At 39.9% G+C, this 112,533-nt stretch overlaps 1 long non-coding RNA gene across 2 annotated transcripts; it reads right to left on the reverse strand.

Annotated features, from left to right (window-relative positions):
* Window positions 1–24,171: 24,171 nt before the first annotated feature.
* LOC112583892 lies at window positions 24,172–103,478 on the reverse strand. Of its 2 annotated transcripts, XR_006549883.1 has the most exons (4): window positions 102,819–103,478; window positions 102,162–102,321; window positions 78,138–78,342; window positions 76,724–77,412 (listed from the first exon to the last, which is right to left on the reverse strand). It is a non-coding gene; the product is annotated as an uncharacterized LOC112583892 (long non-coding RNA). The 2 variants fall into 2 exon arrangements; XR_003108168.2 differs by lacking the exons at window positions 76,724–77,412; window positions 78,138–78,342 and adding an exon at window positions 24,172–24,787.
* Window positions 103,479–112,533: the final 9,055 nt, after the last annotated feature.

Below are 112,533 nucleotides of genomic sequence, written 5' to 3' on the forward strand. Positions count from 1 at the left end.
TTTTAATTGTTCACTTAAAAGTGGAACATTTTCCCAAGTTGATTAATTAGATCAGTTCCTCTTCTCAATATCCAGTTACTTTATCACAAATGAACAGAAGTAGCTTTCACATAGTGCCAATCAACAGGAAAAATATACTGATTGCTTCTTTTTTATGTGAATGCTTTATGTGGGTTCGTCTATGGATTTGCACGTAAGACTGTTCTCACATTATGAATCTGTAAATTGGGAGCATCCTTATTTTAAGAAAACTGTGGCAGTCTTTCTGAAAAATAATTGCTAGAACATTTTTACCAGATTTACCTTGATCCAAAAGCTTTGAGTTTATAGAGGAATCTAATCAACTTAGCAAATCAGCCAAAAACAACACTGCATGACAGATCAAATTCCATCTGAACAAATATCACACAGACTGGGCAATTTCAGAGGACAGAAGTAGGACCAATAAGGGGAAGCTGAAGGGAGACAAGACTTTTTGCTGGTGATAGGAAGGCTTTTCTAACAATTAGCTCAAGTTCGAATTGGTTATGAGCTGTCCTCCGAGGAGCAAGTTTCTATCACTCTCCTCCAGCAAGGATGTCAGGAATAGTTTGGGGTACTGTATAGGTATAGGGGAGGCCTGTTGGGGAGTAGCATGCATAGCTTCTAAAGTTCCTTGTGACTCTGTTTTCCATACAGCAGCCCTTGGACCTGGACCTCTTGGTCCCAGGAATAGGGACTGATTTGTACAAGAGAAGGAAAGAGGAAGAACCTGTCTTGCTCTTCTTGTGGGTGGGGCTGACCCTAGCCAGAATTTTGAAATAGTCAGACTTAATCATTGGCAATTTCCCACTTCCCTTTCTGCACTTTTGCTTCCAGTCTCATCCAGACCTCAGCCTCCAGGCAGGACCACTTTTACTGCATCACTCCTCTGTCTCCAACCATTTCAGATGTCCCATTCTTTTAATACAGCTAACCTCAGCTAAATGTTGAAAAGAAAGTAATTTGTTAAAACCGTTTCACTCTAAAATGTGAATGATACCCCCATGGCCTTCCTAGGCAGATATGAGTTTTCAAAACAATGTGTTTCTAAAACTGGTGATATCTTTAACTGACAACACATGGTAAATTAATGTCAAAAAATAACCCTTCTAGAATTCAAACTTAAGCACCAGGACTTACTGTCTGGTCAATAATTAAGAAATTATTAAGCCACTCTGTGCTTCAATATTCTTATCTGTAAATGAGGAAGATATATTATTAAAATACAAAATGTACATAACCTGCCTACCATAATGTTTGACATATATCTTTGTAAATGTTATTTCTTCTTCTCCCCTCTGCAGTATCCCAGACAGAAGTAATCACAGATTTCCTGCTCTTCTGCCTGTTAATTCAATGTCCATAATACTTATTTCTTGGGCTGGGAAATAAGTATCCAAATCAGAGAATAGGCAGTTGAGATCCCAATGTAAAAGAAGAACTTTCTCAAGTTCACTGCTTCTATCATTTTCTATTGCATTATTTCCTACCATTACACTTCTTATATTTTTCCATTCTCTTTCATGTTCCTTTTCCTATTTTTGTTTGATTGATTGCTGGACCGAGGGGTTAAATTTTGATTTGAAAGTGCGCTTATTTTCAACATCCTTATTTTCAATATATTTAAGGCTACACATTTCATTCTGGGTAGCAGTCTGACGATTAATACACACCACAGACTTTATAAAGTAATGCTTCTGCGTCCATTCATCTTTACATATTTTGTAATTTCCATTTTCTTCTTAAGAGTTGTTTAGTAATGTGTTTTAATGTTTTTTAATGTATGGCTTTGGTGAATATTATTGCTTGGTTCCTGAAGAGTCTTACTGTCTCTGTATTCATATAATAACAAATGTAGCACTTTAGGCATTAGAAGGCAGCAGCCATCTGAGGCTCTCTCTCCCCTCTCTATCTTCTCTCTACATTTAGATCTATTTAGATCACTATAAGTGAAACCAACTCTTAAAAGTTAATATTTAAGTACAGGTGAGCTATAAATGAAAGGATGCCTGATTAAAGCTATTTTAAAAGTAAATAACAGTATAATGCTTTCAGTAAACAACAGCAATGGGTGTCCATTGGAATGATATCCTGTAACAATAAACCATGTTCTGTTAATGAGGTGAAAAATGATGTGCCTGTAATTAAAACAAAAGTACGCTAAATCAGAAAAATAAAACTCCTTTTTTTGTGTGTAATGCAACATCATCACAGATGAAAAACATTTATCTTCACACAGCTAAAATTTGGCAATGTCTTATTAGTGGTTTAAACCAGGGAAGTATAATTATGTAACTGTTATTTTTACAGCCGCGTTTGGGAGTTCTCTGATAATATAAGATTACCTTATCAAAATGAGATAGGAGAGCTAACATCCTCCCAAATAGGGTGACTTGTTTACTTATTTTAAAGTGTTTCTTTTCCCCACAGTTACTGGATAGCAAGTTAGCAGCTGTATTAATGTTAAAATTAATTATGCATCTTCATATTTGACCATAATGCACCTTCACATTGGCCCTTTAAGGTGACCGAATGCTGTGGTTAGCCCTAGAGTGGGGGTTTCCCAAGATACGGAACTTTCAGTGCTAAAATGGGGACAGTCCCAGACAAACCAAGACAATTCTACATATTTCCCACCAAAAAGTCACGGCATTATCCAGCACTGATCTTATAAGCAGGCAGATTAAGTAACTGTCACTGACTTTGTACAATTTAAGGGCTACCCGAAAGGCCTTTCTGTCTCTCAAATTACTGGCAGACTGTAATACCACTACCCGCTTGACTAACCTGCAATTTCCACGGTTAGAGTCATTCCTTACGTTATTTTCCTTTTCAACTAGAATTAGACATCAAAGGCCCTGGCATTATCTTTAGAAGGCCTTTGTTACAAAGCCCAAACCTGGACAGGAAGATGCTTTTAGGACTTTCTTCTTATCTCAAAACCCAAAGAACCCTTTGAAGAAACATAAAAAACCAGTCTGGTGAGGGTGACACAAAATTTTTGGGTTGGCCAAAAGTTCCGTAACACAGAAAAACTGAAACAAACTTTTTGGCCAACCCAATATTTAGACGTTTCCCTCCATATTGCAGCTGCCTCCTTCAGGTTGTCTGTATCTTCATTCTATCTCTCGTGTCTCCTATAACAAACCTTCTTCCAGAACTGAGGGACACAATGGACTTGCACTAAATTATAGGGTTTAGAATGAGGTTTACACTATCATCAAGTTGAAAGAGTTACCTCGTCCAAGGACATATGCATTTTAAGTGGGACTAAAGCTTCTATTGTCTTCAGTCAAAGAAAACAGAAACAAAGGGAGAAATTTCAGGCATAGGTACAGGTAGCAGAAAATTTGCAGTGGCCCAGATTCACTCAGGAAACTACCTCCTCCACCCCCGAGTCATGCAGAGGGTACTGTGGAGCTTCTGTACGTAGGAAGGACTCATTAGGGAGATGAGAGAATCCATTCATTCTTTCAACAAGCATTTGCTGAGCATTCACTATTAACATATGCCGGGCATATTCAGCTACTGAGATCAATGAGATGTGCTTTCTACCCGACAGTACCCTCTATAAGTACTGTATGAGTACAAGGACCTACACAAGCACCATCCAGATGCATGTCTAAGGTGCCAAGGAAGCAGAAAGGGGGAACCCTGGGTGAAAGTAGCTGAGGGGAAGTCAGGGGCCACAGAACAGGCACGGCAAACACACAATCTAGGCCCACAACACCTGTGTTCCTATAATAGGCTGAGCGAGAAGGCCACATCCAAACATCAAAATCCCTCTACTTTACCCAATCTCCCTCTGAAACCAAGTTTTAAACTCAAACTATCCTCTTTGACTATTTAAAAAAACCCTAAACATAGAAGTTGGAAGAAAAATAGATATATAAATGATATTAAAATATATAAAATTGAATTTAATAGTGTAAATATCTTATGCAGTTTTATGAGAACTGCAAACTGAAAAACTTTTTCTGGGGGAGTAATGATTTAAAAATCCAATTAAAAAGGAAGATTTCAACTTTTGTGAGTAATGAGCTTGACTTTTTTTTTTTAAGTCATTTGGCTTTTATCTCTTTGTTTCACTTTCCAGAAGTAAATGCTTGTCTCTAGCCCACTATTTCCACTTTTCAAATTACATTATACACTAACTGAACCATCTTTCATGTTTTGTCTCATAATTAAAGATTCCAACCCACATTTCCTTGTCCTGACTTTTACATATCAGGGATTTAGCTAAGTTAACTAAGGGAGTCTACATTTGTTCCTACTTATTTCAACAGCACAACTTGATACTTTCTCCAGGAAGCCCTATACATTTTCAAGGAGATTATAGAGATTATTATATGTTGCATTACCCACCTCCATGTGATCGGTGGGCAAAACCAAGGTTTGTCAAAGTTCAGCATTGAAAAGGAATTCTTAGGTAGTAAACAAGAATCACTCAAGGGATTTCCTCAGTAGTCCAGTGGCTAAGACTCACTACTCCCAATGAATGGGGCCTGAGTTTGATCCCTGGTCAGTGAAATAGAACCCACATCCAACAACTAAAAAAAAGATCCCACTTGTCACAACTAAAGATCCCGCATGCTGCAATGAAGATCAAAGATCATATTGTGCACAGGAAATAAGACAGGGCACAGCCAAATAAATAAATTAATTAAAAAAAAAAAGAATCAGTGAAAGGAACTATGGACCCTTCCTTAAATCTCTTGGTCAGTCACTCTCTTGATGTGTTTACCCAGAAGACAACCCTAGGGACAAGGAGGAGGACTGAATCTTGAAGAGGAACCACACATTAGGTAGAGGTTGTAGGTGACCTCTAAGGACATTTCTAAGCCTACAATTCTGTAAAATTACTTGTTGGGGTGTCTGAGAGTCTTGTCTTGACAGGCCTTCCCCTGTGCAGAATGAAGCATGGATTTTGAGTCAGGAGCCTTCTTTTACCAACTTTCCTATAAGGAAAGAACTCACTGACCCAACTCTTAAATCTGGGCTCCCTGCCTCTGCTGCCATCCCAAACCAGAAGTCAAACAGAAAATGGACAAACACTGAGCGAGCATGTTTTGTATACAAACTGCTAAACTAGATCTCGGAGGGATTTTTCAGTGGTTGTCAACAAGACGTGTGAACAATGAAAAATCTTCAACAACATGAAAGTTAAGAAAAAACAAAAACACAATGAAAAGAGGTCACCAAGAAGTCTTGTATAGTGATATGGAGGTGAATAGATAGTTTTATATTCTTGCACTCTTTACTAGCTAAGTGATCCTGAGCAAGTTATTCAATACAACTAATCCTTCAACCACATCAGTAAAATGGGGGCATTAAGAGTACTTTCACTATAAAACTGTTGTGAGATCAAGTGAGGTGACTACACAAAATGATTAAGATAGTCTGTGCAGAGGAGGGATTTGAGCTTAAGTCTTCTATTTGCCCTTTTGTACACTCTGCTACTCTTCACCCTCCGTGTGCTCTAGAGGCTGGCCTGTATGCTTTCTGCCTGGATTTGGTCACCTGAGAGCCCTGGCAGGAGAACAGAGGGAGGAAGGAAGGAAGGGGGTGAAGGTAAAATGTATATTTCTCCAGCTGCCTACCTGCAAGGCCGCCATGGGACGGTCAGGGGTCCCTTGACAAGAGGCCACAAAGCCTATGAAGTGGTCTTGTCTACAAAATCATCAGGCCTAGATGAGGTTACCTGCCTGCCTGGCATCACTGCATTCTCTCTCATGGTTTCCTACAATTTTCCCACCAGACTGTCAATAGTTCCTTTGTTAAACTCTCATTACACTGCTCAACTGGTGTGCATCACATGGTAAAGTAGCCAGTGAAGCGCAGTAGTAACCCCAGCAGCAGCAAACATAGTTGTGATTGTTTGGAGTATGAAGCAAAGAACCAAGTGAATTTTACAGACACTGCAAAAGAAGTGGAGAAGGAAATGGTAACCCACTCCAGTATTCTTGCCTGGAGAATCCCAGGGACAGAGGAGCCTGGTGGGCTGCCGTCTATGGGGTTGCACAGAGTCGGACACGACTGAAGTGACTTAGCAGCAGCAGCAATGTAAACAGATTCCCTCTCCTGAAGAAGGCAGCTGAAATATCTGAGAAACAAACCATTTCCTAATTCTCAGACTTTTTTATAACATACCTAAGGAATAGCTTCCCCTTTGAAAAATCTCTTGTCACTAGGGTTGCCTGATTTAGAAAACAGTAACAACAAAAACAAAGAATAGCTTTTTACTGTATGTCACAAACACAGATGTTGCTCATTGGAAATATATTCATTGTTTAGCTGAAGTTCAAACTAAAGTGCCCTGTGTTTTATTTTCACTGCTTCTTAAATATGTATTTAAGAACACATTTGCCTTTACAACTGGGTGGGAAAGTCAGGCTTCATGATTAACCAGTATTTTCCCATGTAAAAATATGCTCACTATCAACCTGAGTACATAAGTGATAAGTTGAGAGAAGTGAACTCTGAATCACATGCTGTTATAGACACACCAATTGTGCCTACCTTTCCCTCTAGCAACTCCCAAGAACAACGTCTTATACACCCTACTCCACCCCCACCCAAGGAGACTATAAAACAACAGCCAATTGGACCAGGAGACGGATCACTGCCTGAGAGTGATGGACATTACCTGGTATAGAAAGATGAGCTGGACCAATTAAATTTTTGTTATTTCTAGAGAATTTTGCTGAAGAAAATGAGGCAGTTAGCAATGGCAGCCATAAGAGCTAAAAAAGGCCTTGATAAGTCTTAATGCAAAATGAATCTTAAAGAAGCAGAAGTTGGGGTAGAGGAAATATGCATGCATCCTCAGGTACTCAGTCATGTCCAACTCGTTGCGAATCCATGGACTATAGCCTGCCAGGCTCTTCTGTCTGAATGGTGAAGGATGCAACCTCTCCTGTATCCTTAAAATGCCCTCTTTCTTTCTTGTGATAAATTCAGGTGTGTCTCCTTGCAAACAAAAGCCCAGTCACCCTGTACCTGCACCACAAGCTACTGGACCCCAACCAGGTGAGGCAGTCTCCAACCCTGAAGAAATTCCCATGCAGCCTCAGACTTACAGAGGTTCAGCCCTGCTATCAGGAAGAAGGGAGAGTGGCCAGCAGCCATAAAAAAGAATAAAATTCGATATATGCTATATCATGGAATAACTTTGAAAACACTATGCTAAGAGAAATGTCACACACAAAAGATCACACAATGTGTGATTCCACTGATGTGAAATATTTCAGAATAATAAATACAGAGAGACAGATGATTAATAAGGGTTAGTGAGAATGGGGAATAATTTCTGAATTGGTAGAGAATTTCTCTTTGAGGTGATTAAAAATTTCTGGAAATGGATAGTGGTGATAATTACACACCATTGGAAAGTACTTCAGTTCCGTTCAGTCATTTAGTCCCATCCAACTGTTTGCAACCCCATGAGCTGCAGCATGCCAGGCTTTCCTGTTCATCACCAACTCCAGAGCTTGCTCATACTCATGTCCATCGAGTCGTTAATGCCATCCATGCATCTCATCCTCTGCCATCCCCTTCTCCTCCTGCCTTCAATCTTTCCCACCATCAGGGTCTTTTCCAGTGAGTCAGTTCTTCCCATCAGGTGGCCAAAGTATTGCAGTTTCAGCTTCAGCATCAGTCCTTCCAATGAATATTCAGGATTGACTGAATATTCAGCCCTAAAGAGGACAGACTGGTATGATCTCCTTGCAATTCAAGGAACTCTCAAGAGTCTTCTCTAACACCACAGTTCAAAAGCATCAATTCTTCAGTGCTCAGCTTTCTTTATGGTTCAACTCTCAATCCATACATCACTACTGGAATATGGACTGTTGGCAAAGTAATATTTCCACTTTTTAATATGCTGTCTAGGTTGGTCATAGCTTTCCTTCCATGGAGCATGCATCTTTTAATTTCTTGGATATAGTCACCATCTGCAGTGATTTTGGAGCCCCCAAAATATGGTTTCCCCACCTACTTGCCATGAAGTGATGTGACCGGATGCCATGATCTTAGTTTTCTGAATGTTGAGTTTTAAGGCAGCTTTTCACTCTCCTCTTTCACTTTCATCAAGAGGCTCTTTAATTTCTTTGTTTTCTGCCATAATGGTGGTGTCATCTGCAAATCTGAGGTTACTGATATTTCTCCCAGCAATCTTGATTCTGGCTTGTGCTTCATCCAGCCCAGCATTTCATATGAATTACTCTGTATATAAGTTAAATGAACAGGGTGACAATATACAGTTTTGACATACTCCTTTCCCAACTTGGAACCAGTCTGTTGTTCCATGTCCGGTTCTAACTATTGTTTCTTGACCTGCATCCAGATTTCTCAGGAGGCAGGTAAGATGGTATGGTATTTCCATTTCTTGAAGAATTTTCCACAGTTTGTTGTGAACCACACATTCAGAGGCTTTGGCGTAGTCAATAAAGCAGAAGTAGATGTTTTTTCTGGAACTCTCTTGCTTTTTGGATGATCCAATGTATGTTGACAACTTGATCTCTGGTTCCTCTGCCTTTTCTAAAACTAGCTTGAACGTCTGGAAGTTCATGGTTCATGTTGAAGCCTGGCTTGGAGAATTTTGAGCATTATTTTGCTGGCGTGTGAGATGAGTGCAATTGTGCAATAGTTTGAACATTCTTTGGCATTGCCTTTCTTTGGGATTGGAATGAGCACTGACCTTTTCCAGTCCTGTGGCCACTGCTGAGTTTTCCAAATTTGCTGGCATACTGAGTGCAGCACTTCCAGTTGAAATACCTCAACTAGAATTCCATCACCTCCACTAGCTTTGTTTGTAGTGATGTTTCGTAAGGCCCACTTGACTTCGCAATCTAGGATGTCTGGCTCTAGGTGAGTGATCACACTATCATGGTTATCTGGGTCATAAAGATCTTTTTTGTGTAGATCTTCTGTGTATTCTTGCCACCTCTTCTTAATATCTTCTGCTTCTGTTAGGTCCATACCATTTCTGTACTTTTTTGAGCCCTTCTTTGCATGAAATGTTCTCTTGGTATCTCTAATTTTCTTGAAATCTCAGTCTTTCCCATTCTGTTGCTTTCCTCTATTTCTTTGCACTGATCACTGAGGAAGGCTTTCTTATTTCTCTTTGCTATTCTTTGGAACTCTGCATTCAAATGGGTACATCTTTCTTTTTCTCCTTTGCCTTTTGCTTCTCTTCTTTTTTCAGCTATCTGTAAGACCTCCTCAGACAACCATTTTGCCTTTTTTGCATTTTTTTTTCTTGGGGATGGTCTTGATCCCTGCCTCCTGTACAATGTCACGAACCTCCGTCCATAGTTCTTCAGGCACTCTATCAGATCTAATCCCTTGAATCTATTTGTCACTTCCACTGTATAATCGTAAGGAAGTTGATTTTGGTCATACCTGAATGGTTTAGTGGTTTTCCCTACGTTCTTCAATTTAAGTCTAAATTTTGCAATAGGGAGTTCATGATCTGAGCCACAGTCAGCTCCCGGTCTTGTTTTTGCTGACTGTATAGAGCTTCGGCTGCAAAGAATATAATCAATCTGATTTTGGTATTGACCATCTGGTGATGTTCATGTATAGAGTTTTCTCGTGTTGTTGGAAGAGGGTGTTTGCTATGACCAGTGCATTCTCTTGGCAAAGTCTCTTAGCCTTTGCCCTGCTTAATTTTGCACTCCATGGCCAAACTTGCCTATTACTCCAGGTATCTCTTGACTTCCTACTACGAATTTTACAGAAAATATTTAAAATGGCAAACTTTGTGTTATGTATTTTTTAACCACAATTAAAAAAACAATCAGGATGTCTGAGTTCAGGACTTTAGTGGATTTCCATAGGCTACCAAAACAGTTCTAAGGCAGTGGAAACTGCTGCACATTAAAATTATCTGGGGATAAGTTCCCACTCTCAGGACCACATCTCAGACCTATTCAATCAAAGTCTCTGAGGTTGGCATTTAAAAAAATTCCCCAGTTGATTCCTATATTCACCCAAGTTTTAGAAGAGTGCTATAAGGCAATCTGCTTCTCAAAATGTTAATGTGCATCTTAATCTGGCTATCTTGTTAAAATGCAGATTCTGAGGAGATTTGTGGTGGAGCCTACTGTTCTAACAAGCTCACAGGTATCACTATTGTTGCTGGTCTGTGGACCACACTTTGAGTAGCAACACCCCTTAAGGAGTCTTAATTCATCCCGGCCAGTTATGTATCTATCCTTTCAACAAAGAATATTAGTGATTCTATTACTTAACAGCCTTCATTATTAGGAAGGTCTTTATATCCAATCACATTTTTATTTCCCATATTTCTTCAGACTAATTAAACATCGCTCCATGGCCTTCCTCCAAAGGGCCCGATGTTATCATCAGCTACTTTGAATTATTGAATATTTCTTGTTATTACTTCCACTTTTGTCTGAGTTCTCATGTTCCTGTGGATCTGAGTATGGATCCAGAAATATCCATTAATGAGCTAACGTTAATTCCACATTTTGGTTGCAGAATATAAAATATACAACACTCCAGTGAGACTTGTGCCTAATAATTCAAGAATAAATTATATAAGATTTTGACAGCTTTGCTACTGATGTCACAACTGTTCCCTTTCCCAAAATCAAGCAGTAATAAAGTTGAAAAAGTATATTTAAGATTTGCAAGGAAATGAATTTTAAAATGATATCAACTATCTATAAATAAAATGATTTCATCACACAATTTTGTTGACAGAGAAGATTCAGAGACCTCAGTTTCCAAGGGATTTTAAACAAAATAAATGAGGTCTCCTAATTGTAATGATTACAATTAGGAATTTAAATATTAGCAGCCAGAGGCTTGAAAAACTCGGTGATGAAGCATTTGTAAAAGAGGTGGCAAATGGGTGTGATTATGAAACACAGTTCACTGTTAGCATCACCTGGTCAGAATATATATAAACCAAGGAGAACATAAGAGGACTTTCAGAGTTTACTGTAAATTAACTTTTGCCTGAAACCGGTACATACATTCCCAGTTTAGCTGGCAGAGTCCATCTAGAAAATACACAATTTCAGAGTCACAAAAAGTTCATAAACCTGCAATGTGCAGGAGGAATGAATGATAGCAATGTACTTGTAAAGATGGTATAAACATCTAAAAACACTGATGGGAGGAACAGAAGAGAATCAAACCAACTGAGCAAAGATTTGTGATAAGAATTACTCAAAATATGGCTAACTTAAGCAGTTTAAGTCATGATGACAATTTAAGGGTTTAATTATTGTATATGATGTCAATTTTATAGCAAAAAGCATTGAAAGACAAGCATTTAGAGCAATAAAATAAGGATATAATATTAATAGAAGCCATAAAAAATTATGCAAAAATTCTGAATGCATGTTCCAATATAGTGATAAATACCTAAAGAAGAAATGTAGAAATGTAACCGTAACCAAGATTCAACCAAGATTTTAATCATCTGTTTTCAAACATTACAAAAAAGATAGAGCATTAATAAGGATACTACATATGAATACTTTATTATATTGCTCAGTGCCTCTTAAATAAAAGTTTGTATGGCAAATTCCTCTCAGAGTTCACACCCAAGACAAAATTTCTTCTCCTGATGAACAGATACTCTTTGTCATCTATACCAAAATTTAGAACTATTTCAGAAAGATTTTAAAATACAAAATCCATGTAGTTCCTGTTTTGTTGAGGCCACTAGAAAGCTCAGGGCCAGACTTTGATCTTGATAGCGTCATTTTCTTCAGCCACAACTTTTTAATATAATATTAATTTTCTCCTTCTCACTTGAATTTCTGCCTTTTAACCTGTATTACTGTTTGTTAATAACAGTGCATCTGTCCTTTTATCTTAGGCCACCTCATACTCTTTTTTGAAAACGTATGTGTGCTCTGTTGCTCAGTTGTATCCTACTCTTTGCTATACCCTGGGACTGTAGCCTGCCAGGCTTCTCTGTCCATGGAACTTTCCAGGCAAGAATCCTGGAGCAGGTTGTATATACTGGAATAGCCATTTCCTACTCCAGGGGATTTTTCCAATTTAGGGACCAAATCTGCTTCTCTGTACCTCCTGCATTGGCAAGCAGATTCTTTACCACTGTGCCACCTTTTTGAAAGTATATCATATGAAATAAATTAGTATAAATGCAGATCTGAACACAGCATCTAATAAAATAGAACAAATTGTACAGACCTGTTTTAAATCCCTGGCCATCCTCAGAATGGGCTGTTTTAAGATTGGGCAGAACCAGAAAGGCATCCCTGGGGCTGATGCTCTTAAAAGACTCCTCATCATCTGCATAAACCAGAATCCTTATTAAGAACCATTCTCATCTAGCAAATCCAGCAAGCTGGATAATTCCTCTAAGGGCCTACTCTCCTTCACTGCCAAGATCTAATCAAGCCAGCCTGGGTTCTGATACCTCAGGGGTCAGAATTAAAGTCACAGGGGAATAAAGGAAATTCAAAATGCAAGCTTTCTTCCCAAGTGTCTCTTTCAATACAATGTGGATTATAAAAAAGTACTTCGTAATTATAAAAACGTAATAGTTCTCTGAAGTGGTATATAACTAAAAAAAAAAAAAAAGACAGGTAGAAATGCTACTAATGTGTCAAAAATCTGTGCAAATAAAACAAATTACAAACTATCTTAGCCTCAATATCTATCCCCAGTTAAAGGCATAACTTTCCAAATTTCTTTTGTAAATCTCATTAATTCACTTATCAGAGAGTTATTGAGCATTTGTTATGTGTCAGATCTGGTCTGGGCCTGGGGATACAAGGTTGAAGGAGAAAAAAGAGCTTACTATTTAGTGGAGGAGGCAATTCTACTTATAAAATTAATAGAGGATGTTGTAGAAGCACAGACAAAGAGTACTCTGTCTTGCAGGAATGGGATGAATTTCCTGAGTAAGGGAGACCTGAAATCAATGATTAAGGGCAAGACAGAAGCTGTTGTGGGCAGGAGAGGTAATGAATTAGAAATGGGAGCTGATAGAGATGAGAGAGGAGAAGGCAATGGCACCCCACTCCAGTACTCTTGCCTGGAAATCCCATGGATGGAGGAGCCTGGTAGACTGCAGTCCATGGGGTCACTAAGAGTCGACACGACTGAGCGACTTCACTTTCACTTTTCACTTGCATGCATTGGAGAAGGAAATGGCAACCCACTCCAGTGTTCTTGCCTGGAGGATCCCAGGGACGGCGGAGCTTGGTGGGCTGCCGTCTATGGGGTCGCACAGAGTCGGACATGACTGAAGCGACTTAGCAGCAGCAGAGATGAGAGAGGGGCTTCCTAAGTGGCTCAGTGGTCAAGGATCCCCCTGCCAAGCAGGAGATGCAAGTTTGATCAATGGATCAGGAAGATCCCCTGGAGAAGGAAATGGCAACCCTCTCCAGTATTCTTGCCTGGAAAATCCCATGGACAGAGGAACCTGGCAGGCTATAATCTACGGGGTCACAAAAGAGTCAGACATAACTTACCAACTAAACGATAACAACAGCAACAGAGATGAAAAGAAGTAGACAGGTGTGAGAGTTAAAGATGAGGTAAAACGGATGAGATTTGATGGCTACACAGTATGGTGTGGGCAGGGAGGAGGCGGGGTTTGGTTCTGACAGAGGTTGGTGCCATTCACTGTGACAGGCAATATAGGAGGAGCACAACTAGGAGCGATTATGAAACATTGAGTGAGCTATGTTTCTACATGGTAGAGGAGAGAGAAGAGGGAGGGAGAAGAAGGGGTAAGGAAAAGGGGAAAGGTAGAAAAACTGAAGACTGATGACCCCAGGTTAGTGACATCACTACTGACCACAGAAGCTAGAGGGAAAAACGAAGACGGCTCCAAACCTACACCTGCTTATTCTTATTACAGTCAGCTGGTTACTGACTCTACACCTTTATACCTGAAGACCTAAATGATTCCATTTGCCTAGGTTGGAAGCAAGTCAAGTGGCCTGCAGAAAATTTTGGTAAAATCATCTTCTTGGCCCAGTTCTCCTGGACCCACCACTCATGGAAAGGAGGTATGATAATCCAAAAAGAAAAACAGAAAAAGAGGGATTCTCTGGCCACCTTGGAGTTACAGCCCATAGACCTTCATTTCTTTAGTTCTTACTTTGTTGTCTAAGGGTCACTATAGGATACACTTCTTCCTCGAATAGAGGCTTTGGGCCCCTCTCAGTGCAGCAGCATGTAGGGAACCAGATGACCAAGAGACAAGCCAAAGTAGATTAGTGTGCCACAAATAGGCTGGATGAAGCAAACTAATGCCAACAGTTCAAGAAAAACTGTTGGACTCAAAGGAATGGGAATAGTATAGAGAGAAAGAACATCATCCTAACTCCCATATAGGGAAAGGCCTTTATAACTCTCAATTTAAACTGTCTCAATCCATTTGATTTGTGCAGTAAAACTAGCTGGAGTACAAATAAAAATGTTCAGTTCCTAGAGGCATTTGACAAGTCCCAGAAGTGGGAAAACCAATCACATTTCTACTTTTGACCTCCTGACAGCAGACCTAGGTAGATGGAAGTAAAGAAGGCCTGGTATCTAATTCAGAGCACCCAATCAGAGTCCCACTGGGAAAGGGCTCAGGACAGACAGTGGGGTGTTTCTGAGGGGAAGGAAAAAAAAAAGGTAGCCTTGCACCCAGATGTGGAGACAGTGTTAATTCAAAGTAGATGTGGATAGAGAAGTATGGTTGTTGTTGTTGTTTTTTAATCCTACTACCTTCTGAACTCTGGAGACGTTGGTCCAAACACCACTGAAAATTATTCCTTAATCACTAAAAGATTCAGATTATTGAAATGCTTGATGAGTCAATGAGTGCTATTTCCTAGGAAATTTATAGAGTGCCTCTCCGTAAACTACCAGATCTTAAACAGGCTTAGTCATGGGTTCATGGGCTAGTAAAGAATTGTATGATCTATGGCTTCTCAGAGTCTAGAGCAAATAACAGGTGCTCTCTGTGTTAGGTTTGACACAAGGAAAGTAGAGTAATGGCCTGCCAGGTTCGGACCAGTGTTCCTTCCTCAAGTTTTTTTTTTTTTTTTTCCTAGCACTTCTCTGTGCAATTAACCCAACACAGAAAGTGAATCCTTTCAAGATGAGCTTCTAGAGAGACCTTTGCCATTTTCCTCTAAGAAACTATCCTTTGCCAACTTTTTCTAAGAGAACATATTAATCTATTTCAGGGAACCAGAAAAGACAGCTGGGGAAGGGGTAGATGTAGGACGGCCTTCAAAGTAGGTCCAGACTCAGAGTCAGAAAGAAGGCCGTCACTTTTCGAGTTATCAGTTTTCTCACCTAAATGTCTGCACTAGACTACTAATTTAGGGTCCCCGGAGTTGTACTACACAGGGGCCTTGGAACGATGCTGTTGCTATGACTGAGAATAAAAGCTGACTCTAAGCTTCCCAGAAGCCAGTGTAAAGAGGAAAGCTTGGTAAGAATTGTATGTAGTTAGCTGAGAGAAAGAATTGGGAAATGTCCGAAAGGCAAGAGTTTTTCCTAGTACTGAATTCTGAGACAAATTCTTTGCAGGATACCCTACACAGGGACACTGAGTGATTTATTGGAGTTGTTTTGCAAGTGCAAAAGCTGAAATAAAGCTATTTTATCTTGTAGTAACCACTGATTAAAGTAGAAAGTATAATATTCAAATTTAGTTCAGTGAAAGAGATTCTCTTTGGAGTTGAGCTGAGTTGGACCAAGTTAATAGCCTTTCAGGAGTTGGACTTGCCTCAAAGACAGAATTTAAAGTTAATGTAGAAAAATGGATAGACAGTATGTCCTTTGAGTTCTATTTCCTAAATCCATTTCTCTCAAAGGGGGTTTTGATAAAAGCTGTGAAGACCCAGATTATTCTCTCTAGCAAAATCCTGGAGTGCTGAAGGTATACCAGGATCAGAAAATTATATCCTGTGAGCTTATATGACCATAATATAGCCCACTAACCATTTTTGTATGGCCCATGAGGAAATACATTTTTTCCACATTTTTAATAGCTGGGAAAAAAATCAAAAGAAAAATATTTTGTGACATGTGAGAATAATATGAAATTCAAATTTCAGTTTCTATAAGTAAAGTTTTATTGAAACACAGCCACTGATACATTTACATTTTGTCTTAGAAGGAGTGTTATGACAAACCAAGACAGCATATTAAAAAGCAGAGACATCTCTTTGCCAACAAAGACCCATATAGTCAAAGCTGTGGTTTTTCCAGTGGTCATGTACAGTTGTGAGAGTTGGACCATAAAGAAGGCAGAGCCCTGAAGAATTGATGCTTTTGAATTGTAGTGCTGGCGAAGACTTTTGAGAGCTTCATGGATTGCAAGGAGATCAAACCAGTCAATCCTAAAGGAAATCAATCCTGAATATTCATTGGAAGGACTGATACTGAAGCTCCAATTCTTTGGCCACCTTATACAAAGAGTTAACTCATTGAAAAAGACCCCGATGCTGGGAAAGACTGAAGGCAAAAGGAAAAGGGGGTGGCAGAGGATGAGATGGTTAGATAGCATCACTGACTCAATGGACACGAATTTGAGCAAACTCTGGGAGATAGTGAATGAAGAAGGAGCCTGGTGTGCTGCAGTCCATGGCATCACAAAGAGCTGGACACGACTTAGCAGCTGAACAACAAACAACTTGCTTCATACTGCAACATGAAGTAGTTGCTACAGAGACTATGTGGCCTGCAAATTTTAAAATATTTACTACATGGCCCTTCACAGAAAAATTTTGCCAACATCTGGGATATACTTCTGATTGATGACAAACATCTAAGTTCTTGAGATCAGACAAATAAACTATAGGATTTGCTAGTGGGAGCCATTGTTGGATGACTAGGCCCAAAACAATTTAGACAGAACTAGAATTTTCTTAAGTTTCATTTACTCTTTTACCATTTAATGGTGGCTTTCCTCCTGTGTGTATAGATGAGAAAAGGAATCTCAGATATTAAGTGGTGGAACAAACAGATTTCCAGAAAAGATGGCACAACAAAGGAGGACTATGGACTCTTCACTGGCAACATTACTGAAATCAATAAAAATACAGGAAAACCCATAAATTTACCAAACATGTAACCAAATATAAGACAGCACTGTGGATACTTCCAGTCTTATGGGAGATTGATCTTATGCCATAGACTTCAAACCTTGGTTGGGAACCAAGGAAAAAACAGAAGCATAGCACTGAGGAAAAGTAAGTCAACAGCATCATAAGAACTCATTAATCATCCTCAATTTGTAAATAAAGTGAGCAATGAATAAACAGTCCTAGGAAAAGTCCAAGTCACAGTTTGCAAGGACAGGAAGGTCTTGTTGGGCCTTCCCATTTTCCAGGGTGCTGTGCTGAGTCAGAGGAATGAGTAAGAGCCCTTGGAACTAGGATATACCACAGGCCAAGTGAAGTGAGCTATTTGGTCTTACTCTTCTGAGGTTCTACAAAATCTCAGAGGACATATAAGAACCCAAATAAAGACAGTACTTAGTCCAGACTAGCCCATGCCTTCCTCATATCCATATCCACACTCCTAGTTTTCAGAGAAGTGAATAGACAGCAACATGTTGCTCCTAAAAGAGGTAAAATGAGAAAGATAATCTATTCCTAGTGAAGGTGGAAACACTGACAATTTGAATTGATGACATGAAGGAAAAGATCATCAGAGTTAATGCCAAAGAAAAATACAAAGAAATTAAGAAAATTAAGACTAAAGATGATAGATCAAGATAAAAATGACTGTCAACTTTAGGGAACACAATTGAGTTAGTCTCAAAAAACTCTTCAGCAATATAAAGAGAACAAAACTGATAAAATCTAAGGACAGGATAACCCAGAAATATCACAGGCTGCAAAGGTGTTGTTTAAACAGGCAGATATCATTTCTCAAAATTTTAGAGAACTCAGATCACATCAAATCCATAAAACTCTTCTTGAAAAAACTACTTAACTATGTAGTCCAGCAAACAAAAGTTGAATCAAACTAAATTTAGGAATGGAAAAGTCATGCTAGGGACTACCCTGGTGGTCCAGTGGTTAAGAACTTGCCTTCCAATGCAGGGGACATGGGTTCAATCCCTGGTGGGGGAACTAAGATACCACATACCACAGGGTGACTAGAGAGCCTGTGTGTTGCAATGAAAGATCACACATGATGCAATGAGCTTCCCACGTGCTGTAATAAGACCCACCCAATGCAGCCAAATAAATAAATTAATTTTTAAAAAGTCATAGTAAAAGGGTAAATGGTGATCATAGAAGTCTTTTATATGTAAAGACTGAACAGTGGTGATCATTTTGTAACATATAAAAAATCAAGTCACTGTGCACCTGAACTGAAATCGTACACCTGAAACCAATATCGTAAGTTAATGATACTTCAACAGAATTTTTAAATTAATTAGCTTTTTAAATTCTTAGGAAAACAAAAAACAAACAGAGAAGACTAAACAACTGGGGGAATTATAATTGTAAGCCAGAATGCAAATGTTATAATTCTTAACAAAGTTAAAATACAGGGGCAACTGTGACAACCTAGAGGGGTGGGATAGGGTGGGATGCGGAGGGAAGTTCAAGAGGAAGGGGACATATGTATACCTATGGCTGACTCATGCTGATGTATGGCAGAAGCCGACACAATGCTGTAAAGCAATCATCCGTCAATTAAAACTAAGTACATTTTTTAAACACGTGAGCAGCAAAAATCAGAAGGTAAATGCAAAGGGAGGTGGGAGCAAATGTAAGCATTCATATTACCTCCTTCCCCTAACAAAGAATACATCTGTACTGTCTAAATTTAGGCATGTTTTATTTTACAAGTTAATTCAGCAATTTCTTCATAATTTCTTCTCTAAACCCTAGAGGGATTCTAGAAAATACTCCTTGTAGTGAAAAAAAATCATTATCTAAAGGTTACCAACTCCTTAGTTTCTGTTGGATTTCCCTGGTGGCTCAGATGGTAAAGAATCCTCCAGCAATGTGGGAGATCTGGGTTTGATCCCTGGCTTGGTAAGATCCCCTGGAGAAGGGAACAGCTACCCACTCCAGCATTCTTGCCTGGAGAATTCCAAGGACAGAGGAGCCCGGCGGGCTACAGTCCGTGGGGTCACAAAGAGTCAGACACGACTGAGCGACTTTTGCTTTCGTTTCTATTGCTTTTGTTATTTTTTTTAAAATTAAAGCATAATTTATAGTGTGATTTTATGTATCATTCAAGTAAAATTAAACAGTAATACTATTTATAACACAAATATATGCATAGTTAAACTCCACAGAATAACATGTATTTACTTCTGTCTGTCCTTTTCTGTTTCTCACCCACATGCAGAGAGAGAGAGATTTGAAAATAAGTTAACCAAATGCCACCCCATTTGGGGATAAGAGTGAATTATTGTTTTTGTTTCTTCTTATAGTTCTATGTTTCTCACCTTTTATGCATTGTTTTAGTCACTTTTAAAATTTACATACAGTAAAATTGACCATTTCTGTTATACCGTTCTTTGAGTTCAGAAAAATGCATAGTCATGTAACTGCCATCAAAATTAAGACATGGAAGAGTTTCATCATCCCACAAACTTCCCTCTTGAGCCTCCCCTGCATTCAACCCCTCTTCCTACTCTCTGGCCCTCAAACCACTAATCCATTTTCTCTTCCTATAATTTTGGCTTTTCCATAATTTCTTCAGTTCAGTTCAGTCGCTCAGTCGTGTCAAACTCTTTGCCACCCCATGAATTGCAGCACGCCAGGCCTCCCTGTCCATCACCAACTCCCGGAGTTCACTGAGACTCACGCCCATTGAGTCAGTGATGCTATCCAGCCATCTCATCCTCTGTTGTCCCCTTCTCCTCCTGCCCCCAATCCCTCCCAGCATCATAGTCTTTTCCAATGAGTCAACTCTTCGCATGAGGTGGCCAAAGTACTAGAGTTCAGCTCTAGCATCATTCCTTCTGAAGAAACCCCAGGGCTGATCTCCTTCAGAATGGACTGGTTGGATCTCCTTGCAGTCCAAGGGGCTCTCAAGAGTCTTCTCCAATACCATAGTTCAAAAGCATCAATTCTTCGGTGCTCAGCTTTCTTCACAGTCCAACTCTCACATCCATACATGACCACTGGGAAAACCATAGCCTTGACTAGACAGACCTTTGTTGGCAAAGTACTGTCTCTGCTTTTCAATATGCTATCTAGGTTGGTCATAACTTTCCTTCCAAGGAGTAAGGGTCTTTTAATTTCATGCCTGCAGTCACCATCTGCAGTGATTTTGGAGCCCCCCAAAAATAAAGTCTGACACTGTTTCCACTGTTTCCCCATCTATTTCTCATGAAGTGATGGGAAGTCAATTTTTTCACTCTCCTCTTTCACTTTCATCAAAAGGCTTTTTAGTTCCTCCTCACTTTCTGCCATAAGGGTGGTGTCATCTGCATATCTGAGGTTATTGATAGTTCTCCCTGCAATTTTGATTCCAGCTTGTGCTTCTTCCAGTCCAGCGTTTCTCATGATTTACTCTGCATAGAAGTTAAATAAGCAGGGTGATAATATACAGCCTTGACGTACTCCTTTTCCTATTTGGAACCAGTCTGTTGTTCCATGTCCAGTTCTAACTGTTGCTTCCTGACCTGCATATAGGTTTCTCAAGAGGCAGGTCAAGTGGTCTGGTATTCCCATCTCTTTCAGAATTTTCTACAGTTTCTTGTGATCCACACAGTCAAAGGCTTTGGCATAGTCAATAAAGCAGAAATAGATGTAATTCAGAATGTGTCTTTGAGTCTGACTTCTTTCACTTACCATAACCTATTTGAGATTCAAGCACACTGTTGTATTAGCAGTTTGTTCATTTTTAGTGCTGAATATCATTGTATGGATATTCCACAGTTAGTTAATCCATTTACCAGTTCAAGAACATTTGGGTTGCTCCTATTTCTGTGATCATGAATTAAAACGCTGTAAACATTAATGTACAGGTTATTGTGTGAATGTAAGTTTTCTTTTCTCTTGAATAAATACCTAAGAGTGAGAATGCTAGTTCACATGGTAAAAATGTTTCATCTTATAAGGAATTGACAAACTGTTTTCCAAAGTGGTGGTGGTGTTATTAAGTCGCTCAGTTGTTTCCAACTCTCTGCAACTCTTTCCAAAGTGGCTGTACCATTTTTATTTATCCCCATTAGCAACATATGAGAGTTCTGTTTGTTCTGTGTTCTCATTATCATTTACTACTGTTAGTTATTTGTGTGTGTGTGTTTAATTTTTAGCTATACTATAAAACAAGTGCACAGTGGCATCTCATGGTTTCAATTTGCATTTTGCTGAGCCTGAATTTTTTTAAAGTGTCATTTTAGAAAAAATTATTGATACTATTAAAGAACGGGTAGATCATAAAAAAAAGATTTAGAGTTTTCCCCCAAAAAAGTTATAAGATATTATCACAGTGTTTGCTTTGCCGTGTGGTGTATAGTTAAGCTGTGCTTAGTATCTCAGTCATGTCCAACTCTTTGCAACACTACAGACTATAGCCTGCCAAGCCCCTCTGTCCATGGGCTCTGTCCCTAGTGCCATATTATCTTTTCCTCTAGATATTGTATTTTCCTCAAGATAGTGTTCCAGTTCTGCCACTTTGTTACACTGAAATCTGATTTCCCAAGATTTTGATGCTTTATCCAAAACAATGGGGATTTGGATGACATCAACAGTTCTCAACTTTGCCTGAATATTAAAACCACCTGGAAAGATTAAAAAATCCTGATGCCCATACCACACCCAAACCAGAAATTAAACTGTATCAGAATCTCCAAGGATGGGACCCAAATGTCAGTATTTTAAAGCTTCTTAAGTGATCCTATGGGCAACCAAGGTTGGGAACTGCTCAAGTAATCTTTAAATTTTTTCAAATCCCCAAATGCTAATAGTCTAATTTGAGCATTCTCAGGCATATCTGAATTCGGCCCCCTCTACTGGAGTCAGATAATTCTCTGTTGGGGTGGGTGGGTGAGGGCTCTCTTGTGCAACCCTTGTTTCTACCCACCCCATGCAAGTAGCACACTCCCACCTTATGCTGTGACAACCAAAAATGTTTCTAGGCACTGCAAAATGTTCCCTGGGGGCAAAATCACCCTCAGTTAACCACTGCTCTACTGCACGCCCCAGTAAATCAAACACAATTCAGTAGCATTTAAAAGCTTTTATAATTCATAGCAACATTCTCCTCTGTGTTTTATCCTATCTACCAGTGTCTTCAACTCAAATTTTTATTAAACGAAGAAACTCTATTTCCAGACGTTAATTTTGATGTTGCATTGCCAACAACCAGCAGAGGGCACCTCTAAAGATTGACTGATACGTCTCATTTCTTCTGAGCTCCTGTGGGTGAGTGGTAAAATAAAGGCACGAGCAGACGGCCTGGCCCCACAGGCCCTGTTTGTGGGACAAGAGAAGGATACAGAGGGAGACAGGGCTGAGGGCTGAAGAAGAATCTGAGGAGAGAAAAGATAATACAGGAGAGCCAGGGAGTTGGCAGGCCAAGCAGTCAGATGCGGGCCACTGAACTGGAAATTCATTCCAGAAATTAAAAAGGTTTCCAGCTTCGTAGAGAGCTGAAGTCACTTTCAGTTTCCTGGAAAGGACTGAAGAGGGTATGGAAAACACCTAAATGCCTTCCTCTTTCTGCCTAGACTAACCCAGCTGCCCATGAAAAGGAGCAAGTGAGGAAAGCATGGACGTCTTCTTCCTACCTGCGACCTTGTGAGAGAGCCCAAGATATTATGTTGAAGCTGCCACCATGTATCACAATTTAAAAGTGCTTTAAAAAATTCCACTCAGGGAATACCATCTGGGTTTCTGGAGGGTCTAAAAGTTCCATGAGGTCCTCTCTCCAGACTCCTGTCACACTAGCTTTGCTCATTCACTCAGTCTTCTTGTGAGCCATGAACTCTTTTAAAAATAGGTCTTCTAAAGCCAGCTTTGATTACACACCCCATCTCATTTACCAGCAGGCTTGATGTTCCCTCTGGCTTGCTTTTTTCTGACAACAACTTTGTAAACTCCTTTCAGAGGAGGCTTGGCCTCCTCTCAGTAGTTCTAGCCTGGCTAGAACTCAAATGGCTCAAATAGTTCTAGCCTGACACCTCTCTATCTTTGGGCAAAATCAGAGGGTACTCATCTTACAGACACAAGAGCCACCTAAGGGAATGTCCTTTTTTATTTGTCAAGAAAAAATTTAAATAATGCATATGCAAAGGAAACTTAGATGTATATTACTATGTAAAAGAAGCATCTTTAAGAGTCTCTCTCTATTTGAATACAATTATCTTTGGAGGCAACAGATATTAAACTTTAAATTATTCTTTGGAATAGAATTTAAAATACAGATTAAGAACTTGGGCTCTGGAATCCAGCAGGCTAGGGGTGAGCACTCGTCCTGGAACCTACCAACTGTGTGACCTTCAGTATACTATTTAGTATCTTCAGGTGTCAGTTGCCATCACTAAAAAATGGGGATCATAATAATGTAATTTAACTCAGTTATTTTGTGAGGGTTAAATTAGGTAATGCATATAAACTCCTTAGGAAACACTCTGGGTCACATAGCATGCATTTTTGATTCCTGTATCTAAGAACCTTGTAATAATGTCTTTTAAATATACATTCCAGTGTTCTTGCCTGGAGAATCCCAGGGATGGGAGAGCCTGGTGGGCTGCCGTCTATGGGGTCGCACAGATTCGGATACAACTGAAGTGACTTAGCAGCAGCAGCAAACATACACTGGGTTTTAAAAATCCTAAATTCTTCATGACCATTATGATCTCTGAAGTATGTTTATTTGCCAGTTTCAACATATATTCAGTTCAGTATAAATGTCCCTGAAAAGAGTAATAAAATATTAAAGTAGTCCATTATCCTATTTTATAGACTAATAAAGTTAATTCCAGAGACATTAAGGGCTGGACCCAAGAAGGTACAGCTGATCTCAGGGCTGGGAGAACTTCTATTCTTTAAATAAAATATTGGAAATTTGGTTCTGAATCCATTCTTAAGCCAACTTTTTATTCTGAATGTAGTTCATCCCAATTTAATAACATCACTTGTTTCACAGATGGCAAATCTTGGTAAATTATAAACTAGAAGCTTTGAGGTCAGTTGGGCCCAGATTTGAATGTTGATTCTGCCTCTTAAAGTAAAAGATAACTGTGGCCTTGGGTTGAGCCTAGTACCAGCATACAGTCAATGATTAATATTGGTTGGTAAAACACAAATTAATATTGTGAAGAGTATTGGGCTTTCCTTATTCATATTTTTTAGTAAGAATAGAGCAGAATATAAATATGCCCAAGAGTGGATTGTTTATGCCTAAAATCTAAAAGACACTGGAGAGAAAATATTAACACTTTTGAGACAAAAGCTGGGGATAGACATTAAAGGACAGTCCAAATGAATGATTATATAATTTGGGAGGGATATAGATTATCATTTATTTAGAAGTTATAACACACTTTGAGTGTCTTACACTCTACAAATGAATAGATTGATAAAATAGGAGGCTTTCCTGGTACAAACATTGCAATATTGGAAAGATTTGTCTTTGGGCTCCATTTCAGTATATTTTTCCATTTGCTGTGCAGAGACCTGGGCCAGTCAGACGATATCTTATTCTTTCTCTGGGAAGAATGCCAGATATTTCAACACACTATTTTCAGTAGCTTCATGGCACCTCAACTACGACTTTCAGCTGGCCTAGTTGGTCATAATGTGGTAGAGGGACATCACTATAACAGCAAAGAAAGAGAACACACACTCAATGTCCACACTTGGTTAATTATGGCTAATTTAATTAGAGTACATCCAGGGAATGTCATGCAGCCCTTAAAAGAATAACATAGATCTATCTGTGCTACTATGGAAAGACGTCAGTAATAAATGTTCTGGGGTCTAGGGCCACTCCTCTCAGTCCTAACCTCAGCTGCAGCTATGGGGACAGTTTCCATGCATGCTGAAGGCTACCCAACTCAAGTAACAGCTGCAGTTTCAAGCTCTCTTCCAGAGCTTTTGTCAAAGCTGAGAAGCTTTCTCAGCCCTCCCAGAGTAGACCAGAAGAGCAGGGGAATTAACCTCTTGAGGCAACCCTTAGCAAATGGGGTTGCCTTCTGTGTTTTAGAGGGACAATTCTGAAGTGTGTTCTACATGGAGACTCTAAGATAGAGTCTCCATGAAACTGGTCCCCAGGTCCATTAAACTAGTCAGTCCAAAGATCCTGGTTTTTATTGGTTTGCCCTCCTCTATAATATTCTTTCTAATATTTCATTCTGGCTCCTTGGAATTAAAAGAAAGAAAGAGAGAAAGGGAGGGAGGAAGAAAGAAGAAAAGAAAGAAAGGGAGAGAGACAGAAAGGGATGGAAGGAAAGAGGGAGGAAAAAGGAAAAGACACAACTACCTACATCCATGTCCTTTACTCAGATTCTTTGGGGGGAGGGGAGAAATCTCAATAAATTCTCCCAAATTTCAATAAATCTTCCCAAATCTCAATAAATTCTCCCAAATTTCTGAAAAAAATCAAGATGATGTTCACTGGAAGAAGGTGTGAATCAAGCTGCATAATTGGATACATGGTTGTTCCCATTTGTGTGGAAAAAAACACAACAAAACTGTGATATGCATATATGATTATATATACTTAGAAATAAGATAAAAGCTATGGAGGGAATCACACCACACTGCGACAGTGTTGCCTCTGAGACTGAGATAGTTAAAGAAAAAGGAGGAGACTTGCCATTTAATTTTTATACACTTCCGTATTATTTCAACATTTAAAGAATGTTACTTTTGTAATTAAAAAATAAGTTAAAAGGCAGAGGAAGTAGTAGTTTCTGTGTTCTTGAAGCATCTAGCTTCCCCTTCAAGCCATAAGGTGTATTGTAGAAAAAGGAGTAACCACACAGACATATGACCACTTCTCTTTAAGACACAGCTGCTGAAAATCCCAACTGAAACCATCTTCACAGAAAAATCACACACTAGATAAAAATTCTTTTGGAAATACCCATCTAATGCAAGGTGAATTAACTTCTTCAGATTTAGTCTAGAGGCCTTCAGTGTAATAGAGAATATCTTTTTCTTTTTTTTCAAACTGAACTGCTTTAATAGTAGGTTAAACCTTATAAGAAACTGATGAACAATTCTCTGAAATGGTGGCACCATTTTGAGTTGTTTTTATTTAAGCTGTTCTGATTGGTTTTCTTATGAATTTTACTCTGACAACTAATGATATTTGAGTATCTTTTCACTCGATCATTCCTATATCTCCTTGAAAGTCTTACCAAGTCTTTTGCCTATTTTAAAATGGGCTTTTTGTTTCTATTGTGGATTTCTAGTTCTTTACACATTCTGGATACAAATCTTGTCGAATACGTACACCTCAAATATTTCCCCCAATCTGCGGTTTATTTATTCATTTTCTTAATGGTATCTTATTTTGGCTGCACAGTGAAGCTTGTAGGATCTTAGTTCACCTACGAGTGATGGAACTTGGGCCCCAGCAGTGAAAGTACTGACCACCAATGAATTCCTGTTAATGCTATCTTTTGATGATCAGAATTTTTTTTTAATAAAGTGAAATTTATCAATTTTTTTAATTTTATGATTTGAAACATCTTTCCATGTTTTTTTAGAGGCTTTCTAGTTCTGATTTTATATTTAGGTCTATAAGTTATTCATCTATTTATATCCATACAAGTTATCCATCCTAGTCTATGTATAGGAAGACTGCTCTGGCTCATGCATCTTTATGACTCCCATGAGAACATTCCCACATTTCTGGAGGATAAAAGGCACATGAAGTACACTAAATTACACCAGTCATCCCAGCCAAGAATATTCTAGAGGAGGCTGGTGACCTCCAACAAATATGAGTAAGCACAGCCAAGATCACCTAAGCTTAACCTGAATCAGGTAACTACATAGTCACCTACAGCTACATAAATGCTTATTTTGAATGCTTATGAGATCCATCATTCTTTTTCCTGAAACATATTTGTGTCAATAGAAAATAGATACCTAGAAGTGTGGTACTACTATAACAAAAACTAAAATTATGGCACTTAGCTTCAGAAATGGGACCTATGTTTTGTGATGGAAAAATATTTGGTAAAAGCACAGCTATGATAACTTAGAAGACAGAAGATGTACCCAATGAACATTGGGACTTGAGCAAAGAGATTTTTAGGAAGAATATTGAAAGTATCAAATGGTTCTTACTAGCTGCTGCAGATAAATAAGCCACCTCAAGAAAGAGAAGAACTCGGAAAAGACCTGGCCAGTTTTCAGGAAGAATTTATATAGAATCTAGTAGGGCCAGAATTTGCTAAGTTGCAAAGTGAAATTGTTTTTCATGTGTAGCTTTTCAAGGCAGTAAATGGGTTTCAAATTAAGAAATAGGCTCAGGATACAGGTCAAATCAAGGATGGGGCTGTGAAATTTTTGTTGGGACCTCAGAAAGATGCGAGGTAATACAGAGTAGATGCCTCAGTGGGACAAAAATGTACCTGGGCCTCCCAGCAGCCTGGTATGACATTCCCAAATTAGCACTGATTCAGTCCAAAAGAGTGGTATGTCCCCAAAAGAATCTACAGTGTGTTTTTCAAAACATGAAGTTAAGTCAAGTTATATAAAACACAAGTTACTGAGACAGTTGTAATGGAAAAAGTAGCCACCAGGTAAAACTAAATATGATAGATACTGTTCAAAATATGAAAAAGGCCTCTTGGCCTCCTTCACTAGACAGAAGGCAGACAGAAAAAAAATTGTTCAGAGAACACACTCTCTAACATCCTTTCCAGAAGAGGTCAAGGCAAGCAATGGAAAGTGTGGATGCCTATCAGAGAGCAGAGCCAGGAACTGTGGAGGAAATGACTTGCAAGCCATTTCCAGGTAGTAGAACCAGGGTCTAGTTAAAAAACAATTCTGGACTTTCCTGATGGTACAGTGGATAAGAATCTGCCTGCTGATGCAGGGGATGTGGGGTTCGATCCCTGTTCCGGGAAGATTCCACATGCTGCAGAGCCACTAAGCCCATGTGCCACAACTACTGAGCCCACACTCTAGAGCCTGTGCTCTGCAACAAGAGAAGCCACTGCAGTGAGAAATTCTCACACTGCAGCTAAAGATGATGTGGGAATGAGTGTGAAATGCAAGGCATTAAAAGAACTTCTCTGTCTAAGTTGTTGCCCCTAACTCGATTCAGTCATTATCTTGATCATCATCATCCCCACCACCATTACCACAATTTCTCTAAGTGTTCAGTATGTAACAGGATTCTGCTAAATGTTTTACATATGTATTTTAATTAGTCCTTACAAAAGTCTTAAGAGGCAGGCAATATGATTCTCATTTTATACGTAAGAAAATTGAAGCTCAATTTCCCTCCTCTAATGTCACCAAATCCAGTTCTTCCCTTAAGTTTTGCCTCAGAAATCACTTCCTCTAGGAAGCTGTCATTGATCTCCAATTTGAGTTTGGTGGTGGTACCTCTAAATTCCTATGGTAACTTCTGCATCTTGATTATTACACTTATCACATTGTAAAACCAGGGTGATGTCTTTCTGTGTCCATATGGCTCTTCCAAGACTCTAACCTCCTAGAGGGCACAAACTACGTAATATTCATCTTTGTAATCCTAGTGCTATGCACAGAACCTGGTATAAAGCAGGTACACTACAGATATTGAACTGGTTTGTGGAAGAGGAAAGGCATGACAGGAATAATTATTAGGTCCAGAGCATACACATGCCTGAAACCACAAAATCCATGAAAGACCAACTAAAACCTCTTGATCTGATTAAATAGTTCAGAAACAACTAATTTTCCACCCACCTCCTGTAGCATAGCAGGGATCTTCACAGGCATACTACCACAGATCAGAGGTCAGGGTCCCTGTGCTAGAGCTGTCTGGAAAATATTTATAGACTCTATCAAAGAGTCACTCTTGGTACCCTGGTCATTATCTGGCCCCGCCAGAGAAAAGAGGGATACTACACTATCTGGAGAGACTCCATTCACTGCATTTTGTAAGTTTAATAGCTTTTAATAGAAAAGTGGCCAATTATTCATTTGTCCCTGAAAAGGGGAAGGAATTTGAATACTGATTCTGTACCAGGCACTGCCCTACATATTTTTATTTCACTTAAAGACAAATATTGCTACAAACTCAGAGAAAGAGCTGATTTTATTAATTGTAGAAAATAGAACTGTTTTCAAATTTCCTGTCTTACCCTGGCCTGGAATTTTGTGGACTAGCATCGTGGGAGCAATTTATAACAGTAATCCATCACCGGACTGTAATTCTTTCTCTGACTTCATCTCTATACCAACTAAGTATGGTTTTAAATATCCAAGAGTTTGACATTTTCCTTTTTACTCTCCTTCTTACATATCCCTTAAATTGAGAAAGTCTGTGCCCATTTTCTCTGAATCTAAATTAAATGTACCTCTCCTTTGTATTTTTCTCTGAGAGTTTTAGTTTAAAAAAAAAAAATTCTAGATGGCTATGCTTTTTAGAACGACATACCTGCAGATCATTTTATTGTTCCTAGCTTAATTTCTCAAGTCCAAGTTAATTTGGAACTAATTATTCTTCCCAGACTAAAGTATTTCCCATACTTAACTGGTCTTTCAAGGTTTTTTCCCCTATGCTGCTGCTGCTGCTGCTAAGTCATCTTACATAATTTTCTCTTTGAGTTACCAACTTTGTGCAAGACAGGAGTTCAGAAGTCTGGCTAATACATATATTACGAACTAGCTAATTCCTTTGGCTAACTGGATCTAAAATTACCTTAACTCTCCCCTTTGCAACAGAGAAACCACAGGGTGTTAGATGAAGCTGAGAAGCACATACAGTCCAATGGTAATCTAGTGAAAAATTAATCATGAATATCTTTTGTTCTTTTCCTTGATATTTTTTCTTCCTTAGAATTCTACCTTTACACTATTTAATAGATATGTCAAGAATTGTGTGTCATGTTGGAGGAGGGTAGTAATACACAAAGAAATATTTAATATACTCTTTTCCCAGATGAAAGAACTTAAAAAATTTAAAGCCTATGATAACTCAAAGAAATAAATGTTAAAAGGGATAAATACCTAATATCATCAACTGTCTTCCAAAGCAACACAAGAAAAGTCATCTTATCAAACAGAATGCACATTAAAGAGAACAAATAAATATTTATTTACATTTTTGGAGGCTTTTAATAACATTCTCTACCAGAGACACTTTTTTTAAAATTTATTTTAATTGGAGGCTAATTACTTTACAATATTGTGGCGGTTTTTGCCATACAATGACATGAATCAACCACGGGCATATATGTGTTCCCTATCCCAAACCACCCTCCCACCTCCCTCCCCATCCCATCCCTCTGGGTTGTCCCAGTGCACTGGCTTTGAGTGCCCTGTTTCAGGCATCAAACTTGGACAGGGTGATCTATTTCACATATACATGTTCAATGCTATTCTCTCAAATCATCCCACCCTCGCCTCCTCCCACAGAGTCCAAAAATCTGTTCTTTATATCTGTGTCTCTTTTACTGTCTTGCATATAGGGTCGTAGTTACCATCTTTATAAATTCCATATATATGTGTCAATATACTGTATTGATGTTTTTCTTTCTGCCTTACTTCACTCTGTATAATAGGCTCCAGTTTCATCCACCTCATTAGAACTGATTCAAATGTGTTCTTTTTAATAGCTGAGTAATATTTCATTGTGTATATGTACCACAACTTTCTTAATCATTTGTCTGCTGATAGACATCTAGGTTGCTTCCATGTCCTAGCTATTGAAAACAGTTCTGCAATGAACACTGGAAAACATGTGTCTCTTTCAATTCTTCTACCAGAGACATTTTTTAAAAACAGCACTTGGGATTCTCAAGCAATTAGAGCAAGGATAAAAAAACAATTAAACATGAAATAAATAAGTTAAATGATCCTCTAATTATAGAAATGGAGGAAGTTTTAACACTAGTTGTATCTTAGGGATCAACACCAAGATTACTTAATATTATATATATATATTAGTTATATATAACTCTTCTACTTGATGAAATGCAACTAGATGGGAATAAAGAAAGTAGTCTCAGGCTTTTACTCAAAATATATTTATTTAGGATGGTGGCCTCAAATAAATAAATTATAAGCTCATAAAAAGAAAAGAATCTGCATCTTTAATACTTAAAAAAAAATCAGCTGCAAGTTTGCAGTCATTTTGCTTTGAGGCCAGAGATTTAAAAAAAAATACAATAATAATAAATACTATTATTTGATGTTTTCATAAAGGTATTGAAAACAAGTACTTCCCTGGTGGTTCAGATGATAAAGTATCTGTCTGCAATGCAGGAGATGCAGGTTCAATCCCTGGGTCAGGAAGACACCTTGGAGAAGCAAATGGCAACCCACTCCAGTATTCTTGCCTGGAGAATCCCACGGACAGAGGAGCCTGGTGGGCTATGGTCCATGGGGTCACAAAGAGTCAGACATGACTGAGTGACTAATACTTTTACTTTTCACATTGAGAGAGAATATAACTTCATTTTTCCACAAAAACGTGATGCATTTGCCAAACCTGAATGGAAAGGACTCCTCAGCTGGCCTCTAACGCTATCCGGGCTTGAGTTTTTCTATCTAGGTTCAACTTCTGGCTCTGCTACTTAAAAGCTGTATGACCCTGTATGACCTTTGTGAAGGTAAAAAACCTACCTTTGAGTGATACAATATGTGTTAAGCAACTAGCATAAAGCTTTGCACATAGAAAGCTGGTAATAAATATTAACAAATATTATTTTATAACTGCCTGTAACTAGGTGAGAGAACAAGGCACTATACTTGCGGTTCAGAAGAAGACAATGAAGAGGTGTGCCCAGAGAGAAAAAGGAATGAGTTGAAGACTGCAAGGGAAGAGAGTGAAACAAAATGAAAAACCTGAATCAGTTCCAGTCTACCTTGGAAGAGAATCAGGAAAGCAGAGTAGAAAAAGCAATTCTAGAAATGGATGAGCTGAAGACCAAATTGGAAACCAAAATGAAAAACCAAGGGTGATGGTAAGATAACAGCAAGTGAGGTTTTAGGATTAGGACTCAGAAATCCAGGAGAAGGTGCATTAACAGCTTCCCTGCACAAAAAATAAAAATAATAATTCTTCTGAGGTAGTTCAACATTTACTGCTGTTGAAGGCACCAAACTCCAGTAGCTTTGAGTCCATAACAATTGCTACATCAAGGCATTTCATTTCATTTCATTTAGGTAACATAATTGAGTTAGAAAACATTTAGGGGAAAAATTTTTTTCATAGAAAAGGTATTAGAAATCTTCAATCTGCATATTAAATACAAAAATCCAGCCATGGTATTAATTTGAGTGGGTAAATAAATTTATTTACCAAACTGAGAATATTCAAATTGTATATAGATCAGGCTTCTCAAATTTTCTGTAATGAAAGGCCAGATTTCGTTTGATGCTTTGTTTTCCCAGTCAATTCTGGAACATTATATAGCCTAATTATATGTGTCAGGCTACATAACTATAGGTTTTAGGTATGTGCTATGAGTTGTATGACGGAGAAGGCAATGGCACCCCACTCCAGTACTCTTGCCTGGAAACTCCCATGGATGGAGGAGCCTGGTAGGCTGCAGTCCATGGGGTCGCTAAGAGTTGGGCACAACTGAGCGACTTCACTTTCACTTTTTACTTTCATGCATTGGAGAAGGAAATGGCAACCCACTCCAGTGTTCTTGCCTGGAGAATCCCAGGGATGGGGGAGCCTGGTGGGCTGCCGTCTATGGAGTCGCACAGAGTTGGACACGACTGAAGCGACTTAGCATCAGCAGCATGAGTAGTATGCATAACACATGCAACTCACCAAGTGAATTCAACACCTCCTAAAGTTGTCTCTCCTCTGTTCAAAAAACAGAGTCTACTGTCATATGCTTGATGTCCCAGAAATGTCACTTGATAAAAAAATTTCTAAATTTTAGACTGATAGTATACAGATTGGCACCAGTCTTTAGACCAACACTTGCAGACCTACTCTGGAGAGTTTTAAGCCAAATAATTGGGTCAAGCATAAGAGGTCAGAAACTCCTGAATTTTGAGGTATGTTGACCTCCAGTTCAAGAGGGCTAGCCAAATGCTTGTGTTCCGTCTTACTCCCAACATCAAGCAAGAATGATAGAAGAAATACAAACATAAAGATGATTTCAAGGCAAACATGGAAAGGAAAGGGGTATATTGTTAGACCTCCCCTAAGTGAGAAATTATTGGAAGATATAAAGCAGATTGATAGTGAAACCTACTAAGTCTAAAAGATAACAGAAAAGACACCCCCACCCCAAATTAGTTTCCCAATAGAACCTTGGAATGCCTCAAGATTAGAGAAAATAGGATGAGGGGGAAAGAGTGAGGTTTGAACTTGGTAATTTACTAATAGTGGTTGGTGAATAGTATTGATTACCTACAGCACTCATTTTCTCTTTCTTCCTGATGGAACCCCCATTTTGTTTCACTCCTCCAAACAGGGCATATACCTGTGGGATGACCAACCCTTTCAGTTTCAAGGGTGGGAGACTTTGGTCTAAGTGCAGTCTCATGTCTCAGGTTTAGGAATAAGCATGTGACTAAGATATGGCCATTAAGACAAGTGGATATTTGCCAGACTGAAAAGTATGCAGACCTGACTATCAAAAATGCACAACCTACAACAAAAGGTTGGGATGAGATTAACATTGTATATAGAAAAAAAACTGAGAAACCAACAGAATCTGGGCCTTTGATGACACTGTTGAACTTCTCAATCAACCAGTTCTGAAGCCCATCCTCTGGCTGGGTCTGCTCTGAGAGACAGTATACTTCCTTATTCTTTAAGCCAGTTTCATTTGAGTGTTCTATATTTGCAGCTGAAAGCATTCTCATATTATATGAATGATAATAGCTATCCAATTCTTTTTTTCTCAGAGTAAGTGACTATGGCCTTTGCTCAAGAGTAGTTCTCAAAGATAGAGACTCCCAGAAAAGATGCTAGTCCCTGAGAAATGCAAAGTGATCCAGCAAAGTAATGGCTTGTGTTTCTGTACCCAGAAGAGAAGATATTGCAAATTCCAATAGATATTCCTATCTTATACCTCCAAAACCAGTGGATCTGGAGAAAATGTTTGCAAATCACATATCTCATAAGGGATTAATATGCAGAGTATATAAAGAACTTCTACAGCTCAACAACAAAAACATAAGCAACCCAACTCAAAACTGGGCAAAGGACTTGAATACATATTTCTCCAAAGAAGATATACAAATAGCCAAAAGGCACAAGAAAAACACTCAAAATTACTACTCATTCAGTTCAGTTCAGTTCAGTCGCTCAGTCGTGTCCAACTCTTTGCGACCCCATGAATCGCAGCACGCCAGGCCTCCCTGTCCATCACCAACTCCCGGAGTTCACTCAGACTCACGTCCATCGAGTCAGTGATGCCATCCAGCCATCTCATCCTCTGTCATCCCCTTCTCCTCCTGCCCCCAATCCCTCCCAGCATCAGAGTCCTTTCCAATGAGTCAACTCTTCGCATGAGGTGGCCAAAGTACTGGCGTTTCAAATCCCAGGGCTGATCTCCTTCAGAATGGACTGGTTGGATCTCCTTGCAGTCCACAGGACTCTCAAGAGTCTCCTCCAACACCACAGTTCAAAGGCATCAATTCTTTGGCGCTCAGCTTTCTTCACAGTCCAACTCTCACATCCATACATGACCACTGGAAAAACCATAGCCTTGACTAGACGGACCTTTGTTGGCAAAGTAATGTCTCTGCTTGTCAATATGCTATCTAGGTTGGTCATAACTTTTCTTCCAATACTAGTCATTAGAGAAATGCAAATTAAAATCACAATGAAATACTACTTCACACACATGAGGATGACTATAATAAAGAAAATAATAAAATGGAAAATAACAAGTGTTAGTGAGGATGTGAAGATACTGGAACCCTGGTGCATTGTCAATAGAAATGTAAAACACAGGTGCAGCCACCGTGGAAAATTATAGCTGTTCCTCAAAAATCTAACACAGAGTTACCATACAGTCTAGTAATTCCACTTCTGGGTATATACTCAAAAGAAGAGAAAGCAATTAGATAACTAATAAGAACCTGCTGTATAGCACAGGGAATGCCACTCAATATTCTGTAATGGCCCATATGAGAAAAGGCTCAAAAAAAAAAAAAAAAAAAGGAGTAGATATACGTATATATCTATATAGCTGATTCACTTTGCTATACACCTGAAACTAACACAACATTGTAAATCAACTATAGTCCAATAAAAATTTTAAAAATAAGTAAAAGCAAACATTTGAACAAATATTTACACACCAATGTTCACAGCAATATTATTTACAATAGCCAAGGTGGAAACAACCAAAATGTCAATCAACAGATAACTGAATAAACAAAATGTGTTATATACACACAATGGAAGATGATTCAGCCTTAAATTAAAAAAGAAAGGAAACTATGATATATGCTACAACATGGATGAATATTGAAAGTGAAAGTCACTCAGTCATGTCTGACTCTTTGTGACCCCATGGACTGTAGCCTGCCAGGCTCCTCTGTCCATGGAATTCTCCAGGCAATAATACTGGAATAGGGAGCTGTTCCCTTTTCCAGGGGATCTTCCCAATTCAGGAATTGAACCAGGGTCTCCTGCATTGCAGGTGGATTCTTTACCAGCTGAGCTACCAGGGAAGCCCCAAACATTATGCTAAATGAAATAAGCCAGATAGAAAAGGACAAATATTGTATGATTCAATTTATATAAAGTACCTAGAAGAGGCAAATTCATACAGAAATAAAGTATCACAGAGGTTGCCAGGGTCTCAGGAAGAAGAGACTAACAAGTTATTTAATGGGTACAGAGTTTCTGTAGGGGATATTTTTTAAAGTTCTGAAAATGAATAGTGGTGATGGTTCCACAATACAGTGAACATACTTAATATCACTTGATTGTACACTTCAAAATGATTAAAATGGTAAATTTCACTTTATGCTTATTTTAGCACAATTCAAACAACAAGCAAATAAAGCATGGATCCAGGGCTCCTGTTAAAGAATTTGAAGTTACTGTCAGCTAAAAAAGGAATAAGGAAAAACACACTAGTTACCAATATAGACTAAACAGGGAGAATATTAACTGTAATTCATATCCCCAGAAATTGGGTGACACAAAGAACACAATGCTATAAAAAGTAAAAAAGAATACATAGAAATTAAATATATCACTGCAAAAATTAAAAACTTCACACTGGGCTGAATAGCTGAATGGAGTCAGCCAAGGAATGAATGGGTGAACTGGCAGAGAAAGCAGAGTGATTTTCCCAGAATGCACTGCAATGAGGTAAAGAGAAAAAAATATAATAGAAAAGTTTAAAGACATGAGAGATACACCCACAAGTCCCGTTGTCAGTATAATAATACGAGTTTGAGAAAATGAGGAGAGATTGATGAAAGTAGAGAAATAATCAAGAACTTAGAGGAGGAAATTTCCCTTAGTGGATACTTGAGTCCTCAGTTTGAAAGAAGGGTACACCAAGTGCCAGTCAGGAGGGGAAAAACACACTTAGACTATTTTGGAAAGATGTATGAGTTCTAAGAAAAAGAGAAATCGAAAAGCCTCCTGTTAGAGACAGGAAAGGAAAAGGATACCTATGAAGGACTGAAAACAAATTTACACCAGAATTCTTATTTGCCATAGTGGATGCCAGAAGACAATGGCACACTTTCTTCTAAATTCTGAGAGGAGAAACTTTTGAACCCCAAATTATATACTTAGCCAAACAGTCACTCACATATAACAGGCAAAATAAAGGTGTTTTTATATATGAAGGAACTCATAAAGTTTACAGTCCATGAACTTTGATCAAAATAATTATCTGAAGACCAATGAAAAAATGAACACCAAAAAAGGCCATAAAAAAAAACCTGATTATAGTTTGAACTTATAGTTACTGATTTGAAGTTATAGTTACTTCAAAATGGTTATTCATAGAATGCTCCTGAGACCTGTGGTTGATGCTGTGCTGTGTTGTCAGATGGCCCTTCAGGAAAATAGAACTTATGGCTTCACCTGCTGGGAGTCCCTCCAGGGGGCAGCCTTCATTGGTCAGGCCTCACCTGAAGTCACATCTCCTCCCTGGGTGGCCCTTACCTGATGACTGATCTACCCAAAGGTATAAAGCCCAGTCTTTTCTCTGCAACTCAAACAGCTCTGAAAAGTCATCCACCTTCATAGTCCCCCAGGTCAGGCTAAGGTTTCCCCAGGCCTGCATCACAGACTTTTTCCTCTGCCTTGCCCTGCTCCTTTTCCCTTCTCTTTTCCCCAGTTCTTGATCCCAAGAGCACTCCCTAATAAACTTCTTCTCTGTTTCAGTGACTACCTCCTGGGGAGCCTGACCTGTATCAAATAATTAGAAATTATTATTACTGCAAGAAATAGAAATTAAATAAATAAAATAGGTAATATTCCAAATGAATTTAACAAAATACTGTATAGGAGGCAGCGGGAGTAGAGAATGAAGGGAGCCTCAAGGTCAAAGAAGTGAAAGTATTCCAAGAGTCTGGCCTTCTTCAAAAGGGAAATGTTTACATTTACTGGGCTTCCCTGGTGTCTCAGAAAGTAAAGAATCTGCCCACAATGAGCAAGACCTGGGTTCTATCCCTGGGTTGGGAAGATCCCCTGAAGAAGGGAATGGTTCCTGACTCCACCCCACTACAGTATTCTTGCCTGGAATACTGCCGTGGACAGAAGAACCTGGCAGGCGAACAGCCAATGGGGTCACAAAAAGTCAGATGACTGAGTGACTAACACTGTACTTTACTTTTACTAATTAATCTTCAATATCCATCAAAACCTATGTTTAACTCTGTCTTTTCAGAAATGCCAAGATAAGGTTTCAAAGTACTACAGCAGTAGGTCTCTTAAACTTTAACTTGCATATGTATAATCTGGTTGGCTTATTTTAAAATGTAGTTTCCCAGACCTTAATCTCCAAAAGTTCTGATTTCATGGGCATGCTGCCTAAGGCAGGAACTTGCAGTTTAACAACCAAGCTGCTTGGTAGCCCTGATGCAGCTGGTATGAGGACACACTTTGAGAAACACTGTGCTAGAGAACAAAAAGAAACTAATAATATTCAACCTGGGGGGTCCAGTGGCTAAGACTCCATGTTCCTAATGCAGCAGCCCCAGGTTTAATCCCTGGTCAGGGAACTGGATCCCACATGTGACAACTAAGAGTTTGAAAGCTGTAATTAAAGATCCTGTCTTCCCAACGAAGATCAGAGATCCCACGTGCCACAAATAAGATTCAGTGCAGCCAAAAAAAAAATTAATTAATATTTTTAAAAAATTCAACCAATCCAATTACAAATGTAAGGGGAGATTCTTTTTAGAAAAAAATTAAGAGGAGGACTTTTCTAGTGGTACAGTAGATAAGAGTCCACCTGTCAATGCAGGGGATGCAGGTTCAATCCCCGGGCCAAGATGATTCCATATACTGCAGAGCAACTAAAGCCCATGAACCATAACTACTAAGCCCCACTGCAACTACTGAAGCCCATGTGCCTAGAGCCTATGCTCCACAACCAGAGAAGCCACTGTAAGTAAAAGCCCATGCACCACAACAGGTGGAGAAGGAAATGGCAACCCACTCCAGTGTTCTTGCCTGGAGAATCCCAGGGATGGCGGAGCCTGGTGGGCTGCCGTCTATGGGGTCGTACAGAGTTGGACACGACTGAAGCGACTTAGCAGCAGCAGCGGCAACAGCACCACAACAGGAGCAGCGAGCAGCAGCTGTGCGGCGCAGAAGCAGTGATCGGGGGCTGTGCAGGCGCAGGAGCCGCAGCGAGCGGCAGAGAGGAGATACACCACGTCCAAGGTAAGAGAAACCCAAGTAAGACAGTAGGTGCTGAGAGAGGGCAAGGCGCAGGAGCAGCTAGAGGCAGTTGGGTGGTACAGGGGCGGCGAGCAGCAGAAAGGCCAGCAGTGACTGCCGCACAGGAACAGCTAGTGGCAGTTGGGCGGTACAGGAGCAGTGAGCAGCACAGAGGACATACCCCACGTCCAAGGTCAGGAACGGCGGCCGTGAGGACATACCCCACGTCCAAGGTAAGGGAAACCCAAGTAAGACACCAGGCACTGAGAGAGGGCATCAAAGGGCAGACAGACTGAAAGCACAATCACAGAAAACTAGCTAGTCTGATCACATGGACCACAGCCTTGTCTAACTCAATGAAACTAGGCCATGCTGTGTGGGGCCACCCAAGATGGACAGGTCATGGTGGAGAGGTCTGACAGAATACGGTCCACTGAAGAAGGGAATGGCAAACCACTTCAGTATTCTTCCCTTGGGAACCCCATGAACAGTATGAAAAGGCAAAAAGATAGGACACTGAAAGATGAACTCCCTAGGTCAGTAGGTGCCCAATATGATACTGGAGATCAGTGGAGAAATAAATTAAGAAAGAATGAAGGGATGGTGTCAAAGCAAAAACAACACCCAGTTGTGGATGTGACTGGTGTAGAAGCAAGGTCCGATGCTGTAAAGAGCAATATTGCACAGGAACCTGGAATGTTAGGTCCATGAATCAAGGCAAATTGGAAGTGGTCAAACAAGAGATGGCAAGAGTGAACATCGACATTCTAGGAATCAGTGAACTAAAATGGACTGGAATGGGTAAATTTAACTCAGATGACCATTTTATCTACTACTGTGGGCAGGAATACCTTAGAAGAAATGGAGTAGCCATCATAGTCAACAAAGAGTCCAAAATGCAGTACTTGGATGCAATCTCAAAAATGACAGAATGATCTCTGTTCATTTCCAAGGCAAACCATTCAATATCATGGTAATCCAAGTTTATGCCCCAGCCAGTAACGCTGAAGAAGCTGAAGTTGAACGGTTCCATGAAGACCTACAAGACCTTTTAGAACCAACAGTAAAAAAAGATGTCCTTTTCATTATAGGGGACTGGAAGGCAAAAGTAGGAAGTCAGGAAACACCTGGAGTAACAGGCAAATTTGGCCTTGGAGTACAGAATGAAGCAGGGCAAAGGCTAATAGAGTTTTGCCAAGAAAACACACTGGTCATAGCAAACCCCCTCTTCCAACAACACAAGAGAAGACCCTACACATGGACATCACTAGATGGCCAACACCGAAATCAGATTGATTATATTCTTTGCAGCCAAAGATAAAGAAGCTCTATACAGTCAGGAAAAACAAGACCGGGAACCAACTGTGGCTCAGATCCATGAACTCCTTATTGCCAAATTCGGACTGAAATTGAAGAAAGTAGGGAAAACCACTAAACCATTCAGGTATGACCTAAATCAAATCCCTTATGATTATACAGTAGAAGTGAGAAATAGATTTAAGGGACTAGATCTGATAGAGTGCCTGATGAACTATAGACAGAGGTTAATGACATCGTACAGGAGACAGGGATCAAGACCATCCCCAGGAAAAAGAAATGCAAAACAGCAATATGGTCTGAGGAGGCCTTACAAGTAGCTATGAACAGAAGAGAAGCGAAAAGCAAAGGAGAAATGGAAAGATATGCCCATTTGAATGCAGTCCAAAGAATAGCAAGAAGAGATAAGAAAGCCTTCCTCAGCAATCAATGCAAAGAAATAGAGGAAAACAACATAATGGGAAAGACTAGAGATCTCCTCAAGAAAATCAGAGATACCAAGGGAACATTTCATGCAAATACGGGCTCAATAAAGGACAGAAATGGTATGGACATGACAGAAGCAGAAGATATTAAGAAGAGGTGGCAAGAATACACAGAATAACTGTACAAAAAAGATCTTCATGACCCAGTTAATCACGATGCTGTAATCACTCACCTAGAGCCAGACATCCTGGAATGCAAAGTCAAGTGGGCCTTAGAAAGCATCACTATAAACAAAGCTAGTGGAGGTAATGGAATTCCAGTTGAGCTATTTCAAATCCTAAAAGATGATGCTGTGAAAGTGCTACACTCAATATGCCAGCAAATTTGGAAAACTCAGCAGTGGCCACGGGACTGGAAAAGGTCAGTTTTCATTCTAACCCCAAAGAAAGGAAATGGCAAAGAATGCTCAAATTACCACACAATTGCACTCATCTCACATGCTAGTAAAGTAATGCTCAAACTTCTCCAAGCCAGGCTTCAGCAATACATGAACTGTGAACTTCCAGATGTTCAAGCTGGTTTTAGAAAAGGCAGAGGAACCAGAGATCAAATTGCCAACATCTGATGGATCATCAAAAAAGCAAGAGAGTTCCAAAAAAACATTTCTGCTTTATTGACTATGCCAAAGCCTTTGACTGTGTGGATCACAACTAACTGTGGAAAACTGAAAGAGATGGGAATACCAGACCACCTGACCTGCCTCTTGAGAAACCTGTATGCAGGTCAGGAAGCAACAGTTAGAACTGGACATGGAACAACAGACTGGTTCCAAATAGGAAAAGGAGTACATCAAGGCTGTATATTGTCACCCTGCTTATTTAACTTATATGCAGAGTACATCATGAGAAACGCTGGGCTGGATGAAGCACAAGCTGGAATCAAGATTGCTGGGAGAAATACCAAAAACCTCAGATATACAGATGAAACAACTCTTATGGCAGAAAGTGAAGAAGAACTAAAGAGCCTCTTGATGAAAGTGAAAGAGGAGAGTGAAAAAGTTGCCTTAAAGCTCCACATTCAGAAATCTAAGATCATGGCATCTGGTCCCATCAGTTCATGGCAAATAGATGGGGAAACAGTGGAAACAGTGAGAGACTTTATTTTTTTGCGCTCCAAAATCACTGCAGATGGTGATTGCAGCCATGAAATTAAAAGACGCTTACTCCTTGGAAGGAAAGTTATGACCAACCTGCTACTGCTAAGTCACTTCAGTCATGTCCGACTCTGTGTGACCCCATAGACGGCAGCCCACTAGGCTCCTCTGTCCCTGGGATTCTCCAGGCAAGAATACTGGAGTAGGTTGCCATCTCCTTCTCCATTTATGACCAACCTAGAAAGCATATTAAAAAGCAGAGAGCACTTTGCCAACAAAAGTCCATCTAGTCAAAGCTATGATTTTTCCAGTGTTTATGTATGGATGTGAGAGTTGGACTATAAAGAAAGCTGAGTGGTGAAGAATTGATGCTTTTGAACTGTGGTGTTGGAGAAGACTCTTGAGAGTCCCTTGGACTGCAAGGAGATCCAACCAGTCCATCCTAAAGGAGGTCAGTCCTGGATGTTCATTGGAAGGACTGATGTTGAAGCTGAAACTCCAATACTTTGGCCACCTGATGCGAAGAGCTGACTCATTTGAAAAGACCCTGATGCTGGGAAGGAATGAGGGCAGGAGGAGAAGGGGACGACAGAGGATGAGATGGTTGGATGGCATCATCGACTCAATGGACATGAGTTTGGGTGGGCTCCAGGAGTTGGTGATGGACAAGGAGTCCTTGCATGCTGTGGTTCATGGGGGTCGCAAAGAGTCGGACACAACTGTTCGACTGAACTGACTGAACTGCACCACAACAAAGAGCAGCCCCCACTCTTTACAACTAGGGAAAGCCCACATGTAGGAACAAAGACCCAGTGCAACAAAAGTTTATTTAGTTAATTTTTAAAAATTAAAAAGAAAGAAAACGAATACAAAACAAGATGTCAGGAACAAGAACAATCATATCATTAATCAGAATGTGTGTGAATGGGATCTGTTAGGATAGATATTGACATTCCTGAATTTATCTAAGATGAGGCTCACCCAGAGAAGTGACAGAGGCAGGCCCAAGCACATGGGAATCCCAGGCAGAATTCAAACACTGCCTCTGAGCAACAATGACTTCCATGACAAATGGCAGAGATCAAGCCCTAAGCCTTTGGAGTGGGAGCACTGACTCCAAGAGCCTAGACTACCAGAGAACTAACCCTGCTGCTGCTGCTGCTGCTAAGTCACTTCAGTCGTGTCCAACTCTGTGCGACCCCATAGACAGCAGCCCACCAGCCTCCCCCGTCCCTGGGATTCTCCAGGCAAGAACACTGGAGTGGGTTGCCATTTCCTTCTCCAATGCATGAAAGGGAAAAGTGAAAGTGAATTCGCTCAGTCGTATCTGACTCTTAGCAACTCTATGGACTGCAGCCTACCAGGCTCCTCTGTCCATGGAATTTTCCAGGCAAGGTATAAAATAGTAAGAACTCACACAAAGGATACCACTTGAATATAAGACTGGGCATCACCCAACCACCAGTAGCACCCTGTGCAAGATGCCTCATATACACAACAAAGAAAAAAAAATACAAACCCAATCATCAGCAGATAGGATTACCACCTCACTCAGCCATGCCCATCAGAGGAGAAACAAACAAACAAATAAAAACTCAGCACAAATCTCACAAAGCTCACACAAACCACTGGACCAACCTAGGAGGGCAGAAACCAAAAGAAAGAAAGAATTCAACCTTCTTTAAGGAAAGAATTCAACTTTCCTTGTAGCCTGGGAAAAGGAGACCTCAAACACAATATGTTAAAAGAAAAATAATGAAAAGGCAAGAAATACTGCACAAATGAAGGAACAAACTAGAAACACAGAAGTCCAAATAAATGAAGAGGAAATAGGCAAACTACCTGAAAAAGAATTTGAATAATGATAGTAAAAATGATCAAAAATCTTGAAAACAAAATGGAGAAAATACAAGAATCAATGAACAAAGATCTAGAAGAATTAAAAAATAAACATACAGAGGCAAACAACATAATTACTTAAATTAAAAATACTCCAGAAGGAATTAATAGCAGAATATCTGAAGCAAAGGAACAAATCAATGAGCTGGAAGATAAAAATAACTTCTGAAGAGCAGAATAAAGTAAAAAAGAATGAAAAGAACTGAGGACCATCTCAGAGACCTCTGGGACCATATCAAATGCACCAACATTCAAATTATAGGGGTCACAGAAGAAGAGAAAAAGAAAGTGTATAAGAAAATTTTTGAAGAGATTATAGTTGAAAATTTCCACAACATGGAAAAGGAAATAGTTAATCAAGTCCAAGAGGCACAAAGAGTCCCATACAGGATAAACCCAAGGAGAAACACACCAAGACACATACTAATCAAACTAACAAAGACTAAACACAAAGAAAGAATATTAAAAGCAGCAAGGGAGAAGCAACAAGTAACATACAAGGGAAACACCGTACCCTTAACAGTTGATCTTTCAGCAGAAACTCTGCAGGACAGAAGGGAATGGCAGGATGTATTTAAAGTACTGAAAGGGAAAAATCTACAACCAAGATTACTGGACTTGGCAAGGATCTCATTCACAATTGATGGAGAAATAAAAAGCTTTTCAGACAAACAGAAGTTAAGAGAATCAAGTACGACCAAACCAGCTTTACAACAAATGTTAAAGGGACTTACATAGTCAAGAAATACAAGAGAAGAAAAAAGATCTACAAAATCAACCCAAAACAATTAAGAAAATGGCAATAGGAACATATATATCAATAATGACTTTAAATGTAAATGGATTAAATGCTCCAACCAAGAGACACAAACTGGCTGCATGTACACAAAAACAAGACCCATATATATGCTGTCTACAAGAAACCCACATCAGACCTCAAGACACACGTAGACTTAAAGTGAGAGGATGGAAAAGTATATTCCATGCAAATGGGAAGCAAAAGAAAACTGAAGTAGCAATCCTCATATCAGACAAAATAAACCTTAAAATAAAGATTACAAGAAATAAGGAAGGACACTACATAATGATCAAGGGATCAGTCCAAGAGGAAGACACAGCAATTTTAAATATCTACGCACCCAACATAGAAGCACCTCAGACATAAACAAATACTGCTGCTGCTGCTGCTGCTAAGTCGCTTCAGTCATGTCTGACTCTGTGCGACCCCATAGACGGCAGCCCACCAGGCTTCCCTGTCCCTGGGATTCTCCAGGCAAGAATACTGGAGTGGGTTGCCATTTCCTTCTCCAATGCTTGAAAGTGAAAAGTGAAAGTGAAGTCGCTCAGTTGTTCCCGACTCTTAGAGACCCCATGGACTGCAGCCTACCAGGCTCCTCTGTCCATGGATTTTCCAGGCAAGAGTACTGGAGTGGGGTGCCATTGACTTCTCCAAAAACAAATACTAACAGACATAAAAGGAGAAATTGACAGTAATGCAATAATAGTAGGAGACTTTAACACCCCACTCACACCAGTGGACAGATCCCCAAAACAGGAAATTAATAAGGAAACACAATTCTTAAATGATACATTAGATGGGATGGATCTCACTGATATCTTCAGGACATTCCATCCAAATGCAGAAGAATACACCTTCTTCTCAAGTGCACATGGAACATTCTCCAGGATAGACCACATCCTGGGTCACAAATTGAACCTCAGTAAATTTGAGAAAATTGAAATCATATCAAGCATCTTCTCTGACCACAATGTTATGAGACTAGATATCAATTACAAGAAACAAACTGTAAGAAACACAAACACATGTTGATTAAACAATATGCTTCTAAATAACCAACAGGTTACTGAAGAAATCAAAAGGGAAATCAAAACATTTCTATAAACAAATGACCATGAAAACATGACAACTCAAAACCTATGTGATGCAGCAAAGGCAGTCCTAAGAGGGAAGTTTATAGCAACACAATCCTACCTCAGGAAACAAGAAAAACATCGAATAGACAACCTAACTTTACACCTAAAACAACTGGAAAAAGAAGAAGAAGAACAAAAAAAGACCAAAATTAGTAGAAAGAAAGAAATCATAAAGATCTAAGCAGAAATAAATGAAAAAAAAAAAAAGAAAGAAACAATAGTAAAGATTAATAAAACTAAAAGCTGGTTCTTTAAGAAGGTAAACAAAATTGACAAACCTTTAGCCAGACTCATTAAGAAAAAGAGAGAAGAATCAAATCAACAAAATTAGAAATGAAAAAGGAGAGGTTACAACAGACAATGCAGAAATACAAAGGATTATAAGAGACTATTATGAACAACTATATGGCAATAAAATAGATAACCTGGAACAAATGGACAGATTCTTAGAAAGGTTCAATCTTCCAAGACTGAACCAGGGAGAAATAGAAATTATGAACAATCCAATTACAAGCACTGAAATTAAAGCTGTTATCAAAAATCTCCCCAAAACCAAAAGCCCAGGACCAGATGGTTTCACAGGAGAATTATATCAAACATTTAGAGAAGAGCTAATGCCTATCCTTCTAAAACTCGTTTAAAAAATTGCAGAGGAAGGAACACTTCCAAATTCATTCTATGAGACCACCATCACCCTGTACCAAAACCAGACAAAGACAACACACAAAAAGAAAACTACAGGCCAATATCACTGTTGAACATAGATGCAAAAATCCTCAACAAAGTTTTAGCAAACAGAATTCATCAACACATCAGAAAGCTCATACACCATGATCAAGTTGGGTTTATTCCAGGGATGCAAGGATTCTTGAATATACACAAATCAATCTATGTGATACACCATATTAACAAATTGAAAGATAAAAACCATATGATCATCTCAACAGATGCAGAAAAAGCCTTTGACAAAATTCAGCACCCATTTATGATTAAAACTCTTCAAAAAATGGGCATAGAAGGAACCTACCTCAAAATAGTAAAGGCCATATATGATAAACCAACAGCAAACATTATTCTCAATGGTGAAAAACTGAAAGCATTCTCCCTAAGATCAAGAACAAGACAAGGGGGTCCACTTTCACCACTATAATTCAACATAGTTCTAGAAGTCCTAGCTACAGCAATCAGAGAAGAAAAGAAACAAAAGGAATCCAGATCAGAAAAGAAGTAAAGCTCTCACTGTTTGCAGATGACATGATACTGTACTTAGAAAACCCTAAAGATAGTACAAGAAAATTACTAGAGCTAATCAGTGAATTTAGCAAAGTTTCAGGATACAAAATCAATACACAGAAATTATTTGCATTTCTATATACTAACAATGAAAAATGAGAAAGAAATTAAGGAATCAATCCCATTCACCATTGCAACACAAAGAATTAAATACCTAGGAATAAACTTACCTAACGAGACAAAAGAACTATACACAGAAAATTATAAGACACTAATGAAAGAAATCAAAAGATGAAATAAACATATGGAGAGATATTCCATGTTTCTGGGTAGGAAGAATCAGTATTGTGAAAATGACTATACTACCAAACACAACCAATATATTTAATGTGATTCCTATCAAATTACTAACAGCATTTTTCACAGAAGTAGAACAAAAATGTTCACAATTCATTTAGAAACAAAACAGATCCTGAATACCCAAAGCAATCTTGAGAAAGAAGAATGAGCTGGAGAAATCAACCTTCCTGATTTCATATTATACTACAATGCTATAGTCATCCAGATAGTATGGTACTGGCACAAAAACAGAAATATAGACCAATGGAACAAGATAGAAAGCCCAGAAATAAACCCATGCACCTACAGGTACCTTATTTTTGACAAAGGAGGCAAGAATATACAATGGGGCAAAGACAGCCTCTTCAATAAATGGTGCTGGGAAAACTGGATAGCTACATGTAAAAGAATGAAATTAGAACACTTCCTAACACCATACACAAAGATAAACTCAAAATGGATCAAAGACCTAAATGTGAGACTAGAAACTATAAAACTCTTAGAGGAAAACATAGGCAGAACTGCTGCTGCTGCTAAGTGGCTTCAGTCGTGTCTGACTCTGTGAGACCCCATAGACAGCAGCCCACCAGGCTCCCCCGTCCCTCGGATCCTCCAGGCAAGAACACTGGAGTGGGTTGCCATTTCCTTCTCTAATGCATGAAAGTGAAAGTGAAGTCGCTCAGTCGTGTCTGACTCTTGGCGACCCCATGGACTGCAGCCCACCAGGCTCCTCTGTCCATGGGATTCTCCAGGCAAGAGTACTGGAGTGGGGTGCCATTGCCTTCTCCAATAGGCAGAACACTCAGTGACATAAATCAAAACAAGATCCTGTATGACCCACCTCCTAGAGCAATGGAAATAAAAACAAAAGTAAACAAGTGGGACCTGATTAAACTTAAAAGCTTTTGAACAGCAAAGGAAACTATAAGCAAAGTGAAAAGACAACCCTCAGAATGGGAGAAAATAAAAGCAAATGAAACAACTAACAAAGGATTAATTTCCAAAATATATTTGGAAATACAACTCAATACCAGAAAAACAAACAACCCAATCAAAATTTGGGAGAAAGACCTAAACAGACATTTCTCCAAAGAAGACATACAGATGGCTAACAAACACATGAAAAGATGCTCAACATTGCTTATTATCAGAGAAATGCAAATCAAAACTACAATGAGGTATCACCTTACACCAGTCAGAATGGCCATCATCAAAAAGTCTACAAACAAATCCTGGAGAGGGTATGGAGAAAAGGGAATGCTCTTGCACTGTTGGTGGGAATGTAAATTGATACAGCCACTATGGAAGACAGTATGGAGATTCCTTAAAAAACTAGGAATAAAACCACCATATGACCCAGCAATCCCACTCCTAGGCATATACCCTGAGGAAACCAAAATTGAAAAAGACACATGTATCCCATTGTTCATTGCAGCACTATTTACAATAGCTAGAACATGGAAGCAACCTAGTTGTCCATTGACAGATGAAAGGCTAAAGAGGTTGTGATACATATGTACAATGGAATGTTACTCAGCTATAAAAAGGAATGCATTTGAGTCAGTTCTGATGAGGTGGATGAACCAAAAACCTATTATACAAGAGCGACGTGAGTCAGAAAGAGAAAGATAAATACCATATTCTAACGCATATATATGGAATCTAGAAAAATGGTACTGAAGAATTTATTTACAGGGCAGCAATAGAGAAACAGACATAGAGAATAGACTTATGGACATGGGGAGAGGGAAGGAGAGGGTGAGATGTATGGAAAGAGTAACACGGAAACTTTTACCATATGTAAAATAGAGAGCCAATGGGAATTTGCTGTATGGCTCAGAAAACTCAAACAGGGGTTCTGTATCAACCTAGAGGGGTGGGATGGGGAGGGAGATGGGAGGGAGGTTCAAAAGGAAGGGAATACATGTATGCCTATGGCTGATTCATGTTGAGGTTTGATGGAAAACAGCAAAATTCTATAAAGCAATTATCCTTCAATAAAAAATTGATTAAAAAAAAGAAAGTGTGTGAATGGGTTGAATCCACAAGTTAGAAAGTATACTGACTTTGATTAAAAACTAAACTCAGCCATAAAATTGTTTATAAGAGTTAAAACTAAAATAAAATGACACAGAAGTTTGAAAAAAGAGGCAGAGACAAAGATACCTAGGCAGATGGTGATAAGAGAACAAGAATGGCAGTATTAATAGAATGAATAGAATGTCAGGCAAAAATCTTTAAATGAGAAAAAAGGAGTATGTTTCATATTGATAAATTTATCTAGCAAAAAGTTAAAACATGTATAAAACTTTAATGTACCTTATCGTGTGGAATTAAAATAAATGTAAGCCTACATTGGAGAAGACTCTTGAGAGTCCCTTGGACTGCAAGGAGATCCAACCAGTCCATCCTAAAGGAGATTAGTCCCGGGTGTTCATTGGAAGGACTGATGCTGATCCAATACTTTGGCCACCTCATGCGAAGAGTTGACTCATTGGAAAAGACCCTGATGCTGGCAGGGATTGGGGGCAGGAGGAGAAGGGGACGACAGAGGATGAGATGGCTGGATGCCATCACCAATTTGATGGACATGAATTTGAGTGAACGCCGGGAGTTGGTGATGGACAAGGAGGCCTGGCGTGCTGTGATTCATGGAGTCGCAAACAGTTGGACACAACTGAGCAACTGAACTGAACTGAACTGAAACCTACTATCAAAATACCAATGCAAAGCATAAATTATCACAACACTCAGTGTGATCTTTTTAATGCACAAATAAGTGGTTTTAAATTGCCTTCTTATAGAAGTTAAAATCCTATAAAAGTGAAGAAAATAGAATAATGAGTCCCTATATGCCCATTACCCAGTTTAAATAGCATTATTTCATCTAATCCTCAATTTTTTCTTAGTTTTTTAAAGCAAATCCAAAATGCCATATTATTTCACCTATAAACATTTCAGTATGCACATTATCTGGTAACATTTTTTTTATAAGCAACATAACATCACCATATCTAACAAAATTAGTAATTATTTCTTAATATATCTGAGTTGATTTGGGCTGCAATAATAAATATACCATAGACTGGGTAGATTATAAACAACAGGAATTTATTTCTCACAGTTCTAAAGGCTCAGAAGTCCAAGATCATGCCACTGGCAGATTTGATGCCTGGTGAGAGTCCCTTCCTTCCTTAATGGCCAGCCTTTTCACTATAATCTCCACAAGGCAAAGAGCAATGGGAGCTTTCTAAGACTTCTTTTGTAAAAGCACTATTCACATTAATTCAATGGTTTTTAGAAGATTCTCAAAGATGTGCAACTCTCACCATAATCCATTCTAAAATATTTTCATTACCCCTAAAGAATAAATTTTGTACCCCTTACTCACCATCTCCCAATCCTACCATCTTCTCCAGGCAACCACAAATCATTTTCAGTCCCTATAGACTTGTCTATTCTGGACATTTCATATAAGTGGAATCATAAAATATTTAGTTCTTTGTGACTGGCTTCTTTCACTTAGCATAATATCTTCAAGGCTCATCCGTGTTTTAGCAGATTTCCTTTGTATTGACAAACAATATTCAATGAGTGGATATATTATAGTACATGTCATGAATTTTTGATAAAACTGAGCCATGTGTTTCCTAGATTTGTCCTGTAGATTCTCTGACATTTTGGATTTGGCTAATCACTTTCTCTTGGTCTCAGCTAATGTGTGTTGGGGGAGGGAGTGGTAAATCAATTATGGGGTTTGGCTAGACTAAGGATTAATATCATAGATAAGAATACTTTAGGTAATGCTAAATATTTCCTATCACATCACATCATGAGACATATAATGTCTGGTTGTTCCCTTCATAAGCCTCAAAGCAATCAAGAGGGTTTAGGTGGCAACATCCTGAGCCCTCTATTACAAAATCCCTCATTAAATTTTCATTTTATGGGTCTTCTCTGGTGGTCCACTGGCTGACTCCATACAGGGGGGCCTAGCTGGATCCCTGGTCAGGGAACTAGATCCTACATGGCCACAGCTAAATATCCTGCATGCTTCAATGAAGATAGAAGATTCTGCATGCAGCCAAATAAATAAATAAAAATTTAAAATAAATTTTCATTTTACGGCTTTAACATTCACTGACAAACATGTTGCTTAGTTCCATAGGGTTACAAACTAGTGATTTTCTACTTCTATCATTCTTTCTGCATTTATTAGTTGGACTTCTTCCATAAAGAATTTTTATGAATGGCTTGGTTAGTCTTAAAGTTTGAAAGGCAGAATAAATGCTGATTCTTTATTTTTATGTATCAATTTACAGATAAGTTAGTGCCCTATTAACCTTCAATGGCAATCAGTAAAGTTTATGTTTTACATTTTTATGGAATTTTATATATCTCATATGATTCAGTGAGTTGCAATTATTGTTCTTTGGCTGAAGTCTAAATTTTTCCCATTAATTTTTGATAGCTTACTTGTTCTTGGGTACAATAAGATAATACAGGTTTATCTTAATATATTTCTTACCATAAACATGCAATCAGCTATTTTTCTAAGAAGACCAGTTTCTTTTTAGTTGAAAACCAACAATTTGGGAAATTAAGGGTGCTCATTGTTATTGCATTATTATTGCTTTTATGTCTTTGTAGAATTAGGAAGGCTAAGACAGAGTTAGGAAGTATGTATTGGTTTTTGAAATTAAAAACTCATAAATCATAAACTGATACATGCATTTCATGTATTACATGAAATGATTACATGCTTATAGAGTGTTTACTTAACTTCTCTGGTTTTATATATGTCTTTTTTCTTCTAAGTTGAAAATCTTGGTTTCCAACATTAACATAATTATTTACTTTCTTTATACTATGCCAGATCTACAATAGTTTTAGACTAGCATTACTAGTATTATTTAAAACAATAAGACTACTGAACACAATTTAATATTTTTATGGGGTTTTGTTCTTAGCATATAGCCTACTAGGGCTGCAAACTCAAAATACCGCACTTTAAAGTCACTTCTAGTAATCATGTTCTTTATGTGGGCTTAGCATCAATGTTATCTACAGTTGCAGCCATTTGTTTTCAATTTTTAGGGATTTCTTTTTGTTCTTTAGTAATTCAATTTCTGTATGTAAAACGTTTACATGATTCCAAAGTTAAAACTATAACAAAGTGACTTGACAAAAGTCTTGCATTATGCTTGCCTGCCCCCCTAAACCTTATTTCTCTACATAAGCAACATATTTTATTAATTTTTAATCTCTAACTGCTTTAAAAATATAAGATATACATACTTATTCTCCCCTTCCACAAAGATTGTAGCTGTTATTGTTGTTTAGTCACTAAGTCCTGCTGACTCTTGGCAACCCCACAGTCTGTTAGCCCTTCAGGCTCCTCTGTCCATGGGATTTTCCAGGCAAGAATACTGGCATGAGTGCCATTTCCTTCTCCAGGAGATCTTCCAACACAGGGACCCACATCTCTTGCATTGGTAGGCAGATTCTTTATCACTACTATAAACGGTGGTCTACATCTTTCTTTATTTAAAATACATTCTAGAGATAAGTCAATATAATGTACAAAAATCCTTCTCATTTTCATTTGTACAACTGCATGGTCAAGAAAGATTTGTTTTAAAACATAAAATCATACCATGAGATTTATCTGCTTAAACCTTTTTAAAGGTTTACCACTGCATTTAGAATTAAATCTAAACTCTTGACCATAGTTTTCAAAGTCTTGTCTTATCTGGACTTGCTAATAACTCCAGACTCATTTCATTCTCTGCCCAGTGTACCCCAGTGTTTCTGAACCCTACCTGTATATTAGAGTCATCAGAGTTACTTTAATAAAATAGTTTCTTCAACCTCACTCCAGACCAACTACATCAGAATTTAGAATTTTTAAAGACATTAGAATTGTTACGGAGAAGGCACTGGCGACCCACTCCAGTACTTTGCCTGGAAAATTCCATGGACGGAGGAGCCTGGTAGGCGGCAGTCCATGGGGTCGCTAAGAGTCGGACATGACAGCAACTTCACTTTCACTTTTCACTTTCATGCATAGGAGAAGGAAATGGCAACCCACTCTAGTGTTCTTGCCTGGAGAATCCCAGGGACGGGGGAGCCTGGTGGGCTGCCGTCTATGGGGTCGCACAGAGTCAGACACAACTGAAGTGACTTAGCAGCAGCAGCAGCAGCAGAATTGTTAAAGAGTAATTCTCAAACTTTAATATTTATTAGACTCATATAACAGCTTGCAAGACACATCCCTAAGTCCCACCTCCAGAGATTTTGATTTAGCACATCTGAGCTAGGGCCTGAAATTTCACATTTGTAAGATTTCCCAAACAATGCTAATTCTGGTAGTACCAAGGATACCTTTAAGAACCTACTCAATTTATTATCTTCTATCACTTTAATACCATTGTTCTCTTTTTAATATTAAATCACAAATTTTTGATGACATTTATTGTCAGTACTATGTAGAAGGGAAACAGGTTTACAACTCAACACTTAGTTTAATGCCTGGAGTATATCTCTTTGATAAAGAACTGTAACCTATTGAATCAAAAGGGAAGAATTTAAGTGGTCTCTGTTACAAATTAACAATTCAAGCAATCAAAAATAAGTAAGACCACTTAACAACACTCTGGGATGGCTATAATTAAAAAGACAGATGATAAGTGTTGGTATAAGATGTGCAGAAATAGGAACCCTTACACACTGCCAGTGGGAATGTAAAATGGTGCAGCCACCGTGGAAGAGTCTAGCAGTTTTTCAAGACATTAAATACAGAAATATCACATGATCTGGCAATTTCACTTTCAGAATGTACCCAAGAGAAACAGAAACATATGTCCACACAAAATATATACATGAATGCTCAGAACTGCAGTGTTCATAAGCCAAAAAGTAGAAAGAACCCCGATATCTGTCAACTGATAAATGGATAAATGAAATGTGGTATATCCATTCAATGGAATTATTTGGCCATAAAAATAAATGAAAATATATACTACAAAATATAAAAATCCTGTAAAGTTTATGCTGACTGAAGAAGTCAGCCATAAAAGACACATATTATATAATCCTATATTATACAACATACATAGTTCCATTTATATAAAATGTCAAAATAGGCAAATCACTGACTTGATGGGCATGAGTCTGAGTGAACTCCGGAAGTTGGTGATGGACAGGGAGGCCTGGCGTGCTGCGATTCATGGGGTCGCAAAGAATCGGACACGACTGAGCGACTGAACTGAACTGAACTGATAGAGATGGAAAGCATATTAGTGGTTGCCTACAGCAACCCCTGTAGGTCCCCAAGCTGGAAGGCTTGGGGAATGATGGCCAAGAAGTATGAGATTTATTTTGGGAGTGATTAAAATTGATTGTTGTGATGGTTGCATAACTCTGAATACACTAAAATCCCACTTTAAAGGGGTGAGTTGTAAGGCATGTGAAATATAGTTCAAAAAAGACATTATAATATAATAAATAAGAATGTAAAGTAAATGGATAACAAAATTTAAAAGATTGAATAGACAAATTTAGAACCTTTAATCTCATATACAGAAAATACAAATACTTTTCAAACATCCGTGGAATATTAACAGGAATTTATCACATAGGACACTTTATAAACACACTCATAGTCACATACACAAAGCCTAAAATTGGAAAAATAAACAAACACACATAAACAATAGAAATTATGGCAAACAATAACTTTTAGAAAGTCGTAACAGAGTATGTGGTACCAGATTTGACTTTTCACCAAAAAGTAGAAAAAGTAAGAGGCAACTCTTTCAGATATCGAACAACATGGAGCATATAGCTGTGATCCTTGAGACAAGGAACATACACGAGATGTTCACTGGTTTTATTCTTTGGAATGAGGAAACGGGGGACCAGGCATGGCAGTGGTGTCAGTGAACTGATGACATCGGAGTTTCAGATTGCTGAGGAATTGGAATATTCAGCAGGTATACTAGAGAAGAAAGATATGCCTGGGGCATGAAGGAAGACAGAAATTTAAACATGACTTGGATACACATACACAAGGAGAGACCACAAAGTCTAGCAGAGATAATCTGGTGTGGGTTTGAGAGCTGAAGTGCCAGGAGATATGTGGTTTCTAGTCCATTCAATGCTGAGACCTCATTTAGTAACTATGTTATTCAGCTTGGAACCCAGAAAGGTCATGCCTTAGAAGTAAGGAAAAGAACCTAAAATAAGATTCAGGCCCTAAGATTTACTTCAAAACAGAAATAGACCTACCCAAAATGAGAATAAAATCAACCTTGACAAGACTAAAAAGTTCTGTAAGTTAAATACCCAAAGCAACAAAATTCAACATTCTTACTGCTACTGCTAAGTCACTTCAGTCGTGTCCGACTCTGTGCAACCCCATAGACGGAAGCCCACCAGGCTCCCCCGTCCCCGGGACTCTCCAGGCAAGAACACCGGAGTGGGTTGCCATTTCCTTCTCTAATGCATGAAAGTGAAAAGTGAAAGGCAAGTTGCTCAGTCGTATCCGACTCTCAGCGACCCCATGGACTATAGCCCACCAGGCTCCTCCATCCATGGGATTCTCCAGGCAAGAGTACTGGAGTGGGGTGCCATTAAGATGATGAGATTATGTATACTATTCAACATATGGCCCACAAAGCCAGCACAGAGTTTTTTAAAATTGCTGAACATGAAAATAAGCAGGAAAATATAAATATGATTAAGAAAGAGAAATGTTAATAGAAAAAGACACTGAGATGACACAGATGTTGAAATGATCAGATAGTGGTTTCAAAGAGGCTATCATATATTTAGCTGAAGCTCCAATACTTTGGCTATCAGATGCAAAGAGCTAACTCATTGGAAAAGACTCTAATGCTGGGAAAGATTGAAGGCAAAAGGAAAAGAAGGCAGCAGAGGATGAGATGGTTAGATAGCATCACCAACTCAATGGACATGAATTTGAGCAGACTCGGGGAGATAGTGAAGGACAGGGAAGCCTGACATGCTGCAGTCCACATGGTTACAAAGAGTTGGACATGACTTAGCAACTAAACAACAACAATCATATATTCAAGAATATAATGGGAAACGTGGATATAATGAGTGAACAGACGGAGATTCTCAGAACTATGAACTATAAAAAACTAATCAAGTTGAAATTTCAAATCAGAAAAGTACAATATCTGAAAGGAAAAGTTTCCTAGATGGACATGAGAGTTTGCAGAAGAGTTAACAACCATGAAGATGAATCAATGGAAATTTCCCCACTTGAAGAAAGCAGAAAGACTAAAAAAAAAATAATAAGTCTCAGTTACATGTAGGACAATGTTTAGCAGAATAAATATACATAAAATTAAAGTACCAGAGGGATTAAGAGAAAATGGGACAGAAAAAAATATGTAAAGTAATAACAGTGGTTATTTCCAAATTCAATGAAAAACATTGACTTATACAACTGAGAACAGCAGTAAATTCAAACAGGATTAAATATAAAAACAAAAACTCTGTGGCATATCTAAATCAAACACTGAAAATTAAAATAAACATATTAACAGATAGAAAAATAAGACATATTTGCATGCAGAGAAGCAATGATACAAATAATGGGCAACTTCTCATCAGAAAGAAAGGAAGCTAGAAAACAGTGCGATAACATTTTGTAAGTGCTGCAGGAAAAAAAAACCACTCTCGGTACATTTTATATCTAGTGAAATAGGCTTTGAAATTGAGGATGAAATAAAACTATTTTCAGATAAGAAAAGCTTAAAAATCCCATTATCAAAGAACTGGCATAACAAGAGTTGCTAGAAGAAGTTTTTCAGACCAGAAGAAGATGGTATCAGATGGAAGTATGGATCAATAGGAGGAATGAACAGTGCCTGAAATGGTAAATATGTAGAAACATAAAACAGGTGAATTTTTTTCTCCTTTTAATTTTTGTGAAAGAAAATTGACACTTTAAAGGAAAAACGATGTTATTGCAGAAATTATTAAGTATATGTAAAAAGAATGATAACAATAGGTCAAAGGATGGAGAAATTATTGTTCTAAGAGTCTTGCTTTTTATGTGAAGTAGTACTATATTATTTTTAAGTAGACTTATAAATTAAGAATACATATTTTAATGACTAGTTCAGGTCAGTCGCTCAGTTGTGTCCGACTCTTTGTGACCCCATGAAGCACAGCACGCCAGGCCTCCCTGTCCAACACCAACTCCTGGAGTCTACACAAACCTATGTCCATTGTGTTGGTGATGCCATCCAACCATCTCATCGTCTGTCATCCCCTTCTTCTCTTGCCCTCAATCTTTGCCAGCATCAGGGTCTTTTCAAATGAGTCAGCTCTTCGCATCAGGTAGCCAAAGTATTGGAGTTTCAGCTTCAACATCAGTCCTTCCAGGACTAATCTCCTTTAGGATGGGCTGGTTGGATCTCTTTGCAGTCCAAAGGACTCTCATGAGTCTTTTCCAACACCACAGTTTAAAGCATCAATTCTTCAGCACTCAGCTTTCTTTATAGTCCAACCCTCACATCCATACATAACCACTGGAAAAACCATAGCTTTGACTAGATGGACCTTTGTTGGCAAAGTAATGTCTTTGCTTTTTAATATGCTGGTTGGTCATAACTTTCCTTCCAAAGAGTAAACGTCTTTTAATTTCATGGCTGCAATCACCATCTGCAGTGATTTTGGAGCCCAGAAAAATAAAGTCTGACACTGTTTCCCCATCTATTTGCCATGAAGTGATGGGACCGGATGCCATGATCTTAGTTTTCTGAATATTGAGCTTTAAGCCAACTTTTTCACTCTCCTCTTTCACTTTCATCAAGAGGCTCTTTAGTTCTTCACTTTCTGCCATAAGAGTGATATCATCTGCATATCTGAGGTTATTGATATTTCTCCCAGCAATCTTGATTCCAGCTTGTGCTTCATCCAGCCCAGTGTTTTTTATGACGTACTCTGCATATAAGTTAAATAAGCAGGGTGATAATATACAGCTTTGACGTAGTCCTTTTCCTATTTGGAACTAGTCTGTTGTTCCATGTCCAGTTCTAATTGTGGCTTCCTGACTTGCATACAGGTTTCTCAAGAGGCAGGTCAGGTGGTCTGGTATTCCCATCTCTTTCAGAATTTTCCACAGTTTATTGTGATCCACACAGTCAAAGGCTTTGGCATAGTCAATAAAGCAGAAAGAGATGTTTTTCTGGAACTCTCTTGCTTTTTCCATGATCCAGCGGATGTTGGCAATTTGATCTCTGGTTCCTCTGCCTTTTCTAAAACCAGCTTGAACATCTGGAAGTTCACGGTTCACGTATTGCTAAAACCTGGCTTGGAGAATTTTAAGCATTACTTTACTAGCGTGTGAGATGAGTGCAATTGTGCGGTAGTTTGAGCATTCTTTGGCATTGCCTTTCTTTGGGATTGGAATGACTACAGCAAACATTTAAAGAGTGATATACAGAGACATAGCTATAAAGCCAATAGTGGCATTAAAATAGAAACATTTAAAAATAGATTTCTTTGCAAAACTAAATAAGTATCTATCCAGTTTAACTCCTAGCTATATATTCAAGAGGAATGAAAGCATGTCTACCAAAAGACTTGCAAAAAATGCTAATAGCAGCTTAAATGAAAATAACTAAAGACTAGAAATAATTAAAATGATCAACAATTATAGCATATTTATATAATAGGATACTACTCATTATTAAAAAAAATAAACCACTGATACATACAACAACATGATTGAATCCAAAAAACCTTTATGTTGAACAATAAAAGCTGGGCATCAAACATAAAATTACTCCTATAAAGTTCAAGTGACAGAAATCAGAACAGAGGGATGAAGTTTAACTGGAACATAATGGAATGATTCTAGGATGAAGGAAATGTTCTGTATCTTGATTGGAGTGTCAGTTTATAACTGTATCTAATTATAAAACTCAACTAATTGCAAACTTAACACCTGGGTGTTTCACTGTTTATACATTTTACCTGCCTGAGTGAAAAAATATTTTTAAAAATTCACAAAATTAAATTAATCCAGTATATAAACAAGCTAAAAAAAAAGCACATGATCATATCAATTAATGCACAAAAGAACACTTTTTGGAATTCAAAATTCATTAAATTAAAAACAAACAAACCACAACAAAAACAACAAAACAAAAATGCCACAACAAAGTAGAACTAGGGAAACTTCCTCAACTTGATAAGCAACATCTTTAAAAAATCTGTATCTAACACCATACTTAGTGATGAGAAACTATTAATATAGTCTTTTCCCCAAAGCTTAAGAACAAGGCAAGGATGCCCTCTACAATCAATCCTATTCAAGGTAGTCCTGGAAGTCCTAGCTATTGGGATAAGACAAGAAAAGGAAATGAAAGTATATACACTGGTAGGGAAGTGGGGGTAAGTTGTCTCTGTTGGCAGATGGCATAATTGTCTGTGTAGATAATCAGAAAGAATCAACAATAACAACAAAACTCCTGGAACAAACAACTATTATAGTGCTATAATCAATTCTGCAGGCTACAAAGGTAATGTAAAAAATTCAATTTGTTTCTATATTTAGCAGTGAAAAGTATTAATAAATTTAAAATTTCTAATTTACTTGAAATTTGGGAAATGAATGAAATAGGGGAAGGGGATCAGGAGCTACAAACTTCCAATCATAAAATAAATATGCACAGGGATGTAATATACAGTGTGGGGACTTTGGCTGAAACTGAGCAGATACTTCAGGGCCTTCCCAGGGATAGATCCCCTGTGTCAACCTGCCTCTTGTATGTAGAAAAGCTTTAGCCTCCTAAGCCTTTCTCAAGTTCCAAAGAGCAAATTTAACCAAAGAAGTGTGAAAATGTAGAAACAAAGGAAAACAGCTAAGCAAGACAAAATAATATTAACAGGTTAGCAATAAAACAAAGTCCAAAACCTTAATTCCTCTCCAAGGACTATAAATATCCTGAGCTACACCCTTGAGTTATTTTGCATATATAAAATCCCCACCAGGTGAAAGGAGTTAACTGTTGACCATTACTACATAGACCACAGACAGTTGGAGCCAGAAAACTGATAACTGAGATTCCCAATATACCACCCTGTGACCTCACTACCAACCAATCAGAAGGATGTACCTGAGCTGTTCACACACCCTGATCCTCTCCCTCACATTGCCTTTAAAAAGCCCCTTCCTGAATGCATCAAAGAGTCTTTTAAGCAGAGCAGCCCATCCTCTTTGCTTGGCTTTGCAATAAATGCCATACTTCCCTTCATCACAACACAGTGTTAGTAGATTGGCTTTACTGAGCATTAGTTCTATAACTTAGTCAATAATATTTACTGCAAATTTGGAAGTTGCTAATAAAGTAAATCTTAAAAGTTCTCATCATAAGAAGGAAAAAAAAATCTTGAATCATCTGCTGTACAGCCCCTAAATCTAAGGTCTTACTGACTCTCTAAACCTCTGTTTCCTCATGTGTAAAATATAAATAATAAAACTGATCTTTAAGGACTGTTGTGTGAATAGTATGAGGCACTAGATATGAAGATATTTAGCAGGCAGTCTCTTATTCCACAATTATTTACTGAGGAACTTTCCAGTCTCAAGGAATGTAGCAAGATGAACAAGTTCCTACCCTTTTGGAGAAAGACAGTAATCACATAAACAAGTGAATACCTAAAGAGTACTAAGTATAATGAAGAAAACCAAGTCAAGTGTGATGGAGGTGAGGTTCACCTTCAGATGGGAGTGTGGTCAGCAGATGGGCTCCAGCTGTGGACCCCTTAGGACCTGCCTCAGCTGCAGAGAGATGCCTCCAAGTGTTCCTGGGACAGCCTCCACATAGGGCTAAGCAAGATGAGCTGTAAAAGCCTTGCTATTTTGGCCCCCAGGCCATCTCTGGTAGGCAATACTGGTTCCCAAGCTCCCCAAATCACAGTTCCATTTCTTCCCTTAACCCTGCTTCCACCCTCTTCTCTGCGCTGGCATTGATCCCTCTTAAACATCTTGCATCCCAAACTCCATGTCTATGTCTGCTTCTTTCCAGAGAATTCAACCTGATAACAGAATAGGAAGAAACAGAGCACTTGTGAGTTTGAGTAGGGGGTCAGAGGAAGACTCTTGGTGTATATGAGCAGAGCCAAGAATGAAGTAAGGGCAGGAACAATGAGACCATCTGGGAAAGACTGGTCCACAGTGCAGCCACATGCGCAAAGAGAAAGAAGAGGCATGAGCAGGATGGTCAGAGTAGAGTGGGTGGGATGAGAGTAGTAGATGAGGTAAAAAAGAGGACAGAGGCCAAGATGACATGGGCTATTGAATCATAAAAAATACTGGCTTTTATTCTTAGTGAAATGGGAAGCTATGTAAGTTTAGAATTGGCAAATCACATGATATGCCCCCATGTTTTAAATGAGGCACTCTGATTGTTGTGTGGGCAATGGATTAGGAGAATGGGCATCAGGGGCATAGAAGAAGCAAGAAGACAACTTAGGAGAGTATTATATGACTGTATCATATAGCCATGTACAGGGGCTTCCCAGGTGGTACAGTGGTAAAGAATCTGCCTGCCAATGCAGGAGATGTAAGAAAGGCAGGTTCGATCCCTGGGTCAGGAAGATCCCCTGGAGTAGGAAATGGCAACCTGCTTCAGTATCCTTACCTGGGAAATCCCATGGACAGAGGAGGGGTCACAAAGGGTCAGATGCGACTGAGCGCGCGCGCGCACACACACACACACACACACACACACACCTGTTAGGAAGTAGAAGTCGTCACAGTAATACAGTAGTAATATAGTAATTACAATAGTAGTTGTGGCCACAGTGGTTGGTAGGGAGTTTCCTTAATTCCACAGCACTGGGTTGCCATGTGGTATCTGCATGCTGTTCATCTGCACATCTACATAAGGTCTCCCATGAAGTCAATGCGTCAGACCAGACCTTTAGTGATCTTAGCCCCACACGCAGCTACTCCCATCTCTCTAGGAAATGTTTTGCCATTTTCTAGTCCAGGGGATCTTCCTGACCCAGGGATCAAACCCACATCTCTTGCATCTTCTGCATCTCCTGCACTGGCAGACAGATTCTTTACCACTGTGCCATCTGCGAAGCCCATTTACATTACTATATGAGTATGTTAAATGTGAATACATAATAAAATGTTGATTCACTCAAAATCAAAAAAGACTTGCTATAAAACTACAGTAATCAAGACAGTGCAGTATTAGTGAAAAAATAGACAAATATATCAATGAAATAGGATACAGAACCCAGAAATAGACCCACAAAAATAAAGTCAACTAATTTTTGACAAAGGAGTGAGGCAATACAATGAAGAAAAGACAGTCATTTCAACAAATGGTGCTTGGAACGATTTAACATCCACATGCAGAAAGATGAATCTAGACACAGACTTATACCCTTAACAAAAATTAACTCAAAATGTATCACAGACCTAAACATAAATATGCAAAACTATATAACTCCTAGAAGATAACTTACGAGAAAACAAGGATGAATTTGGATGACACAAAATGTACAATTCATGAAAGAAATAATTGATAAGCTGGTCTTCATTAAGTTAAAGACTTCTGCCATGTGAAAGACACTGTCAAGAGAATGAGTTGTCATGCCGCATTGGGAAAATATATTTGCAAAAGGCATAATTGATAAAGGCCAGTTATCCAAAATATACAAGGAACTCTTAAATGCAACAGTGTGAACACAGCCTGATTAATAATAGGCAAAAGATCTTCACATGTGTCTCACCAAAAAATATATACAGATGGCAAAAATGCATGTGCTCAACATTACTTGTCATTAGAGAATAGCAAGTTTAAAGAATAATGAGGTAGACTACACCTATTAGAATGGCTAAAATCCAAAAACAAACAAACAAACAAAAACTGGCAATAGCAAATGCTAATGAGGATGTAAAAGGTAACAGGAACATTTATTCAAAATTATATTTTGGAAGACAGTTTGGCATTATCTTACAAAGGTAAACATAGCTTTATCATGAAATTCAGCAATCATGCTCCAAATTAATTACACAATTGACTTGAAAACTTATGTTCACACAAAACCTGCATATAAATATGTATAGGATCTCTATTCATAATAGCCCAAAACTGGAAGCAGTCAAGTTTCCCTTCAAGACACAAATGGCATACTGTGTCATATCTGTGTCAGAAGCAAACTGTGGCATATCTAAACAATATAATATTATTCAGCAATAAAAATAAACAAGCCATCAAACATGAAGAGACAAAGATGAATTTTAAACTAATATTACCAAGTGAAAAAAGTCAGTAGCAATTGTTACATTCTGTAATAATGCCTTAGATGACATTCTGGGAAAGGCAAAACAATAGAGAGGATAAAAATTATCAGTGGCTCACAGGAGTTTAAGGAAGAGAGGATGGATATCTGAATAGTCAAAGAACAGAGAACTTTTGGGGGCAGTGGGGACTTTAGTTGTTAAGATTATAGTCCATGAGGGTATGGGTTAACAATCCGGATACTGCTATACATGGTAACTGAGCAGTTAAGGAAATGGTTGGCAGACAGAAAGAGTTGACACAGATAAGCAAGTGGAGCAAGATATAATAGAATGATCCATGTGGTAACAGATATGATTAGGGACATAATTATGAACTCATATTTAGCTAAATATAGATATAGTTACATATAGAAATATTTATTATATATGTATATATACAGATCATCTATACACGTATAGTTCCTTGTTCAATCAGCTGAGAGAATCTAGAAACAATGACACCCCAGTAATAACAAGCACATCTAGTACTCCAATGTTGGTTTCTAACACCGTTCTCCAAAGGAAGCAGAGCTCCATAGAGACGTGACTCTTTCTAGGAACAGAAAATATATGGGATGAAACTGCAGCATCTTACAGTGGAAGAAAGTAAGGAAATGCTCACAGAAAATCCGTAATACCACAATAATGAAGATTTGGAAAAGGGACACCAAGACCAAGTAAAAATATCTTCAAACAGGCAAAATCAATCAATTTAAACAACAAAATAAGTAAGGTAGTACTGGATTATAACCCAAAGTATAAAACAAATATCCATGAGTCCATACTGATATAAATAAAGTACTGAATTAATTAATAAAAAGAGACAAATCTCCCTTGCAGAACAATTCAAAGTAAATTGTGGAGGTATTCCACCTTCAAGGACGTGAGCATAATTCCGCATTCCTTATGTGTGGGCAGTATTAGTAACTTCCTTCCACACAGCACAAGGTGGAAAGCGGGGAGGAAAGAGTAACTTTACAACTGAGAAATCTGATAGTCCTCAAAACTGTCAAGGTCATCGAAAATAAGGAGAGTCTGAGAAACTGACACAGCCAGGTGAACTTACGGAGACCAAACAACTAGATGTAATATGGTGTTCTAGGTGGGGTTCTGAAATAATAAAAGGACATTAGATAAAAACTGCTGAGTCACTTCAGTCGTGTCCGACTCTGTGTGACCCCATAGACGTCAGCCCACCAGGCTCTCCTGCCCCTGGGATTCTCCAGGCAAGAACACTGGAGTGGGTTGCCATTTCCTTCTCCAATGCGTGAAAGTGAAAAAGTGAAAATGAAGTCGCTCAGTCGTGTCCGACTCTTAGCGACCCCATGGACTGCAGCCTACCAGGCTCCTCCATCCATGGGATTTTCCAGGCAAGAGTACTGGAGTGGGGTGCCATAAAAGGAATCTAAATAAAGTATGGACTTTAGTAAATAATGATTCATTAATTATAACATATGTATTATATTACTGTAAGATATTAATAATAGGTGGAGACTATATGGGATTTCTGTACTACTTCTGCAATTTTCTGTAAATCTGGAACTATTCTAAAAATTAATTTGAAAATTTTAAATTTTATATGTATATAGTTTGGAAATTTTAAATATCCTAAATAACTTGAGTAAAAGAGAAAATGGAAAGAAAAATTACAAATAACTTAGAAATATGTAACATAAGTGCATTATACCTGAGAAATTCTACAATACAGATAAAGCAGTATGCAGAGAAAATTAAAATTTATAGCCTTAAATGCATCTTCTAGAGAATAGTAAATTTTGAAATAAATAGCACAAAATTGAAGAAAAACAGTAACATTAAATAATATATAATTTAAAAGTAATATAAGGAATATAAATAGAAGGAAAGAAAAATTAAATTTTTATTAAATTTATAAGGTCATTAGGGCTTTGATCAATAAAACCATGTTCCTAAAAACCAGTAATTATAGGAAACTATAATTTTTTTAAAAGGAATTATTAAAAAATACCATTTAGGGATGAGAACTTAACTACAGGGATAGGAGAGATTTTTGGAATTATAAGATATATAAGATAATTGTATTATTTCTATCCATAAATTTGAAAAAATTAGGAGGTTTATTAGTCAAGACTGCTTCGAATGCAAATGTCAGGCACCCATTTCCAATTAGTTGCAATAGGACTTCCCTCATGGTGCAGTAGATAAGAATGTACTTCCCAATGCTGGGGATGTAAGTTCAATCCCTGGGCCCGGTAGATTCCACATGCCATGGACCAACTAAGTCAGTGTGCCACAACTCCTGAAGCCTGTGCACCCAGAGTCTGTGCTCCACAAGACAGGCCACCACAATGAGAAGCCTGTGTACCGCAACAAAGAGTAGACCCTGCTCACCACAACTAGAGAAAGCTCACACAAAAGCAACAAAGACCCAGTGCAGCCAAAAACAACAAAAAAATCTATCTGCAGCAAAACAGATACTGTATTGATTCATATACCTGAGAAGTCCATAGGATAGTGCTAGCTTCCAACATGACTGGGCTCAACAGCTTACTGTCATAAGACTATCTTGCTTCCCACTGTTTTCCCCAGCTCAGCTTATCTCTTAACTCACGTAGGTTCTCTCCATGTGTCAGAGAAAATGGACATCTACAGCCACAAAATTTCATCTCCCTAGTTTAAAAGCCAAAGTAGAAAAAGGAAAATCCCCAAACTCTGATGTCTTGTATCAATCCAGGAGAAGATTCTGATTGGCCCTATTTGGAACTTAGGTCCAATCCTATGACTAAGTATCCTGAGAATGACACTTCCTTAATTTGGTAAAGAGAATCAGAAAACTAAACACCATATTTAGTGATAAATCATTAGAAGTATTTCTGTTAGAGAAACAAGAGGATGAACTCTGTCGCCACTATCTTTGAACACTGTACTGGACTTCATAGTCAATGTATAAGACCAGAAAATGTAAATATCTTGGAAGGAAAAAAAACCTGTCATTAATTGCAAATATCTAACTTTTAAAAATCTAAGAAGGTTAACTAAAAAAACAAGTTGCACTGATAAAATAATGAAATGACATAGCAAGATTCAAGACAGATAATACAAAAAGCATTATTTTTCCTATATTAGCAATAACCAGTAAGAATATAAAGTCAATTCTCAAGACTCAGGATTGACCACCAGAACAAAATATAGAGAAATGTATGCTTTATGAAAACTAAGATTTGAAATGGAAGCTTCCATTCCTAGATGATTAGTAACATTCTTTTTGTATTCCATCCCCATAATATTTCGGGTGCAGTAGGCATACCATGATCATCAACTTGAATATAGTCAGAGGATATGGATAAGATAAAAGGAAATGGAGAACAATCAAAAAGGAGTGGAATAATAAGTGGTCAGAAAAGATTGGTAGAGACAAGCCATTTGAGCCTCTATTATGTATTCCTTTCCATGAGTAAATCATCATTATCTGAATTCCTTACATTTCAAAAAGATAAAAATTTTAGATGAGAGTATTCAGTATTTGGGGAACTTCTGGTGAAAATATTAGGAAATATTGTTCATACAAAATAGTCCAAGTATGAAGGGCATTTTTCATTTTTCAAGGACTTGAATTTAATCCTTCTTTTCCCATTCTCCACAAATTCTCCCAAATATCCCTTTCTCTCTCCTTGGCCTCATTTCTATTTTGCTTTTATTCCCTTCTGTTTTCCTGTCTTCTTGCCTTTCTTCTCTTCTAAATCTAGATGGTCCTCCCCTTTTTTCTGTTAAACCTGGTGTCAGAGGGGGCTGAGGAGGCCGCAGGTTTTGCATCTAACTCAGCCATGTCCTCTATGGTATAGGAATGGAGTCAGAAATGGTTAATTATTTACTGTATCTCATGCTTGGGATGAGTGAGCTTTGGGGAATTAAATAGAGTTGAAATCAGGTTCCACACAGGTTAACAATCTCTGTGCCTTGGTGTTCTCATCAGGGAAACAAAGACAATACAAGCAGCTCCCACAGAGAGTGGTTGGATGAATAAAATAAAATAATATCTGTTAGTGAACTATGGTTGAAAAACAAGGAAAGGAATATAAAGGTCATACTCCAATATTTTCTTTCTCCCACTTTCCTCTCCTCTAGCCTAAAATCACAGGAGTGGAAAGAGGAAAGAAGTCCGGGAGGCAAGAATATGGGCAAAGCAATACTAAATCCTAAATCTCAATCCCTAATTTAGCTGCTGAAGCAAAACCAAAGATACTGAGATGACAGTTTTAATTTCATATACAAGATTTATAATTTATTCCAGAGAATTTATCTAAGCAACAACATTATATTTGGAATACAAATCTCAAAGAGGAAAATACTCTTAGACAAAAATTACAGCAAAACTGACACACCCCAGTTACTCACTGACTTCTCAAGAGAAAAAGAAATCTGGTGATGTCATTCCCGCCTTTGCCCACTCCAACATCAATACAGTTTCAAATTTTCAGAGCGTAATAAAAGTGCTTGTCTTTCACACAATAAGTAAAAAGCAAACTCCCCAAAACTCATAGAGGTACCGTAGTTGAGGGGGAGGAGGCAATTTTATCTAATTAGTAAATTTTTCAGATATTTAATATTTGTTCTGCATAAAAAATATGAATGTCTGTTGTAGATTACTTATTCCTTGTGGTATGTAACTGTAATTCATTTGGAAAGTATCTTCAAAGTAGGTAGACAAGTTTTTTCAATACACCAGTTCACTGTATAATTACTGCTACATTTATAATTACTCCATTGATAAAGAAAAAAGGAAGGAAGTTTCACCAAAGTCCCCTAAGAAAATGTTTCACTTCTCTCTGTCATCATGTTAGTGAATCTACTACACTTTTAAGTAATAAAGTAAAGAACACATTCCGGTTATTGCTGAAAAGAAATTTCATCAGTCTTCCTGTTAATATGAATCATAGCAGAGAAGAGTTTGATGATTTGCAAGAAGAAACCACAGTCCACTAAAGCACTCCAAGTCTTCAGGCCACAAGAGAATGGATTGGCAACAAATTTTACTCTAAATTTTTGAGCACCTACTATGTATAATACTAGCACTCTTCTAGGATTTGTGAACACTCTTCTCTTTATAAATACAGGATCTAGTGTCTGACATTAAGGAATACTTAACTTGAAATTTTCTTTGTAAGAAATCAGCACTCTTTTTGAATCCTCTGATGTTTGGCAATCCAGAGAGTTCAGCCTTCATTCACCATTAGAACAAGGATAATAATAACATTAATATCCAAATTTCACCAGCTCTAAGCCTCCCATCAATTTGACCACAGGAACTCCAATTTCTCAGAATCTCCCTTTTAAAGTCATTTCCCAGAGCCTGCCAAGGTGCCTACAAACACACACAAATATCCATAAACACTGAGCTAGGGAACTCAGAAGGGAAAGAGGCCTCAGTTATAGTTGCTTGAACCTCACAATGTTAAGTGGTTAGCCCAGCAAACTCTTTCATTTGTCACCTTACTAGCAGTTTAGGCACTGACAGACCACCCAGGGGGTCACACCATCCTGCTAATGCTGGACATCTTGTCACCTAAAACTGACCTTTAAAAATGAGAAGGAGTTTAGGGGTGGTCCATAATAAAGTTTTTCAGTGCCCAATTTTCTCTGGACAACTCACTCACAAGTTAGAAACAGATATTTTCCTTAGGCCCTTACTCACCCAGATGGTAAAGTCAGGATGGGTTTTGGTAGCAACCCCTACCGTACACCAGGAGCAACCACTCCTTAAGACACTATGGCCTTGCTGCTGGTTTTGGTTTTGGTTTTGTTATGGCAGTTCTTCCCTTATGGTGACTTAGCTCTCAAGAGCCCCAGCACTGACAGGTCACATAGGGGATCACCCCAGCCATTTTTCCCTGTTGTCTGGCCTCTGTGAGAGCTATTCCAGTCCATCAGGCATAGTGTCTGAAGCCAGTGGTATCAGGATTCAAGTCTTGTGTTCCAGGACACTCCTTGGCCTTTTTGCAAATCAGTGCTGGACTTTCTTATCACAATCACCTAAGCCTCAACTCTGACCTAGCCAAGCAGCTCTGTTACACCAACATTGAGAATTCCACTACTAGGTGAGTGATCATAAACGATGTGTCAATGTAATTTCGTAAGCACAGTGAAACGTAAAAGTCTTCTTGGTGCAAAATGTTATTTTTACCTATCAGTTACTCAGTTTAAGGGGGCAGAAGTAGTCGTATGAGATTAGATGGCTATTTAAAGTAAGCAGCCTATTTAAAGTAAGCAGTAGAAATTCATAATAAAGCTACAAGAATTAAGATTTTACATACAGCTTTACCTTTCTCAATAGTTTAAAATATTTCAGAATATTATGTGCCCAGAATCAGCAAGCAAGCAGCAATATACCTATCTGTTTAGGGGACTTTAGAGATTGAGTAGGAGAAGGCAATGGCAACCCACTCCAGTACTCTTGCCTGGAAAATCCCATGGACGGAGGAGCCTGGTGGGCTGCAGTCCATGGGGTCACTAAGAGTTGGACACGACTGAGCGACTTCACTTTCACTTTTCCTTTCATACAGTGGAGAAGGAAATGGCAACCCACTCCAGTGTTCTTGCCTGGAGAATCCCAGGGATGGGGGAGCCTGGTGGGCTGCCATCTATGGGGTCACACAGAGTCGGACACAGGGTCACACAGAGTCGGACACGACTGAAGTGACTTAGCAGCAGCAGCAGCAGAGATTGAGTACAGCAATTTGGTCATATTTTAGTTTCCAAAGCCCCAGAAAGATAGAGGACTTGATTGGTAATGTTTACTGAGCAGTTACTATATGCCAAGCATTGTCTTAAGTAATTTACATGCATTGTCTTACATGATTAAACAATGCTTTGAGGTAGCTACTATTATCATCTTCACCCTACAGATACGAAAGCCAAGATTAAGAAAATGTCCCAATATTCTGAGCTATTGAGACATGGAACTGAGACATGAACACTGGGCCTCTGATTCTGACACCTCTGTGCTCCCTGCTTCCCCCAGGCTTCATCATGGGTTTGGCTGCCAAATTTGGCTTCTAACCCCATTTCTGCTCCTAAAGAGTCACTAAACCTCACTACCTTGTCTATAAAATGGAAGAATGAGGATTCTCTGACCTAACATTTGCAAAGACCCCAATGCAAGATTATCATTACATGAGAGGGCAGAGTTCATCCCTCATGAGAAGGATAAGAGAGTCAGAGGACCCTCCTGTGGCAGAACTGAGCTCTGTGGCACCAGCAGTAACGTCCAGGCACATTTGAAGAGGGGCAACGCTGTTACCAGGTATAGTGATGATGTGATTTGAGGCCTGAAAAAAGTGTGAGCACTTTAGTCACACTCCTGACCTCAGACCATCAGTGACTTCTGACGAGGAAGTTCAGACACATTGGACTTATTTTATTTTATTTTTTTTACTTTAATAGGTGTTCGATTTTATAACACTCATTTAAACAGCAAAACAGAAGGCTTCATATTTTAATACTTCCCACTCCAGTACTCTTGCCTGGAAAATCCCATGGACGGAGGAGCCTGGTGGGCTACAGTCCATGGGGTCGCTAAGAGTTGGACACGACTGAGCAACTTCACTTTCACTTTTCACTTTCATGCATTGGAAAAGGAAATAGCAACCCACTCCAGTGTTCTTGCCTGGAGAATCCCAGGGACGGGGGAGCCTGGTGGGCTGCCGTCTATGGGGTCGCACAGAGTCGGACACGACTGAAGCGACTTAGCAGCAGCAGCAGACTATTTTTGCCTTTGTCCAAAACTGGTCAAGTTGGGAACACAGGGATTATTTGCTTCTTTCATTGTCATGAAAATTGTCTCAATTACTAAAACTGATTATTTTCTACAGATGCTCTCATGCTTCTTATCACAGTGTCTCAGAATACAAAAGCTCAGAGGCCATTGCGTATCTGGGAAACTCTTTTAAGGCTTGGATTCCCCTTTGAATAATAACAATACAGCTAGTCTATGAACTGTTTACCTATTCTGTCTTCAGTATGAAATTCTTTCAGTTGCAAGTTTGTTATTAGGTTCTCCATGTATACGGCAGCTGGACACAGACTCACTGCAGGTAGCCACTGCTGGGCCTTTGTCCTTATGATGAAGTGTAAATAAGATAAGAGGAAGAGGGAAACAGGTTGAACCCTTAGTCAAAGGACTGAGGATTTCAACTAGCTGATGTTTTGTTATCATTTGCCCTGAAAGGTGACTGCAACAGAAGAGAGCTATCTGCTATAGTCTCTGTTTAAGAAAACCCAATCTCTCTCCATATCTAGTCCATTTTGGGTTGATCACTTAACTGAATATTTATCACCAAGTCCCTATATGCCAGGTAATATTTAAATCCATCATTTGTTAACTGATTGCTATTATCAAGGAGAAGAGGATGACAGAGGATGAGATGATTGGATGGCATCACTGACTTGATGCACATGAGTCTGAGCAAGCTCCGGGAGCTGGTGATGGACAGGGAAGCCTGGCGTGCTTCAGTCCATGGGGTTGCAAAGATCGGACACGACTGGGTGACTGAACTGATAATCATGTCTACTGTAAATCAACATCAAGTAATTTCCATATATGGGTTTGTTAGTATCTTATTCATTGTTCGTGGAACTGGAGATCAATGGACACCAACCAGTGTCCCCTCTTTTAATTGTAGGTAGTTTCCACTGGTCTCTGCTGGATTTTCAGGGTTCTGCTCACAGGACTGCCTCATTTTCCCTTAGACTAGACTTCCCTGCTGACTATCATCATCACAATGTCAACATACATTGAGTACTTTCCATGCTTGAGATATTGTGTAACTATCAATAACACATCTATACTTCACATGAATGACCTCACTCAATTCTATAGTTATTATCATTATTATTTCCATTTTACATTTGAGGAAGTTGAGTCATAGAGAAGCTTCTTGCCCACAGATCACAAAACTAGAGAGGGTTGCAGCTGGAATCTACACCCGTGTTTGTGTGACTCCAAATTCTGAGCCCTCAAGAGCTCCACATTTACACTTCTCTCTGACTAGGACCTGAAAAAAAAAACCAACAAACTTCATTTCTACCAGTTTCCCTAAAATGGTGGCCCAATGAATGTCTCTCTCTTCGGGCAGGTTACAGTTCATTCATCAAATTTTAAGAACATAAATTTAGTCTAAAGTGAATGATAATGCTGAGCATCGAAGAATTGATGCTTTTGAACTGTGGTGTTGGAGAAGACTCTTGAGAGTCCCTTGGACTGCAAGGAGATCCAACCAGTCCATCCTGAAGGAGATCAGCCCTGGGATTTCTTTGGAAGGAATGATGCTAAAGCTGAAACTCCAGTACTTTGGCCACCTCATGCGAAGAGTTGACTCATTGGAAAAGACTCTGATGCTAGGAGGGATTGGGGGCAAGAGGAGAAGGGGACGGCAGAGGATGAGATGGCTGGATGGCATCACTGACTCGATGGACGTGAGTCTGAGTGAACTCTGGGAGTTGGTGATGGACAGGGAGGCCTGGCGTGCTGCGATTCATGGGGTCGCAAAGAGTTGGACACGACTGAATGACTGATCGGATCGGATCGGAATGATAATGCCCTGAATGTTGTGACTAAGCAATTGTCTAAATCAGTTTCAGGAAAAACTGAGCTGCTTTGTAAGGGGAAGCAGTTGGTGTGAGGAAATATGGGTCTCTCCTGTTTTATTCTTTTCTGTGTGCCATTAGTTAAGTCACTTAGCTTCTCTGTACTCTGTTTCTAGAGTTGGACTGGATACGTTTAAGGCAGTGTTTTTTAAGCTGCATCTTACAAGCCATTAGTGGAATATGAAATCAATTTAGTGAACCACAATCATTATATTTTAAGAAATCAAACAAGATAGAAGAGTAGAGTATTAATATATTTACAGTATTAAAACTGTGGAAAATAAAAAAGTTACTCACATGTAGTAAGGTAAGTATTTTTGATCAATCTTTTGTCGCAAGCACATGGGGGGGTATATGTGTGTGTATTAGAACACAATGTAAAATATATTTCTTATGGAGTTTGAATAGCTTTGTTATTCAAAAAAAGTTTGAATAACAATTGACTATGGTTTTCCCTACCTCAAATTGAAGGACTCCATCCAATAGTTATACTTTAGTCACACTCAAATTTGCAGATTATAAGTCACTATACTTTGTTAGTGGCCATCTCACTGGCAAAATTCAACGAAGGAAAAAAAAAGAGAGAGAGAGAAAGAAAGAAAAGAAAAAGAGAGTCAAATAAAATCTAATAATGTTTAGTGTCTCTTTACTACCCCAAATTCTTTCCCTGGTAACTAAGAAGTTAAATGTACTCTGATTGTCAAATAATGTTTTCCCTCTTGGATTCAGGACTATCATATTTTCTCTTTTAACATATTTCCAAAAGTGATATTTGTTCCCTTCCTGTTTAACATGATTCCGTGAAGGATAAGAAGCCAAAGTAACACAACTAGTCTCATGATATCAGCTCTGCATATCATAATTTGTCAATACTGAGGCAAAATCCTTATGAGATACTTGGTATATTTTTCTGATCTCATCTGCTTTGAAGCTACACTTCTCTTGTTTGCTTCAATATGACAATTTAGTGTAAAAACATAACCACTTAGTCACCTAAATAAAACCTGTCACATCCACCTCTTTACCCACCTATTTCTTTATGCTTCTCTGAGAAAAAGTCTATTTGAGCAGGAAGGAGATTAGACTGTGGCAGTCAGTCTGGTAGATTGCCAATGGCTTTCTCTGAGCATCTCCACAACAAACCCCTAGTGCCTCAGTGTTCTCCACAATGATTCCTTCCCAGCAGAAAGGAAATATTAGATCTTGAGAAGGACAATTAAAATGCTATTTTTAGAAGATCAGCGGTTTCCAAAAAATCCTAATATACCAGAATCCCTGGGGAGCTTTTAAAATTCTAATTTGGTAGGTGTCAGATAGGGCTTAGAAATCTGTATATAATTAATGATGGACAGCGTACATACAAGAGCTTCCCAGGTGGTAGAGTGGTAAAGAATCTGCCTGCCAATGTAGGAGAGGCCAGAGACACAGGTTCAATCCTTAGGTTGGAAAGATCCTAAGGATTAGAGTAGAAGATGACAACCCACTCCAGTATCCCTGCCTAGAAAATCCCACAGACAGAGAAGCCTGATGGACTGCAGTTCATGGGGTTGCAAAGAGTCAGACACAACTGAGCACACACGCACAGAAGTGTATAAATATACATATAAAAACTGTAAAAATCATTAAGTATATGGCTTCAGGAGTTTTCACATAGTGAACTTATGATAACTAGGTAACCAATCAGATCAGGAAATAGAACAAGCCAACATACCAGAATCCCTTTCATGTTTTTTTTCCCAGACTCTACCTCTTTCCCACAGGTGAGCCAATATCTTGACACTAAACAATATAGATTATTTTTTTTAACTTTATATCAATGAAACTATACAATATATACTATTCTGTATCTGGCTTTCTTTGCTCAACATCCTGTTTGTGAAATTTATTTTGGCACTATATTTTGGTTTGTTCATTCTTTCCAATTAAGGGCTGTTACAAACAGTGCTGCAATGAATTCTTATACATCTGTTGGTACACATGTACATGCATTTCTGCTGTGTCCTTGAAAGTGTGCTAGTCACTCAGTCGTGTCTGACTCTCTGTAATCCCATGGACTGTAGCCCACCACGCTCCTCTGTCCATGGAATTCTCCCGGAGTGGGTAGAGTGGGTAGAAGATCCTTCTTCAGAGGATCTTCCCAATCCAGGGATCAAACCTGGGTATCCCACATTGCAGGCAGATTCTTTACAGTCTGAGCCACCAGGGAAGCCCACATTTCTGTTAAGTAAATATTAATATATAGAAATGAAATTGCTGGGTCTGGGGGTAGAGTTCTCACAAGACGGTGACCATGCTGGCACCCTGATCTCAAACTTCCAGTCAACAGAACTGTGAGAAAACAAATTCCTGTTGTTTAAGCCACCCATTTTTGTGGCATTTCATTATAGCAGCCCAAGCCTATAGGGTTTGGATGTCATTTTAATAATTTAATTAGGTTCTAAAAGATAACTAAAAGTTAACTTTCAGAAGGATAACTTAGCCAACTATTTCAAAGCATTTGTTTACTTATATCCAGGGAAACAGCATTTCATTTCTGTCATCATCCAAGAGACAAAATCTTCAAAGGTAGGTTTAGGTTAGTCCAAATCCATAGTTCCAGTACCCAGCATTGGCAACAATGGTGGCTGACGTAGACTACAGCTCCCACAAATGAATGACATTATACATAAAAATTGAAAATGATGACTAAACAAGCTTATGACTCAAATACTAGAGGGCGATTTCAAAACAATATTGACAGTATAATTTTTTTTTTAACAATAGGTCTAATTACCTATCTATGTAGATCCATATGCTCATACCTATAAACAGGAAAAGAAAAGGCCTAAAGGCCTCATATATGTCAATAGGACTGGAAACTGGTTAACCCTTTGTAGAAGGCAATTTGGCCAACAGCTTTCAAATTTTAAATGCATGTGCTCTTTGACCCAGTAACTCTAATCCAAGGATTATTCTTACAGATGTATTAATACATGAACCCAATCACAAATGTACAAAGATGTCAACTGCAGCTTTGCTAAGAATATTTTTTAAAAATGAACATGTATTCCTTTTTAAAAATTGTTTTCATTTTTATGCATTGCTTTTTAATTAGAAAATAGAATAAATACCATTTTTAATGAAATGAATAAACCAACAGCTTCCCCTTCAAAAGCCTAGACATTAGACATAGTCTGGGAAAGCGTCTACCTTTGGAACTGGCTAGTGATCTTTAATAATTTATAATGACACTTTCAGAGAAGGCAATGGCACCCCACTCCAGTACTCTTGCCTGGAAAATCCCATGGACGGCAGAGCCTGGTAGGCTACAGTCCATGGGGTCGCTAAGAGTCGGACACGACTGAGCGACTTCCTTTCACTTTTCACTTTCACGCATTGGAGAAGGAAATGGCAACCCACTCCAGTACTCTTGCCTGGAGAATCCCAGGGACGGGGGAGCCTGATGGGCTTCCATCTATGGGGTCACACAGAGTCGGACACAACTGAAGCGACTTAGCAGAGGCAGCAGAATGACATTTTACTTATAATAAGCTATTTAAAATATGTGATCATTCAGAGATGGCATGTGATGCTTAGGTTATGAAAACTGATATAACTTCTCTCAGTTTTCTACCTCACAATAGTAAAGTGAATCTAATCTTAAACTGCCTTTTTAAGCAGTTATTCAAATTAAAAAGAGTATTCATTTTCAAATGAATGTTGCATTATGCTGATGGTATACACTGCATACTTTTCCTTAATTTACTAATATTTATTAAGTAGAGTCTTAATCCCAACACTATTATTATTATTTAATAATAATATATGAATAGACAATTTGAATTATACGAATAGACTATTTTTATGAATTATATGAATAGACTTTTTTTTCAAGAGATGTACATATAGTTATTAGATAATCCCACTATATTATGAAATCACCTGTGAAGAAGTGTGTTAAGAACTAGAAAATAAAGAGCTTATGATTCCAGCACTTACTTGCTTTGCCTCAGGGTCTGGAGCTCAGTCAGAAACACCAATGAGATTTTCTGACTTCTGAGTTAGGCAACTCCAACTCCAAAAGTTGATGTTAGGCTCCAATTTTTCCTTGGAGCCCATATGAGTGAACGTTGTCAGGTGATGGGTTTGCCAGTCTAGCTCTCAGCAGAGTTTCAGTCTGCATGTAGAGAAGCATAGGGTGCTTGGAACAGAATTTCCTAACGAGGAAACTGCTGCACATTCTTCCATGTGGTTATTTGAAGGATGAAGCAATGACATCCTCCAAAGTGGCATCTCCTTTTTTCCCCCCTTTTTTACTTAGAAATTGCCCTTAGTGCTGGTAAGAGTGGATTTCCCAAAGATAGAAAGCAATCTAAAGTGACAAATAATTTGAAATTTTGAAATTTTCCTTTTTGTGGTCAGTAATCCCAACAGCTTTCTTTCCATTGGGGAGCCACTCATAATTCCTGAGTATTCATTCATTCACTGGAATGTATCAGATTTGGAAATTCCCAACTGCCATCCCTGCCCGGGATCCATTTCTTCACCATGCCAAGTCTTCTTAACCACAGAAGTCTGCGTTTAGAAGTGGGAAAGTTTTCTATTTCTTTCACACTTCAGGAGCAATAAGTTAAATACTTTGAAGAATGACTATCGTCAGAAGATGACGAAGGAGTGGATGCTTTTTAGTATTACCTAATGAGATGTTCTGAACTCTTCAGCAATAGCAGTATTATACTTAAAAACATTTCCTTCCCATAAAATTTTAAACTACAATTAGCTGGCTTACATTAGCAATTATCTAAACTTCTGTCTCTACATCCAATTCTACTCAACCTGTAAGGTTAACCATACCTGTCTACTTGCTGGAAAAAGAGAAAGAAGAAATGGCCAATTAATTACCAAGTGACGGAGAGATACTATTTGTGTTTGGGTTCAATTCTCTTTCATTTTTCAGGTATGAAATCCATCCTATTTCATCCCCAGAGAATAGGAAGCAGGCTTTTTACTGAGTTCTTTGGCAGGACTGGGGAGGTATCTTGTACTGTTGGATTAGCTGAGGGGGTTCCACGTGGGCAATCAAGCAGCACTGTTTAAATGACAGGGACTGAAAGAAATAGAGGAAGAAGGGTGAGAGGAGGCTGATGGGCAGTCGTGGGCTGGATGTTGGCTGTTTTTTCTTGTTACATTCTGGCAAGCAGTGAGACTGAATCCCTGCTCACCAACACTATGTAGTCCTTTACAGTTTACCAAGAGCTTCTATATACAATAACTCATCTGGCTTTCTCAATACTCCTGTGTTTCAGCAATGGCCAGTATACATAGTAAGCATTATTTTATATCATATTCCATTAAATTTCCAGGCTTTAGGTTGAACTACTGGGATTCAAATATTAATTCAGTCAGTTTCTGCCTGTGTGACTTTAAGTTATGTGAAGTGAAATATGTCAGCCACAGTAGGACAAATACTGCATAATTAGTTGTGTGAGGTATTGAAAATAGTCAATTTCATAGACCCATAGAATCAACTGGTGGTTGCCAGAGGCTAAGGAGAGGAGAGGAGGAAATGGAAAGATGATAATCAGTGGGTATAAAGTTTCAGTTAAACAAGATGAATATATCCTAGAATATATCTGCTATACAACATTTTATCTAAGGTAACAAACTGTATCATAAAATTAAAACTTTAAGAGGGTGGATCTCATGCTAAATGTTCTTATCACAATAAAATAAACTTTGAGAAAGATGAAAATGTACAACATAATACTGTTAAAGCAAATATGAGTGAATATATCATCTTAGGGAGGGAAACAACTTCCTAGGCATGATAGCAAAGATGGAAATCATATAAACATTACGAGTAAGAGCTAATATCTACTGAGGTCTTACTATGTGCTGGCCATGTACTGAGGACTTGAATTATCTTATTTACTCCTCAACCTTTAATCCTTTAGCTACAGTAAAAGCTGGATTTAGAAAAGGCAGAAGAACCAGAGATCAAATTGCCAACATCCTTTGGATCACAGTAAAAGGAAGAGAGTTCCAGAAAAACATCTATTTCTGCTTTATTGACTATGCCAAAGCCCTTGACTGTGTGGATCACAATAAACTGTGGAAAATTCTGAAAGAGATGGGAATACCAGACCACCTCACCTGCCTCTTGAGAAACCTATATGCAGGTCAGGAAGCAACAGTTAGAACTGGACATGGAACAACAGATTGGTTCCAAATAGGAAAAGGAGTATGTCAAGGTTGTATATTGTCACCCTACTTATTTAACTTCTATGCAGACTACATCAAGAGAAACACTGGGCTGGATGAAGCACAAGCTGGAATCAAGATTGCCGGGAGAAATATCAAAAACCTCAGATGTGCAGATGACACCACCCTTATGGCAGAAAGTGAAGAGGAACTAAAAAGCCTCTTGATGAAAGTGAAAGAGGAGAGTGAAAAAGTTGGCTTAAAGCTCAACATTCAGAAAACGAAGATCATGGCATCTGGTCCCATCACTTCATGGGAAATAGATGGGGAAACGGTGGAAACAGTGTCAGACTTTATTTTTGGGGGCTCCAAAATCACTGCAGATGGTGACTGCAGCCATGAAATTAAAAGACGCTTACTCCTTGGAAGGAAAGTTATGACCAACCTAGATAGCATATTCAAAAGTAGAGACATTACTTTGCCAACAAAGGTCCGTCTAGTCAAGGCTATGGTTTTTCCTGTGGTCATGTATGGATGTGAGAGTTGGACTGTGAAGAAGGCTGAGCGCCGAAGAATTGATGCTTTTGAACTGTGGTGTTGGAGAAGACTCTTGAGAGTCCCTTGGACTGCAAGGAGATCCAACCAGTCCATCCTGAAGGAGATCAGCCCTGGGATTTCTTTGGAAGGAATGATGCTAAAGCTGAAACTCCAGTACTTTGGCCACCTCATGCGAAGAGTTGACTCATTGGAAAAGACTCTGATGCTGGGAGGGATTGGGGGCAGGAGGAGAAGGGGACGACAGAGGATGAGATGGCTGGATGGCATCACCAACTCGATGGACGTGAGTTTGAGTGAACTCCGGGAGTTGGTGATGGATAGGGAGGCCTGGTAGCACACCAGGCCTCTCTTTCTGCAATTCATGGGGTCGCAAAGAGTCAGACATGACTGAGCGACTGAACTGAACTGAATCCTCAAATCAATCCCATTAAGTACGTATGATTGTTATCACCCTTTCATGAATAAGAAAAACAAAGCACAGGAAAGTGAATACTGTCGATTGTCTTGCCTGAATCCATTCTCCCCTTCATCGTTTCGAAGTGAATTCCAATTTTGTTCAGGTTTGTATCGCTTCCTCATGAATAACTTGTGACCCCAGAGGTGAACTAATTAGTATAAGCCAATCAGTGATTGGTTCAGGAATGAGTACATGATTGACTGATATTTGCTATATCTTCAAGTTAACTGTTCTGCCATCTGTATTCTGCTGTTAATATTTCCAGTAAATTTTTATTTAAGATATTACATTTTTTAGTTCTAGCAGTTCCATTTTGTTTTATAATTTCTATTTTTCCATTGAGATTTTCTATTTGTTCTTCTACAATGAGCATATTTTTATTTCTACTTGTTGTAGATGACAGAGGATGAGGTGGTTGGATGGCATCACTGACTCAATGGACATAAGTCTGAGCAAGCTCTGGGAGTTGGTGATGGACAGGGAAGCCTGGCATGCTGCAGTCCATGGGGTTACAAAGAGTCAGACACGATTGAGCAACTGAACTATATTTTAAGGGATATGAAGCATCTACTTTGGAACAAAAGAACGATTAGGAGGTTGAAAATGTGCTATTTTATAAACAGCTGTGTGACCTTGGGTTAACTATCACTTTAATCCTCTCTAATCCAATTTCTCTCCTATAGATATAAAAGCAGAAATCCCCTGGTCACAGAGGTCTTTCCAGTAGCCAAATATAAATGTATTTGAGTAACACAGAATTAAAGAGGATACAAATGTCAGGATGGAAAACACCAGATTGTCCAGTTAGAAATTCCCTCCAATTTATCCCCGCTTTTGTTCTCTGAGTAGTGACCACAGCTTGACGTTAGGCTTGGTTCCAATGTCCCCACAGGCAGAGTGATTTCAAAGGTGCACATTGCTGGGCACGGCCATCATGGATGTCAGTGATGGGTCCACTTTGTAGGCGTTCCCACTTATGGCTGCGTTCATTCAAATGTTCCTTCCCCACCTAGGCCTATAGTAACAATTGAGTGGAAAGAGGCAGGGAGGGAACTTTAAAGAACATGAAGTTATCAAAATGCAGAATAATCCAAATGATTAACTCCAAGGGGCAGGAGGTGTAGTCTGAAAAAAGACTGAAGAGTTTTGGTGAGAATACGTGCTCCAAAACATCTTTCACCATCTTTTTTTTAATTTGTATCTTGTTACAGTGAATTCCACTAATTAGAGACTGATTTACTGTACGTTGATTTTAGAAAATTGGAAATACCTTTCAGATCAGATCAGTCGCTCAGTCGTGTCCGACTCCTTGCGACCACATGAATTGCAGCACGCCAGGCCTCCCTGTCCATCACCAACTCCCGGAGTTCACTCAGACTCACGTCCATCGAGTCAGTGATGCCATCCAGCCGTCTCATCCTCTGTCGTCCCCTTCTCCTCCTGCCCCCAATCCCTCCCAGCATCAGAGTCTTTTCCAATGAGTCAACTCTTCGCATGAGGTGGCCAAAGTACTGGAGTTTCAGCTTTAGCATCATTCCTTCCAAAGAAATCCCAGGGCTGATCTCCTTCAGGATGGACTGGTTGGATCTCCTTGCAGTCCAAGGGACTCTCAAGAGTCTTCTCCAACACCACAGTTCAAAAGCATCAATTCTTCGGCGCTCAGCCTTCTTCACAGTCCAACTCTCACATCCATACATGACCACAGGAAAAACCATAGCCTTGACTAGATGAACCTTTGTTGGCAAAGTAACGTCTGCTTTTGAATATGCTATCTAGGTTGGTCATAACTTTCCTTCCAAGAAATAAGCGTCTCTTAATTTCATGGCTGCAGTCACCATCTGCAGTGATTTTGGAGCCCAGAAAAATAAAGTCTGACACTGTTTCCACCATTTCCCCATCTATTTCCCATGAAGTGATGGTAGGGATCAAGACCATCCCCATGGAAAAGAAATGCAAAAAAGCAAAATGGCTGTCTGGGGAGGCCTTACAAATAGCTGTGAAAAGAAGAGAAGCCAAAAGCAAAGGAGAAAAGGAAAGATATAAGCATCTGAATGCAGAGTTCCAAAGAATAGCAAGAAGAGATAAGAAAGCCTTCTTCAGCAATCAATGCAAAGAAATAGAGGAAAATAACAGAATGGGAAAGACTAGAGATCTCTTCAAGAAAATCAGAGATACCAAGGGAACATTTCATGCAAAGATGGGCTAGATAAAGGACAGAAATGATATGGACCTAACAGAAGCAAAAGATATTAAGAAGAAATGGCAAGAATACACAGAAGAACTGTACAAATAAGATCTTCACGACCCAGATAATCACAATGGTGTGATCACTGACCTAGAGCCAGACATCCTGGAATGTGAAGTCAAGTGGGCCTTAGAAAGCATCACTACGAACAAAGCTAGTGGAGGTGATGGAATTCCAGTTGAGCTATTCCAAATCCTGAAAGATGATGCTGTGAAAGTGCTGCACTCAATATGCCAGCAAATTTGGAAAACCCAGCAGTGGCCACAGGACTGGAAAAGGTCAGTTTTCATTCCAATCCCAAAGAAAGGCAATGCCAAAGAATGCTCAAACTATTGCATAATTGCACTCATCTCACATGCTAGTAAAGTAATGCTCAAAATTCTCCAAGCCAGGCTTCAGCAATATGTGAATCGTGAACTTCCTGATGTTCAAGCTGGTTTTAGAAAAGGCAGAGGAACCAGAGATCAAATTGCCAACATCCGCTGGATCATAGAAAAAGCAAGAGAGTTCCAGAAAAAATCTATTTCTGCTTTATTGACTATCCCAAAGCCTTTGACTGTGTGGATCACAATAAACTGTGGAAAATTCTGAAAGAGATGGGAATACCAGACTATCTGACCTGCCTCTTGAGAAATTTGTAGCAGGTCAGGAAGCAACAGTTAGAACTGGACATGGAACAACAGACTGGTTCCAAATAGGAAAAGGAGTATGTCAAGGTTGTATATTGTCACCCTGCTTATTTAACTTCTATGCAGAGTACATCATGAGAAATGCTGGGCTGGAAGAAGCACAAGCTGGAATCAAGATTGCGGGGAGAAATATCAATAACCTCAGATATGCAGATGACACCACCCTTATGGAAATACCTTTAGGACGGTTAAAGAATCAAGAAGCATTCACCTGGGGTGTGAATTTCCTCAATCAGGCCACTTTCCTCTTAATACCTGAAGTTTCTCGCACTCAGGGAACAGGACTGTGATTGGCATTAAGAGGATCCTGGTGGCAAGGGGGTTACTGTACTTGGGGGAGGGCCTGGTGGGGAACAGGCACAGAGAAAGCATTCATGAATGGCAGAGAAGTGTAAAAGTGGAAGTATGAAAATAGAAAATGTTAATGATAACTTATTGAATTCCAAATGACTCTTAAGGCCTATCCTTCTTCCATTTCTTTTTTCTTCCTTTGCTGTATGCTCTCTTGCTCAAAGGAACTAGGAAAGCTGAGACTACAGTTAAACTACATCATAGGTGAATTTGTTTTTTATACGTTAGTAGACTATAAGCTAAAAACCACCTATTATTGTGATGGCCAAATATCTTCCAAATTCCACAGGGCCTCCTTACAAGAGAAACTGTTTGGGATATAACTTGTTCATGACTTGGAAGTTTCCAATAATATCTAGTCAATAAATATTTACTGGGTACCTCCTATGAGCAGGTATTGCTAGGTTCTGAAGTTACAGTGAAGACTGCAAGACAGCACCTCTGTTTTCACAAAGCTTAATCATCATGTTTATATTTCAAAGGTCATTCATATGCAGAAAGTGGGTTGGAGGAAAGCAACATTGGAGCCAGAAGATCATCTTGGAAGCAATTTCAGAAATGTAAGGAAAGAGGAGGTCTGTCATCTTCACTGAACATTTCTGAGTGGAAGGGCATTAGAAAGACTTTTTTTGTTGTTGTTCTTCTGTATTTTCAGCAGAACTTGTATTTTGATTAGTGGAATAATGGGCACTCTTTGCCTCTTTGTAGGTTTATAACTGGTTTGGTTTTAATATTCTATACCAACATCTGCTAATCTTTGGCTGAGGAATGGACAAAGAGAGCCCTCAGGCAGAACATTCAGGTGCTGGCAGTTGAAAGTTCTATCCTGCATTGAAGTGATAAGGGTAAGATGGCATGGTTTAGGGCACACTTATCTAGTGTCCCCTATTGGGGCAGGCAGTGACTTTGAGATTCCCCCTACAAGTTCTGGGAAGATCATGGAACCAAGGACATTGTCTTAGCCTTGTCCACTTAGACACCACTCTCAGCCATTTCTAATCAACTGTCTGGGTGTATATCACATGATCTGGGGACCCACATTTTGAGAAACACATCTCCAGTCCTTTGCATAGCATTGGTTGAAACAAACAAACCATAAACATTGATTTAAATGGTAGACATACAATTTGTTTATGGAACAAGTTTGTTTTCATGTTCTCTATCATGTCTGTCTTCATTTCACACTTTAAAAAGTCTAGCTTCTCAGACTCAGAGATTAGTGAACAAATCAGTGGATAGAGTAGGAAGGGGGAAGATGGGACTAGAAAAATAGGGACGGGACTAAGAGGCAAAAACTATTAGGTATAAAATAAGCTACAAAAGGGACCTCCTTGGTAGTCCAGTGGTTAAGGCTCTGCACTTCCACTGCAGGGGGCATAGGTTTGATTCCTGATCAGGGAACTAAGATCCCACATCCCACATTCCATGTGGTATGGAAAAAAAATTTTTTTTAATTAATTAATTAAGCTACAAGGATATACTGTACAAGCAGGGAATATAGTGAATATTTTATAATAACCAGAAATGGGGTATAACCTTTAAAATTGTGAATCACTATACTATACACCTGTGACTTATATAATATTGTACACCAACTATACTTCAATTAAAAAAAGAAATCTGGCTTCCTTTAGTGCATTAGCATTTAGCCATCCTTCCTCAAGGTTCTAACACTTTTAGAAAATATTCCTAAGCACCTACCTTGTGTAAAACTCTTCCTTGAGTGCTGTGGGGGCCACAAAGATGACCAGGAAGAATGCTGGCCCTTCCTTCATAGAGTATTTCTTTTAACCTATTCTGACTTTATTGAAATTTCTTTAATCTTCTGTTATTAATTCCCTAGTTCTACCCTCTCTAGCTCCCCACTGCCTCTGAAATATAAACTTCCAGGCTACGATAGACTGTTACACTAATAGTCCCTGAAGAATCACACCATTACTAGGCTAGCCCCCTCCCACACTGATTCTGAGTTTGGCCACGCGACTTAGTTTTAGCCAGTGGACATTATCGAACACAATGCAAACACAGACTTGATAAGTGCTTGTGCATTTCAATAGTCTTTTCGAACACTGCCACACAGGGAAGTCTGGTCCAGACTCCTTAAGGATGAAAGCTCCTGGAGAGAGAAGTCCAGCTGAGCCTAGCATCTAGTGGTCCTCCCAGGAGAATGGAGCCATAAGACAGCCCAAGCAAGATCAACAGAAGAACCTCCCAGCCTTGCCACAAAATCGTAAAAAATAACTATTGTTTAAGTCAAAGATTTGGTTGTTTTGTTATGCAGCAATTGGTAATTGAAATATATGCCTTATTTTCAAGGCCGTTCTCCGACTCTGTCATGGAAGAATTCCATTTCAGTCCTAAAGGTCTCCAGCCAACTTTCCAAGCTGCTATATTAAAGTCTATTCTGCAAGAAGGAAGAGCCTGGGCTCTGGCATCAAGTGGTTCTTGGCTATGGGGCTTTGGACAATTTACTTAACCTTTCTAAGCATCAGTTTTTCTGCATTAGAGCAGTGTTTCTTAAAATGTAGTCTACTTGCATCAGAAATACTATGCGCTTTTATTAAAAAAAAAAAAGTCTTGGGATTTCCCTGGTGGTCCAGTGGCAAAGACCATGTTCCCACTGCAGGGGGCCCAGGTTCGATCCCTGGTCAGGCAACTATTAATAGACTCCACATTCCCCAACTAAGACCTGGCACAGTCAAATAGAGAAAATAAATAATTATTTTTTTTTAATAGTCTTAAGCAGCTATTTTTATAATATCTGGAACAACGGCTATTAAAACAGCTGGAACAATTATTTATAACTGGAAACAATGTCAACATATATTAACTGGTGAAAGCCTATGATATATTCATATAATGGAATACTTCTCAGCACTAAAAAGGACAGAACTACTGATACATTAACATGATTGAATCTCTCAAATATAATTTTGAGCAAAAGAAGCCAGACACAGAAGAATATATATTACACAGTTCTAGTAATACCTATTTTAAGTCTCAGAACAGGTAATACTGATTTGTGATTATCAGATGAAATAAACTAATGAAATCAGAGTAGTGATCACCTCTGACTGGGAGGTGGGAAGGACTGACTGCAAAGAGGAACAAGGGGACAGGATGTCATGATGGAAATCTGTATCTTGATTTGGGTGTAGGTAACAAAAATTCAGGCATCTGTCAAAATATTAACCTGTACACTTAAAACCTCTGCATTTTCATATGAAAATTAGACCTCAATTTAAAAAATGGATTGCAGAAATAATGCAGATTTGGGCCTGCTTTATGGGCTGAATGGGCTTCCCTGGTGGCTTCAATAGTAAAGAATCTGCCTGCAATGCCGGAGACCTGGGTTTGATCCCTGAGTTGGGAAGATCCCCTGGAGAAGAGAATAGCAGCCCACTCCAGTACTCTTGTCTAGAGAATTCCACGGACAGTGGAGCCTGGCTGGCTACAGTCCATGGGGTCGAAAAGAGATGGACACAACTGAGGGACTTTCACTTTCACTATTGGATGAATATTTAAATGGCTTTCTCAAACTTATTTCATCTCTTCTATGGAGAAGTTGGAAAGCTGAGAATATATTTCCCTGGTAGTTCTGTCAGTTAGGTGTATTCATGAGAGATTTGGGAAGTGGAAAGAAGGTAACTCTATTTTGCCATCTCTCCACGGAGCTTCAGGCCAATAAGTGGGCTCCAACAAATGCTGGCAGGGGCCAGACTCCACACTCTACTGTGGCTGGTGGAGGGGGCGGTGTTAAGGACAGCAGTGACAGCCTAACAAACAACAGGGGCAGACTGACAGGCCAGCAAACCTAGATCTCAGCTACACTGGAATGACCTTGAGACCAAAAGCCAAGTGGTTTCCTCTTCTCCAGCCCTTTCAGTGATTTTGTAAAGTCTTCATTCCTTATCCTAAATCTCCTTCTGCTTGATATACCTGGAGGAGTGTTTGCTTCCTGCACTTGAGACAGGCTAGGGCCTGGGACCCTTTGTTGCAGTGCTGCAATGCTTGTACCTGGACAAACCTTCCTCAGCAACTACATGGGACTAAAAATACCTGCATGTAGTTGGGGCAAATTCTGGATAAAAGATACAAAGAGACTAAAAAAAAACAACCAACTGCCACTTTTGAAGAGCAGGGAACAAAAGCAGGATACTGAGGATGCCCCCTATACACATCACCTAAGGGGTGGGCAACCACCTAAGCCACCTCTCTGGCCGGAGCCCTGGACACATCTCTACCTTCAACCCAAACAAGGAATAAGCTCCAAGCTTGCCCCCACTCAGGGAGAGAGCAAACAAGGGAACCTGTTTGTTCTTATTTCCCCTGCCACAGTAGGGGCCCCAATAAAGCCTGTCCTGAATTTCTTAGGGCCCCAATAAAGTCTGGCCTGAATTTCTTAGGGCCCCAGAAAAGCCTGGCCTGAATTTCTTGTCTGGCCTCTGATCCTTCTATTAAGGCAGCCAAGAACCCTGGTCAGTAATACACTGAACACTACTACAGAGCCCTCCACAACACAGACCTAATGAAGTAATGATGGAACCTAGTGATTCTATCACAGGGAGTGACTGAGGCTCACATGAGATCTTATAGTTTAAAAGAAGGCATGTGACAGAGTATATGCTCAGAAAGTCAAGTAGCAACTAATTATTGGGGTTACAGAGAAGGCAATGGCACCCCACTCCAGTACTCTTGCCTGGAAAATCCCATGGATGGAGAAGCCTGGTGGGCTGCAGTCCATGGGGTCGCTGAGGGTCGGACATGACTGAGCGACTTCACTTTCACTTTTCACTTTCATGCATTGGAGAAGGAAATGGCAACCCACTCCAATGTTCTTGCCTGGAGAATCCCAGGGACGGGGGAGCCTGTGGGGCTGCCATCTATGGGGTCGCACAGAGTTGGACACAACTGAAGTGACTTAGCAGTAGCAGTAGAGTTAAATTATTGAGATTGTTTAAGTGAGTGAAAGTCACTCAGTCGTGTCCAACTCTTTGCAACCCCATGGAGTGTATAGTTCATGGAATTCTCCAGGCCAGAATACCAGAGTGGGTAGCCTTTCCCTTCTCCGGGGGATCTTCTCAACCCAGGGATCTAACCCAGGTCTCCTTACTGGACAAGAAAAAAAAATAAGAATAAACGAAAGCCTAGGTGTGTGGTGCAAACATATACTTTTTGAAACAGGTCAACCAAACTCATTTTTCCCTGCCTAAATTGTCATGGCTTGAGCTACTGCCGTCAGGTGAAGCCAAATGTGCTGCCCTAGCCATTGCTCTTTGGACCAGAGACTGGTGAAGGTGCCAAAGGGCACCAGACTAAGGCTGAGCAGAAGGGAAGTTGCCCTAGAACAGTTTGGTTAGATCTCAGCCAACTCTGCCCAACAGCCTTCTGACATGGTCTCTCACATCAGCTCTCTGCCTAGTACAATCCCATCTCCAAAGGGCTTTGAAGTCTCACAACCATGCTTCAGATTAAGTTGGGTTCCTTACTCCCCTTGTGCTTTTTCCTTGGAACCACTCTCACAATTGCAATAGAATATTTTATAATTAATTAATACTTCTCTTCCACACTAGATGTAAGCTCAGTGAGAGCTGACATTTGTATATATTGTTCATCACTCTATCTCTGGTGTCTAGTTCAGTGCCTGGCACATAGAAGGTGCTTAGTGAATTTTTATAAATGAGCAAACTAACCAATACAAGCTCATAACATCATTGCTAAGTATGGTGGCTCCTTGGAAAAGCATCAACCTGGGCAATCTTAGGTCTTTGTGGTGGCGCATTCACCTCAGGTCTAATTTACCTATTTAATCTGCAGGTTGACAATGTTCAAGATTAAAAAAAAAAAAAAAAAGTAAGATCCTGGCACTTGTGATGGGCAGACAGGAGATTCTACAGGTCCTGGGGCCACTGGGCTGAGGGATTAGATTCAGGTGGAGTTTTTGTCTTACCCCTAAAGTAATACTATACATGTTATTTTCACAATGTTTTCTGCACTTATCATCCCCACTGTTATGTTAGTATAAAATATATAATCATTTGGTAAGTTAGACCAAAGGCATAAGTTGATCATTGTTTTGGAACAATCTAAACTTTATCTTGGAATGAAGCAGGGCAAAGACTAATAGAGTTTTGCCAAGAAAATGCACTGATCATAGCAAACACCCTCTTCCAACAACACAAGTGAAGACTCTACACATGGACGTCACCAGATGGTCAACACCGAAATCAGATTGATTATGTTCTTTGCAGTCAAAGATGGAGAAGCTCTATACAGTCAGCAAAAACAAGACCAGGAGCTGACTGTGGCTCAGATCATGAACTCCTTATTGCCAAATTCAGACTTAAATTGAAGAAAGTAGGGAAAACCACTAGACCATTCAGGTATGACCTAAATCAAATCCCTTATGATTATACAGTGGAAGTGAGAAATAGATTTAAGGAACTACATCTGATAGATAGAGTGCCTGATGGACTATGGACTGAGGTTCATGACATTGTACAGGAGACAGGGATCAAGACCATCCCCATGGAAAAGAAATGCAAAAGCAAAATGGCTGTCTGGGGAGGCCTTACAAATAGCTGTGAAAAGAAGAGAAGCCAAAAGCAAAGGAGAAAAGGAAAGATATAAGCATCTGAATGCAGAGTTCCAAAGAATAGCAAGAAGAGATTAAGAAAGCCTTCCTCAGGGATCAATGCGAAGAAATAGAGGAAAACAACAGAATGGGAAAGACTAGAGATATCTTCAAGAAAATTAGAAATACCAAGGGAACATTTCATGCAAAGATGGGCTAGATAAAGGACAGAAATAGTATGGACCTAACGGAAGCAGAAGATATTAAGAAGAGATGGCAAGAATACACAGAAGAACTGTACAAAAAAGATCTTCACGACCCAGATAATCACGATGGTGTGATCACTGACCTAGAGCCAGACATCCTGGAATGTGAAGTCAAGTGGGCCTTAGAAAGCATCACTATGAACAAAGCTAGTGGAGGTGATGGAATTCCAGTGGAGCTATTCCAAATCCTGAAAGACGATGCTGTGAAAGTGCTGCACTCAATATGCCAGCAAATTTGGAAAACTCAGCAGTGGCCACAGGACTGGAAAAGGTCAGTTTTTATTCCCATCCCAAAGAAAGGCAATGTCAAAAAATGCTCAAACTACTGCACAATTGTACTCATCTCACACACTAGTAAAGTGATGCTCAAAATTCTCCAAGCCAGGCTTCAGCAATACGTGAACCATGAACTTCCAGTTGTTCAAGCTGGTTTTAGAAAAGGCAGAGGAACCAGAGATCAAATTGCCAACATCCGCTGGATCATGGAAAAAGGAAGAGAGTTCCTGAAAAACATCTATTTCTGCTTTATTGACTATGCCAAAGCCTTTGACTGTGTGGATCACAATAAACTGTGGAAAATTCTGAAAGAGATGGGAATACCAGACTACCTGACCTGCCTCTTGAGAAATTTGTATGCAGGTCAGGAAGCAACAGTTAGAACTGGACATGGAACAACAGATTGGTTCCAAATAGGAAAAGGAGTACGTCAAGGTTGTGTATTGTCACCCTGCTTATTTAACTTCTATGCAGAGTACATCATGAGAAATGCCGGGCTGGAAGAAGCACAAGCTGGAATCAAGATTGCCAGGAGAAATATCAATAACCTCAGATATGCAGATGACACCACCCTTATGGCAGAAAGTGAAGAAGAACTAAAAAGCCTCTTGATGAAGGTGAAAGAGGAGAGTAAAAAAGTTGGCTTAAAACTCAACATTCAGAAAATGAAAATCATGGCATCCCGTCCCATCACTTCATGGGAAATAGATGGGGAAACAGTGGAAACAGTGTCAGACTTTATTTTTCTGGGCTCCAAAATCACTGCAGATGGTGACTGCAGCCATGAAATTAAAAGACACTTACTCCTTGGAAGAAAAGTTCTGACCAACTTAGCATATTCAAAAGCAGAGACATTACTTTGCCAACAAAGGTTCATCTAGTCAAGGCTATGGTTTTTCCTGTGGTCATGTATGGATGTGAGAGTTGGACTGTGAAGAAAGCTGAGCACCAAAGAATTGATGCTTTTGAACTGTGGTGTTGGAGAAGACTCTTGAGAGTCCCTTGGACTGCCAGGAGATCCAACCAGCCCATCCTAAAGGAGATCAGCCCTGGGATTTCTTTGGAAGGAATGATTGTAAGGCTGAAACTCCAGTACTTTGGCCACCTCATGCGAAGAGTTGACTCATTGGAAAAGACTCTGATGCTGGGAGGGATTGGGGGCAGGAGGAGAAGGGGACGACAGAGGATGAGATGGCTGCATGGCATCACTGACCCGATGGACGTGCGTCTGAGTGAACTCTGGGAGTTGGTGATGGACAGGGATGCCTGGTACGCTGCGATTTATGGGGTCGCAAAGAGTCGGACACGACTGAGCAACTGAACTGAACTGAACTGAAACTTTATCTCAGTAAAGACTAAATGTGAAACATCTTGGACAATAGTATGAGCCATATCCTAGAGAACCAATTATGAAAACCTGGGAAAGGAAGAGAAAAAACCCTCAAATTTAGAAATATTTCTGTTAGGCTTGCTAAAACTACTTTACTGTGCATAACAACAGAGGTATCGTGACCTGACAACTGATAACCTTACAATAGAGCCTTCTCGTTCACATTTGTGAGAAGTTTCATTATGAATACTTTACTGACAAATTGTGAATTTAAAGCCACATTTTTTATGTTAAAAAGGATCAAAATGTATTAATATAAATTCCCAGGACTGAAGATTTTAGAAATAATTCTGTATACTCAAGGAAAGGAAAAAGCTGTTTAAGATTGTCTAAACTAATTTGGAAAAAAGTACAGTGGGAAATAGAAATTAATCAGCTAGAAGACAATTGCCCTCTGTAATTATGATAGGACTTAATCTGTTAGGAGAAGGCAATGGCAACCCACTCCAGTACTCTTGCTGGAAAATCCCATGGACAGAGGAGCCTGGTAGGCTGTAGTCCATCGGGTCACAAAGAGTCAGACACGAGTGAGCGACTTCACATTCAAAGTAAGAAAGACCAGAAACAAGTCCTACTGGTTCTCAAGCTTCCTTGTCCATTCTTGCAGGTACCCTATCTGGTACTTTTCACCTGCACCTCAGGTGGCTGCTGCTACAAGGACTGTGTGAGACACTGGGCATACCAAAGGGTCTGAAAAAAAATTAACCAGTTTCTGGTGGCACGCTTGGTAAAGAATCTGCCTGCAATGCAGGAGACCTGGGTTCAATCCCTGGGTTGAGAAGATCCCCTGGAGAAGGGAACAGTTACCTACCCCAGTACTCTCACCTGGAGAATTTCAATTTGGGCTTAGTTTGTTATTACAAGTACACATTTATCAAGAACAGATTCAGAAAAATCAAATAAACTGTAACTTTTGTGTGACTGGGAATTTCAAAAGATTTTCATTTACAAGGAAATAGCAGCACCCACATTTTCCACCCAAAGCAAAGTCAGTTCTTATGACAGCTTAGAGCATCCCAGAAAATTCCCTTGGCTCTTCTGAAGTTTCTTAGATAGTAGAATCTCATCTCCAGTGAAAACACCGGTCAGTACCTTCCTGCAAATTCTGTATACTCCTGCTCTGAAGCCAGAGGAATTAAGTAAGGCTCTTGCTTTCTGCGGGAGCTACTTACACACGACTCCTGTTTCTGAGCATGCTGAGTCTCTAGCCAGTCTCTAGATGGGTGCAAAGAAGAATGAGACCCAACACTGTCTTCAAGAGACCAGTCACTTGACAGGATATTTACTGCTCTGGATTAATAGGTTCAGAGCCTATGGTACCAACTCCCTGTGAGGCTTAGAAGAGAAAATGCACTTAGCCCAGAGCCTGGGAGACGACAGCTGCTCCAAAATGTTAGCCATTATCATCATTATGGATCGGAAATTTTGGAACCTTATCTCTGAAATCATTTTTGATGTAACCTTCATCTCAGAAGCTTTATTTCTAATCTCTTAGAATTCACAGGAATAATAAGCAAATAAACTGGTTCTCAAGGAAACTTTTCTTTCCTTCTAAAGAAAAGGTGGCAGTAGAGGCTCACAGTTTGTTTTTCTCTTCCCACTCTTTATGGTTTTCCTGAAAATATTCATCACATGACTGAGCAACTGAACAATTCATCACACACTAACACTGTGAGACATTATGCTGAACACAGGATATTACATAGTCTTGGTTCCTGTAGCACCTGTGACTCAACGGTAGGGAACCTACTGAACAAATTACACAAACATTACTAATAATTCAATGACAAAAGAAGGGCTTAACAGAAGCGCTATGAAAACACAAAGCAGGGTAGGAACTGAGCCAGTTTGACAGGTCAAGAGAATATCCTTGAGCAAGTCATGGTTAAGCAGAATTTTGAAACACGGGTAAGAATGAACTAAACCAAGACTTAGGGAGAGGTTGACGCACCACTGCAAGCAAAGGGAACAGTAGGAGCAAGGTCTGTGAAGCAAGGCAAGTTTACTGTTTGCCAGTGCTTGTGTGCATCTTTGGTTTTATTTGTTGTTTTTACTTTTCTTTATGGACTAAAATCATGGGACTTATTAAGTCTAAACATGATGTTACAGAAAAAATTGGAATGGAAATTCTGGGCACTAGTCATTATCTAGGCAAGTTATTATCACTTCTATGTGTATATATGACATCTTAAGTCTTTAACATTTAGGGGCTTCCATTTCTTCACATGCAAAATGAAGGTCTTAGAATAAATGATTTTTAGGAAGATTCTAGGAACCTTGTACACTCTTAGGGGATTAACAGACATGCTTTACCATCTGAGCCACCAGGGAAATCAACAGAAATATACTGGGTATTTACTAGACCTTCCTCTCTTGGGTATACTGTGTTTCTAGGGTATGACCTCCCCCACACTCATGAGCATAATTGATTGGTTTGAGGGTGTGAACTTACTCAATTGGGCCAAGCAGATTTTATCACTGGGGAATTTTAAAGAGGCTAGTTCCTGGAATGAAGGAGATAAAAACTGGGAAGCTGTAGGGAAACCACTTTCTTCCCACGGGGTAGACTAAGCAGAAAGGAGGATTTCAGAAAGAAAAGAATGAAACATTGGCAGAAAGAAGCTGTCTGGGCACTCGCCCTAAGGTCAGCTATATGCCTGTCCTTATATTACACATAATACCTCTATATCCTTTTAATAAATTCTTTTTTTCTCATAAGCTAGCTTGAATTATACAGTGGATCATTGCAGGTATTATGTTTGTCTAACAACGTGTTTCCCCACCCACTCTTTGGATTTCCTAGGGAATTCCTCCTCTAATTTTCATGAGTAGGATAAATCATCATAATACTCCCTTCAAGGGTGAGTCCATGATAATAGGGTAGTCAATTAGGGCATTCTATCTGCATGGACACAATGATTGCTGGTATGTGGGCACATGACCCAGGAAAGGCCAATCAGTGTCTTCCCTGAGATTGATACAGGAAGTTGGAAAGTTCTTTCTGTTAGGTAGGTAGAATAGGGAAAAGGAGTCCAAAATGGCGGTGGCTAAAAGACAAGGAAGGTCTGAGGACCAGAGTGAAGACTTCAGGCAGAACAAACAGCACTCCTGGCTAAGCCCAATTTGCATAGGGCAGGCCCAGGTGGAGGAAAAAACATATAAAAGGAGGAGCCAAAGCGCTTTCTCACGGACTCTCTCTCCCGCTTGCGTGCGCACTCTCTCTCTCACTCTCTCTCTCTCTCCCTCCCCACACATTCCTCCACTCTCTTCTCTTTGAGTCTTGGATTCTCCTGCTATCTTCTAAATAAAATGGAGCTGTAACACTGATTTGCCTAAGAACTGCAGCACAGTTTGTCCAAGACCTGAGAGCTGTGATGCGCCGAGGGCTTTAATGTCCATTGCTCCAAATCTTTGTTGTGACGAGACAAAGAACCGAGGAACATACACTCGTGTGACATTTCCACTTAGGTGGGAAAACTGAGATGATGTGCATTAGGGACTCAGCCACTATTTTTACTTCTTTGTGAAGAGGCCCTGTCTGCAGAAGGACACACCGAGCAGAGACAAGAGAAACCCAAGAGATGGCAGGAGGGCAAGAAAGACCTCTGAAACACTGAACCTTAGATTCTACCCTGTCTAAAGCCAGATCCATTCCTAGATTTTCCAGTTATGTTAGTCAATCATTGCTTTGTTTAAGCCAACTAGAATTGGATTTCCATCACTTGCAGTCAAACAGCCATGACTCATGTAAGTTCACTTTTATTAACTTGCCTCCAAAATCCTAACTAAAGGAGCAGTATAAGAAAACACAAGGTTTTAGGAAGTCTTGGATTAAGACAACTGTTTGTAAAGAATTAGAAAGACCACTATTTTGGCAGGGGCTCCCAACCCCATAACTGCTTCCAGTCCATTTCTGGTCTCCATTATGGGTTGAACTGTGTCCTCCCCCACCACCGTCCCCCTCCAAAAAAAGATATGTTGAAGTCCTATTCCAAAGAATCTCAGAATGTGACCTAATTTGGAATTACAGTCACAGACGATATAATTGATTAAGATGCAGTTAAATTGCAGTAGGGTGTGCCCTGAATCCATTATGACTAGTGTCCTTATAAGATGGCCATATGAAGACAGAAACCAAGAGAGAATATCATATGAAGATGGAGGATTAGAGTGATGCATTTATATGCTAAGGAATGCCTAGGGCCACCTAGCTAGCAGAGAGGCATGGAACAGATTCTCCCCTAAGACCCATCAGAAGGAACCAAATCTACCAATTTGGTTGGCAATGAGTTTCTGTTATTTTAAGCCACCTAATTTGTGGTACCTGATTGTGGCAGCTCTAGAAACTAACACAGTCCTCAAATAATGACATGCTATTTGGAAGACAGCTGCGGGTTTAATAAAAAAAAAAAAGGTGCTGCACTCACTGCCTTCCATCAAGGTTCTAATTTTATGTAGGTCAGAATAACTTGCATGTGTGCTCAGCTGCAAAGTCGTGTCCAACTCTTTGCGACACATGGACTACAGCCCCCTGGGCTCCTCTGTCCATGGGATTTTCCAGGCAAGAATACTGGAGTGGGTTGATATTTTCATCTCCAGGGGATCTTCCTGACAAAGGGATTGAACTTGCATCTCCTGCAATGGCAGGCAGATTCTTTACCACTGAGCCAACTGGGAAGTCTTATCATGGCAGAGGGGCTTGCATAACTCAATGAAGCTATGAGTCATGCCTTGCATGGCCAGCCAAGACAGATTGGGTCATAGTGAGGAGTTCTGACAAAACATGGTCCACTGGAGGAGAGAATGGCAAACCACTCCAGTATTCTTGCCGAGAGAACCCCATGAACAGTATGAAAAGGCAAAAAGATATGACACGAGAAGATGAGCTCCCCCAGGTTGGAAGGTATCCAATATGCTAATGGGGAAGAGCAGAAGGCAATTACTAACAGCTCCAAAAAGAATGAAGTGGCTGGGCCACAGTGGGAATAACACACAGCTGTGGATGTGTCTGGTGGTGAAAGTAAAGTCCAATGATGAAAAGAACAACATTGCACAGGAACTTAGAATGTAAGGTCCATGAATCAAAGTAAATTGGACATGGTCAAGCAGGAGATGGTAAAAATGAACATCAATGTCAGAGGAATCAATGAACTAAAATGGGTGAGAAATGGGCGAATTTAATTCAGATGACCATTATATCTACTACTGTGGGCAAGAATGCCTTAGAAGAAATGGAGTAGCCCTCAAAGTCAACAAAAGAGTCTGAAATGCAGTACTTGGGTGCAATCTCAAAAATGACAGAATGATCTTGGTTCGTTTCCAAGGCAAACAATTCAACATCACAGTAATCCAAGTCTATGCCTCAACTACTGATGTTGAAGAAGCTGAAACTGATGAGTTCTATGAAGATCTATAACACCTTATAGAACTAACAAACACACACACAAAAGATGTCCTTTTCATCATAGGGGATTGGAATGCAAAAGTAAAGTCAAGAGATACCTGGAATAACAGGCAAGTTTCACCTTGGAATATACCAGGGCAAAGGCTAACATTTTTGTCAAGAGAACACACTAGTCATAGCAAAAACCCTTTTCCAACAACACAAGAGAAGACTCTACAATGGACTTGACCAGATAGTCAACACCAAAATCAGATAGATTATGTTCTTTTTATATATATAAATTAATTTCTTAATTGAAGGATAATTATAGAATTTTGTTGTTCTCTGTCAAAAACGAATCAGTCATAGGTATACATCTATCCCCTCTCTTTTGAACCTCCCTCCCATTTCCCTCCCCATCCCACCCCTCTAGATTGATACAGAGCCCCTGTTTGGCTTTCCTGAGCCATACAGCAAATTCCTATTGGCTATCTATTTTACATATGGTAATGTAAGTTTCCATGTTACTCTTTCCATACATCTCACCCTCTCCTCCTCTCTTCCCATGTCCATAAGTCTATTCTCTATATCTGTTTCTCTATTGCTGCCCTGTAAATAAATTCTTCAGTACCATTTTTCTAGATTCCGTATTTGTGTTAGAATACGGTATTTATCTTTCTGACTTACTTGACTCTGTATAATAGGTTCTAGGTTCATCCACCTCATTAAAACTGACTCAAAGTCATTCCTTTTTATGGTTGAGTAATATTCCATTGTGTATATGTACCACAACTTCTTTATCTATTCATCTGTCAATGGATATCTAGGTTGCTTGCATGTTCTAGCTATGATTATGTTCTTTACAGCCAAAGATGGAGAAGCTCTATACAGTCAGCTGGAATAAGACCTGGAGCTGACTGTGGCTCAGATCAAGAGCTCATTATTGCAAAATCCAGGCTGAAATTGAAGAAAGTATGGAAAATAACTAGGCCATTCAAGTATGACCTAAATCAAATCCCTTATGATTATACAGTGGAGGTGACAAATAGATTCAAGGGATCAGACCTGGTAGACAGAATACCTAAAAAACTATGGATCAAAGTTCATAACACTGTATAGGAGGCAGTGATCAAAACCATCCTAAAGACAAAGAAATGCAAGAAGGCAAAGTGGTTGTCTGAGAAGGCTTTACAAATAGCTGAGGAATGAAGAGAAGTGAAAGGCAAGGGAGAAAGGGAAAGATATACCCAAATGAATGCACAGTTACAGAGACTAGCAAGACTAGATAAGAAGGCCTTCTTAAATGAACAATGCAAAAAAACAGAGGAAAACAAAAGAATGGAAAATACTAGAGATCTCTTCAAGAAAAATGGTTATATCAAGGGAACAGTTCACGCAAGGATGGCACAATCAAGGACAAAAAATTGTAAGTAACTAACAGAAGCAGATGGAGAAGGCAACAGCACCCCACTCCAGTACTCTTGCCTGGAAAATCCCATGGATGAAGGAGCCTGGTAGGCTGCAGTCCATGGGGTCGCTAAGAGTTGGACACGACTGAGCGACTTCACTTTCACTTTTCACTTTCATGCATTGGAGAAGGAAATGGCAACCCACTCCAGTATTCTTGCCTGGAGAATCCCAGGGACGGGGGAGCCTGGTGGGCTGCCGTCTATGGGGTCGCACAGAGTTAAACACGACTGAAGCGACTTAGCAGCAGCAGCAGCAACAGAAGCATAAGAGATTAAAAAGAGGTGACAAGAATACAAAGAAGAACTATACAAGAAAGGTCTTAATCACCCAGATAACCATGATAGTATGGCCGCTCACCTAGATTCAGACATCCTACAGCATGAAGTCAAGTGAGACTTAGGAAGCATCACTACAAACAAAGCTAGTGGAGGTGATGGAATTCTGGCTGAGCTATTGAAAACCCTAAAAGATGATGCTGATAAAGTGCTGCATTTATTATGTTAGCAAATCTGGAAAACTCAGCAGTGGCCATAGGACTAGAAAAGGTCAGCTTTCATTCCAACCCCAAAGAAGAACAATGTTGCTTTCATTTCACATCTAGCAAGGTTATGCTCAAAATCCTTCAAGTCAAGATTCAGCAGTATGTGAAACGAGAACTTCCAGATGGACAAACTGGGTTTAGAAAAGGCAGAGGAACCAGAGATCAAATTGCCAACATTTGTTGGATCATGGAGAAAGCAAGTTAGTTCCAGAAAAATACCTACTTTTGCTTCATTGACGATGTGAAAGCTCTTGAGTGTGGATCACAAAGAAACTGTGGAAAATTCTTAAAGAGATGGGAATATCAGACCACCTCACCTGTCTTCTGAGAAACCTGTATGTAGGTCAAGAAGCAACAGCTAGAACTGGACATGAAGCAAGTGACTGGTTCAAAATTGGGAAAGGAATAAGACAAGGCTGTATGTTGTCACCCTTCTCATTTAATTTCTATGCAGAGTAAATCATGCAAAATGCCAGGCTGCATGAATCACAAGCTAGAAGCAAGATTTCCAGGAGAAATATCAACAACTTCAGATATGCAGTTGATTCCACTCTAATGGCAGAAAGTGAGGAACTAAAGAGCTTCTTGATGAGAGTGAAAAAGTTGGCTTGAAACTCAACATTGAAAAAATAAATCATGGCATCCAGACCCATCACTTCATGGCAAATAGAAGGGAAAAAGTGGAAGCAGTGACAGATGTTATTTCCTTGGGTTCCAAAATCACTGCAGATGGTGACTTCAGTCATGAAAATAAAAGACACTTGCTCCTTGGAAGGAAAGCTATGACAAAGCTAGACAGCATATTAAAAGGCAGACAACACTTTGCCAACAGAGGTCCATATAGTCAAAGCTATGGCTTTTCCAGTAGTTATGTACAGATGTCAAAGTTGGACCATAAAGAAGGCTGAGTGCCAAAGAAATGATGTCTTCAAACTGTGTTGCTCGAGAAGAGTCTTAAGAGTCACTTGGACAGCAAGGAGATCAAATCAGTCAATCCTAAAGGGAATCAATTCTGAATATTCATTAGAAGGACTGATGCTGAAGCTGAAGCTCCAATAATTTGACCACCTAATGGAAAGAGCAGACTCACTGGAAAAGATGCTGATACTGGGAAAGATTGAAGGCAAAAGGAGAAGGGGGTGGCAGAGGATGAGATGGTTAGATAGCATTACTGACTCAATGTATATGAATTTGAGCAAACTCCAGGAGTCAGTGGAGGACAGAGGAGCCTCACATGCTGCAGTCCATGAGATGGCAATGAGTCAGACATGACTTAGCTACTGAAGACCAACAGAATAACTGTCCTTAGACTACTTTCCTATTCCACTACTCCCCTCTCACAGTTTTTCTCTAAAAATAACTGAAAGCCTAGAGGGAAATTCTGATAGCATAGCCTAGACTAAACTCCAGTGGAATTGGGTTCAGAGCCCAGTTTCCAAGAGGTTCAAGTATTTGAAGAAGAGGGCATTCACAGACTGGCTGCAAGGTGGGAAAACAGACCATGAGAACCATGTGCCTTGGCAGAGCAGGGAGCATGCCAGGCACCCAACATCTGGCACCCAAGGCCCCATTCCCAGCCCTTGTCTGGGCAGTTTGTCTGGTAACCATCCTGGAGAACATGGGACTCATCCTTCTCTATTCCCAACAGCCAACCCCACATTCCAACACTATCTCTCAGGGCACAAGAAAGGGAGAGGAACAGAGAGACAGACAAGAAGTGAAGTAAGAAACTGACATCTTTGTCTCTAGGATAAGACACAGAGAGAGACACATAGCTTGACTGCCTGTTCTCCATGGCAAACTAATAGAAGATGGAGATGGGTGGCACATCACCAGTACTGGACGAAAGGCACCATGCCGAGAGCCACACAGTTTCCTTGAAAGTGGAGTCTCAGAGAGCTGGGGAGATGCTCAGAACATGAACTGGTATTTGTTACTCAGATATTTCTCCTCTAGAGGTTTTCTTTGGAAAAGACCATCATCTCCTCTTTCATTCTCTAACTCCTCATCCTACATGTTGGGAGAATCTCCTGATCTGGACACTGTGGGCCCTTCCAGATAATCATGGGAGCAGCTATTCAGTGTGTTTTCAAGCCTCCTCAAGGGTGGGAGCATGGAGGGAAGACGGTGGGAAGCCACTTTCCCACTGAAAGAGAATAACCCAAAGGGCAACAAGGAACAAGTTGTGGCTTTAGAAAAAAAAAAAAAACAAAAACAACTTCTATTTGAGATGTCAGATACTTGATTCCCAGCAACAGCTCCATTAAATCATCATTTATTGATTTAGTGTTCAAATGAGGTCAGCTCTAAGGATTAGATCAAGCTGTTCTTGTCCTTCAGTCCAGATGGTTTTGGTGATCAAGATCCCACAGGAAGTAAGTGAATCCAGGTCAAGCTTCTCTGCACAATGCGAGTCTCCCCTAGGCACTGCCAGGGGCCAGCAGCCTCATCTCTCCTTCCCTCACCCCAACCCAAGCCCACCCATGCCTCAGGGACTGTCCAGCCCCAACTCTTCCCTCACTCACCTGTGAGCCCAACCTGAGCCCTCAGCTTGTAGAAATCTCTGGGCACCTGGCTATAGCGATGAAGGTGCTATAGGAGAGGATCACATCACACCAAGTTCTTCAGCTTGAGGAAGGCTGGTGTCTCCACAGTCACCAAAGATGGTTCCTCAGTGGAGACTGTCTTGGGGAGGAAAAATAAAATCCTGGGTCTGGGATTTTTTTTTAGCATTGTTTTCAGTCTTGGATATACCACTTGAAAGTATGTCAAATTTTTTTTCTTTCTTAATTGGAGTATAATTGCTTTACAGTTTTGTGTTAGTTTCTGCCATACAACACGAATCAGCTATAAGCATAGATATATCCCCTCCCTCCTGAACCGCCCTTCCTCCCAGCTTCCATCCCACCTCTCTAGGTTATAACAGCTGAGCTCCCTGTGCTATATACATCAGCTGTCCACTAGTTCCTTCAAGTGTATCAAACTTTGAAGGTGGAATTATCTTTAAAGATAACCCACTCTCACACCATTCCATGTACCAGCACTGCTGTAGACCTGTGAAAATTCAATCAAAAGGCCTCAGCGGGGGCACGGTAGAAATCTGGCCAGCTGCCCCATCCCTAGCTTGCTTTCAAACTTTTGTGCCCACCCATCTGGGCCTCTGCCCACCCCCTCCACCTCACCTCCTCCATGGGTGTTTAGAGTTTCCTCTTATTCCAGGTACATCTCTTCTGTGGTTTTCTGAAGGGTTTGCTTATGGTTGGTCAGAAAAACAGGAAAGGAAAAAAAATGACTCAATTTTATCCAACTTTACCATTCCTTCCTTTCTTGTAATACAAGGAAAATTTCAGTGGTCCAGAACTACCAGCATCCTTACATGTACCAGTGCTTCAAAAGGATACATCCATGGCCACTGCCAGTCTAGTCTCTGCAGGTTTCACTTGGTACAAGAAGAAAGACAAAGTAAAGGTGGGGATAGTCACAGGCCCATTCTGAGAAGCAATCAGCAGAGGGAGAGAAGAGTAAGAAGGAAAGTTCCAAGTATAGCTGGGGCCACAAGACATTCTCAGGCAATGGTGTAAAGTGCTCCCCTGCTTCTGTAAATGAACAGGATCTTCCCAAAGTAATCACCTGAGAAGGTGAGATCTTTATTTCCATAGAGAAGTCCTGTGTAATAAATACTTAGGAAGCCCTCTGCTGCCTATAGGATTTACACAGATTTATTCTTTATTGACTATGCCAAAGCCTTTGATTGTGTGGATCACAAGAAACTGTGGAAAATTCTGAAAGAGATGGAAATACCAGACCACCTGATCTGCCGCTTGAGAAACCTGTATGCAGGTCAGGAAGCCACAGTTAGTACTGGACATGGAACAGACTGGTTCCAAATAGGAAAAGGAGTACATCAAGGCTGTATATTGTCACCCTGCTTATTTAACTTATATGCAGAGTGCATCATGAGAAACACTGGGCTGGAAGAAGCACAAGCTGGAATCAGATTGCCAGGAGAAATATCAATAACCTCAGATATGCAGATGACACCACCCTTATGGCAGAAAGAGAAGAGGAACTTAAAAGCCTCTTGATGAAAGTGAAAGTGGAGAGTGAAAAAGTTGGCTTAAAGCTCAACATTCAGAAAACAAAGATCATGGCATCTGGTCCCATCACTTCATGGGAAATAGATGGGGAAACAGTGGAAACAGTGACAGACTTCACTTTCTTGGGCTCCAAAATCACTGCAGGTGGTGACTGCAGCCATGAAATTAAAAGACGCTTGCTCCTTGGAAGGAAAGTTATGACCAACCTAGATAGCATATTCAAAAGCAGAGACAGTACTTTGCCAACAAAGGTCCATCTAGTCAAGGCTATGGTTTTTCCAGTGGTCATGTATGGATGTGAGAGTTGCATTGTGAAGAAGGCTGAGCACTGAAGAATTGATGCTTTTGAACTGTGGTGTTGGAGAAGACTCTTGAGAGTCCCTTGGACTGCAAGGAGATCCAACCAGTCCATTGTGAAGGAGATCAGCCCTGGGATTTCTTTGGAAGGAATGATTGTAAGGCTGAAACTCCAGTACTTTGGCCACCTCATGCGAAGAGTTGACTCACTGGAAAAGACTCTGATGCTGGGAGGGATTGGGAGCAGGAGGAGAAGGGGACGACAGAGGATGAGACAGCTGGATGGCATCACCGACTCAATGGACGTGAGTTTTTGAGTCAACTCTGGGAGTTGGTGATGGACAGGGAGGCCTGGCATGCTGCAATTCATGGGGTTGCAAAGAGTCGGACATGACTGAGCAACTGAACTGAGCTGAACTGATACTTTATTATAAAAGTTTCCCTGGTGGTTCAGACAGTAAAAGCCTCTGCCTGCAATGCAGGGGATGTGGGTTCTATCCCTGGGTTGGGAAGATCCCTTGGAGAAGGAAATGGCAAGCTACTCCAGTACTCTTGCCTGGAAAATCCCATGGATGAAGGAGCCTGGCAGGCTACAGTCCATGGGGTCGCAAAGAGTTGTAGACGACTGAGCGACTTCACTTTCACTATACTTTATTATGCTGGATATCCTTAGCAATGGCCAATCTTGACCATTTCAGGACACATTTGATGACAGGAGCGAGTCATGTAGAGTAAAGCCTTACTAAAAAGCTGGGCAAGTCCCTTTTAGGTCAAAATCTAGGTGAGGTTGGTTTAACAATTATCTTTCTCTTATTTGTAAATTTCCCAGAAGTGAGGAGGCTAGGCTGGCTGGACCATGATCACCATTGCTCACCTGCGAATAGGGTCTTGACACTGTCAGGTCCAGTGGACCAAGTACATTGCCCAGCAGGGTCAGTGTCACTGCAAGAGAAAGTTCTTATCCTTGGAACACCTTCACTTCTCTGGGTCTGTAGCAGACTAACATTTGGGTCCTTAATTGTCTCTCTAATCCCCAGATCTCACCCAGTTCCCCCTCAGTGGTATTCTGCCAGTTTTCTTCAACCCTGTGTTCAGGGCTAAAAGTGATTCCCCCAGATATCCTACTATGGCTTGGTGCCTCCTTCCAAATCACTTGGAAAGATAAAGCAAAAAATGAAAGTCCCCTCCCCAATCTCAAGCCTAGGCTACTCCTAGTGATACCTAGTATGTTTCTTCCCACATGGTTTCTTTTTGGGGACTCAAGCATGCTCTTTTAACTAAATCAATGCACATATTTTGAATGACAGGAAGAATATCCTGCAGTGAGCACAGTGACCCACCACCCTCTGCAGAGCCTTAAGTAGGCTATGATTTTCTCGGGCCAGGATGGCTTAATTTCTAAGTCTACAGATCTCTCAGTGCAGCTACAACCTATACCAATCTCAGGTCCTAGCAGAACCCAGGTAGGCTGTGGGACAAGACAGGCTGTTCGGCTGGACTGCTTAAGTGACAAAGTCAGTGGTAACTTCAGGTCCAGCAGCCAAAGGTCTAGGGCCAGGATCTGATCTGAACTCTGCCCTGTCCTGGATGAGTCCCTCTGCTCTCCAGCTACCTCACCTGGTAAAGACAGAGGTGGAATGACAGGGAGCCAGTTGTTAAGATGCCCAGGGAACTAATCTGTAATGTAATGGAATAGAGAAAATGGTATTAATTAGCACTCTGCTCAGGGAGCATCCTGAGTCTGGTTTAAAGGAATATATTGCTAAGCTGCAGGTATTCAGGTTGAAAGTTAAAGTCACTCAGTCATGTCTGACTTGTTGCAAACCCATAGACTATATAATCCATGGAATTCTCCAGGCCAAAATACTGGGGTGGGTAGATTTTTCCTTCTCCAGGGGGTCTTCGTAACACAGGGATTGAACCCAGGTCTCCCACATTGCAGGGGGATTCTTTACCAGCTGAGCCACAAGGGAAGCCCAAGAATACTGGAGTGGGTAGCTTATCCCTTCTCCAGCGGATCTTCCTGACCTAGGAATCAAACTGGGGTCTCCTGCATTGCAGGCAGATTCTTTACCAACTGAACTATCAGGGAGGCCCATTAAGGTGGACAGAAGAACATTTCTATAGTCCATATTTGTTGCTCTGGCCTGCCTAGTATCTATCTTCTTGTCTTTTGGCATCAGAAGCAATATTTTCTGTGACGTACCACCTCCCCCACCCTCAGTGAAAATGGTTTGGGAGCTGGACTCCTTCAGGCTGTAAGAATGGCATGTGACCCAGGCAAGGACAATCAGAGTAGCAAATTCCTCTGGTTATAATCACTGATTTCTGGTTGGGCAAATGACCCAACCATGATGCTCAATTCTTTGGGAACATGGTTGGGAACTGTTAGGGAGACTCTGTTCCAGCTGCTCAAAGGATAGGATGTAAGCCAAGAATTGACAGCCTCTTGCCACCATCAGTGAGAAGATCCTAGGGAGAATGAAATAGAAGAACAGACATATGGAGCAAACATGATGAGTTTTGATGACATTATTCAAGTCCACAGATCCAGCTATGCCAAAAGTAAGTTAATTCCCTAGAGTTCAACGATTGATACATTACCATTTTGCTTAAGCCTGTTTTTTTTTTCACTTAGTTACACTTACATATACACACACAAAATCCTGACTAACACAACTTCCAAGGGGAATGCTTGGGCAACAAAGATGATAAAGCAGGGCTTTTGTTTTGCTGAGATGTACAAAAGCTGGGATGTTACCTCTAGCATTCTCCTTTTCCACCCTTTCCTCACAGGAATTACTTATGTTATTTCTTCAACTCTAAGTACTGGACAATTATTTAATACCCATTTAAAAGGGCACAGAGGTATGACTGGCTCGAGACACATGTATACCATGGTTCAGATATCATGGAACCAAATGCTTTGTGTTCATGTTCCAGTTTCTCCACTAACTGTGTCAACTTGATTTAGTCTCACAGCTTCTCTAAGTCTAAATATATGTGCCTGTGAGGATGAAAGGAGATAATGTTCATGGAAGTGTTTTGAAATCCATAAAGGAGTAGGAGTTGTGAGTCAGGGAAATCTGAACACTTACCACCTTGCAAGGATGCTACATTACAGAAGAAAACATCCTGAGGGAAGAAAGCAGCACTTTATCTCAAAGCAAGGAGGCTGAGCTGGGACACATTTTAGTTATCAGCAGATCATGATGCCAAGTGGAACTTCATCTCTTTGAATGAGGATTGAGAACAGCTCAATAACTGATATGACCTCCAGTCTTCCTGTTACCAGAAAGTAAGTTTATGTGTCCAATGTACAGTGAGGCCAAACAATACCAAAACGTGGGAGTTTGGAACAGAGAAAAGTTTATTGCAGGGGTGTGCAAGGAGATGCTGCTCATGCCTTAAAACTCCCAAATCTCCCCCCGCCCCTCCCCCCCAACAAGAGCTCTCAGAAAAGTCCTTTTCTAGGAAAGGTGAAGGAGTATGGTTAGTTGTTGCAGACTTCTTGGTGTCAGAGCCTTTGTTCTTGAGGCCAGGTTATGGTTAGATAACAATGTTCCTGTAAATATCCACCAAACAAATGTTATTCTCCGTTTTGACAAGAAACGGAGAGGTCCCAAGGCTCAACTTTTCCCCTGTGAGGTCCAGGTCCTGGCTGAAAAGCTCTCAGTTGATGGTTCCTTCAGAGCCAGGTCCCCAGACCCTGCCCAGCTGTCATCCCTGAGGGAGCCAGGTGCCTGGGACCTCTCATCTTCAGCTCCTTAGGCCGCCCAAATGGTGGGGGCCAGGTCCTGCAGATGACATTCTAGGCAAATGGCTGCTGCCATTAGGTCACAGGGGTGGGGATAGGGGAGAGGTTCACTGTAGCCTCAAGGCCTGGGTCCAGCCAGCGAGTGGCTTTGGCGAGAGCCCTAGAGCCCTCCAGGACACAGCCCCCAGCCTGTTCTCTGGGTCCCTCCACTCACTCACTGGCCTGAAGCCAGGTAAGCTGGAGGGCCATGGGGGAGAAGGCCAGGATCCCCCTCTTACCTTATTCTCTGCCTGACGACCTACCACTCCACTGAAGGTTGGCTGAATGGCCTCACTAAGGTTGCTCCTGAACAGTTGGTCGCTTGTGGGAGGGGCCCACTGTGGCACCGACCAATGACTGAGCAGGATCATTAACGGTCACTCACTGACGGCTGCTTGGGGGAGGGGCCCACTGAGGGGACAACCAATGGCTGGTCAGGACCACTAAAGGTCCTGTGCTAACTGTTGCCTAGTAGCAGGGTGGGCGGGCTGGAAGGAGGATGGTGGTAATGGCACACAGCATCCACAGTTTGCTAAGGGCCACTCTTTATTATATTCCCATTGCTTCTCTCTCCTAACCTACCCCTTCTCCAGACACAAGCAGACAGTCAAGATTTGCACCAAGAAGTTCAATTCCAGATTGAACTTCCAGATTCAATTCCAGATTCAGTTCCACATTCCAGATGGGTAACCAACAGGAGACTACCACTGGGGAGAAAATAATTACATTCAATATAACAGTCATTCTAATCTTTTCAAGAAGGCATGAGAACCTCTTTTAAACATCTAAAATTTTCACAGACCTCTTTCCACATGAAGGCATCTGTTCATTGAGAAAATACTTTATGAATTATGAATTCAGTGCTACTTTAAAGTGAATTTGTATATTACTCATAATATACAGTGGCAGTTCCTAACACTTGGAGTCACACAAGAATATGCAAGTCATATGAAGTGCTTGGTGTTCAGTCCCCTCAGGTCAGGGGCAAACAGATGAGACAACCAGGACAGCCCCTGAGGGACTGACTCCTTGCTGTTCCCCTGGCAGCTCCCCCTGCCACTGTCTGGTTTCTGTGCCAATGTTGTTTTCTTGGTATTCTTAGGAAGGGCACTTGCCACTTGCTCCCTCCATCTGAGATTTGGTTGTTTTCCACTTCTTTTTGTTGTTGTTTTGCATTTTTCTTCCTCTCAGGTGGGTGAACAGGAGTTCAAGTTTGTTTTGTTATTTCCTAACCTGGGTCACATTCAGGACTCTGATTAAAGCTTTGTGATTTCACCTTCTGAACTCCCAGAAGACAAAACTCAGAACTACAAATAGTACCCATTCAGGTTGTCAAGAGATGCAAAAGCTTTTCCTTGATGTTCAGCATCAACAGCTTTAAAAAGCATCCACTTGGGTATCACACTGATTTTTCTCAAATTAATGTCTCTATTTGATCACTATCAACTTCAACTGGTCTACCCGACCATGGACACTGTCCAGTGAGAAATCACCAGCATAAAACTTCACAACCACTTTTGATACATCTGATCAGTCACAGGACCTTCTCTGTACACTACACGAATCTTTTTCTGTGTTTCAGTTGCATTTTTACCTTCCTTGAAATAAAACAACATAACATGCTGGAGGGGAAAAAAAAAAGAAAGCTCCTACTTAAGTTGTACATTTTGAAGAAGACACTCAGAGAGTATCCAGGCAGGCTCTTTTCTGGACAGCTTATTAATAGAGGAGCAGGGCCAGTAGGCGCTTGTTGCAAGTGCAATTCAAATGGCAACACACTCCAGTATTTTTGCCTGGGAACCCTCATGGACAGAGAAACCTGGTGGGCCACAGTCCTTAGGTCACAAGAGTCGGACACAACTTAACAACTAAACCACCATCTTTTAAAATGGCTGTTTAAAAAGCCCAAGGCCTCTCCACATTCCTAGACCCACTGCCTTGAGGGCCCTGTCTTCACATCTTGGTGATAGCTGCTGGCAAGTGGTGCCCAGGTCAGAGTTCTGAAAATCCAGGTGTTTGGGGGCTCAGACTTGAATATGGCTTGAAATCTAAAAATATGGCCAATCATTTTATGGTGCTCCTTCCCCAAGGGTTTCTCCTTGACCTATTACCAAGATTTGGGCTAAGCCCTCACAGGGTTCTGGCACTTTCCCTGGGCTCCCAAGCCAGTAGAACATCTTCTGACCCCCTCTTATTGAGAGTTCAGATGGGTTCCACTGCCATGTTAAGGTTCTGAGCCGAGAAGGAAAGAACAGTCAATGTTGTTCTCAAAGAGATTGTGCTCAGTTGCTAAGTCGTGTCTGACTCTTTGTGACCCCATAAACGGTAGCCCACCAGGCTACTTTGTCCATGGGATTTTCCAGGGAAGAATACTGGAGTAGGTTGCTATTTTGTCTTCCAGGGGATCTTCCCGACCCAGGGGTTGAATCCACATCTCCTGCATTGGCAGATGGATTCTTTACCACTGAGCTACTTAAGAAGCCCCCTCAAGAGATTAGGGACATTGTAGTTTATTACAACACACACACAAAATCTCAGCCTAGTCCCATTTCTGACCCTGGTAATTCCCAGAAGCCCAGATAAGAAGGTAAGATGGTATGGAGCTAGGTGGGAACCATAATCTGAAGCTCATGGGCATGGGTGTCAATGCTGTAAGGTCGGGCAAGGGTTAGTCACTAAATTCCAACCGCTTGACTTCTTACAAATATTCCAATCACAAATGGCAGAGTTTATCTTTCCTAAAAAAAAAAATCCTACTAGACCAAGTACCTGCCAAATATGATTTGCAGAATAAGATCACTACATGCAATACTTTTCTGGGGGTGGGAGGTATGGAAAGTTCAATGTCCAGGTCAGTTTGAAAAGCAGTAAGTAAAACAAAGACAGTTTCTGCTACAGGACTCCTCAGAGCTTCTGCTATGTTAGTACACATTGTGGCCTCCAAACCTGCTAGAGGCTGCAACACTGTCTACACCTGTATGAAGTTGGCTTTTCAGGGAAAAGGGCTTCCCTGGTGGCTCAGACAGTAAAGAATTTGCTTGCAGTGTGGAAGACCCAGGTTTGATCCGTGGGTCACGAAGAGCCTCTGGAGAAGGGAATGGCAACCCACTCCAGTATTCTTGCCTGGAGAATCCCAGGGACAGGGCATTCTGGTGGGCTGCCGTCTATGGGGCCGCACACAGTCGGACACAACTGAAGTGACTCAGCAGCAACATAATCTAATTAAGAGGTGAAGCAGTGCTCTGACCCAGAATCCTGAAGAGAGGCAAGGGTAGAGGGAAGCCACTTAGGCAGTATCATGAGCAGGCCTTGGATTCCTCTCCATCTGCGGCACTTCCTTCCACAGGCCCCAACCACATCATAAGTAAGTTGCTTGTGTGTGTCTGTGTGTTTTAAGGGAAGGTGCAGAGGAGTAGGACAAAGGGGATGCTTGATCTTTTATTTGCTTTGCAGCTCATGAAAAATGATGGGAGTTGCACCTGAGATTCTTAATATAAGTAAACGTATACACACACAGAGACAGGTAAATAACTATAAAAACAAAATCGTGCAAGTTTTTTGGAAATAAGAGGAATACCCATCATGTCCCCATCCTAATTCCTTATATATGTCTTCAGTGCTCTTCTAGGGATAGCTTTTTATGTCACTGTCGTTATCATTTTAATTCCTGTATTCCTGGCAATGGAAAAAAAGCCCTTATTTTCCTCCCCACTTCTGAATTTGTCTTTCCAGAGGTGGAAAAAGACAGAACCACGATGGAAAGCACCAATGGATATTGCATATCCTCCTTTCTTCAAGCTGGCCCCCTAACCTTCCTCCTGTCCACAGCCTACATGGTGTTCCCACAGCCAGTTCTCCTCCCTCTGTGTTATCATCCTGGTATACTCCTCCTTCCAGCCCAAGAATACCACTAGCCTAAATGATAAACTTTTGCCCAGTGTTCATATTAACTTTGGCCTTCCAGGTACAAAAGTCTTGCCTTTTGTCAGGAAACACCTGTTGAAGTGAATTCATCTTGCCCGCTCAATTCTTTTTATTTATTTATGGCTGTGCTGAGTCTTCATTGCTGTGCAAGAGCTTTCTCTAGTTGTGGGGGCTACTCTTTAGTTGCAGTGCACGGGCTTCTCATTGTGGTGGGTTCTCCTGTTGCAGAGCATAGGCTCTAGGGTGCATGGGCTCAGTAGTTGCGAAGCATGGGCTTAGTTGTCCCGTGGGATGTGGAATCTTCCCAGACCAGCAATCAAACTTGTGACCCCTGCATTGGCAGGCAGATTCTTAACCACTGGACCACCAGGAAGTTCCATCCACCCTATTCTATACCATGATCCTGGAAGATTTTGGATGGTGAAAGATGGCGGTGGGCAAACAGTAATGTAGGATATTCTCCAAAGAGTATTCAGGGAACTAGGTAATGCAGTCTATAGTAGACAACTGTTATTTCTGCCTTTCCAGTGTCTTTTCTCTTTGTAAAAGCGTTCAGATTTTCCTTCAGGAACCACTTTACCCGTTCCTCTCAAACTACACAGTTTGGTAGTTTGGCTGACATCCCTACCACTCCAGGGTTGAGAATAGGACCCAGATCTGGTCATTTTGGAGTCAACCAGAGGGAAACACAATTCTGGAGGATTTTTTTTTTTTTTTTGACCATAAGATTGCTAAGAACTGAATGTTAAAGAGAATGCCTGATGGAGAAGAAACACAAAGCAA

Source organism: Bubalus bubalis, chromosome 3, assembly GCF_019923935.1.
Source record: "Bubalus bubalis isolate 160015118507 breed Murrah chromosome 3, NDDB_SH_1, whole genome shotgun sequence".
NCBI classification, from domain to species: Eukaryota; Metazoa; Chordata; class Mammalia; order Artiodactyla; family Bovidae; genus Bubalus; species Bubalus bubalis.